Source organism: Carcharhinus amblyrhynchos, chromosome 2 (assembly GCF_965287045.1).
Source record: "Carcharhinus amblyrhynchos chromosome 2, sCarAmb.v2.hapA, whole genome shotgun sequence".
Taxonomy (NCBI): domain Eukaryota; kingdom Metazoa; phylum Chordata; class Chondrichthyes; order Carcharhiniformes; family Carcharhinidae; genus Carcharhinus; species Carcharhinus amblyrhynchos.
In genome coordinates this window covers 149,997,365-150,127,038 of record NC_137325.1, presented here as the reverse complement: position 1 = coordinate 150,127,038, position 129,674 = coordinate 149,997,365, and the positions used below count along the sequence as shown (strand labels likewise).

The 129,674-nt window shown below is 45.2% G+C and overlaps 1 protein-coding gene across 2 annotated transcripts; it reads left to right on the top strand.

The window, feature by feature from the left end:
• The first annotated feature begins 22,793 nt into the window (after nucleotides 1-22,793).
• On the top strand, nucleotides 22,794-128,242 carry LOC145359597 (poly(U)-binding-splicing factor PUF60-like). Of its 2 annotated transcripts, XM_080214290.1 has the most exons (12): nucleotides 22,794-22,863; nucleotides 24,555-24,596; nucleotides 59,791-59,877; nucleotides 77,701-77,790; nucleotides 86,241-86,306; nucleotides 87,695-87,856; nucleotides 94,055-94,147; nucleotides 97,811-98,024; nucleotides 109,629-109,819; nucleotides 123,887-124,028; nucleotides 124,892-125,130; nucleotides 127,288-128,242. In XM_080214290.1, exons 1-12 carry the CDS (start codon nucleotides 22,837-22,839, stop codon nucleotides 127,585-127,587), a joined length of 1,653 nt encoding a protein of 550 aa, XP_080070416.1. In that variant the 5' UTR covers nucleotides 22,794-22,836; the 3' UTR covers nucleotides 127,588-128,242. The 2 variants fall into 2 exon arrangements, with proteins under 2 accessions (XP_080070416.1, XP_080070425.1); XM_080214299.1 differs by lacking the exon at nucleotides 86,241-86,306.
• The last annotated feature ends 1,432 nt before the right edge of the window (nucleotides 128,243-129,674 follow it).

Genomic DNA, 129,674 nt, shown 5'->3' with positions numbered 1-129,674 from the left:
GGGGAAAGGCAAATTGTGCGGAGGGTGTGGAGAGTCTGCAGAAGGATCTAGATAGGCTGGGCGAATGGGCCAGGAAATGGCAAATGGAATTTAATGTTGGCAAGTGTGAGGTGGTCCACTTTGGTAGGAAGAATGGTAGGAAGGACTATTACTTACGTGGCGAAAAACTGCAGCAGGCGACGGTGCAGAGGGACCTCGGGGTCCTTGTGCATGAGTCGCAAAAACCCAGCCTGCAGGTGCAGCAGGTGGTCAGGAAGGCGAATGGGATGCTGGCCTTCATAGCGAGGGGGATTGAATATAAAAGTAGGGAGGTCTTGCTGCAGCTGTATAGGGCATTGGTGAGGCCGCAGCTGGAGTACTGTGTGCAGTTTTGGGCGCCGCACCTGCGCAAGGATATTTTGGCCTTGGAGGGAGTGCAGAGGAGGTTTACTAGGCTGATACCGGAGTTGAGGGGGTTGAGCTATGAGGAGAGGCTGAATAAACTAGGCTTGTACTCGTTAGAGTTTAGAAGAATGAGGGGAGATCTCATTGAGACGTATAAGATGATGATTGGGATGGATAGGATAGAGGTGGAAAGACTCTTCCCGCTCAAAAAAGACAGTAGGACTAGGGGGCACAGCCTCAAGATAAAGGGGGGGCAGTTCAGAACGGAGTTGAGGAGGAACTTCTTCACTCAAAGGGTGGTGAATCTCTGGAATTCTCTGCCCGTTGAAGTGGTGGAGGCTGCCTCGCTAAATATTTTTAAGAAGCGGGTTGATGGGTTTTTGATAAGAGAGGGGATTAAGGGTTATGGGGAGAGGGCGGGAAAGTGGAACTGAGCCACGACAGATCAGCCATGATCTTATTGAATGGCGGGGCAGGCTCGAAGGGCCAGATGGCCTACTCCTGCTCCTATTTCTTATGTTCTTATGTTCTTATGTCCCAATAATAGAGGGAGTAAGGGGCGTGAGTATGGTTGGTGGCGTTATGGCAAATAGGGTCCAGGTGAAGGCTGGGATGAAGGCACTTTATCTGAATGCACGAAGCATTCGGAATAAAGTGGATGAGCTGGTGGCGCAGATCAGCACAAATGGATAGGATCTGGTGGCCATTACGGAGACGTGGCTGCAAGGTGACAGGGACTGGGAGCTGAATGTACAGGGCTATCAAGTGTTTAGGAAGGATAGGCAGGAGGGAAAAGAGGGGGGCGTAGCTCTGCTGATTAAGGATAGCATCAGGGTGGTAGCGAGGGATGATATTGGAGCCAAGGAGCAGAAAGTGGAATCGTTGTGGGTAGAGATTAGGAACAGCAAAGGGAGGAAGACGCTGGTGGGTGTCGTCTATAGGCCCCCCGAATAATGATCTGGAGGTGGGATGGGCTGTTAACGTGCAAATAAGTGCGGCGTGCAGGAATGGGACGGCCGTAGTTATGGGGGATTTCAATCTGCATATTGATTGGTCGACCCATGTTGGACGCGGGGGGCTCGAAGAGGAGTTCTTGGAATGCTGCCGGGATAGTTTCCTGGAACAGTGTGTGTTGGAGCCGACGAGGGAGCGAGCTATCTTGGATCTGGTGCTATGTAATGAGGCGGGTAGAATTAGGGACCTTGTGGTGAAGGATCCTCTTGGGGAGAGTGATCATTGTATGGTGGAGTTTCTGGTGCAGATGGAGGAGGAGAAAGTGGGTTCCCGGACACGCGTCCTTTGTTTGAACAGAGGGGAGTACGGTAGGATGAGAGAAGAATTGGCGAATGTGGACTGGGGGAGCGCGTTGGAGGGAGGGTCTGTTGAGGAGCAGTGGAGGATCTTTGAGATCTTTCTTGGTGCTCAGCGGAAATTTATTCCGATGGTCAAAAAGGACAGTAGGAGGAGAGGTAATAAGCCGTGGATAACGAAGGAGGTGAAGGAAAGTGTTAAATTAAAAGCGGAGGCGTTTAGAGTAGCTAAGAGTAGTGGGCGAGAAGAGGATTGGGAGAGGTTTAAATGTCAACAAAGGTTGACAAAGAAGTTGATAAAGAAGGGTAGGATAAACTATGAAGCTGGGCTAGCGCTTAATATAAAAAAGGATAGCAAGAGTTTTTATAAATATATAAAAAGGAAGAGGCTGGCTAGGGTGAATGTTGGTCCCTTAGAGGATGAGAAGGGGGACTTAGTGGTAGGGGATGGGGATATGGCTGAGGTCTTGAATAACTTTTTTGTTTCGGTCTTCACGGAGGAGGACGTGAATAATTTGCCAGATGTTAGAGATGGAAAGGTGGTAGGACTGGAGGGTCTTAATGACATTACTGTTACTAGAGAGGCGGTGCTCAACAGACTGGAGGGGGCTGATTGTGGACAAGTCGCCAGGACCGGATGGAATGCATCCGAGGGTTCTGAAAGAAATGGCGGAGGTGATAGTGGATGCCTTGGTGGTTATTTTCCAGACGTCGCTGGATTCCGGGGAAGTGCTGGAAGATTGGAAAACGGCTAATGTTATGCCGTTGTTTAAGAAGGGTGCCAGGCAAAAGGCAGGGAATTATAGGCCGGTTAGTTTAACGTCTGTTGTAGGTAAAATGGTAGAATCCGTCATCAAGGAGGAAATTGCGAGGCACCTTGAGGGGAATTGCTTGATAGAGCAGACGCAGCACGGTTTCGTTAAAGGGAAGTCGTGTCTGACAAATTTACTGGAGTTCTATGAGGATGTGTCTAGGGCGGTGGATAGAGGAGAGCCAGTGGATGTGGTCTTTCTGGATTTTCAGAAGGCGTTTGACAAGGTACCTCACAAGAGGTTATTGCAGAAGGTCAGGGGCCATGGAGTTGGGGGTAGGGTGTTAGCGTGAATAGAGGATTGGTTGTCAAATAGGAGGCAGAGAGTGGGGGTCAATGGGTGCTATTCGGATTGGCGGTTGGTGACTAGTGGAGTGCCCCAGGGGTCGGTGCTGGGGCCTCAGCTATTTACCATTTATATAGATGATCTGGAGGAGGGAACCGAGTGTATGGTGTCAAAATTTGCTGATGACACCAAGATTGGGGGAACGGCAAATTGTGCGGAGGGTGTGGAGAGTCTGCAGAAGGATCTAGATAAGCTGGGCGAATGGGCCAGGAACTGGCAAATGGAATTTAATGTTGGCAAGTGTGAGGTGGTCCACTTTGGTAGGAATAATGGTAGGAAGGACTATTACTTACGTGGAGAAAAACTGCAGCAGGCGACGGTGCAGAGGGACCTCGGGGTCCTTGTGCATGAGTCGCAAAAACCCAGCTTGCAGGTGCAGCAGGTGGTCAGGAAGGCGAATGGGATGCTGGCCTTCATAGCGAGCGGGATTGAATATAAAAGTAGGGAGATCTTGCTGCAGCTGTATAGGGCATTGGTGAGGCCGCAGCTGGAGTACTGTGTGCAGTTTTGGTCGCCCCACTTACACAAGGATATTTTGGCCTTGGAGGGAGTGCAGAGGAGGTTTACTAGGCTGATACCGGAGTTGAGGGGATTGAGCTATGAGGAGAGGCTGAATAAACTAGGCTTGTACTCGTTAGAGTTTAGAAGAATGAGGGGAGATCTCATTGAGACGTATAAGATGATGAATGGGATGGATAGGATAGAGGTGGAGAGACTCTTCCCGCTCAGAAAGGACAGTGGGACTAGGGGGCACAGCCTCAAGATAAAGGGGGGGGGCGGTTTAGAACAGAGTTAAGGAGGAACTTCTTCACTCAAAGGGTGGTGAATCTCTGGAATTCTCTGCCCGTTGAAGTGGTGGAGGCTACCTCGCTAAATATTTTTAAGACGCGGGTTGATGGGTTTTTGATAAGAGAGGGGATTAAGGGTTATGGGGAGAGGGCGGGAATGTGGAACTGAGCCACGACAGATCAGCCATGATCTTATTGAATGGCGGGGCAGGCTCGAAGGGCTAGATGGCCTACTCCTGCTCCTATTTCTTATGTTCTTATGTTCAGATGGGTATTTCCGACAATCCACAATGGTTTCATGGTCATCAGTAGATTCTTAATTCCAGATATTTTTCATTGAATTCAAATTCCACCATCTGCCGTGCTGGGAATCGAACCCGGGTCCCCAGAACATTCTGGATGAATAGTCTAACGATAATCCCATTAGGCCATCACCTAGGAGAGCGGTGGAGGCGGATTCCGTAGAAGGTTTCAAAAGAGAGTTGGACACAATCATAAAGCAATACAGTATGGAAACAGGCCCTTCGGCCCAACCAGTCCATGCTGACCATGGCGCTCTCCCAGCTGGTCCCAATTGCCTGTGTTTAGTCCATATCCCTCTAATCCTTTCCCATCTTGTACTTACCAAATGTTTTTTAAATGTTGCTATTGAACCTGTCTCAACCACTTTCTCTGGCTGCTCGTTCCATACACGTATCACCCTCAAGTCCCTTTTAAACCTTTCCCCTCTCACCCTTAACCTGTACCCTCTAGTTTTCAACTCCCTTTGTTGCTCATTATATCAGGTTTATCACCTTCTACATCATTAGTTAGTTGGAACTGGAGGACAGATCCTCCTGAATATGAAGAAACATTGCAATGCTGGGATGGGCTGTTTTGTACACTGTAGCACTGAGCTGAAACAATGCAAAGAAATAACTGTTTTGCAAGCAACAAATTAGACAGCCACAGATTATCTTTGCATTTTAAGGTCATTGCTTTATGATCATCAAAGCCTGTTGTTCCAAGGCACTGCCCCAGTCCAGGATCTGGAAACAGGATGTATCACATGTTTGTAGATATGCACAGGCATTTCTCCTGATAGCCAGGCAGTGCTGGATGAAAAACTGTGGCCACTTGTGTTAAAATGGAGTTTGGTGGAATAATGACACAGAAAGGAACATAGTTGATGACAGAATGCAAAGTGAAACCACGACAGTGATGTATGCAGTGATGGGCTTGCTTTAGAAAAGGCTCAGGAATTGAGTGTCACCTGACAGGAGACTCATACCCAATGAACACACAAGGAGATCTATCAGTGTTTTCCCATAGACCTTGTCGGGTTATCACACCGCTCCCTCAACCCAAGTCCCAGGGTTCCCCCCAGCTCCAGTGGGCTCTTCTGTTTTCCATGGGAAACTTGACCAGGTTTTCGATATCACTGTCGACGCAAGGCCAGATGTTTAAACAAACATGTCTTTTTTTCTTCAGACATGTACAAAATGTTTTCTCATTTCAATGAAGTTACCTTCCTTCCTTATTACTTAATTTTCTCTTTTTTTATACAGTACCAATTATAATTGTCATTATTATAATCATGATTCGATATTCAGTAAAATTGTTTTTTTAACACGATACTTGTTAGAGTCACTCATTCCCATTCCCCCAGTGTGTGGTTTCGAGTGAGACTCTGGCAGGGCCTCACACAACATCTCACACATTTTGGCTTTCAAGGCATGAGCCCAAAGTTGAACATGGGTGAGGCCATGGAGAAGCATCCCAGAGCTAGGTTACCCCCGAAGGACAGATGGATTTGACTTATTCAACACTTGGATAATTCAGTCTTTTGATCTGATTTATTATTATTATTACATGTATTGGGATACAGTGAAAAGTATTGTTTCTTGCACACCATACAGACAAAGCATACCATTCATAGAGTACACAGAGGAGGAGAGGATGCAGAATATAGGTTACAGTCACAGCTCGGGTGTAGGGAAAGATCAAAAGATCTGATGCCAACAGGAAAGAAGCTGTTCTTGAGTCACAGAATCAGAGAATCTACAACACAGAGACAGGCCCTTTGGCCCAAAATGCTCCATGCCAACCAAAATCCCCATCTGAGCTAACCTCATTTGCCTGCATGTGGCCCACACCCCTCTAAACTTTCCTATCCATGTATCTGTCCAAACGCCTCAACCACTTCTTCCAGCAGCTCATTCCACACACGTACTACCCTCTGTGTAAAAAAGTTGCTCCTCAGGTTCCCAATAATTCTTTCCTCTCTGAAATGGACCTATGCCCTTCTACAGGTATATGAAGAGCAAAAGGATAGTGAGGGATAAAATTGGTCCTCTTGAAGGTCAGAGTGGTCGGCTTTGTATGGAACCAAAAGAAATAGGGGAGATATTAAATGGGTTTTTGCCTCCTTCGTGGAACCTATACAGATTAAAGGGAAGGAGGTGCTTGCTGTCTTGAGGCAAATCAGAGTAGATAAATCCCCAGGACCGGACAGGGTATTCTCTCGGACCTTGAAGGAGACTAGTGTTGAAATTGCAGGGTCCTGGCAGATATATTTAAAATGTCGGTATCCACGGGTGAGGTGCTGGATGATTGGAGGATAGCTCATGTTGTTCCATTGTTTAAAAAAGGCTCAAAAAGTAATCTGGGAAATTATAGGCCAGTAAGTGTGACGTCAGTAGTAGGTAAATTATTGGAAGGAGTACTAAGAGGTAGGATCTACAAATACTTGGATGGACTGGGACTTATTAGGGAGAGTGAACATGGCTTTGTGTGTGGTAGGTCATGTTTAATCAATCTATCAGAGTTATTCAAGGAGGTTACCAGGAAAGTGGATGAAGGGAAGGCGGTGGATATTGTCTACATAGAACATAGAACAGTACAGCACAGTACAGGCCCTTCGGCCCTCAATGTTGTGCCGAGCTATGTCCAAACCCAAGATCAAGCTATCCCACTCCCTATCATTCTGGTGTGCTCCATGTGCCTATTCAATAACCGCTTGAAAGTTCCTAAAGTGTCCGACTCCACTATCACAGCAGGCAGTCCATTCCACACTCCAACCACTCTCTGAGTAAAGAATCTACCTCGGACATCCCTCCTATATCTCCCACCATGAACCTTATAGTTATGCCCCCTAGTAACAGCTACATCCACCCAAGGAAATAGTCTCTGCACGTCCACTCTGTCTATCCCCCTCATCATCTTATAAACCTCTATTAAGTCACCTCTCATCCTCCTCCGCTCTAAAGAGAAAAGCCCCAGCTCCCTCAACCTTTCCTCATAAGACCTACCCTCCAAACCAGGCAGCATCCTGGTAAATCTCCTCTGCACTCTCTCCAATGCTTCCACATCCTTCTTATAGTGAGGTGACCAGAACTGAACCCGATATTCCAAATTTGGTCTCACCAAGGTCCTGTATAGTTGCAGCATAACCCCACGGCTCTTAAACTCAAACCCCCTGTTAATAAACACTAACACACTATAAACCTTCTTCACAGCTCTATCCACTTGAGTGGCAACCTTCAGAGATCTGTGGATATGAACCCCAAGATCTCTCTGTTCCTCCACATTCCTCAGAACCCTGCCGTTGACCCTGTAATCCGCATTCAAGTTTGTCCTACCAAAATGAATCACCTCACACTTAACAGGGTTAAACTCCATCTGCCACTTTTCGGCCCAGCTCTGCATCCTATCAATGTCTCTTTGCAGCCTGTAAGAGCCCTCCATCTCATCCACTACTCCACCAATCTTGGTGTCATCAGCAAATTTACTAACCCACCCTTCAGCCCCCTCTTCCAAGTCATTGATAAAAATCACAAACAGCAGAGGACCCAGCACTGATCCCTGTGATACACCGCTGGTAACTGGCCTCCAGTCTGAAAATTTCCCTTCCACCGCCACTCTCTGTCTTCTATGATACAGCCAGTTACTTATCCAATCGGCCAAATTTCCTTCTATCCCACACATCCTTATTTTCTTCATGAGCCTACCATGGGGAATCTTATCAAACGCCTTACTAAAATTCATGTATACGGCGTCAACTGCTCTACTTTCATCTACACACTGAGTTACCTCCTCAAAGAATTCAATCAAATTTGTGAGGCAGGACTTACCCCTCATGAAACCATGCTGACTATCTCGGATTAAACTGAATCTTTCCAAATGGTCATAAATCCTATATCCCAGGACCTTTTCCATTAACTTACCGAAGTAAGAAGTAAGACTAACTGGCCTATAATTACCAGGATCATTCCTATTTCCTTTCTTGAACAGAGGAACAACATTTGTCACTCTCCAGTCCTCTGGCACTATCCCTGTGGACAGTGAGGACCCAAAGATCAAAGCTAAAGGCTCCGCAATCTCATCCCTTGCCTCCCAAAATATCCTAGGATGTATCCCATCTGGCCCAGGGGACTTATCCACCCTCAGGTTTTTCAAAATTGCTCATACATCTTCCCTCAGAACATCAACCTCTTCCATCCTATCAGCCTGTATCACGCACTCATCCTCAAAAACATGGCCCCTCTCCTTAGTGAACACTGAAGAAAAGTATTCAGTCAACGCCTCACCTATCTCTTCTGACTCCATGCACAAGTTCCCACTACTATCCTTGACTGGCCCTAACCTCACTCTGGTCATTCTTTTATTTCTCACATACGAGTAAAAAGCCTTGCAGATTTCTTTTATAACACGCCAAGGACTTCTCATGCCTCCTCCTAGCTCTCCTAAGCCCTTTCTTTAACTCATTCCTAGCTACCTTGTAACACTCAAGCGACCCAACTGAACCTTGTTTTTTCATCCTTACATACGCTTCCTTTTTCCTCTTAACAAGACTTTCAATTTCCTTTCTGAACCATGGTTCCCTCACTCGGCCATTTCCTCCCTGCCTGACAGGGACATACCTATCAAGGACACGCAGTATTTGTTCCTTGAAAAAGCTCCACTTTTCGTTTGTGCCCATACCTGACAGTTTCTGTTCCCATCTTATGCTCCCTAATTCTTGCCTAATCACATCATAATTACCCCTGCCCCAATTATAAACCTTGCCCTGCTGTGTGACCATATCCCTCCCCATTGCAATAATGAAGGACACCGAATTGTGGTCACTATTTCCAAAGTGCTCCCCCACAAACAAATCTAACACTTGGCCCGGTTCATTACCCAGTACCAAGTCCAATGTGGCCCCATCTCTTGTCGGCTTATCCACATATTGTGTCAGGAAACTCTCCTGCACAAACTGTACAAAAAGTGTCCCATCTGAACTATTTGGCCTATAAAGGTTCCAATCAATATTTGGAAAGTTAAAGTCACCCATGACAACTACCCTGTGACTTCCACACCTATCCATAATCTGCTTTGCCATTTCCTCCTCCACATCTCTATTACTATTTGGGGGCCTGTAGAAAACTCCTAATAACGTGACTGATCCTTTCCTATTTCTAACTTCAGCCCATATTACCTCAGTGGACAGATCGCCCTCGAAATGCTTTTCAGCAGCTGTTAAACTATCCTTGATTAACAATGTTACTCCTCCACCTCGTTTACCGCCTTCCTTACACTTACTGAAACATCTATACACCGGAACTGTCAACAACCATTCCTGTCCCTGTTCTAACCATGTCTCCGTAATGGTCACAACATCATAGTCCCAAGTACCAATCCATGCTCCAAGTTCACCTACCTTATTCCTGATGCTCCTTGCATTGAAGTAGATACACTTCAATCCACCATCCTGTCTGCCTGTACACTCCTGCGACCTTGGTACCTTCCTCAGTACCTCGCGATCCTCAACACTGGCTTTTGGACTACATCTCATTTTCCCATCGCCCTGACAAATTAGTTTAAAAAGTCTACATGGACATTAGTCAGGCCTTTGACAAGGTCCCCCATGGGAGGTTAGTTAGGAAGGTTCAGTCGCTAGGTATACATGGAGAGGTGGTAACTTGGATTAGACATTGCCTCATGGAAGAAGCCAGAGAGTGGTTGTGGAGGATTGCTTCTCTGACTGGAGGCCTGTGACTAGGGGTGTGCCATAAGAACATAAGAAATAGGAGCAGGAGTAGGCCCATCTAGCCCTTCGAGCCTGCCCCGCCATTCAATAAGATCATGGCTGATCTGTCGCTGCTCAGTTCCACATTCCCGCCCTCTCCCCATAACCCTTAATCCCCTCTCTTATCAAAAACCCATCAACCCGCGTCTTAAAAATATTTAGCGAGGCAGCCTCCACCACTTCAATGGGCAGAGAATTCCAGAGATTCACCACCCTTTGAGTGAAGAAGTTCCTCCTCAACTCTGTTCTAAATGTTCTAATGTTCTTATGTCGTAAAGAGTGCTTTTGGAACATTGGCCTTTATAAATCAAAGCATTGAATATAAGAGTTGGAATGTTATGGTGAGGTTGTATAAGACATTGGTGAGGCTGAATTTAGAGTATTGTGTACAGTTTTGGTCACCTAATTACAGGAAGGATATTAATAAGGTTGAAAGAGTGCAGAGAAGGTTCACAAGGATGTTTCCGGGACTTGAGAAGCTGAGTTACAGAGACAGATTGAATAGGTTAGGACTTTATTCTCTGGAGTTTAGAAGAATGAAGGGAGATTTGATAGAGGTGTATAAAATTATGATGGGTATGGATAGAGTGAATGCAAGCAGGCTTTTTCCACTGAGGCTAGGGGAGCAAAAAACAAGAGGGCATGGGTTAAGGGTGAAGGGGGAAAAGTTTAAAGGGAATATTAGGGGGGGCTTCTTCACACAGACAGTGGTGGGAGTGTGGAATGAGCTGCCGGATAAAGTGGTGAACGCCACTTTTAACATTTAAGAAAAACTTGGACAGGTTCATGGATGAGAGGGATGTGGAGGGATATGGTTCAGGTGCAAGTCAGTGGGACTAGGCAGAAAAATGGTTTGGCACAGACAAGAAGGGTCAAAGGGCCTGTTTCTGTGCTATAGTGTTCTATGGTTCTAGTTCCCAATTCCCCAATCCTGGGAAAAAGATTGAGTGCATTCCCCCTGTCCACGGGGGGAGGAGTCGGGGGGAGGCAAAATCCACATGTAAAGCACGGCTGTTAAAACCAATCTAATGGTTGACACTGCAGGAGAAAGGCATGAGATTAGAAAGCCAGATGATGGAAATAAAAATAAAGTGTAAGGATCAGGAGCAACAGCTAGAGCAGTATAAGACTAAACTGTCTGATAAAGAAATTAGATTGACACAGAAAGAAAAAGAGTTGGTCAACCTTTTCAGAGAAAAGGAAGGGCAGTGTGCAGTCACAGATCATACCCTGGACCAGCTCCAAGTGGAGAGGGAAAGGAGAGAACGGGACAGGGAACAATATGCTGGGCATGAGAGGTGGGTGATATTAAAATCCCGTATTGTAGAGGCATCTGGAAAGTGGAGAGATTTGGAAAAGTCAAATGATGGCCTCAGAAAGGAATTAGGAGGAATTAAGTTGTTAAAGTGCTGTTGGAAAAGACAATCCGAAAAGGAAATACAGCCGGGATTCTCCCAAAACAAAATTAGGTGCCCAATGAGTGGGCGAACGGGAATATTTCACCTGTCTTTTGGGTGTACTTACCAGAATGAGCAATGCAGAGTGCCTCAGTGTAATTATTCCGGTAAATAGGCAGTAAGACAGATTCACACCTGAGAGGCCAATGGCTGAGCAGGCCACTGCGCACGTGCTGATCTGTCAGTGTGGAGATCGGTGCACGTGCGCTGCTCCCCCCATCATCCCTCCCCATATTGCACTAGATCACTGTCCTGCCCTGCAACACCCCCACCCCAATTGCTGGCCTTCCAGACCCCCTAACCACCCCCCATCCTGCCTATCTCTGGCCTACTGGACCCCTTAACCCCCGATCGTTGTCCTACTAGACCTCCCCAGGTCATCCTCGATGTGTGTCATCCACCCCCCCAACTCCCATGGCCAGCCCCGATCCCCACGCACATCCCCAACCCCACGCCATGGCCAGTCCCAACTCTCACCCTACCCTGATGGCCAGCCCCAATTGCCTTCTCCCTCTCTCTCTCAGCAATCCCACTTGTAGAGTGACAGTGGATCCCCCCACTACCGATAGCCCCCCAGTAAGCCCTGCCCCGCCGTATACCCTTCTCCCTCTGGCCCCCACCCTCTCCACCCAACACAACTGCTTGAATTTATATTTGGAATATGATTTGCGAATGGGAGGGCTATATTGTGCAAGTTTATCCTTTCCTTTAGTTTTGAATTACTGTTTTATTTCAAGAAAGAAGAATCAAGATGACTTATGTAATTTATTCCATTTCGTTTTAAATGAGAGAACGTGCTCTTTTGTTTGTTCTGACTTGAGTCTTAAGTAGATAAAATAAATATTAAGTGAAAGCTTCCAATGATAGGGGAGTGTGTGTGTGTGTGTGTGTGTGTGTTTGTGTGTGTGTGAGAGAGTGAGTGAGTGAGTGAGAGTGAGTGAGTGTGTTGTGTGTGTTCGTGTATGTGTGTGTGTGTGTGTGTGTGTGAGTTGTGTGTTTGCGAGGTGTGTGTATGTGTATGTGAGTGTGTGTGTATGTGTGTGTGCATGTGAGAGTGTGGACCCACGTGTGAGAGTGTGTGTGTGTGTGAGTGTGTGTGTGTGCGAGAGTGAGTGTGTGTGTACGAGAGTATGTGTGTGTTTGAGAATGAGTGTGTGTGCGAGAGTGAGTGTGTGTGTACGAGAGTATGTGTGTGTTTGAGAATGAGTGTGTGTGTGAATGTGTGTGTGTAAGTGTGTGTTAGTGAGTATGTGTGTGTGACTGTGTGTGTGAGTATGTGTATGTGAGTGTGTGTGTGTGTGTTTGACTGTGTATGTGCGAGTGTGTATGTCTATGTGAGATTGTGTGTGCGTGAGTGTGTGCACATGAGTGTGTGGCATGGTAGCACAGTGATTAGCACTGCTGCTTCACAGCTCCAGGGTCCTGGGTTCGATTCCTGGTGTGGGTCACCGTCTGTGTGGAGTTTGCACATTCTCCTCAAGTCTGCATGGGTTTCCTCTGGGTACTCCAGTTTCTTCTCACAGTCCAAACATGTGAGGGTTAGGTTGATTGGCCACACTAAGAAATTGCCCCTTAGTGTCGAGGGATTAGTGGGTTTAATATGTGGGGGTAGGGCTTGCATGGGTTTTTGTTCATGACAGACTTGATGGGCTGAAAGGCCTCTTTCTGCACTATAGGATTCTATGAGAATGTGAGTGTGTGAAGTACTCTGAATTCTCAATGAGGATTGTGAGATGGATGAAAATGGAAAATTTAATTAAATAAGTAAATGTTTTAGGTTGTAAAGCTCAAGTTGAATAGATTGAACAACATGTGGGAATTCCAATCCAGTTACAGATTCACATGTGAGGAAGAGGTAGCTTAATAATGTTTCACAGTGAAATTATAATTCTTTTTCAAGTTGATGCCAGAGTGAGGCCATTACTTGTGAGCTGTGGCCAGAATACCTTCTAATTCTATCTTTTACTCTCATTCTATGCTTCTAAAACTTCATTCTAACTCTTTTAAACTCTCTAACAACGCTCTAATCCAATTTACACCCTAGCTATTACTGTAACAACACTACATTCTGCACTGTCTCGCTTCCTTCTCTATGAACAGTATGCTTTGTCTGTATAGCACCCAAGAAACAATATCTTTCACTATATACCAATACATACGACAATAATAAATCAAATCAAATCAAAGGAACATATTTGATCTAAAATTTGGGCAAAATTGAAAAGAATTCTTATTTCAAACATTTCACAGATTTTCCGGTTTGAAAAGATTCAGTGTTTATCCTTTTGGGAAGCTGAGCACAGCTGATTGACAATGTTTTCCTCAGAAAAAACAAGAGATTGCATCATCATTAGTCCCACTGTGCAGCCTTTTACAGTCACAGTCAGTTTACACTCTCCCAGCAACAACACAAACTTTCAGATTGCTGAATTAACCTGTTCAGCCGCTAGCAGAATGGATTTCTGTGCTTGATGTTTACAGGTAACTGTAAATGCAGCGAGATTTCAAGAAGCAGCAAGAAAATGGGAATTTATCTGCAGATGTTTAACATCGTCACACTGTCAAAGGCTAAAGACTTTACTTTGCGTGATAACCCCCATAAGGGGCATGGAGAATCACTGGTTAATCTCCCTGTGGGGCTCACTGAGTGTGCGTTCCCCTGGTAACAAGCTGTGGCCTGCCCAGCTCACTACCTGAGCCTTTTATAAGGCAGGCCCACCTCTGAACTGTAGTCCCAGGCAGGGACTAACGGTAGTGATTTTATTTTGTATCTTGTAATATACTATGTTCCTTTCCAGTCAGCCTTCCTGAGTCATTACACTTTGTTTTTTTAAGAAAGCTCAACCCACTCAGGCTAATTAGAAACATAAAAGCCTAGAAAATAGAAGCAGGAGTAGGTTATCTGGCCCTTTGAGCCTGCTTCACCGCTCAATGTGATCATGACTAATGCTCCATCTTAACACAATGTTCCAACGGCACTCTCCTATTTCCCTTCACACTCTTAGAGTCTAGAAATGCTGCTTTAATGTCAAGGGCTATCACTCTCACCTCACCTCTGCAATGATTTTTGATTTGATTTGATTTGATTTATTATTGTCTCATGTATTAACATACAGTGAAAAGTATTGTTTCTTGTGAGCTATACAGACAAAGCATACCATTCATAGAGAAGGAAAGGAGAGTGTGCAGAATGTAGTGTTACAGTCACAGCGAGGGTGTAGAGAAAGATCAACTGAATGCGAGGTAGGTCCATTCAAAAGTCTGACAGCAGCAGGGAAGAAGCTGTTCTTGAGTTGGTTGGTCTGTGACTCAGATTTTTGTACCTTTCTCCGAAAGGAAGAAGGTGGAAGAGAGAATGTCCGGGGTGTGTGGGGGCCTTAATTAAGCAGGCTGCTTTGCCGAGGCAGTGGGAAGTGTAGACAGAGTCAATGGATGGGAGGCTGGTTTGTGTGATGGATTGGGCTACATTCACAACCGTTTGTAGTTTCTTGCCGTCTTGGGCAGAGCAGGAGCCCAGACCAAGCTGTGAAACAAGCAGAAAGAATGCTTTCTGTGATGCATCTGTAAATAATGGTGACAGTCGTAGCTGACATGCCAAATTTCCTTAGTCTTCTGAGAAAGTAGAGTCATTGGTGAGCTTGTCGGCACTGCGGGGACTAAGAACAGGTTGTTGGTGACTTGGACACCTAAAAACCTGAAGCTCTCGACCCTTTCTACTTCATCCCCATTGATGTAGACAGGGGCATGTTCTCTATTTAGTGTCCTGAACTTGATGACAATCTTCTTCATTTTGTTGACATTGAGGGAGAGATTATTGTTGCTGTACCAGTTCACCAGATTCTCTCATTCCTGTACGAGGTCAGGAGCTGAGTGACCCTGGCAAAACCCAAACTGGCTGTCACTGAGCAGGTTATTGCTGAACAAGTGCAGCTGCTGATGACTCCTTCCATCACTTTACTGATGATCACGAGTAGACTGATAGGGCGCTAATTGGCCAGGTTGGAGTTGCCTTGCTTTTTGTGTACAGGACATAGCTCGACAATTGTCCACATTGTTGGGTAGATGCCAGTGTTGTAACTGTACTGGAAGAGCTTGGCTAGGGAGCAGCAAATTCTGGAGCACAAATCTTCAGTACTATTGCTGCAGGGTCCATAGTCTTTGCAGTATCCAGTGCCTTCAGTTGTTTCTTGACATCTCGTGGAGTCAATCAAATTGAATGGAGATTGACATCTATGATGTGAGAGACCTCCAGGGTTAGCACTGTTGTCTCACAGTGCCAGGGACCTGGGTTTGATTCCTGGCTTAATTCACTGGCTGTGCGGAGTCTGCACATTCTCCCCATGTCTGCGTGGGTTTCCTCCAGGTGCTCCAGTTTTCTAAGGACTCTCAAAGGACTTGCTGGTTAGGTGAATTGGCCATGCTAAATTCTCCCTCAGTGTACCCGACAGGTGCCAGACTGTAGCAACTAGGGGAATTTCACAGTAACTTCATTGCAGTGTGAATGTAAGTCTGCTTGTGGCTAATAAATAAACTTTATTTCTGACTGAAGATTGCTGTGAATGCTTCAGCCTTATCTTTTACACTGACATGCTGGGCTCCTCCATCATTGAGGGTGGGGATATTTGTGGAGCCTCCTCCAGTGAGTTGTTTAATTGTCCACCATCATTCAGGACTGGATGTGGAAGGACTGCAGAGCTTAGATCTGATCCATTGGTTGTGGGGTCACTTATCTCTGTCTATTACTTGCTGTTAATGCTGTTTGGCACGCAAGTAGTAAGTACAGTGTTGCACTTCACCAGGTTGACACCTCATTTTTAGATTTACCTGGTACTGCTCCTGGAATGCCCTCCTGCACCCCCATTGAACAAGGGTTGATCCCCTGCCCTGGTAGTAATGGTTGAGTGGGGGATATACCGGGTTACGAGGTTACAGATTGTGATGGAGTACGCTGCTCCTGATGGCCCACAGCACCTCATGGAAACCCATCTCCAAACTCCGTGGCCTGGGCCTCGGCACCTCCCTCTGCGACTGGATCCTGAACTTCCTAACTCACAGACCACAATCAGTAAGGACAGGCAACAACACCTCCTCCACGATCATCCTCAACACCGGTGCCCCACAAGGCTGTGTTCTCAGCCCCCTACTAGAACCATAGAACACGACAGCACAGAAACAGGCCCTTTGGCCCTTCTTGTCTGTGCCGAACCATTTTTCTGCCTAGTGCCACTGACCTGCACCTGGGCCATATCCCTCCACATCCCTCTCATCCATGAACCTGTCCAAGTTTTTCTTAAATGTTAAAAGTGAGCCCGCATTCACCACTTTATCCGGCAGCTCATTCCACACTCCCACCACTCTCTGCGTGAAGAATCCTCCCCTAATATTCCCTTTAAACTTTTCCCTCTTCACCCTTAACCCATGCTCTCTGGTTTTTTTTCTCCCCTAGCCTCAGTGGGAAAAGCCTGCTTGCATTCACTCTATCCATACCCATCATAATTTTATACACCTCGATCAAATCTCCCTTATTCTTCTACGCTCCAGGGAATAAAGTCCTAACCTATTCAACCTTTGTCTGTAACTCAGTTTCTCAAGTCCCGGCAACATCCTTGTGAACTTTCTCTGCACTCTTTCAACCTTATTAATATCCTTCCTGTAATTAGGTGACCAAAACTGTACACAATACTCTAAATTCAGCCTCACCATAACATTCCAACTCTTATACTCAATACTTTGATTTATAAAGGCCAATATCCCAAAAGCACTCTTTACGACCCTATCCACCTGTGACGTCACTTTTAGGGAATTATGTATCTGTATTCCCAGATCCTTCTACTATACTCCTTATACACCTATGACTGTGTGGCCAAATTCTCTTCCAATTTGATTTTCAAATTTGCTGACAACACCCCTGTAGTGGGTCGGATCCCAAACAATGATGAGACACAGGAATGAGGCAGAGAATCTGTTGAACTGGTATGGCAGCAATAATCTCTCCCTCAATGTCAATAAAACAAAGAAGATTGTCATTGACTTCAGGAAACGTAAAGGAGAACATGCCCCTGTCTACATCAATGGGGATGAAGTAGAAAGGGTCGCAAGCTTCAGGTTTTTAGGTGTCCAGATCACCAACAACCTGTCCTGGTCCCCCCCCATGCTGACAGTATAGTTAAGAAAGCCCACCAACGCCTTTACTTCCTCAGAAGACTAAGGAATTTGGCATGTCAGCTACGACTCTCACCAACTTTTACAGATGCACCATAGAAAGCATTCTTTCTGGTTGTATCACAGCTTGGTCTGGGCTCCTGCTCTGCCCAAGACCGCAAGGAACTACAAGAGGTCGTGAATGTAGCCCAATCCATCAGGCAAACCAGCCTCCCATCCATTGACTCTGTCTACACTTCCCACTGCCTCGGCAAAGCAGCCGGTATAATTAAGGACTCCACGCACCCCGGACATTCTCTCTTCCACCTTCTTCCATTGGGTAAAAGATATAAAAATCTGAGGTCACGTACCAACCAACTCAAGAACAGCTTCTTCAAAAAGCTGCCATCAGATTTTTGAATGGACCTACCCTGCACTAAATTGATCTTTCTCTACACTCTAGTGATGACTGTACTATATTCCGCACTCTCTTATTTCCTTTCTGTGAACAGTATTCTCTGTCTGTATAGCGCAAGAAACAATACTTTTCACTGTATGCTAATACATGTGACAATAATAAATCAAATCAAATCGCCATCAGTCTTGAGTTGCTAACTCTGCTCAATGTCTATCCAATGTAGCACGGTGGTAGTGCCACTCAACACAATGGTAGATATCCTCAACGTGAAGATGGGATTTTGTCTTCACGGCTGTGCAGTGGTCACTCCTACTGATACTGCCATGCACGGATGCATCTGCGGCAGGCAGGTTAATGAGGATAAGGTCAAGATTTCTTTTGCCTCTTGTTGGTTCTATCATCACCTGCCGTAGACCCAGTCTATCAGCTATGGCATTAGTGAGCCATTCTGGTGATGGACATTGAAATTCCCCAAACAAAGTACATTCTGTGCTCCTGCCACCCTCAGTGCTTCCTCCAAGTAGTGTTCAACATAAGACCATAAGACATAGAAGCAGAATTAAGTCACTTGGCCCAATGAGTCCGTTCCACCATTCAATCATGGCGGATATTTTTCTCATTGCCATTCCTCTGTCTTTTCCCCATAATCCCAATCCCCTTATTAATCAAGATTCTATCTATCTCTGTCTTAAAGACACTCAATGACCCGGCCTCCACAGCCTTCTGTGGCAAAGAGTTCCACAGATTCCCCACTCTCTGGCTGAAGAAATTCCTCCTCATCTCTGTTTTAAAGGATCGTCCCTTTATCCTGAGGTTGTTCCCTCTGGTTCTAGTTTTTCCTACTAGTGGAAACATCCTCTCCATGTCCACTCTATCCAGGCCTCACAGCATCCTGTAAGTTTCAATAATTCCCCCCTCATCATTCTAAACTCCAATGAGTACAGACCCCAAATCCTCAACCATTCCTCATACAACAAATATGCAGGAGGACGAACGGTGCAGAGGGACCTCGGGGTCCTTGTGCATGAGTCTGAAGTGGATATCTTCATGTTGAGAACAAACAACAAACAAAGGGCTGAAGGGCCTGTTTGTGCTGTAGTGTTCTAAAGAACAACCCAGCATGGGAAACAGACCCTTCAGCCCAACGAGCCCGCGCTGCCATTTCAACAAAGCATTTTCCTACACCTACCCTGTTTATCCATATTATACTGCATCTGCCGTGTATTTGCCCACTTGTTCAATTTATCTAAATCACCTTGAAGTCTTTAACTTCTTCACCACTCACAATTGCATCAAATAGAGTCATCAGCAAACTTGTAAATACTATATTTGCTTTCCTCATCCAAACCATTGATGTATATTGTCAATAGCTGGTCAAATTGTCAATTGTCAAAACTCTGGTGCGGCCGCACTTGGAGTATTGTGTGCAATTCTGGTCCCCACATTATAGGAAGGATGTGGAGGCTTTGGAGAGGGTGCAGAGGAGGTTTACCAGGATGTTGCCTGGTATGGAGGGGAGGTCCTATGAGGAGAGACTGAGGGATTTGGGGTTGTTTTCGTTGGAAAGAAGGCGGCTAAGAGGGGATCTTATTGAAACATATAAGATGATTAGAGGTTTAGATAGGGTGGACAGTGATAGCCTTTTTCCTCGGATGGAGAAAGCTAGCACGAGGGGGCATGGCTTTAAATTAAGGGGTGGTAGTTATAGGACGGATGTCAGGGGTAGGTTCTTTACCCAGAGGGTGGTGAGGGATTGGAATGCCCTGCCTGCTGCAGTTGTAAATGCGCCTAGTTTGGGGGCATTTAAGAGATCTGTGGATAGGTTTATGGACGGAAAGGGTTTGGTTTAGGTTAGTGGGTCATTGTTTTTTAACTGGTCGGCGCAACATCGTGGGCCGAAGGGCCTGTTCTGCGCTGTAATGTTCTATGTTCTATAGCTGGAATGGAAGCACTAATTTTTGTAGGATCCACTAATCACAGCCCGCTACTTTGAAAAAGACCCATTTATACATACTGGGGGTGATTCTCCCATCCCACTGCGCTGGTTTGTGCTGGGTGTCCAGCCCAGGGTGCCTCTCCCAGCACCAGATTTCAGCACCATCAGCTCTGCGCTGGAAATCAGCGTGGCACTGTTTAATATATGCAGCAGCTCATTTTATATCATTTCAATGGCATTAGTGAGAGTGGGATGGAAATCCCCAAGCCTGCTAGCCTCCCCCCCACCCACCCCCACTGCCGCCACTATACTACAGCTTCCCACTTGCGGGGAGCTGGTGACCTGACCCCGCTGGAGTGAAGGGGGGGAGGGGCAATTGAGGCCCCCCCCCCCCCCCCCCGAGGGTCGGACGTGGGGGTGGGGGGGGTGTCTCCTGGCATTGTCACCTTGGCAGTGCCAGCCTGGGCCCCCTGACACTGCCCAAGGGGCCAAAGTGCCAATGTCCGGGGGGGGGTCCTTGGCACTGCCTACCAGACATCAGACAGTGCCAAGGGACACGGGTGTCCTCATGAGCCATCTCAACCGGGATCTTGGGTTCATGTCGCACTATCTGTAACCCCCGTGACTTGCCTGGGTTTGCAAAATCTCACTTACTGTACTGTCTGGAGACAATACACATCTCTTTAAACTGTGATCAGTGCTCCTTCCACTCACATTGTCGGCCACTTTAGGACTTGAACAGCAGGTTAGGTGTAAAGATTCGTATTCTAATCAGTAATCTGTAAACTGTCTGTGCTTTATATGCTCTGTCTGAGGCCAGAACTCTCCATTCACCTGACGAAGAGGGAAACCTCGAAAGCTAGTGAGTTTACTGTCAAATAAATCGGTTGGACTTAAACTTGGTGTTGTCAGACTTTTTACCATGTCCAGGAGACCAGCGATCAGGCTATTGGGGGAGGGGGGGGGCTCGAAGGGCCAGTGATGCAGGGTCACAGGGCTGGCCAGTGATTGAGCTGGCCTTCACTCGGGAGGCCAGCAGAGAGGGCCCACTGTGCCTACACTGATCTCGGAGCTAACAGATCGGTACATGCGCAGTGACCCACTCAGTGCTATGCTGCCGGTCTCTCCAGCGGGAATAGGCCTTGCCCAGTGGTTTCTGGATTGAAGCAAGCCAGTGTACTCTGCAGTGTTCAGAGTGCAAGAGATTCATTCTGAAACTCCCACTGAAAAATACAGCAGGACTTACTCCAGATTTTACGCAAATTCGACACTTAGAATTTTTTTGGGAGAATTCCACTTATTATGTTTCCTGTCTGCTAACCAATTCTTGCCAATATATTACCCCCAATCTCATGAAATTTAACTCTGCACCCTAACCTCTTATGTAGGGCAAAAGCTTTCTGAAAATCCAAATGTCCACCTCCACATCACCCTGATCTGTCATCATAGCTACCACTGTTGGCTCAAAATGGAGCAGGCCTCCAAGCAGATTGCATATATCGACACAGACATCAAGTTTAATTGAGTTTGTGTGTATATATGTCTTGATTGTGAAACAAATCCTGCACTCACCTCATGAAGGAATGGTGCTCCAAAAGATTGTGCTAGCAAATAAACCTGTTGAACTTTAACCTGGTTTTGTGAGACTACTTACTCACCACTCCTGACAGGAGCCAGGAAACTCCTGCATCTGGGTGGCAAGGCTGCATGCAACTGGAGGGAAACCCAGCTGGTGGGCACATAGATAGTGACACAGAAAATAGGTGCAGCAGAAGGCCATTCAGCCCTTCGAGCCTGCACCACCATTCCATATGATTATGACTGATCATGCACTTTCAGTATCCCACTCCCACTTTCTCCATTCCCCTTGATCCCTTTAGCCACAAGGGCCACATCCAGCTCCCTCTTGAACATATCTAATGAACTGGCTCCAGGCCTCAGGATGAATGGAATTAAAATCAATTACAAAGTCTGTGAGTGTGATCATTATATAAAGACAGATGAGAGACATTGACTGTTGATATGTTCAGTAAAATTGAAGTTGACTGATAAGCACTAATGCCTATTTTTGTGAGCGCTTTGAAACTTGCACTGGATTTCTGAAGGATTTAAAGTTTTTTAAGTTTATTTACTAGTGTCACAAGTAGGCTTACATTAACACTGCAGTGAAGTTACTGTGAAATTCCCTAAGTCGGCACACTCCAGTGGCTGAGGAAGTATTTATCATGACCAATTAACCTAAACAGTGTGTGTTTTCAGAGTGTGGGAGGAAACTGGAGCACCCGCAGGAAACCCACACAGACATGGGGGGAATGTGCAAACTCCACAGTCAGTGACCCAAGCCGGGTCCCTGGCACTGTGAAGTAGCAGTGCTAACCACCATGCCGCCCTGAAGAGTCCAGGAGCAGTGCCACATTTAACTGCTGGTTACCATTAAAATCCACTTGAGCCATAAAACACCAAGTCAGGCCAGTTCGTGCTTAATTTGGTCCAGATAGTTCTTTTCCCTACTAAGGATGTAATTAAATGGGTGTGCAGGACACAATTTCAGAATCAGGTGTCAGTGCAGACCCCATGGGCTGTATGTTTCTAGGATTATCAGTGAAAGAAAACCGGAGAATGTGGTGGTGAGGAATGGTGTAGAATTTGAAGAGACTGTCAGGCAGATTAAATTTAATACAGAGAGAAATGCTAATGCCAAAAGAGGAAATGCTGGAAAATCTCAGCGGGTCTGGCAGCATCTGTCAGGAGAGAGCTGATCTTTCCAGTCCCGATGACCCTTTGTCAAAGCTGAGGTTTTCCAGCATTTTCTCTTTTGGTTTCAGATTCCAGCTTCCGCAGTGATTTGTTTTTATAGAAATGTTAACAATTTATTTTTGTAAAAAACAACAATGAAAGGTTCAGTTGTAAATGCTGTCCCTTTTCTTCAGTGGGCTGTAAGTGTGTGTGGGATGGGCTGGCTATACTCGGTACCTGCAGTAGGTTACAATGTGGTGGTGGCAGATCCTGCCCGGACACGGAGGGATTGGGACTGCAGCCTGTGGAGGAGAGCCTTGGATTAGTGACAGGTCCAGTTGTTGTTGTTGTTGTTGTTCTCCCCACAAAATGGCGACGGGGGCGGGGCTCCGTCCCACGTGACCGAGCGGCGGGAGGGACTTCTCGCGAGAGCGGCGAACCGGGCGGCGGCGGCGAGTGGATGGCGTCTCTCACAGGCTTCCCTCAGGTACAGAGAGACATTATATATATATAAAAAAATACACACACACAGCCTGACTGAGAGAGACAGGGAGAGATCGGTACCGAGACTGAGAGAGCGCGGCCGTAAACCACCTCCCCCCCCACTTCCACCCGCCTCACCGCGCGGCCTAGGCCCAGCCAGGCGGCCGCAGCCTGCGCCTCGAGTGCAGCCGCACTCCAGCTCTCGCTCCCAACCCCTGGTGGTGGAAAGCAGCACAGAGCGGGCCGGATCCTCCTGTGCTTCCCCCGAAAAGGGGAAAGTAAGGCCGGGAGGGAGGGGATTCGGAGTATCTGGGCGGAGAATACGGGGGGGGGGAAGGGAAGAGAATGAGGGGGTCGGTGGGGGGGGGGGAAGGGGAAGAGAATGAGGGGGTCGGTGGGGGGGGGGAAGGGGAAGAGAATGAGGGGGTCGGTGGGGGGGGGGGAAGGGGAAGAGAATGAGGGGGTCGGTGGGGGGGGGGGAAGGGGAAGAGAATGAGGGGGTCGGTGGGGGGGGGGAAGGGGAAGAGAATGAGGGGGTCGGTGGGGGGGGGGGGAAGGGGAAGAGAATGAGGGGGTCGGTGGGGGGGGGGAAGGGGAAGAGAATGAGGGGGTCGGTGGGGGGGGTGGAAGGGGAAGAGAATGAGGGGGTCGGTGGGGGGGGGGGAAGGGGAAGAGAATGAGGGGGTCGGTGGGGGGGGGGAAGGGGAAGAGAATGAGGGGGTCGGTGGGGGGGGGAAGGGGAAGAGAATGAGGGGGTCGGTGGGGGGGGGGAAGGGGAAGAGGGAGGTGGAGGGAATGGATGTTGGGTGGGGGGGAGAATGGTTTTGGAGCTGTGGTATAGGAGGGGTCTGTGGCTGAGGGGGTGGGAGTTTGAGGAGGGAAGTGAAGTGGGATGGAGTGCCCTGAGGGAGATGTTAGTGGGTGCTGGGGGTGTAAAGGGATTGACCTAATTCAGTTTAAATAGAGTTACAAGTTTGCAAATTCAAAGGTGATTTGTTGAAGGTATTTAGTGTTGAAGGGCTTCTGTTGGAAACTTCCTCTCTGGGAATCTAATGAGAAATTGGAACCAGTCCACTGAGGCTGTAGTGTATGCTGAGCTCAGCTGGGAAAGGATCAATGTGTACATGTAGTAATGAGCATTCACTCCACTTGTGATCTGTGTTGTGATCCTGGCCTTGGAGGGAGTGCAGAGGAGGTTTACTAGGCTGATACCGGAGTTGAGGGGGTTGAGCTATGAGGAGAGGCTGAATAAACTAGGCTTGTACTCGTTAGAGTTTAGAAGAATGAGGGGAGATCTCATTGAGACGTATAAGATGATGAATGGGATGGATAGGATAGAGGTGGAAAGACTCTTCCCGCTCAAAAAAGACAGTAGGACTAGAGGGCACAGCCTCAAGATAAAGGGGGGGCGGTTCAGAACGGAGTTGAGGAGGAACTTCTTCACTCAAAGGGTGGTGAATCTCTGGAATTCTCTGCCCGTTGAAGTGGTGGAGGCTGCCTCGCTAAATATTTTTAAGAAGCGGGTTGATGGGTTTTTGATAAGAGAGGGGATTAAGGGTTATGGGGAGAGGGCGGGAAAGTGGAACTGAGCCACGACAGATCAGCCATGATCTTATTGAATGGCGGGGCAGGCTCGAAGGGCCAGATGGCCTACTCCTGCTCCTATTTCTTATGTTCTTATGTTTAATTCAACAGATGCTGGAACCCCTGGGAAGCCCCACATTGCAGATGATGCTGGTAAGTTTTTCAAAAAAGATTTTCTAATTGATATCTCGGGCTTTTTTACAGAAACCAGCTGATTCTAAACATTGCATGCATTTGGCATTAAACATTAACTGTACATAAAATGACTTGAAATAATTGTCAAACAAGCAGAAGTTTGTGGACTGAATGTGGAGGTGCCTGTGGGGGAGGGGTGCTGAGGGTGTTAGTTGCTCCGTGGGTTTGGGGGAAGTGGGGTCTACTTGTATTTTTTTGTTCATTAGCACAGAGATTCAGTTGCTGATGTGGATGGAGCCTGACATTGCCCTGGAAATGCGGTCCATTCTCATGATTTCAGTCATTAGCAGTATTGCTTCTCTGATTGAGAATGGGCCATGTAGTGGAATCGTGCAACTGTTTCTGATAAACTTTCTGTGCTGCGGCCAGTACAAGATAGAAATTAATCTTGAATGGAAACATCGGTAACTTGTAAGCAGTCCTGTGAGATCAGTATAGCTCTGGGCTTTTTCGTTGTCTGACATGGCAAGTGGAGCTTCCAAATCATTACTCCGAGAACCAGTTTAATTTTGTTGACGTGAGCTGGCTTTTTTTTTAACAAGACCATTAGAATCATAGAGGTTTACAGCATGGAAACACACCCTTTGGCCTGACTTGTCCAAACTGTCCAATTGTTAACATTAAGTGAACCCTAATTGCCCACATTTGGCCCATATCTTTCTATACCAGTTTTACTCATGTAACTGTCTAAATGGTTTTTAAAACACAAAATTGTACCTGCCTCTACTACTATCTCTGGCAGCTTGTTCCAGATACTCACCACTCTTTCTGTGAAAAAATTGCCCCTCTGGACCCTTCTGTATTGCTCCCGTCTTACCTTAAACCTATGCCTGTTAGTTTTAGACACCCCTATCTTTGGGAAGAGATATTGACCCTCGACATGATCTCTGCCCCTCGTTATTTTATAGACCTATATAAGATCACCCCTAAGCCTCCTCTGCTCCAGAGGAAAAATGTCCCAGTCTATCCAGCCTCTCCTTATAACTCAAACCATCAAGTCCTGAAAGCATCCCAGTAAAATTTTTTCCACACTCTTTCTAGTTTAATAATATTCTTTATGTAATAGGATGATCAGAACAGTACACAGTATTCCAAATGTGGCCTTACCAATGTTTTGTAGCCAGATAGGGTCTATCCCAGAATAGAGAGAGAGACACGAGGGAAGAAATGGCTGAGACCTTGGCCAAAATCTTTACATCCTCTTTAGCCACAGATGAGGTACCAGAGAATTGGAGAGTAGCTATCATTGCTCTTCTGTTTAAGGGTAGAAGAGACAATCTGGGAAATTACAGGCTTGTGAACCTTGTATCAGTGGTGGGGAAATTATTGGAGAAGATCCTTAGGGACTGGATGTACTCGCATCTGGAAGAGAATAGGCTTATTGGCAATAGGCAGCATGGTTTCGTGAAGGGGAGGTCATGTCTCTCAGACTTGATTGAGTTCTTTGAGGAAGTGAGGAAAAAAATTGGGCAGGGCAGTCGTTGTTTACATGGACTTCAGTAAAGCCTTCGATAAGGATCCTCATGGCAGGCTGATACAAATGGTGAAATTGTATGGAATCTAAGGTGAGTTGGTAAGATGGGTACAAAATTTCTTTGGGCAAAGAAAGAGAGTCGCAGAGGCTTTTCTAACTGGAGGTCTGTGACAAGCCATGTTCCACAAGGATCAGTACTGGAGCCTCTTGTAATGTATATAAATGATTTGGAGAAAAATGTAGGGTGGTCTGATTAGTAAGTTTGCAGATGATAAAATTGGGATAGTAGTGGATAGTGAGGAGGATTGTCAGAAGATACAGCAAGATATAAATTGGCTGGAGACCTGGGCTGAAAGATGGCAAATGAAATTTAATCTGGACAAATGTGAGGTGATGCAACTTGGAAGGTTGACTGTAGAAAGAAAGTATTCAGTAAATGGCAGAGCCTTTAGAGATATTTTCATATAGAGGGATCTTGGTGTGCAGATCCACAGTTCCCTGAAGGTGGCAAGGCAGGTGCTGCCCTTCTTCGGTCAGAGTGTTGAGTATAGGAATTGGAAAATCATGTCGCAGCTGTGTAAAACTTTGCTTAGGCTGCATTTGGACTATTGTGTACAATTCTGGTTGCCACACTACCAGAAAGATGTTGTGCATTGGAAAGGGTACAGAAAAGATTTACCAGGATGCTGCCTGGTTTGGAGGATATGGACTATGAAGAAAAATTAAACAAACTTTGATTGTTTTCATTGGAGAGTCAAAGGATGAGGGGAGAACCTGATGGAGGTTTACAAAGTTGATAGGCTTGGATAGAGATTATAGTCAGATTCTTTTTCCCAGGGTCAAAGGGTCAGTTACTGGGGACATAGATTGAAAATGAGAGGGGAAAAATTTGAGGTGAGGGGCAAGTTTTTCACACAAGAATGCTGAATGCCTCAAATGTGTTGCCAGAGAAGGTGGTGGAAGCAGATTCTACAACAATGTTCAAAAGGCATTGGAATGGGCACATGAATAGGCAGGGAATAGAAGTATGTAGACAATATGGAGGCAAGAAAATATTAGATTCGCGAGGCACCTGAGTCGACTTGGAGGGCCAAAGGGCCTATTCCTGAGCTGTGCTGTTCTTTGTTGTCCAGCTTCAACGAGATGTCCCAACTCCTGTATTCAATGTTCTGACTGATGAAACCAAGTATGCCGAATGCTTTCTTCACCACTCTGTCCACCTGTGTCTCTGCTTTCAAGGAGCTAAGAACATGTACCCTTAGATCTCTTTGTTCTGCAACTCTCCCCTACGCCCTACTGTTACCTGAGTAAGTTCTGCTGTGGTTTGATCTATCAAAATACATCACCTTGCATTTATCCAATTCAAACTCTGCCTGCCATTCATCAGCCCACTGGCCCAATTGATCAAGATCCCATTGCAATCCTAGATAACTTTCACTGCCCACAGTCATGGTGCCATCTGCAAACTTACTAACCATGCCCCCTAAACTTTCATCCAAATAGAACATAGAACACTACAGCACAAACAGGCCCTTCGGCCCACGAGTTGCGCCGATCACATCAACTCCTATCTATAACCCCCAATCCCATAAAACCCCATATACTCATCCAGAAGTCTTTTAAAAGACCCCAGCGAGTTCGCCTCCACCACCACTGACGGCAGCTGATTCCATTCACTCACCACCCTCTGAGTGAAAAACTTACCCCTAACATCACTTCTGTACTTTCCTCCCCGCACCTTAAACCTGTGTCCTCTCGTAGTGACCATTTCAACCCGGGGAAATAGCCTCTGAGAATCCACCCTATTTATTCCTCTCAACATTTTATAAACCTCTATCAGGTTGCCTCTCAACCTACGTCTCTCCAGGGAAAAGAGACCCAGTTCCCTCAACCTAACTTCATAAGGCATGCCTCCCAGTCCAGGCAACATCCTTGTAAATCTCCTCTGTACCCTTTCAATAGCTTCTACGTCTTTCCTATAGTGAGGCGACCAGAACTGTGCACAGTACTCCAAATGAGGCCTGACAAGGGTCTTATAAAGTTGCAGCATTACCTCCCGACTCCTAAACTCAATCCCTCGATTAATGAAGGCCAGTACACCATACGCCTTCTTGACCACCTCTTCCACCTGCGAGGCCGATTTAAGAGTCCTGTGGACCCGGACCCCAAGATCCTTCTGCTCCTCAACACTACCAAGACTCCTGCCCTTGATAGTGTACTCGTTCATCCCATTGGTTCTGCCAAAATGGACGACTACGCATTTATCCGCGTTGAAGTCCATCTGCCACTTCTCCGCCCTGTCCTGCATCCTATTTATGTCCTGCTGCAACTTTTGCCATCCTTCCAGACCATCCACAACACCACTGACCTTCGTGTCATCAGCGAACTTACTTACCCATCCTTCCACTTCCTCATCCAGGTCATTTATAAAAATGACAAACAGCAAGGGTCCTAGAACAGATCCCTGGGGCACTCCACTGGTGACTGACCTCCATTCAGAAAAAGACCCATCCACAACCACTCTCTGCCTTCTGCAGGCAAGCCAGTTCTTGATCCACAAGGCCAAAGGCCCTCGGATCCCATGCCCTCTCACCTTCACCTAAACCATTAATATAAATGACAAATAACAGTGGACTCAGCACCTGCAAATCCTATCTCTCAGAATACATGGAGTCATAGAGGTTTACAGCATGGAAACAGACCCTTCAGCCCAATTTGTCCATGCTGCCAATTGTTTTTAAAACCCCTAAGCGATTCCCAATTGCCCGCATTTGGCCCACATCCCTCTATACCCATCGTACCCATGTAACTATCTAAATGCTTTTTAAAAGACAAAATTGTACCTGTCTCTACCACTATCTCTGGCAGATTACATAAGAACATAAGAACATAAGAAATAGGAGCAGGAGTAGGCCATCTGGCCCTTCGAGCCTGCCCCGCCATTCAACAAGATCATGGCTGATCTGTCGTGGCTCAGTTCCACTTTCCCGCCCTCTCCCCATAACCCTTAATCCCCTCTTATCAAAAACCCATCAACCCGCTTCTTAAAAATATTTAGCGAGGCAGCCTCCACCACTTCAACGGGCAGAGAATTCCAGAGACTCACCACCCTTTGAGTGAAGAAGTTCCTCCTCAACTCCGTTCTGAACCGCCCCCCCTTTATCTTGAGGCTGTGCCCCCTAGTCCTACTGTCTTTTTTGAGCGGGAAGAGTCTTTCCACCTCTATCCTATCCATCCCATTGTTCCAGGCACTCAACATTCTCTGAAAAAATTGCCCCTCTGGACACTTTTGTATCTCTCCCTTTTCACCTTAAACCTATGCCGTCTAGTTTTAGACTCCCCTTCATTTGGGAAAAGATATTGACTATCTACCTTGTCTATGCCCCTCATTATTTTATAGACCTCTATAAGGTCACCCCTCAGCCTCCTACGCTCCAGTCTATTCAGCCTCTCCATATAACTCAATCCATCAAGTCCTGGTAGCATCCTTGTAAATCTTTTCTGCACTCTTTCTAGTTTAATAATATCCTTTCTATAATAGGATGACCAGAACTACACACAATATTCACAAAAGTGTGGCCTTGTCAATGTCTTGTACAACTTCAATAAGACGCCCCAGCTCTTGTATTCACTGTTCTGACTGATGAATCCAAGCATGCCGAACGCTGCCTTCACCACTCCGTCCACCTGTGATTCCACTTTTAAGGAGCTATGAACATGTATTCCTGGGTCTTTGTTCTGTAACGCTCCCAAATGCCCTATCATTAACTGAATAAATCCTGCCTTTTAACATCTTACCCACTACAAACATTAGGCACACAGGCCTGTAGTTCCCAGGGTTTTCCCTGCAGCCCTTCTTAAACAAAGGCTCAACATTTGCCACCCTCCATCTGTAGCTGTCAATGCAATGATGACCATAATTCTCTTGTCAGAATTGATAGAAATGTTGCAATGCAGAACAGGACCATTCATGCTTATTCCGTTCCTTCTGATCTTTTGATAAGATGTGTACGCTTTCTGAATGGCAATAAAAGCAGCCACTTGTGCTGCTGCAGCTTGGTGCTGTGTAACTGCTGGTGATATTGAAAGTTTTTGGTAGGCTAGCTACAACTATGGTTTTAAATATAAAGTTTACATAAGAACGTAAGAAATAGGAGCAGGAGTAGGCCATCTAGCCCTTCGAGCCTGCCCCGCCATTCAATAAGATCATGGCTGATCTGTCGCTGCTCGTTCCACTTTCCTGCTTTCTCCCCATAACCCTTAATCCCCTCTTATCAAAAACCCATCAACCCGCGTCTTAAAAATATTTAGCGAGGCAGCCTCCACCACTTCAACGGGCAGAGAATTCCAGAGATTCACCACCCTTTGAGTGAAGAAGTTCCTCCTCAACTCCGTTCTAAACCGCCCCCCTTTTATCTTGAGGCTGTGCCCCCTAGTCCTACTGTCTTTTTTGAGCGGGAAGAGTCTCTCCACCTCTATCCTATCCATCCCATTCATCATCTTATACGTCTCAATGAGATCTCCCCTCATTCTTCTAAACTAACGAGTACAAGCCCAGTTTATTCAGCCTCTCCTCGTAGTTCAACCCCCTCAACTCCGGGAGCAGCCTAGTAAACCACCTCTGCACTCCCTCCAAGGCCAAAATATCTTTGCGCAGGTGCGGCGCCCAAAACTGCACACAGTACTCCAGCTGCGGCCTCACCAATGCCCTATACAGCTGCAGCAAGACCTCCCTACTTTTATATTCAATCCCCCTCGCTATGAAGGCCAGCATCCCATTCGCCTTCCTGACCACCTGCTGCACCTGCAAGCTGGGTTTTTGCGACTCATGCACAAGTTTGCATGAAATAAAGCATTAGAAATTGATTCAGTACATCTTTAGTTTAAACAGAGGCACCAATTGCTTCAACTCAGTGCCTGATTGTCCTTTTCAGTAAGATTCATAGTGCTGAAGCTTTTGCCTTGCACTTGTCACTGATACTACTGCTGAACTAGCAATCCAGTGACCCAGGATAATGTCCTGGGGGCCTGGGTTTAAATCCCACCATGGTAGATGGTGAAATTTAAATGCAGTAAAACATCCGGAATTACGTCTATTGACCATAAATGATTGTCATAAAACCCAAATGGATCACTGTCACAGGGAAGGAAACGTGCTATCCATGGCTGGTCTGGCCTACATGTGGCTTCAGAACCACAAACGTGGATGTTCAGTTGTATTCAACTTCGTATGCAAAGGAAACAAAAAGGAATGAAACTGGACTAACCATCCAGCATCAGCCTAAGCTCCAGAAATGACAACAGCAAACATAGCCCTATCGAACCTGCAATGTCTTTGGTGACATCTGGGAATTTGTGCCAAAACTGAGAGATCTGTCTTGCAAACTAGCCAAGCAACAGCCTGATATTGTCATGCTGACAGAATCGTACCTTACAAATAATATCCCAGACACTACCATCATTATTCAAAGCAGGAGTGATGGCAGTGGTATGCAGTCAAAAGGGAGTTGCCCTGGGAGTCCTAAATATTGACTTTGGATCCCATGACGCCTCATGGTATCATTAGGTCAAACATGGACAAGGAAACATTCTGTAGATTACCCATGTACCCATCTCCCTTTTGCTGTTCCATCAGTACTCCTCCATGTTTAACACAACTTGAAGGAAGCACTGAGGGTGGCAGAATGTGCTCTGGCAGGGGGACTTCAATGTGCATCATCAAGAATGGCTCAGTAGCACCACCACAGACCCAGAATTAGGTTGCTCAATTCGTCTGAGCCTTGTAACACAACCCACTTATTCCAGGCATCAGTCAAGAACAATGACCATGTCATATTTAAAACTGTTAGAACAATGTGTACCATGGCCACTGGGATGGGGAGAAGGAACAGAGGAGAGCAATTGGTTGGCAAGTCGACTCTTGATTGCCATGAACAAGGCAAGGTGACTCTGTAGCCAGCCCAAGCTTCTGGTTATTTGAAAGCTTATAGCTAATGACCTGGTCTCTGTGCAGACATTGGATGATCATGTTTGATTTCTACATGACCTTCATCTCTTCCTTACAGGATGATGTTCTCTTGAAATGTGTCGACTTTCCTTATCTATGTATAAGCCTCCTTGGCCTTCGTAATTCTGACTGCTTCAGCACTCTGTGCTACCAGATTGCTGGGTTGATCCTTTTGCAATGACATCTCTTATCTCTGCTCTATAATTTTTCCCTTCAGACATTGTCCTGCCAATGTTTGCCTGCTGTGATGGGGAGTACTTGACTGTGCTTGTTTGGAGAGAAATCCTTGAACTCTCCATCCTTCAGTGCATATCCCTAAGCTTTTGGCATCGACAAGCTGGTATGAACAATCAAAGGTTCACATTGGATAGGCAAACAGTAAATGGGGGGGGGCAAACCAGTGGGCTCCCCAGGGCTCGGCATGGCTCCACCCCTGTTCAATCTGTGTACACAATCAAGAAAATGCCTCCCAAAAATTCATATGTTGATATCTGCCCTGCTTGGACTAGACCCTAAACGAGGACTTGTCCAAATTTGAACAATACCACAACATGGGGTGATTCAAGCCAAACCCTGCAGAAACTGTCTCCAACTTATTCCATCTTCACAATGCAAAAACCAATAAAGAGCTCAACATCCAAATAAATGGCTACAGGTTAATGCACTACCCAAACTCCAATATACTGCAGAGTGACCCTAGATAGGACACTGACCTTCCAGGAACACCTAAAAACAACTTAATGTTTAAAGTTTATTTAATAGTGTCACAAGTCGGCTTACATTAACACTGCAATGTAGTTACTGTAAATCCCCAGTTGCAACACTTTAGCATCTGCTCAGGTGCACTGAGGAAGAATTTAGCACCTAACTAGCACATCCTTCGGACTGTGGGAGGAAACCCATGCAGACTCTGCACTGATGGTGGCCAAGACGGGAATTGAACCCTGGTCTCTGTTGCTGTGAGGCAGCAGTGTTAACCACTGTGCCACCATGTCGCCACCACTACAACCAAGGTCAATTCCAGAAGCAACTTGATTGAGACATCCAGTTTGGCAATGTAGGGATGCTACTCGCACCACTCTCTCTGAACCTCAGCACTCTCACTCTCAGTAGCAGAATACTGCACCCGTATTTGGCCAAGGTCATCTCTAACACACAGTTGACACCCAGCTGAATTTGATCATGTGGAACGTTACTGGAACGCTTCTCTCAACACCACTTCCTTGACTTGCTATCTCTGCAAACATCACTCCTCCACATATCTGCTGACTTGGAACAACCCACAAAATTATAGAAAAAGATTACAATGCGTGCAGCTGCCACATAATCATAGCTAGGAACTCGGCCCCTCAAACTGCTCTGCCTTTCAGTATGACATAGTTGATCTCATCTTGGCTGTAACTTGGAAGGATGGAAAAAGTTGCAGCAGGACATAGATAGGATGCAGGACTGGGCGGAGAAGTGGCAGATGGACTTCAACGCGGATAAATGTGTAGTCGTCCATTTTGGCAGAACCAACGGGATGAACGAGTACACTATCAAGGGCAGAAGTCTGAGTAGTGTTGAAGAGCAGAAGGATCTAGGGGTCCGGGTCCACAGGACTCTTAAATCGGCCTCGCAGGTGGAGGAGGTGGTCAAGAAGGCGTATGGTGTACTGGCCTTCATTAATCGAGGGATTGAGTTTAGGAGTCGGGAGGTAATGCTGCAACTTTATAAGACCCTTGTCAGACCTCATTTGGAGTATTGTGTGCAGTTCTGGTCGCCTCACTATAGGAAAGATGTAGAAGCTATTGAGAGGGTACAGAGGAGATTTACAAGGATGTTGCCTGGACTGGGAGGCATGCCTTATGAAGTTAGGTTGAGGGAGCTGGGACTCTTTTCCCTGGAGAGATGAAGGTTGAGAGGCGACCTGATAGAAGTTTACAAGATGTTGAGAGGAATAGATAGGGTGGATTCTCAGAGGCTATTTCCCCGGGTTGAAATGGTTGCTACGAGAGGACACAGATTTAAGGTGCAAGGAGGGAAGTTCAGAAGTGATGTTAGGGGTAAGTTTTTCACTCAGAGGGTGGTGAGTGAATGGAATCGGCTGCCGTCAGTGGTGGTGGAGGCGAACTCGCTGGGGTCTTTTCAAAGACTTCTGGATGAGTATATGGGGTTTAATGAGATTGAGGGTTATAGATAGGTCTGTAGGTTGGTAGGTGTTGATGTGATCGGTGCAACTCGTGGGCCGAAGGGCCTGTTTGTGCTGTAGTGTTCTATGTTCTATGTAACTCCTGCCGGTTCACCATAGCACCTCAAACTCTTAAAACTTAAAAATCTGTCTTCCACTTCCTTAAATTTATTGAGTGTTTGAGCATCCACCGCACTCTGGGCTGGTGAATTTCACAGACTCACCACTCAGACAAGTAATTCCTCTTCATCTCTGATTTTAAATCTGCTCCCCCTTATCCTAAAACGACAGACCTATTGTTCTACAAGAGGAAACATCCTCTCCATATCTTTGTCAATCCACCTTATCATTATGTACAAATCAATTAGACCTCCCCTCATTCTTCTAAACTCCAGGCAGTATAGTCCTGAACTGCTCAATATCTCTTCATAAGACAAACCCCTCGTCTCGAATCAATCTCGTGAGTCTCCTCTGAACCACTCCCAGTGCAGCTACATCCTCCCTTAAGTAAGGGGCCAAAACTATACACACGATTCTGACTACGTCTCATTAATGCTTTGTATAGTTGCAGCAGCACTTTACAACTTTTATACTTTTTTCCTTTCACAAATACCACTGTTTTCAGTGTGTCTGGAACAAGCTGCTAGTAGTAGTAATAGAGGTGGGTACAATGTTGTCTTTTTTAAAAAAGCATTTAGATAGTTACATGGGTATAGAGGGATATGGTTCAAATGTGGGCAATTGGGATTAATTTAGGGGTTTCAAAAAAGGCTGGAATAGATAAGTTCAGCCTGTTTCCATGCTGCAAACCTCTGTGACCAAGATTTCATTTGCTGCCTTTATCGCCTGCATACCAGTTTTCTGCCATTTGTGTACATGGATACCCAGGTTGCTCTGCACTGAAGTACAATGAATTTTCTTTGCCGGGTGTTAGCGATGGAAAGGTGGTAGGACTGGAGGGTCTTAATGACATTACTGTTACTGGAGAGGCGGTGCTCGACAGACTGGAGGGGCTGATTGTGGACAAGTCCCCAGGACCGGATGGAATGCATCCGAGGGTTCTGAAAGAAATGGCGGAGGTGATAGTGGATGCCTTGGTGGTTATTTTCCAGACATCGCTGGATTCCGGGGAAGTGCCGGATGATTGGAAAACGGCTAATGTTACGCCATTGTTAAAGAAGGGTGCCAGGCAAAAGGCGGGGAATTATAGGCCGGTTAGTTTAACGTCTGTGGGAGGTAAAATGTTAGAATCTGTCATTTAAGGAGGAAATTGCGAGGCATCTTGAAGGGAATTGCTTGATAGAGCAGACGCAGCACGGTTTCATTAAAGGGAAGTCGTGTCTGACAAATTTACTGGAGTTCTATGAGGATGCGTCTAGGGCGGTGGATAGAGGAGAGCCGGTGGATGTGGTCTTTCTTGATTTTCAGAAGGCGTTTGACAAAGTACCTCAAGAGGTTATTGCAGAAGGTCGAGGGACATGGAGTTGGGGGTAGGGTGTTAGCGTGGATAGAGGATTGGTTGTCAAATAGGAGGCAGAGAGTGGGGGTCAACGGGTGCTATTCGGATTGGCGGATGGTGACTAGTGGAGTGCCCCAGGGGTCGGTGCTGGGGCCTCAGCTTTTTACCATTTATATAGATGATCTGGAGGAGGGAACCGAGTGTATGGTGTCGAAATTTGCTGATGACACCAAGATTGGGGGAACGGCAAATTGTGCGGAGGGTGTGGAGAGTCTGCAGAAGGATCTAGATAGGCTGGGCGAATGGGCCAGGAAATGGCAAATGGAATTTAATGTTGGCAAGTGTGAGGTGGTCCACTTTGGTAGGAAGGACTATTACTTACGTGGCGAAAAACTGCAGCAGGCGACGGTGCAGAGGGACCTTGGGGTCCTTGTGCATGAGTCGCAAAAACCCAGCTTGCAGGTGCAGCAGGTGGTCAGGAAGGCGAATGGGATGCTGGCCTTCATAGCGAGGGGGATTGAATATAAAAGTAGGGAGGTCTTGCTGCAGCTGTATAGGGCATTGGTGAGGCCGCAGCTGGAGTACTGTGTGCATTTTTGGGCGCCGCACCTGCGCAAAGATATTTTGGCCTTGGAGGGAGTGCAGAGGAGGTTTACTAGGCTGCTCCCGGAGTTGAGGGGGTTGAACTACGAGGAGAGGCTGAATAAACTGGGTTTGTACTTGTTAGAGTTTAGAAGAATGAGGGGAGATCTCATTGAGACGTATAAGATGATGAATGGGATGGATAGGATAGAGGTGGAGAGACTCTTCCCGCTCAAAAAAGACAGTAGGACTAGGGGGCACAGCCTCAAGATAAAGGGGGGCGGTTTAGAACGGAGTTGAGGAGGAACTTCTTCACTCAAAGGGTGGTGAATTTCTGGAATTCTCTGCCCGTTGAAGTGGTGGAGGCAACCTCGCTAAATATTTTTAAGACGCGGGTTGATGGGTTTTTGATAAGAGAGGGGATTAAGGGTTATGGGGAGAGGGTGGGAAAGTGGAACTGAGCAGTGACAGATCAGCCATGATCTTATGGAATGGCAGGGCAGGCTCGAAGGGCTAGATGGCCTACTCCTGCTCCTATTTCTTATGGTTCTTATGTTCATTTGGGTAATTTGCCTTTATATTTTTCCTACTAAAATGGATAGCTTCGCAGGTTAAATTCCTTTTGCCAAATTTTGCCCCAATCACTTCACCTATCCATATCCATTTATAGAACAGTGCAGTACAGTACAGGCCCTTCGGCCCTCGATGTTGTGCCGAGCGATGTCCTAACCCAAGATCAAGGTATCCTAAATTTGTAAATTTCTTATTACTGTCTCACTTATTTTGATGTCATCTGTAAATGTGGCTGTGGTATCTGCTATCCCTGTATCCAAGTCATTAATCTAGATTGTAAATACCTGGTGCGATTCCCAGCTTGGGTCACTTGTGTGGAGTTTGAATCTCCAGCAGAGAGGAGCATTCTGGAAGAAGTCGCTGCAGTCACATCTACGAAAAAGTGGAAAGAGAAAGACCTGGTGTCAAGGAGTGGTTAAGTCCAAAACTCTGCATCAGTGTTTCCCCTCCCCTCCTCTGACCCAAAAACATGGCATAAACGTTACAGGTCAGAAAGTGACGTGAGAACCAATGGATGCGGTTGTTGTATTTCCAAACCATACTAAATTGAAACTCATTGTTCAAACAAGGGTAGGGAATTATTTGCCTTATTTTTTTAAAAAAAATCTTAAATTTTGAAACTTGGAGTTTAGTATTGGCAGGAGAGCTTGAAGCTGTGGTTTGCTCTTGCTCCATGAGGGAGGCTGGGTACATTTCTAGTGCCCAGGGCCAACGTGTGCAGGAAGTATGTCAAGCTGCAGCTCCTGGAAGCTTGAGTTTCAGAGCTAGAGCAATGGCAGATGGGGACACTGGAGCATCTGCAAATCTGAGAGCATCGTGGATAGCACATTGAGAGGTGGTCACTACAGCTGAAGGGACTTGAGGAATCTTCTTCTGAGCCTTCATGTCATTGATGAAGACAAACATCTCCCCAAGGCCATCCCCACACCCCCACTCTTTGCCTTCAAACAATTGTACAACCTCAAACAAACCATTGTTCACAGCAAACTACCCAGTCTTCAGGAGCACGCTGACTATGACACCACACAACCCTGCCACAGCAAGACGTGCTGGATCATCGACACAAATGCCATCACCAAATGTGAGAACACCATCCACCAGGTACACAGTACATAGTCTTGCGACTCAGCCAGTGTTGTCTACCTGATACGCTGCAGGAAAGGATGCCCGGAGACGTATGTTGGCGAGACCATGCAGACACTACAACAATAAATGAATGAATGGACACCACTGACGATCATCAGGCAGGAGTGTTCCCTTCCTATTGGGGAACACTTTAGTAGTCGAGGGCATTCAGCCTCTGATCTTTGGGTAGGCAGCCTTCAAGACACAAGACAACTCAGTCGCCAAGCAGAATCTGGTAGCTGGGTTCTGCACGCATGAGGATGGCCTCAACTGGGATCTTGGGTTCATGTCACACTATCTGTAACCCCCACTATCTGGTCTGGGTTTGCAAAATCTCACTAACTGAGGCAATTCACACCTCTTTAATCTGTGCTTATTCCTCTCTCCACTCGCACTGTCTGTATCTGTAAAGATTTGATTACCTGTAAAGACTCTCATTCCAACCATTAACTTGTAATTGAGTGTGTCTCTATATATGCCCTGTTTGCAAGCCCAACTCTCCAGTCATCTGAAGAAAGAGCAGCACTTTGAAAGTTTGTGACACCAAATAAACCTGTTGGACTTTAACTTGGTGTTGTGTGACTTCATACTGTGGCTTAAGATATGACGCAGGAGGGAGGGTTTTAGATTTCTGGGTAAGGTGGGACGTGTACAAGCGGAACGGTCTGCATTTGAAATGGAATCAAACTCGCATCCTTATAGGATGTTTTGCTGGTGCTGTTGGGAGAAGCCCCACTAATTTGACAGCGGGGAGGGGGATATAGACTTTTAGCAGTTAGGAATCATACAGCAAAACAATACAGCTGCATTCTGACTTAAGTTTCCAGGGAGTAAGGCCAGACTGGATAGCATCTACTTTAATGCTGAGTATTGCGGGCAAATGGATGAGTTGAGGGCAATGATTGACATGTGGAAGTGTGACATAGTCACCATTGCAGAAACGTTGTTGAAGGAAAGACTCGATTGGCAACTCAACATTCTGGGATATAGAATCTTTAGGTGAGACGGGAGGGGACATTGCATTATTGGTTAAGGAGTCAGTTACTGCAATAAAAGTAGAGGGGACGTCAAATGGAGCTTAATTCTGAGGCATGAAACCAGGTAGGTGGTTGAGTTGATGCTGGGGGAACGTTTTAAGGATAGTGATCACAACATGGTACAGTTTAAGCCTGTTATGGACAAGGAAATAGACAAACTGCAAAAAAAATGTTTTGGATTGGGGGAGAGTGGATTTTAGTCAAATAAGACACAATTTAGCTAAAGTAGACTGGGAACAGCTACTCATGAGAAAATCTAGAGAAGAGCAGTAGGGGGCATTTAAAAAGGAAATGGGGAGGATGCAAGCCTAACATCTCCCCCTAGAGCGATAGGAAGGAATAACAAGCTCAGAGCCATGGATGACCAGAGATATTCAGGATACAATGAGAAGGAAGAGAAAGGTTTTTAAAAAGTACAAGGGGAACAAATCAGTGGAGGCATTACTGAGGAATAGAAAGTGCAGGGTGGAGATTAATTAGGAAAGCAAAGAGGGGCTATGAGAGAACTCTGGCTGGTAAAAGTAGGGAAAATCCCAAGTATAGCAATGGGAAGAGGATAACTATTAGGGACCAAGGGGGCAGCTTGTGGACATTGGTAGAGTGAATGACTACTTGACATCATTTATGTGTCATTTATATAAATGTGGGGGGTAGGATTAGTAAATTTGTGGATGGCATAAAGGTTGGTGGTTAACAGTTTGGCATAGTATCTTGGTTACAAGATACAGACAGAATGATCAAATGGGCAGATAAGTGGCAGATGAGATTTAACCCAGAAAAGTGAGATGATGCACTTCGAAAGGAGTAACTTGACAAGAAAGTAGTCAGTGAATGGTAGGACATGAGGAAGCTCTGTGGAACAAAGGGACCTTGATGTGTTTGGCCACAGATGTCTGACGATGGAAGGGCATGTTAGTTGGGGAGTGAAAAAGGTACATGGGGCACTTGTCTTTATCAATGGAGGCATAGATTACAAAAGTAGGGAGGTTGTGATGGAGTTGTATAGAACTTTGGTGAGGCCGCAGCTAGAGTAGTGTGTGTGCAGTTCTGGTGTCAGAAGGATGTGATTGCACTGCATGGAGTGCAGAGGCGATTCACCAGGATGCTGCCTGGGATTGAACATTTAAATTGAGTAGAGGTTGCATAGTAGGGAGACAGAGGAGAAGGTTGAGGACAGCACAGAAGTTAAAGAGAGCACATTAAGTAGTAAAGACAGTGTCAGTAACCCCAGAAGCAAGGCAGAGAGAGAGCATGGGAAGCCCTGATTAAACTGCACTTACTTCAGTACAAGAGCCTGATGGGCAAGGCAGATGAACTCAGCATGGATGTGTACGTGGGACTGGGTATTACAGCAATTACTGAAACATGGCTAAGGGAGGGACAGGACTGGCAGTTCAATGTTCCAGGATTCAGATGCCATATGAAAGAAAGAACAGGAGGTAAGAGAGGAGGGAGAGTTGCACTTCTTAGTAGGGAAAGCATCATGGCCGTTCTGAGGGGGAAATATCTGAGGGTTTGGTCACTGAGTCTATATGGGTAGAACTGAGAAATAAGGGGGAAATCACTTTGAAAGCGTTGTACTATAGCCCGAAAATAATCGGCAGGAAATTGAGGAACAAATATGCAAGGCGATTACAGATAGCTCCAAGAAAAATGGGGTGGTAATACTAGGGGATTTTAACTTTCCCAACATGGACTGGGAAGCCATAGTATTGCAGCGTTGGATGGAGAGGAAATTTGTTGAGTGTATTCAAGAGAAATTTCTCATTAAGTATGTCGATGGTCTGACTGGACAGGGGGCAAAACTTGACTTCCTCTTGTGAAATAAGGAAGGGCAGGTGACAGAAGTGTTCGTGAGGGATCACTTTGGGACTAGTGACCATAATTCTATTAGTTTTAAGATAGCTATGGAGAATGATATGTCTGGCCCAAAAGTTAAAATTCTAGATTGGGGCAAGACCAGTTTTGGCAGGAATTTTCAAAAGTTAATTGGGGTAGCCTGTGGGAAGGCAAAGGGATGTCTGGTAAATGACATGCTTTCAAAAGTGTGTTAACCAAGGTTCAGGGTAAATACATTTCTCTTAGAGTGAAGGGCGAAGCTAGCCGAAGTAGTGAACCCTGGATAACTCGATATTGAGGCCCTGGTCAAGAAGAAGGAGACACATGATACTCATAGACAGCTGCAATCAAGTGAATCCCTTGAAGAGCATAGAGGGTGTAGGAGTAGAGTTACGAGAGAAATCAGGAGGGCAAAAGGGGGACATGATGTTTGGACAGATACAGCAAAGGAGAATCCAAACAGCTTCAACAAATACATAGAACACTACAGCACAAACAGGCCCTTCGGCCCACAAGTTGCACTGATCATATCCCTACCTACCAGGCCTATCTATAACCCTCAATCCCATTAAATAAAGGGTAAAAGAGTAACAAGGGAGAGAGTAGGGCATCTAAAGGATCAACAGAGTCATCCATGTGTGTATCCACAAGAGATGGGTGAGATCCAAAATGAATATTTCTAATCAGTTTTTACTGTTGAGAAAAGCATGGATGTTAGGGAACTTGGGAGATAAAATAGTGATGTCTTGAGGAGTATACATCTTACAGAGAAAAGAGGGGCTGGAAGTCTTGCAGTGCGTCAAGGTAGATAAATTCCTGGGGCCTGATGGGGTGTATCCTGGAAGCTAGGGAGGAAATTGCAAGCCCCCCAGCTGAGAGATTTGAATCATCGAATGAGGTTCCTGAAGATTGGAGGGTGGCAAATGTGCCTTTGTTTAAAAAGGGCTGCAGAGAAAAGCCTGGGAACTACAGACCAAAGAGCCTCATATCAGTGGTAGATAAGTTGTTTGAAGGTATTTTTGAGAGACAAAATTGACAGCCACAGGTGAGTTGCCTGAAGATTGGAGAGTGGCGAATGTTGTAACTTTGTTGAAAAGGGCTGCAGGGAAAAGCCTGGGAACTACAGGTCACTACATTTGTTGTGCATACATTATTAGAAGGTATTTTGAGAGACACGATCTACAGGCATTTAGAAATGCAAGGACTGATTAGGGATAGTCAGCATAGCTTTGTGAGTGTAAAATCATGTCTCACAAATTTGATTGATTTTTGTTTTGAAGGGGTAACCAAGAAGGTAGATGAGGGCAGTGCAGTTGATGTTGTCAACATGGACTTTAGCAAGGCTTTTGATAAGGTACCGCATGGTAGGTTGTTGCATAAAGTTAAATCTCACGGGGTCCAGTGTGAGGTATCTAAATGGATACGAAATTGGCTTCTTGACAGAAGCCAGAGGGTGGTTGTAGAGAGTTGTTTTTCGAACTGGAGGCCTGTGTCCAGTGGTGTGCCTCAGGGATCAGTGCTGGGTCCACTGTTGCTATATTAATAATTTGGATGACAATACAGGAAGCATGGTTAGTAAGTTTGCAGATGACACCGAGATTGGTGGCTAGTGAAGGAAGTTTTTGCAATGGGATCTTGATCAATTGGGCCAGTGGGCTGATGAATGACAGGTGGAGTTTAATTTAGATAAATACAAGGTGATACATTTTGGTAGATTGAAGCAGGGCAGGACTCACTCAGTTAATGCTAGGGCATTGGGGAAAGTTACAGATGAAAGAGATCTAGGGGTACAGGTTCATAGCTCCTTGAAATTGGAGTCACAGATGGACAGAGTGATGAGGAAGGCATTTGGCATGCTTGATTTCATTGGTCAGAACATTGAATACAGGAGTTGGGACGTCTTGTTGAAGTTGTACAAGACATTGGTAAGGCCACACTTGGAATACTGTGTGCAATTCTGGTCACCATATTATAGAAAAAATATTAAACTAGAAAGAGTGCAGAAAAAATTTGCTAGGATGCTACCGGGACTTGATGGATTGAGTTATAAGGAGAGGCTGGATAGACTGGACTCTCTTCTCTGGAGCGTAGGAGGCTGAGGGGTGATCTTATAGAAGTCTATAAAATAATGAGGGACATAGACAAGGTAGATAGTCAATATCTTTGCGCAAAGGTAGGGGAGTCTGAAAGTAGAGGGTATAGGTTTAAGGTGAGAGGGGAGAGATGCAAAAGTGTCCTGAAGAGCAATTTTTTTCAGAGGGTGGTGAGTGGAACAAGCTGCCAGAGGTACTAGTAGAGGTGGGTACAGTTTTATCTTTTAAAAAGCATTTAGGTAGTTACATGAGTATGATGGGTATAGAGGGATATGGGCCAAATGTGGGCAATTGGGATTAGCTTAGGGGTTTTAAAAAAAAGGGTGGCATGGTTAAGTTAAGCCGAAGGGCCTGTTTCCATGCGGTAAACCTCTGATTCTGGCTCTGAGATGGAGTTCAGGGTGTTTCTAATGTCAGTGTGGACACGATGGGCCGAAGGGCTGCTTCTGTATTGTATGGTTCTATGATGCTCCATGTGCCTGCATTTAAGTTTATTTATTAGTATCATGAGTCGGCTTACATTAACACTGTAATGAAGTTACATTACTAGGGGATATGAAAATCCCCGAGTCGCCACACTCAGGCGTCTGTTCGAGTACACTAAGGGAGAATTTAACATGGCCAATGTACCTAACCTGCATGTCCTTCTGACTGTGGGAGGGAACTGGAGCCCCTGGAGGAAATCCCCATGCAGAGACTAGGAGAACGTGCACTCTAGACAGACAGTGACCGAAGCTGGGAATTGAACCCAGGTCTTTGACGCTGAGGCAGCAGTGCTAACCACTACACCACCTGCACATTATACTCCATTTGCTAGATTTTTGCCCGTTCACTTAACCTTCGTCCTTTTGTAACCTACTAATGTCCTCTGTGCAATTTACTTTTCTACCTTGTTTTATATAATGGCAGCATCAGAACCCTGGGTTCAATTCCTGGCTTTGGATGATTCTGTGTGGAGTTTGCACCTTCTATCCCTGTGTGCGCAATGCTTTGTTCTGGCTTCTTGTGTTTCTTCCCACTGTCCAAAAATGTGGAGGTTAGGTGGATTTGCCATGCTAAAGTACCCCTTTGTGTCCTAAGATGTATAGGTTAGATGATTAGCCATGGTAAATGTGTGGGGTTATGAGAATAGGGCAGTTATCACTACACATTTATTTTCCACAATAACTTTTGATGTGGCATCTTACCTGGAAGCTAAGTGCTGTACCATTGATTTCCCTTTATCCACAATATAAGCTACTTCTTCAAAGATCTCTAATCTCTAATAAAATGGTTAAACATGATTTCTTGTTTTACATAAGAACAGAAGAAATAGGAGCAGGAGTAGGCCATCTAGCCCTTTGAGCCTGCCCCGCCATTCAATAAGATCATGGCTGACCTGTCGTGGCTCAATTCCACATTCCCGCCCTCTCCCCATAACCCTTAATCCCCTCGCTTATCAAAAACCCATCAACCCTCGTCTTAAAAATATTTAGCGAGGCCGCCTCCACCACCTCAACGGGCAGAGAATTCCAGAGATTCACCACCCTTTGAGTGAAGAAGTTCCTCCTCAACTCCGTTCTAAACCGCCCCCCCTTTATCTTGAGGCTGTGCCCCCTAGTCCTACTGTCCTTTCTGAGCGGGAAGAGTCTCTCCACCTCTATCCTATCCATCCCATTCATCATCTTATACGTCTCAATGAGATCTCCCCTCATTCTTCTAAACTCTAACGAGTACAAACCCAGTTTATTCAGCCTCCCCTCGTAGTTCAACCCCCTCAACTCCGGGAGCAGCCTAGTAAACCTCCTCTGCACTCCCTCCAAGGCCAAAATATCCTTGCGTAAGTACAGCGACCAAAACTGCACACAGTACTCCAGCTGCGGCCTCACCAATGCCCTACACAGCTGCAGCAAGACCTCCCTACTTTTATATTCAATCCCCCTCGCTATGAAGGCCAGCATCCCATTCGCCTTCCTGACCACCTGCTGCACCTGCAAGCTGGGTTTTTGCGACTCATGCACAAGGACCCCGAGGTCCCTCTGCACCGTCGCCTGCTGCAGTTTTTCGCCACGTAAGTAATAGCCCTTCCTACAATTATTCCTACCAAAGTGGACCACCTCGCACTTGCCAACATTTAAATTCCATTTGCCATTTCCTGGCCAATTCGCCCAGCCTATCTAGATCCTTCTGCAGACTCTCCACACCCTCTGCACAATTTGCCATTCCACCAATCTTGGTGTCATCAGCAAATTTCGACACCATACACTCGGTTCCCTCCTCCAGATCATCTATATAAATGGTAAATAGCTGAGGCCCCAGCACCGACCCCTGGGGCACTCCACTAGTCACCAACCGCCAATCCGAATAGCACCCGTTGACCCCCACTCTCTGCCTCCTATTTGACAGCCAATCCTCTATCCATGCGAACACCCTACCCCCAACTCCATGTCCCCTTACCTTCTGCAATAACCTCTTGTGAGGTACCTTGTCAAACGCCTTCTGAAAATCAAGAAAGACCACTGATCGCCTTGAACTGATGTAAATGCTCCGCTACAATGTCTTTAATAACATCTTCTATGATTTAAGAACATAAGAAATAGGAGCAGGAGTAGGCCATCTAGCCCTTCGAGCCTGCCCCACCATTCAATAAGATCATGGCTGATCTGTCGCTGCTCGTTCCACTTTCCCGCCCTCTCCCCGTAACCCTTAATCCCCTCTCTTATCAAACCCATCAACCCACATCTTAAAAATATTTAGCGAGGCAGCCTCCACCACTTCAACGGGCAGAGAATTCCAGAGATTCACCACCCTTTGAGTGAAGAAGTTCCTCCTCAACTCCGTTCTAAACCGCCCCCCTTTTATCTTGAGGCTGTGCCCCCTAGTCCTACTGTCTTTTTTGAGCGGGAAGAGTCTCCACCTCTATCCTATCCATCCCATTCATCATCTTATACGTCTCAATGAGATCTCCCCTCATTCTTCTAAACTCTAACGAGTACAAGCCCAGTTTATTCAGCCTCTCCTCATAGCTCAACCCCTTCAACTCCGGTACCAGCCTAGTAAACCTCCTCTGCACTCCCTCCAAGGCCAAAACATCCCTGCGCAGGTGCAGCGCCCAAAACTGCACACAGTACTCCAGCTGTGGCCTTACCAATGCCCTATACAGCTGCAGCAAGACCTCCCTACTTTTATATTCAATCCCCCTCGCTATGAAGGCCAGCATCCCATTCGCCTTCCTGACCACCTGTTGCACCTGCAAGCTGGGTTTTTGCGACTCATGCACAAGGACCCCAAGGTCCCTCTGCACCGTCGCCTGCTGCAGGTTTTTGCCCCGTAAGTAATAGTCCTTCCTACCATTCTTCCTACCAAAGTGGACCACCTCACACTTGCCAACATTAAATTCCATTTGCCATTTCCTGGCCCATTCGCCCAGCTTATCTAGATCCTTCTGCAGACTCTCCACACCCTCCGCACAATTTGCCGTTCCCCCAATCTTGTTGTCATCAGCAAATTTCGACACCCTACACTCGGTTCCCTCCTCCAGATCATCTATATAAATGGTAAATAGCTGAGGCCCCAGCACCGACCCCTGGGGCACTCCACTAGTCACCATCCGCCAATCCGAATAGCACCCGTTGACCCCCACTCTCTGCCTCCTATTTGACAACCAATCCTCTATCCACGCTAACACTCTACCCCCAACTCCATGTCCCTCGACCTTCTGCAATAACCTCTTGTGAGGTACTTTGTCAAACGCCTTCTGAAAATCAAGAAAGACCACATCCACCGGCTCTCCTCTATCCACCGCCCTAGACACATCCTCATAGAACTCCAGTAAATTTGTCAGACACGACTTCCCTTTAATGAAACCGTGCTGCGTCTGCTCTATCAAGCAATTCCCTTCAAGATGCCTCGCAATTTCCTCCTTAAATGACAGATTCTAACATTTTAACTCCCACAGACGTTAAACTAACCGGCCTATAATTCCCTGCCTTTTGCCTGGCACCCTTCTTAAACAACGGCGTAACATTAGCCGTTTTCCAATCATCCGGCACTTCCCCGGAATCCAGCGATGTCTGGAAAATAACCACCAAGGCATCCACTATCACCTCCGCCATTTCTTTCAGAACCCTCGGATGCATTCCATCCGGTCCTGGGGACTTGTCCACAATCAGCCCCTCCAGTCTGTCGAGCACCGCCTCTCTAGTAACAGTAATGTCATTAAGACCCTCCAGTCCTACCACCTTTCCATCGCTAGCACCCGGCAAATTATTCACGTCCTCCTCCGTGAAGACAGAAACAAAAAAGTTATTCAATACCTTAGCCATATCCCCATCCCCTACCACTAGGTTCCCTTTCTCATCCTCTAAAGGACCAACATTCGCCCTCGCCAGCCTCTTCCTTTTTATATATTTATAAAAACTCTTGCTATCCTATTTCCTGCTGACAGATGGGAAACTAAATGGTTTGTGGCTTTCTACTTGGTTTCCTTTGGAAAAAGGTGAATGTAAAACTGGGAGGTAACTGCTGCGCGCTTTGAATTCACAATTAAGGAGATGGTGTTACGTTTTCAACAAAGAAAATTACAGCACAGGAACAGGCCCTTCTGCCTTCCAAGCCTGCAGTGACCATGCTGTCCGACTGAATTAAAACCCCTACCCTTCTGGGGACCATATCCCTTATTCCCATCCTATTCCCATATTTGTCAAGGCACTCCTTAAAAGCCACGACAGTATCCGCTTCCACGACTTCCCCCAGCAGCGAGTTCCAGGCACCCACCACCCTCTTTGGAGGAAAAATTCTGCCTCGTACATCTCCTTTAAATCTTGCCCCTCGCACCTTAAACCTGTGCTCTCTAGTAATTGACTCTTGCACCCTGAGAAAAAGCTTCTGACTATCCGCTCTGTCCATGCCCTTCATGCTCTTGTAGACTTCTATCAGATCTCCCCTCAACCTCCATTGTTCCAGTGAAAACAAATGAAATTTCTCCAACTTCTCATAGCTAATGCCCTCCATACCAGGTAACATCCTGGTAAATCTTTTCTGTACCCTCTGCAAAGCCTCCACATCCTTCTGGTAGTGTGGTGACCAGACTTGAACACTATATTCCAAGTGCGGCCTCACTAAAGTTCTATAAAGCCGCAACATGACTTGCCAATTTTTGAACTCAGTGCCCCGGTCGATGAAGGCAAGCATGCCGTATGCCTTCTTGACTACCTTCTCAACCTGCATTGCCTCTTTCAGTGACCTGTACACCCAGATCCCTCTGCCCATCAATACTCTTAAGGATTCTGCCATTTACTGTATATTTCCTATCTTTATTCGACGTTCTAAAATGCATTACCTCACATTTGTCTGGATTAAACTCCATTTGCTGTCTCGCTGCTCAAGTCTCCAACTGTTCTATTTCCTGCTGTATCCTCTGATGGCCCTCATCGCTATCCGCAAATCCATCAACCTTTGTGTCATCCGCAAACTTACTACTCAAACCAGTTACATTTTCCTCAATCGTTTATTTATATATATGTGTACTCTTGCTAATACGTCCACTTATTTCCAAGTGGGAGTAAATACTGTTTCCAGGAATCTTTTCCAGTAATTCCCCTCCCACTGATATAAGGCTCGCTGGCCTGTAATTACTTGGATTATTCTTACTATCCTCCTGAAATAAAGGAACAACATTGGCTATTCACCAATCATAAAAACATAAGAAATCGGAGCAGGAGTAGGCCATCTAGCCCTTCGAGCCTGCCCCGCCATTCAATCCTCTAAGACCTCCCCTACACAGTAGGGGGCCTCACAATAAAATCCAACAAGTTTATTTGGTAGCACAAGCTTTCAGAGTCTTGCTCCTTCAGGTGAATGACGAGTTGTCATAGAATCATAGAAGTCCTACAGTGCAGAAAGAGGCCCTTCGACCCATCGAGTCTGCACCGACCACAATCCCACCCAGGCCCTCCCCCCATATCCCTACATACTTTACCCCCTAATCCCTTTAACTTACGCACCTCAGGATGCTAAGGGGCAATTTTAGCATGGCCAATCAACCTAGCCCGCACATCTTTGGACTGGGAGGAAACCGGAGCATCCAGACGAAACCCACGCAGACACGAGGAGAATGTGCAAACGCCACACAGGGACCCGAGCCAGGAATCAAACCCAGGCCCCTGGAGCTGTGAAGCAGCAGTGCTAACCACTGTGCTACCGTGCCGCCCACAGATTACAGATTGGCACCATCTCCTGACATGTTTCCTTCCAAAGCAGAGACAACTACAGGCAATCATAGAAACCAATGTTTGTGTTCACAAACAGGGCATTATACCTCCCCACTAGCCAGTGAGGATATAAAGATTTCTCTCAAGGCCTCAGCAATTTCCTCCCTTGCCTGTCTCAATATTCTGGGGTATATCCCATCAGGCCCTGGAGACTTGTCTACCTTAATGTTTCTCAAGAACCCAATATCACCTTTTTGACATGACTCAAACTATCTACAGACCCTTCATCCCCCAAGCCCTTCTCTTTGAATACTGACACAAAGCACTCGTTTAATACCTTGCCCATTTCCTCTGGCTCCATGCATAGATTTCCTCCCCAGCCCTTGAGTGGGCCAACCCCTCCCTGGTTACCCTTTTGCTTTTTATATATGTGACAAATTTCTATATTTGAAATTGATAAAATACCAGTACAGCATGATAGGCATCCAGGGATAAGGATGGAGGTGAAAATAGATATTTCAGATGTACTGTTATGTGTGGGTGATGCTTGGAGAACTGTAAATGTTATTGATAAGGAGTGCAAGGGAAATGTTAGCAACTACAGACCAGTCACTTTGATTTTAGTGGTAGGGAAACTTCTGGGAAGTACAGTTCATAGGCTAATTATGGAGAACCAGCATGGATTTGTTACAGCAAAATCAAGTTTAACTAACTTGCTGGAAACTGAAGTTTGACGAGGGCATTGCTGCTGATGTGATGGATTCTCAAAGGGCATTTCATACAATACCACACAACAGACTAGTGAGCAAAATTCTAGCTCTTGGAACAATAAGGTAAAATAGGCACTTGGATGTACAATTGGCTGAGTGACAGGAAACAAGCTAGTGATAAATAGTTTTTTTAGATTGTTTGTAGTGGAGTTCTCCAGGGATCGGTGTTAGTGCTCTTCCTGATATTAATGACCTCAGCCATAGTGTGCAGAGCATGATTTCACAATTTGTGGTTATGATTGGAAGCTTATCAACTGTGAAAAGAATCCCTTAAAAAAGGACATTGACATATTATTGGATTGGGAAGACAGGTGGCAGATGAAGTTCAGTGCAGAGAAGTGTGAAGTGATTCATTTTGGCAGGATGAATGTGGAGAGACTCCCTTAAAGGGAAAAAGTAGCAGGTGCAGGAACAATGGGACCTCGTGTACATGTACAGCAGTCATTGAAGGTGGCAGGGCATGTTGAGAGAAGAGTTAATGAAGCATGTGGTACCCTAAGTTTTTATTAATAGGGGCATTGAATGCAGGAGTATGGAAGTAATGTTGAACTTAAGGGGAGGGAGTTGTGATGGGGAGACTGGGACGGAGGAGGTTAGCTCCCAGGTAGGAGAGGACTGCAGGCAATATGAGAGGGAGATTAGACAGGGGGTGGAGAAGGTTAATGCCCAGACTGAGGGGCTGAAGTGTACATATTTTAAAGCCAGGAGTGTAGTGAATAAGGTAGATGAGCTTAGGGCGTGGATTGCTGCTTGGGAGTGTGATGTGGTGGCCATTACGGAGACTTGGATGTCTCAGGGACAGGACTGGGTACTTCAGGTGCCAGGATTCAGATGCTTCAGGAAGGACAGGGAGGGTGGCAGAAGAAGTGGTGGAGTGGCACTGTTGGTCAGGGACAGTGTCATGGCTGTAGAGAAGGAGGATGCCGTGGAGGGACTATCTACTGAGTCTCTGTGGGTGGAAGTTAGGAACAGCAAAGGGTCGAAAACTTTGCTGGGTGTATTCTATAGGCCGCCCAATAGTGACAGGGAAGTTGAGGTGTAGATAGGGAAACAGATTCTAGAGAGATGTAGTAATAACAGAGTTGTCGTGATGGGAGACTTCAATTTCCCAAACATCGACTGGAATATCCCTAGGGTAAGGGGTTTGGATGGGGAGGAGTTTGTTAGGTGTGTTCAGGAAGGTTTCCTGACACAGTACGTGGATAAGCCTACGAGGGGAGAGGCTGTACTTGACCTGGTACTGGCGAATGAACCAGGACAGGTGATGGATCTCTCGGTAGGAGAGCATCTTGGGAATGGTGACCATAATTCTATCTCCTTCACAATTGCATTGGAACGAGATAGGATCAGGCAGGCTAGGAAGGTGTTTGTCCGGAGTAGGGGGAAATACGAAGAAGTCAGGAAGTTACTTGGACAAATAAACTGGAAGGAGGCGTTCTTAGGGAAAAGTACCGAAGGAAGGTGGCGGATATTCAAGGAATGTTTGTCTGGAGCTCTGCATGACAACGTTCTGATGAGACAAGGGGGTTTTGATAGGTCGCGGGAACCGTGGTGCTTGAAGGCTGTGGTGAACCTAGTAAGGAGGAAAAGAAAGGTGTACAAAAGGTTCAGGGAACTAGGAGATGTTAAGGATCTTGAGGAGTATACGGATTGTAGAAAGGAGCTTAAAAGGGAAATTAGGAGAGCCAGAAGGGGTCATGAGAAGGCCTTGGCGGGTAAGATTAAGGAGAATCCCAAGGCCTTCTATAAATATGTGAAAAGTAAAAGGATGAGAAGAGAAGGGATAGGACCTATAAAAGGTGAGGGGGGAAAGGTCTGTGTGGAACCAGAGGAAATGGCAGAGGTGCTTAATGAGTACTTTGCCTCAGTATTCACAGTGGAAACTGATCAGGGAGATTTTGCTACGGTTTTGCAGCAGATGGAAAAGATTGAGTATGTGGATATTAAGGAGGAGGATGTGTTAGAACTTTTGAATTCTATCAAGATAGATAAGTCGCCGGGACCAGATGGGATGTACCCCAGGATACTGTGGGAGGCGAGGGAAGTGATTGCAGAGCCCCTGGCGATGATCTTTGCGTCGTCAATGGAGACGGGAGAGGTTCCGGAAGATTGGAGGATTGCGGATGTAGTTCCTATTTTCAAGAAAGGGAACAGAGATAGCCTGGGAAATTACCGACCAGTGAGTCTGACCTCAGTGGTTGGTAAGCTGATGGAGAGGCTTCTGAGGGGCAAGATTTACGAGCATTTGGAGAGGTTTGACATGATCAGAAATAGTCAGCATGGTTTTGTCAAGGGCAGGTCATGCCTTACAAGCCTAGTTGAGTTCTTCGAAAATGTGACTGAACACATTGACGAAGGAAGTGCAGTGGACGTGGTGTACATGGACTTCAGCAAGGCGTTTGATAAGGTCCCCCATGCAAGACTTCTTGAGAAGGTGAGAGGGCATGGGATCCAAGGGCCTTTGGCCTTGTGGATCCAGAACTGGCTTGCCTGCAGAAGGCAGAGAGTGGTTGTGGATGGGTCTTTTTTGGCATGGAGGCCAGTCACCAGTGGAGTGCCCCAGGGATCTGTTCTAGGACCTTTGCTGTTTGTCATTTTCATAAATGACCTGGATGAGGAAGTGAAGGGATGGGTAAGTAAGTTCGCTGATGACACGAAGGTCGGTGGTGTTGTGGATGGTCTGGAAGGATGTCAAAAGTTGCAGCAGGACATAAATAGGATGCAGGACTGGACGGAGAAGTGGCAGATGGACTTCAACGTGGATAAATGTGTAGTGGTCCATTTTGGCAGAACCAATGGGATGAACGAGTACACTATCAAGGGCAGGAGTCTTAGTAGTGTTGAAGAACAGAAGGATCTTGGGGTCTGGGTCCACAGGACTCTTAAATCGGCCTCGCAGGTGGAGGATGTGGTCAAGAAGGTGTATGGTGTACTGGCCTTCATTAATCGAGGGATTGAGTTTAGAAATCGGGAGGTAATGCTGCAACTTTATAAGACCCTTGTCAGGCCTCATTTGGAGTACTGTGCACAGTTTTGGTCGCCTCACTATAGGAAGGACATAGAAGCTATTGAAAGGGTACAGAGGAGATTTACAAGGATGTTGCCTGGACTGGGAGGCATGCCTTATGAAGTTAGGTTGAGGGAGCTGGGTCTCTTTTCCCTGGAGAGACGAAGGTTGAGAGGCGACCTGATAGAGGTTTATAAAATGTTGAGTGGAATAGATAGGGTGGATTCTCAAAGGCTATTTCCCCGGGTTGAAATGGTCGCTGCGAGAGGACACAGATTGAAGGTGCGGGGAGGCAAGTACAGAAGTGATGTTAGGGGTAAGTTTTTCACTGAGGGTGGTGAGTGAATGGAATCGGCTGCCGTCAGTGGTGGTGGAGGCGAACTCGCTGGGGTCTTTTAAAAGACTTCTGGATGAGTATATGGAATTTAATGGGATTGGGGGTTGTAGATAGGTCTATAGATTGGTAGGTGTTGATGTGATTGGCGCAACTCGTGGGCCGAAGGGCCTGTTTGTGCTGTAGTGTTCTATGTTCTATCATCTACACTGCTGCATCCATTTTTCGGTGCCCTACTTGACAGAGGATGAAAAGGCCTTGGAGAGAGTACAGAGGAGATTCACAAGGGTGATTCCAGGGATAGATAAAGAAGGAGCTGAGACTTGATAGAGCTATTAAAGATCCTGAGGGATATGGACAGGGATGAGAAACTGTTCCCTCGAGTACTTCAAAAACATGAGTGTACTGATACAAAATAATGGGCAAAAGAAGTAGAGTGATGGAAGGAAATTATTTTTCACCCAGTGAATGTGGGAGTCTGGGATGAACTTCATGAGAGGGTGTGGAGGCATGTTTTGATCTAGGTATTCAAAAGCAAATCAGATTGTATATTATTTCTTCATGAATAATGTTATGGGGATTAGGCAGGGGAGTGGGCTTGGTTCGCGTGTTTTCTTGGTGAGCCGGTATAGAGTTAATGGGCTGAATGGCCGCCTTCTGCTCAGTAATTGTTCTGTGATCTTGATTCTGTTTCATAAGTAAACGAGGAAAGGCTATTAAGTTTTATTTGACCTGAAAGGGGGCAATAGAAAACAATTTTTATATTTTTAGACTGGGTTTAAAGGAATGCTGTGATAAAGTAAAAGGTAATAGGGGAAAGGGGTATTTAAGGAAATATGTTGAGCAGGGTTGTGTCGGCTGTTAGGAGGAGATACATTGAGAGATGGCGTGAAATCTGCAACAGCCATCCAGAAACAAGGAAGTGAGTGCAAAGTCATGTGGTATTGCAGTTTTACCTTGGGCAATATTACTGGATCTTGAGTTGAAAATCTATTCGGGAGTGTTGCCAAGAAGATAACTGGGTGGGTTCTTTTAGGAAGGTTTTGTAAAACTTAACTGTGTAATTTTACGTGAGTGTGCCTAAGGTTTTTTTTTGTGAATAAATCTTTTAATTTTTTTCAGTCCCAAAATGTTACTGAAATTTTAAGTTTCTGTGATCGGCAAGTCTCTGCTCATTTTTAGAATACAAAATAGGTTATGATCAGTCAGACAAGTTTCCTTCTGAGATTTGGTTTATTTAGGAAATAACACCTGCGGTGGTCAGACCCCACTTTCCTCCGTACTGGTCCCAGTACCCCACAAACTGAACCCTTTTTAAGCTTATTTATTTATTCGTCACAAGTGAGTCTTACATTAACATTGAAATGAAGCTACTGTGAAATTCCCCCAGTCGCTACAGTCTGGTGCCTGTTCAGCCCAATGCACCTAACCAGCATGTCTTTCAGAATGTGGGAGGAAACAGGAACACCGGAGGAAACTCATGTGGACACGTCTACTAGGGCAGTCTACGAGCCATGCATTCATTTGCCTAATTTTATTTGCCTGATACCAACTTGCATCTCTTACTTAATACAGAGTGAGATCATGAAAACTGCTCCAGAAAGATGAGCCTTTGCTACCCATATAGAATGGTTGGCGCGGTGGCACAGTGGTTAGCACTGCTGTCTCAAAGTGCCAGGGACCTGGGTTCAATTCCTGGCTTGGGTCACTGTCTTTGTGGAGTCTGCACGTTCTCCCCGTGTCAACATGAGTTTTCTCTGGGGGCTCCGGTTTCCTCCCACGGTCCAAAAGACGTGCTGGTTAGATGTATTGGCCGTGCTAAATCCTCCTTCAGTGTATGCGAATAGGTGCCGAGTGTGGCGACTAAGGGATTTTTACAGTAACTTCATTGCAGTGTTAATGTAAGCCTACTTGTGACTAATAAACTTCTAGAGAAATAGAAGTGAATGTTTGTAGTTGCTGTGAAGTTGGGCGAGTAATTGTAGGTTGGGAGGTAGAAAGTTAGAATGTGGTGTTTGTAAGAATGGTAAAATTGTAAAAAGCATTGCATGGTCCCTTTAAAAGATGGTGCTTTTCCTGTGCTAAGAGAATGAAAAAATGCAAGTGCACAGAGAGCTCAAATTGAAACATTTATGTTGAAAGACCAAGCAACAATTTTTACCAAGACAACATGTTTCTAAATTTAGCAAGTCAATTTGAATCAGGCACTTGGATGCAAAGAACCTGTTAAATTTAAATCTGATGGTTTTGGCAATCTAGGACCAATCCTATTGCGGGAAGTATTGATATATTATCATAAGTATAAAAGAAGTGGACAGTGGGACAAAAAAGGAGAGCAACTGCGACCTGCCAGAGATCACCACTCTCAGCTGGCTGTCTCTCTTACGAGAGAATCGCTCGCTCAGATTAGCTGCATTTATGTCTTAGAGAAAGCACCATCTAGATAGAAAAGGTACCAAAGAAGAAAGAACGTACAGGCAAAGAACCAACAGAGAAGCCCAGAATGTTCTGGAAGACACACAACCTGGTTATAATTTAGTGAGTGACTAAATTCTATTTTTGTTAATGAGTGGGAATTGTATTTATTGGAACAGCGCATCATTAGAATCTTGTTTTATTCGGTAATAGTTAGAAGGTGTTATTCAGTTTGTTCATAGTTAATTTGTTCACTGTTAGATAAATTGTGTTGATTTTAGAGTGTCAGGGATTTATTTTGTATTTAATCACTAGAAGCTGCTGAAGAGCAGGTCGCACCACTTCACACACTCTTTTTACAGATTATAGGATGAGGTTCTCTTTGGGTGTTTTGGAGTTCTCGGGGTGGGGGTGGAAATTAACTTCCGCTTTATAACAGATTGGGAGCTCGGGTCTGGGATTTGAACAATCTGAGATCTTTAAGTAAACCTTAAGTGAGGTGTGGAAAATTTGTTGAATTTTGGTGGCTTATTGTCGGTTAAATCAAAGCTGGGGAAATGGCTCTTAACATTGCTAAAGAGGTTCTGGGGTTCACAGATGCTTTCCAAATTTGCCAAGAAAGTTTTTAGAAAGACAGAAAAAGATGACACTTGTAGAATTAGCAAACAGGCTGCAATTGGATTTAACTCAGGACAATAGGAAAGCTGAAATTGTAATGGAGATAGTCAAGGGATATCAGAGAAACAGTCAAGTGCACTGGAGTTGGAAAAAATTAAATAGCAAATGAGATGATTGGCGTTAGAAAGTGAACTTAAAAAGCTGTATTTAGAAAAAGAGAAAAGCAGAACAAAGGGAAAAAGTGAGAGAAGCTAAAGGGAAAGATTGTTTGAGTTGGAAAAGATGTAGTTGAACTTGAAACAAAATGACTTCAGATACCAGAAGTAAAAGTGTAAGATTGAAGTGATTATTGTAGCCCACCGCCTGGTAGGGATACATACAATATAAGAACATAAGAACATAAGAAATAGGAGCAGGAGTAGGCCATCCAGCCCTTCGAGCCTGCCCCGCCATTCAATAAGATCATGGCTGATCTGTCGCTGCTCAGTTCCACTTTCCCGCCCTCTCCCCATAACCCTTAATCCCCTCTCCTATCAAAAACCCAACAACCCGCGTCTTAAAAATATTTAGCGAGGCAGCCTCCACCACTTCAACGGGCAGAGAATTCCAGAGATTCACCACCCTTTGAGTGAAGAAGTTCCTCCTCAACTCCGTTCTAAACCGCCCCCCTTTTATCTTGAGGCTGTGCCCCCTAGTCCTATTGTCTTTTTTGAGCGGGAAGAGTCTTTCCACCTCTATCCTATCCATCCCATTCATCATCTTATACGTCTCAATGAGATCTCCTCTCATTCTTCTAAACTCTAACGAGTACAAGCCCAGTTTATTCAGCCTCTCACAGCTCAACCCCCTCAACTCCGGTATCAGCCTAGTAAACCTCCTCTGCACTCCCTCCAAGGCCAAAATATCTTTGCGCAGGTGCGGTGCCCAAAAATGCACACAGTACTCCAGTTGCGGCCTCACCAATGCCCTATACAGCTGCAGCAAGACCTCCCTACTTTTATATTCAATCCCCTTCGCTATGAAGGCCAGCATCCCATTCGCCTTCCTGACCACCTGCTGCACCGTCGCCTGCTGCAGTTTTTCGCCCCGTAAGTAATAGTTCTTCCTACCAAAGTGGACCACCTCACACTTGCCAACATTAAATTCCATTTGCCATTTCCTGGCCCATTCGCCCAGCCTATCTAGATCCTTCTGCAGACTCTCCACACCCTCCGCACAATTTGCCGTTCCCCCAATCTTGGTGTCATCAGCAAATTTCGACACTCTACACTCGGTTCCCTCCTCCAGATCATCTATATAAATGGTAAAAAGCTGAGGCCCCAGCACCGACCCCTGGGGCACTCCACTAGTCACCATCCGCCAATCCGAATAGCACCCGTTGACCCCCACTCTCTGCCTCCTATTTGACAACCAATCCTCTATCCACGCTAACACCCTACCCCCAACTCCATGTCCCTCGACCTTCTGCAATAACCTCTTGTGAGGCACTTTGTCAAACGTCTTCCGAAAATCCAGAAAGACCACATCCACCGGCTCTCCTCTATCCACCGCCCTAGACACATCCTCATAGAACTCCAGTAAATTTGTCAGACACGACTTCCCTTTAATGAAACCATGCTGCGTCTGCTTTATCAAGCAATTCCCTTCAAGATGCCTCGCAATTTCCTCCTTAATGACAGATTCTAACATTTTACCTACCACAGACGTTAAACTAACCGGCCTATAATTCCCCGCCTTTTGCCTGGCACCTTTCTTAAACAACGGCGTAACATTAGCCGTTTTCCAATCATCCGGCACTTCCCTGGAATCCAGCGACGTTTGGAAAATAACCACCAAGGCATCCACTATCACCTCCGCCATTTCTTTCAGAACCCTCGGATGCATTCCATCCGGTCCTGGGGACTTGTCCACAATCAGCCCCTCCAGTCTGTCGAGCACCGCCTCTCTAGTAACAGTAATGTCATTAAGACCCTCCAGTCCTACCACCTTTCCATTGCTAACACCTGGCAAATTATTCACGTCCTCCTCCGTGAAGACAGAAACAAAAAAGTTATTCAATACCTTAGCCATATCCCCATCCCCTACCACTAGGTCCCCTTTCTCATCCTCTAAAGGACCAACATTCACCCTCACCAGCCTCTTCCTTTTTATATATTTATAAAAACTCTTGCTATCCTTTTTTATATTAAGCGCTAGCCCAGCTTCATAGTTTCTCCTACCCTTCCTTATCAACTTCTTTGTCAATCTTTGTTGACATTTAAACCTCTCCCAATCTTCTTCTCGCCCACTACTCTTAGCTACTCTAAATTCCTCCGCTTTTAGTTTAACACTTTCCTTCACCTCCTTCGTTATCCACGGCTTATTACCTCTCCTCCTACTATCCTTTTTGACCATTGGAATAAATTTCCGTTGAGCACCAAGAAAGATCTCCTTAAAGATCCTCCACTGCTCCTCAACAGACCCTCCCTCCAACGCGCTCTCCCAATCCACATTCGCCAATTCTTCTCTCATCCTACCGTACTCCCCTCTATTCAAACAAAGGACGCGTGTCCGGGAACCCACTTTCTCCTCCTCCATCTGTACCAGAAACTCCACCATACAATGATCACTCTCCCCAAGAGGATCCTTCACCACAAGGTCCCTAATTCTACCTGCTTCATTACATAGCACCAGATCCAAGATAGCTCGCTCCCTCTTCGGCTCCAACACACACTGTTCGAGGAAACTATCCCGGCAGCGTTCCAAGAACTCTTCCTCGAGCCCCCCGCGTCCAACATGGGTCGACCAATCAATATGCAGATTGATATCCCCCATAACTACGGCCGTCCCATTCCTGCACGCCGCACTTATTTGCACGTTAACAGCCCGCCCCATCTCCAGATCATTATTCGGGGGCCTATAGACGACACCCACCAGCGTCTTCCTCCCTTTGCTGTTCCTAATCTCCACCCACAACGATTCTATATATATATATCTAGCTATTACCAAAATTTGATGAAAAAGATGCAGAAGCCCTTTTCATTTCCTTTGAGAAATTGGCTGCACAGATGAACTGGCCAGAGGAGGAATAATTCAGATTTTTACAGATCGAGGTGAGGTTCTCCTCTTTGGGTGTTTTGGTGAGAGTTCTCACAGGGGTGGGACCAACCTCTGCTTTATAATACAGAGCAAGGAAAGGTGGTGAATCGTAATAATTTAAAAACCAAGTACTAATTGTTTAACTATAGAACAGCTGGAAATTGAATCGATCTCGATACATTCCAAACACACAGCAAACTTATCAACATTTGTAAAGGGAAAGACTTCTGCAAATGATCTGTGATTTTAGTTTATACCATTTGTTTAACAGGTTATATCAAAGCAAATGAATGGATGTGATTTATTAGCCACCCATATATATTTGATGTATTAAAACTGGTGATCCCACAGCGAACTGAAATCTGTCTTTCAACTTTCAGGGTGGTGATATTATGAAACTGGAGAATGGGCAGTCGAAACTTGGCCTACCACCTCTTAACCCTGAGCAGCAAGAGGCACTACAAAAGGTAAAGCAAAACCTGATGGTGGACATTGTAGTTACTGAAATTCAGAACAGATTAGATAGAAAGTAATTGAGGCGGGGTTCAGTGAGCTGTAGCATGGGGATTCCACAGGGTAGGGCCATTGTGATGTTGGATGCAGAGTACAGTCCCTTTATTGTTTCTCTTTATCCCAGATATTGACATATATCAGATTAATTACTTTGATCATTTGTCATTATTAAAAGCATCAATGAACAAAGTATAACTTGAATCGTATTAAGCTGGCGAGTATGTAGTTTTGCATCTGTAATGTGTGATTTCCTGTCACAATGTTCTTTTATACTACCCTGCCATCAGTCACCGTGCAGCCTCTATAATTGGTACTTACAAACATCTGTTTGCTGTATTGGTGAAACTGTGCTTCAGCTTAGAATTAGTAATTGGAATGAGTGGGCTGCCTTGAGGAAAGCTTGGAGAGGTTTGGCTTGTATCCACTGGAGTTTAGAAGAGTAAGAGGCGACTTGATTGAAACATACAAAATTCTGAGGGGTCTTGACAGGGTGGATGTGGAGAGAATGTTTCTGCTTGAGGGAGACTGTAGACCTGGGGATCATGGTTTAAAAAATAGGGACCACCCATTTTAAGATTGAGATGAGAATTTTTTTTGAGTCAAGTGTTTCTGGAATTTTCTTCCTCAAAAGGCAGTGGAAGCAGAGTCTTTGAATATTTTTAAGGCAGAGCGAGATTAATTCTTTATTAACGAGGGGGTGAAAGGTTATCGGGGGCAGGCAAGAAAATGGGGTTGAGGACAGTCAGATCAGCCATTCATTGTAGATAAGTGTTATGATACAGGAGTTTGTTTGTACAGGAAGATGGGTTATATAAAAGCAGCAATGCAGGTTAATCCCCTCCCTGTCACTCACCATCCTGACTTGAAATAAATCTTCGTTTCTTTGTTCCTTCGCTGTCTCTGGGTCAAAATCCTGGAACTTTCTACCTAACAACACTGTGGGTGAAACAAAGCATACCGTTCATAGAGAAGGTAACGAGACAGTGTTGAATGTAATATTACAATCATAACTAGGATGTGGAGAATGATCAACTTAGTGCAAGATGGATCCATTCAAAAGTCTGGCAGTAGCAGGGAAGAAGCTGTTCTTGAGTTGGTTGTTACGTGACCTCAGACTTTTGTACCTTTTCATGGACTCAGCTCCACTTACCCGCCCACTCACCATAACCCTTAATTCCTTAACTCTTAAATCTGTCTACCTTTGTCTTAAAAACATTCAATGAGGGAGCCTCAACAGCTTCAGTGGCAGGGAATTCCACAGATTCACAACCCTTTGTGTGAAGAAGTTCCTCCTCAACTCAGTCCTAAATCTGCTTCCCCTTATTTTGAGGCTATGCTGTCTAGTTCTGGTTTCACCTGCCAGTGGAAACAACCTCCCTGCTTCTATCTTATCTATTCCCTTCATTATCTTATGTTTCTATAAGATCTCTCCTCATTATTCTAAATTCCAAATCAGTATAGCCCAGTCTACTCAGTCTGTCCTCATAAGCCAACCCTCTCAACTCCAGAATCAACCTAGTGAGTCTCCTCTGCACCCCCTCGAGTGCCAGTATATCCGTTCTCAAGTGAGGAGACTAAAACTGTACACAGTACCCCAGGTGTGGCCTCACCAGCACCTTACACAGCTGCAACATAATCTCCCGATAAAAGCAAATTATTGCGGATGTTGGAATCTGAAACCGAAAGAAAAATGCTGGAAAATCTCAGCAGGTCTGGCAGCATCTTTAAGGAGAGAAAAGAGCTGGCGTTTTGAGTCCAAATGACCCTTTGTCAAAGCTTCTCATTTACTCCATCCTCATTCCTCTAGTCCATTCCTGTGATGCCCTGCATCATATTGACAGCTTCTAGTTCGTAGGCCCTAACCGTCTTATATTCACCATGGATGTGCAATCTCTGTACACCTCCATCCCGCAAGGGAACGGCCTGAGAGCTCTTTCCTTCTTACTTGAAAAGAGGCCTGAACAATTCCCATCCAGCACCACTCCTCCGCTTGGCTGAACTCGTTCTATCGCTCAACAACTTCTCTAAGTTGGCTATTCTTGAGAGTGTGAAAATAGATAAGTCGCCTGGGCCGGATGGGATTTATCCTAGGATTCTCTGGGAGGCTAGGGAGGAGATTGCAGAGCCTTTGGCTTTGATCTTCATGTCGTCATTGGCTTCAGGTGTAGTGCCGGAAGACTGGAGGATAGCAAATGTCCCCTTGTTCAAGAAGGGGAGTAGAGACCATCCTGGGAATTATAGACCAGTGAGCCTTACTTCTGTTGTGGGCAAAGTTTTGGAAAGAATTATAAGGGATAGGATTTATAATCATCTCGAGGGAAATAAATTGATTAGGGATAGTCAACGTGGTTTTGTGACGGGTAGGTGGTGCCTCACAAACCTTATCGAGCTTTTTGAAAAGGTGACCAAAGAGGTGGATAAGGGTAAGGCAGTTGACGTGGCGTATATGGATTTTAGCAAAGAGTTTGATAAGGTTCCCCATGGTAGACTAATGCAGAAAATGCAGATGCATGGGATTGAGGGTGATTTAGCAGTTTGGATCAGGAATTGGCTAGCTGATAGAAGACAGAGGGTGGTGGTTGATGGGAAATATTCAACCTGGAGTGCAGTTACAAGTGGGGCACCTCAAGGATCTGTTTTGGGGCCACTGCTGTTTGTCATTTTTATAAATGACCTAGATGAGGGTGTAAAAGGATGGGTTCATAAATTTGCTGACGACACCAAAGTCAGAGGAGTTGTAGACAGTGAGGATGGATGTTCCAGTTTGCAGAGGGACATAGATAAGCTGCAGAGCTGGGCTGAGAGGTGGCAGATGGAGTTTAATACGGAAAACGTAGAATAGGAAAAAATAGGAATAAATAGGAACGTAGTAGTGATTGGGGATAGTGGGGTGAAGGGTATTGACACTGTCCTTTGTCACAATGACAAAGTGCACAGAAGGGTGTGTTGTCTGCCTGGTGCTCGGGTCCGGGATGTCGCAGCTGGGCTGCAGAGGAACCTGGAGTGGGAGGGTGAGAATCCGGTCGTTGTGGTTCATGTGGGTGCCGGCGACGTAAGCAAAATGCAGACTGAGGATCTGGGGAGGGAGTATGAAAAGCTGGGAATGGAATTAAAAAGTAGAACCGACAAGGTGGTTATCTCTGGGCTACTGCCTGAACCGTGTGCAGATGGGCGTAGGGTTGACAGGATTAAGGAAGTGAATGGGTGGCTCAGGGATTGGTGTGGGAGGAATGGGTTTGAATTTATGGGGCATTGGCACCAGTATTGGGGTAGGTGGGACCTGTTCGGGCGGGATGGGGTTGGTCTGAACCGTGCTGGGACCAGAGTGCTGGCGAATCGAGTAAAGAGGACTGTAGACAGGGCTTTAAACTAATTGGGGGGGGGGTGGTGCGAGGGTAGGTGACCTTACGAGGTCTAAAGTTAAGGAGAGTGTACATGTAAGGGAAGAGGCCGAGGATGTCCCAGTAATAGAGGGAGTAGGGGGCGTGAGTGTAGTTGGTGGCGTTGCAGCAAATAGGGTACAGGTGAAGGCTGGGATGAAAGCACTTTATCTGAATGCATGAAGCATTCGGAATAAAGTGGATGAGCTGATGGTGCAGATCGACACAAATGGATACGATCTGGTGGCCATTACAGAGACGTGGCTGCAGGGTGACAGGGACTGGAAGCTGAATGTACAGGGCTATCAAGTGTTTAGGAAGGATAGGCAGGAGGGAAAAGTGGGGGGCGTAGCTCTGCTGATTAAGGATAGCATCACGGTGGTAGCAAGGGATGATATTGGAGCCAAGGAGCAGAGGGTGGAATCATTGTGGGTGGAGATTAGGAACAGCAAAGGGAGAAAGACGCTGGTGGGTGTCGTGTATAGGCCCCCCGAATAATGATCTGGAGATGGGGCGAGCTGTTAACGCGCAAATAAGTGCGGCGTGCAGGAATGGGACGGCCGTAGTTATGGGGGATTTCAATCTGCATATTGATTGGTCGACCCATGTTGGACGTGGGGGGCTCGAGGAAGAGTTCTTGGAATGCTGCCTGGATAGTTTCCTGGAACAGTGTGTGTTGGAGCCGATGAGGGAGCGAGCTATCTTGGATCTGATGCTATGTAATGAAGCAGGTAGAATTAGGGACCTTGTGGTGAAGGATCCTCTTGGGGAGAGTGATCATTGTATGGTGGAGTTTCTGGTACAGATGGAGGAGGAGAAAGTGGGTTCCCGGACACGCGTCCTTTGTTTGAATAGAGGGGAGTACGGTAGGATGAGAGAAGAATTGGCGAATGTGGACTGGGAGAGCGCGTTGGAGGGAGGGTCTGTTGAGGAGCAGTGGAGGATCTTTAAGGAGATCTTTCTTGGTGCTCAACGGAAATTTATTCCGATGGTCAAAAAGGATAGTAGGAGGAGAGGTAATAAGCCGCGGATAACGAAGGAGGTGAAGGAAAGTGTTAAACTAAAAGCGGAGGAATTTAGAGTAGCTAAGAGTAGTGGGCGAGAAGAGGATTGGGAGAGGTTTAAATGTCAACAAAGATTGACAAAGAAGTTGATAAGGAAGGGTAGGAGAAACTATGAAGCTGGGCTAGCGCTTAATATAAAAAAGGATAGTAAGAGTTTTTATAAATATATAAAAAGGAAGAGGCTGGCGAGGGTGAATGTTGGTCCTTTAAAGGATGAGAAAGGGGACCTAGTGGTAGGGGATGGGGATATGGCTAAGGTACTGAATAACTTTTTTGTTTCTGTCTTCACGGAGGAGGACGTGAATAATTTGCCGGGTGTTAGCGATGGAAAGGTGGTAGGACTGGAGGGTCTTAATGACATTACTGTTACTAGAAAGGCGGTGCTCGACAGACTGGAGGGGCTGATTGTGGACAAGTCCCCAGGACCGGATGGAATGCATCCGAGGGTTCTGAAAGAAATGGCGGAGGTGATAGTGGATGCCTTGGTGGTTATTTTCCAAACGTCGCTGGATTCCGGGGAAGTGCCGGATGATTGGAAAACGGCTAATGTTACGCCGTTGTTTAAGAAGGGTGCCAGGCAAAAGGCGGGGAATTATAGGCCGGTTAGTTTAACGTCTGTGGTAGGTAAAATGTTAGAATCTGTCATTAAGGAGGAAATTGCGAGGCATCTTGAAGGGAATTGCTTGATAGAGCAGACGCAGCACGGTTTCATTAAAGGGAAGTCGTGTCTGACAAATTTACTGGAGTTCTATGAGGATGTGTCTAGGGCGGTGGATAGAGGAGAGCCGGTGGATGTGGTCTTTCTAGATTTTCAGAAGGCGTTTGACAAAGTGCCTCACAAGAGGTTATTGCAGAAGGTCGAGGGACATGGAGTTGGGGGTAGGGTGTTAGCGTGGATAGAGGATTGGTTGTCAAATAGGAGGCAGAGAGTGGGGGTCAACGGGTGCTATTCGGATTGGCGGATGGTGACTAGTGGAGTGCCCCAGGGGTCGGTGCTGGGGCCTCAGCTTTTTACCATTTATATAGATGATCTGGAGGAGGGAACCGAGTGTAGATTGTCGAAATTTGCTGATGACACCAAGATTGGGGGAACGGCAAATTGTGCGGAGGGTGTGGAGAGTCTGCAGAAGGATCTAGATAGGCTGGGCGAATGGGCCAGGAAATGGCAAATGGAATTTAATGTTGGCAAGTGTGAGGTGGTCCACTTTGGTAGGAAGAATGGTAGGAAGGACTATTACTTACAGGGCGAAAAACTGCAGCAGGCGACGGTGCAGAGGGACCTCGGGGTCCTTGTGCATGAGTCGCAAAAACCCAGCCTGCAGGTGCAGCAGGTGGTCAGGAAGGCGAATGGGATGCTGGCCTTCATAGCGAGGGGGATTGAATATAAAAGTAGGGAGGTCTTGCTGCAGCTGTATAGGGCATAGGTGAGGCCGCAACTGGAGTACTGTGTGCATTTTTGGGCACCGCACCTGCGCAAAGATATTTTGGCCTTGGAGGTAGTGCAGCGGAGGTTTACTAGGCTGATACCGGAGTTGAGGGGGTTGAGCTATGAGGAGAGGCTGAATAAACTGGGCTTGTACTCGTTAGAGTTTAGAAGAATGAGAGGAGATCTCATTGAGACGTATAAGATGATGAATGGGATGGATAGGATAGAGGTGGAAAGACTCTTCCCGCTCAAAAAAGACAATAGGATTAGGGGGCACAGCCTCAAGATAAAAGGGGGGTGGTTTAGAACGGAGTTGAGGAGGAACTTCTTCACTCAAAGGGTGGTGAATCTCTGGAATTCTCTGCCCGTTGAAGTGGTGGAGGCTGCCTCGCTAAATATTTTTAAGACGCGGGTTGATGGGTTTTTGATAGGCAGGGGATTAAGGGTTATGGGGAGAGGACGGGAAAGTGGAACTGAGCAGCGACAGATCAGCCATGATCTTATTGAATGGCGGGGCCGGCTCGAAGGGCTGGATGGCCTACTCCTGCTCCTATTTCTTATGTTCTTATGTTCTTAAAAGTGTGAGGTGATTCACTTTGGTAAGAATAACAGGCGTACAGAATATAGGGCTAATGGAAGGACTCTTGGTAGTGTTGACGAGCAGAGAGATCGCGGGGTACACGTGCATAGCTCCCTGAAAGTTGGCACCCAGGTTGATAAAGTTGTTAAGAAGGCGTGCGGTGTGTTAGCTTTTATTGGTAGAGGGATTGAATTTCAGAGCCGTGAGGTCATGTTAAGAACATAAGAAATAGGAGCAGGAGTAGGCCATCTAGCCCCTCGAGCCTGCCCTGCCATTCAGTAAGATCATGGCTGATCTGTCGTGGCTCAGTTCCACATTCCCGCCCTCTCCCCATAACCCTTAATCCCCTGCCTATCAAAAACCCATCAACCCGCGTCTTAAACATATGTAGCGAGGCAGCCTCCACCACTTCAACGGGCAGAGAATTCCAGAGATTCACCACCCTTTGAGTGAAGAAGTTCCTCCTCAACTCCGTTCTAAACCACCCCCCCCTTTATCTTGAGGCTGTGGCCTCTAGTCCTACTGTCCTTTCTGAGCGGGAAGAGCCTCTCCACCTCTATCCTATCCATCCCATTCATCATCTTATACGTCTCAATGAGATCTCCCCTCATTCTTCTAAACTCTAATGAGTACAAGCCTAGTTTATTCGGCCTTTCTTCATAGTTCAACCCCCTCAACTCCGGTATCAGCCTAGTAAACCTCCTCTGCACTCCCTCCAAGGCCAAAATATCCTTGCGTAAGTGCAGCGACCAAAACTGCACACAGTACTCCAGCTGCGGCCTCACCAATGCCCTATACAGCTGCAGCAAGACCTCCCGACTTTTATATTCAATCCCCCTTGCTATGAAGGCCAGCATCCTATTCGCCTTCCTGACCACCTGCTGCACCTGCAAGCTGGGTTTTTGCGACTCATGCACAAGGACCCCGAGGTCCCTCTGCACCGTTGCATGCTGCAGTTTTTCGCCACGTAAGTAATAGTCCTTCCTACCATTATTCCTACCAAAGTTGACAACCTCACATTTGCCAACATTAAATTCCATTTGCCAGTTCCTGGCCCATTCACCCAGCCTATCTAGATCCTTCTGCAGACTCTCCACACCATCCGCACAACTTGCAACTACAACTGTACAAAACTCTGGTGCGACCTCACTTGGAGTATTGCATACAGTTCTGGTCGCCGCATTATGAGAAAGATGTGGAGGCATTGGAAAGGGTGCAGAGGAGGTTTAGCAGGATGTAGAACATTACAGCGCAGAACAGGCCCTTCGGCCCACGATGTTGCGCCGACCAGTTAAAAAAATACAATGACCCTCTAACCTCAACCAAACCATTATTTAAGAAGGGTGCCAGGCAAAAGGCAGGGAATTATAGGCCGGTTAGTTTAACGTCTGTGGTAGGTAAAATCTTAGAATCTGTCATTAAGGAGGAAATTGCGAGGCATCTTGAAGGGAATTGCTTGATAGAGCAGACGCAGCATGGTTTCATTAAAGGGAAGTCGTGTCTGACAAATTTACTGGAGTTCTATGAGGACGTGTCTAGGGCGGTGGATAGAGGAGAGCCGGTGGATGTGGTCTTTCTAGATTTTCAGAAGGAGTTTGACAAAGTACCTCACAAGAGGTTATTGCAGAAGGTCGAGGGACATGGAGTTGGGGGTAGGGTGTTAGCGTGGATAGAGGATTGGTTGTCAAATAGGAGGCAGAGAGTGGGGGTCAACGGGTGCTATTCGGATTGGCGGATGGTGACTAGTGGAGTGCCCCAGGGGTCGGTGCTGGGGCCTCAGCTTTTTACCATTTATATAGATGATCTGGAGGAGGGAACCGAGTGTATGGTGTCGAAATTTGCTGATGACACCAAGATTGGGGGAACGGCAAATTGTGCGGAGGGTGTGGAGAGTCTGCAGAAGGATCTAGATAGGCTGGGCGAATGGGCCAGGAAATGGCAAATGGAATTTAATGTTGGCAAGTGTGAGGTGGTCCACTTTGGTAGGAAGAATGGTAGGAAGGACTATTACTTACGTGGCGAAAAACTGCAGCAGGCGACGGTGCAGAGGGACCTCGGGGTCCTTGTGCATGAGTCGCAAAAACCCAGCTTGCAGGTGCAGCAGGTGGTCAGGAAGGCGAATGGGATGCTGGCCTTCATAGCGAGGGGGATTGAATATAAAAGTAGGGAGGTCTTGCTGCAGCTGTATAGGGCATTGGTGAGGCCGCAGCTGGAGTACTGTGTGCAGTTTTGGGCGCCGCACCTGCGCAGGGATGTTTTGGCCTTGGAGGGAGTGCAGAGGAGGTTTACTAGGCTGATACCGGAGTTGAAGGGGTTGAGCTATGAGGAGAGGCTGAATAGACTGGACTTGTACTCGGAGTTTCGAAGAATGAGGGGAGATCTCATTGAGACGTATAAGATGATGAATGGGATGGATAGGATGGAGGTGGAGAGACTCTTCCCGCTCAAAAAAGACAGTAGGACTAGGGGGCACAACCTCAAGATAAAAGGGGGGCGGTTTAGAACGGAGTTGAGGAGGAACTTCTTCACTCAAAGGGTGGTGAATTTCTGGAATTCTCTGCCCGTTGAAGTGGTGGAGGCTGCCTCGCTAAATATTTTTAAGACGCGGGTTGATGGGTTTTTGATAAGAGAGGGGATTAAGGGTTATGGGGAGAAAGCGGGAAAGTGGAACTGAGCAGCGACAGATCAGCCATGATCTTACTGAATGGCGGGGCAGGCTCGAAGGGCTAGATGGCCTACTCCTCCTATTTCTTATGTTCTTATGTAAACCTATCCACGGATCTCTTCAACGCCCCCAAACTAGGCACATTTACAACTGCAGCAGGCAGGGCATTTCAATCCCTGACCACCCTCTGGGTAAAGAACCTACCCCTGACATCCGTCCTATAACTACCACCCCTTAATTTAAAGCCATGCCTCCTCGTGCTAGCTTACTCCATCCGAGGAAAAAGGCTATCACTGTCCATCCTATCTAAACCTCTAATCATCTTATATGTTTCGATAAGGTCCCCTCGTAGCCGCCTTCTTTCTAACGAAAACAACCTCAAATCCCTCAGTCTCTCCTCATAGGACCTCCCCTCCATACCAGGCAACATCCTGGTAAACCTCCTCTGCACCATCTCTCAGCCTCCACATCCTTCCTGTAATGTGGGGACCAGAACTGCACACAATACTCCAAGTGCGGACGCACCAGAGTTTTGTACAGTTGCAACATGAGGCTGCGGCTCCTAAATTCAATCCCCCTACCAATAAACGCCAAGACACCGTATGCCTTCCTAACAACAACCCTATCTACTTGATTCCCATTGATGGCCGAGGGGCCTGTACTGCGCTGTAGTGTTCTATGTTCTAAGTCATCCCACTTTCTCCAACTCAAAGGATGTTGTCTGGTATGGTGGGAAGGTCTTATGAGGAAAGGCTGAGGGACTTGAGGTTATTTTCATTGGAGAGAAGAAGGTTACGAGGTGACCTGATTGAGGCATACAAGATGATCAGAGGATTGGATAGGGTGGACAGTGAGAGCCTTTTACTTCGGATGGTGATGGCTAACACAAGGGGACATAGCTTTACATTAAGGGGTGGTAATTATAGGACGGATGTCAGAGATAAGTTCTTTACCCAGAGGGTAGTAAGGTAGTGGAATGCCCTACCTGCAGCAGTTGTGGACTTGCCAACTTTAAGGACGTTCAAATGGTCAGTGGATAGGCATATGTATAACGTTGGAATAGTTTAGGTTAGAGAGTCATTAGATTGGTTCCACTGGTCGGCGCAACACTGAGGGCCGAGGGGCCTGTACTGCGCTGTAGTTTTCTATGTTCTAAGTCATCCCACTTTCTCCAACTCAAAGGAGTAGCAATGCTACTGTCATGGGTCCTAGCTATGCTTGTCTTTTTATGAGGTATGTGAAACATCCCTTGTTTCAGGCCTTCTGAGGTCCTCTCCTACAACTCCTTTACCGGTGACTATTTTGGTATTGCTTCACGCTTTTCTCCAGACCTCAAAAAATTCATCAACTTGGCTTCCGATTTCCGGTTTCCACCCCTCCATTCTTAGACATTTCCCTTCCCTTCCTTACCTTTTGCCTCCATTTCCAGCAACAGACTATCTACCAATAAAATTATATAAAAAAAGAGCTTTGACAAAGGATCATCTATGCTCAACATCAGCTCTTTTCTCTTACAGATGCTGCCAGACTGAGATTTTCCAGCATCTTTTTTGGTTGCAACCTAACCTCACTGTTTTTAAATTGCATCCCTTTGGCAATGAAGGACAAAATTCCATTTGTCTTCCTCATTACCTACTGCATCTGGAAATAAACCTTTTGTGATTCATGTACCAGGGCACCCAGGTCCCTCTGCACAGCAGCATGCTGCAATTTTTTACCATTTAAATAATAGTCCATTTTGCTGTTAATCCTACCAGAATGGATGACCTCACATTTACCAACATTGTACTCCATCTGCCAGACCCTCGCCCACTCACTTAGACTATCTGTATCCCTTTGCAGACTTTCAGTGTCCTCTGCACACTTTGCACTGCCAGTTATCTTAGTGTCATCTGTGAATTTTGACACAGATGACACTGTTGGTCCCCAACTCCAAATCATCTGTGTAAATCGTAAACAATTGCGGTCCCAACACTGATCCCTAAGGCACACCATTAGTCACTGATCGCCAACCAGAAAAACACTCATTTACCCCCATGCTTTGCTTTCTGTTAGTTAACCAATCCTCTATCCATGCTAATACATTACCTGTAACACTGTGCACCTTTTTCTTATGCAGCAGTCTTTGGTGCGGCACCTTGTCAGATGCCTTCTGGAAATCCAGATGCACCACATTCACAGGTTCCCTGTTGTCTACTGTGCATGTAATGTTCTCAAAGAATTCCACTAAATTAGTTAAATATGACCTGCCCTTCATGAACCCATGCTGCGTCTTACCAGTGGGGCAGTTTATATCCAGGTGTCTCGCTATTTCTTCCTTGATGATAGATTCAAGCATTTTCCCTACTACAGAAGTTAAGCTAACTGGCCTATAGTTACCTTTTGTCTATCTCTTTTTAAACAGTGGCTGTTTGCCAATCTGCAAGAAACACGCCAGAGTCCAGCGAATTTTGGTAAATTACCACTAGTGCATTTCCTATTTCTCCTGCCATCTCTTTTAATGCCCTGAGATGCATTCCATCAGGGCCAGGAGACTTGTCTACCTTTAGCCCCCATTAACTTGCCCAACACTACCTCTTTCATGATAATAGTTTCTTGGTTCTCACCTGCCATAGCCTTCCTATCATCAAGTTTTGCCATGTTATTTGTGTCTTCCACTGTGAAGACTGACACAAAATACCTGTTCAATGCCTCAGCCATTTTCTCATGTCCAGTGATTACATTCCCCTTCTCACCCTCCAGAGGACCAATATTTACTTTAGCCACACTTTTTTTCATTTTATATATTTATAGCAACTTTTGTTATTTGTTTATTTATTCTGAGTTGATTTACTCTCACAATCTATCCTGCTTTTCTTTATAACTTTATTCATGGCTTTCTGTTGACCTTTTAAAGATTTCCCAATCCTCTCATTTCCCACTAATCTTTGCCACTTTGTGTGCATTTTCTTTCAATTTGATATCCTTCTTTATTTCCTCAGATATCCATGGCTGATTATCCCTTTTCTACTTCGTTCCTTCTCACTGGTAGATACTTTTGCTGAGCACTGTGAAAATTGCTTTGCAAAGTCCTCCCCCGTTCCTCAATTGTCCCACCATAAAGTTTTTGCTTTGTCTACCTTAGCCACTTCCTCCCTCATCCCACTGTAGTTTCCTTTGTTTAAGCACAAGACACTGGGATTGGATTTTACCTTCTCACGCTTCATCTGTATTTTAAATTCTACCATACTGCGATTGCTTCTTCCAAGAGGATCCCTAACTGTAAGATCATTAATTATCCCTGTCTCATTACACAGGACCAGATCTATGATAGCTTGATTCCTTGTTCCATTACATTCTGTTCAAGGAAGCTATCGCAGACACGTTCTACGAACGTCTCCTCAAGGCTGCCTTGACCAACCTGGTTTGACCAATTGATATGTAGATTAAAATCCCCCATGATAATTGCTGTACCAGTTTTACATGCAGCATTTATTTCTTTGTTTAGTTATTGCCCCAGCATGATGTTATTTGGTGGCCTTTAGACTACGCCTATCAGTGACTTTTTCTCATATTTGTAATTTCCACCCAAATGGATTCAACCCTTTTCTCCATAGAACCTATATCATCTCTCACTACCACCCTGATATCATCCTTAAATATCAGAGCTACATCACCTCCCTTACCTTCCTGTCGTTCCCTCCGAACAGTCTGATTCTCCTGGATGTTTAACTCCCAGTCATGACCATCCTGAAACCGTGTCTGTGTGATGGCCACCAAATCATACTCATTTACCTTCATAGAAATCATAGAAACCCTACAGTACAGAGGGAGGCTATTCGGCCCATCGAGTCTGCACCGACCACAATTCCACCCAGCTTGTACCTCCATATCCCCACATATTTACCCGCTAATCCCTCTAACCTACGCATCTCAGGACACTCAGGGCAATTTTTAGCATGGCCAATCAACCTAACGTGCACATCTTTGGACTGTGGGAGGAAACCAGAGCACCCGGAGGAAACCCACATGGAGAATGTGCAAACTCCACACAGACAGTGACCCGAGCCAAGAATTGAACCCAGGTCCCTGGAGCTGTGAAACAGCAGTGCTAACCACTGTACTATTGTGCCCCCTTGTTTCAGATGCTACAAGCATTTAGATAAAGTGTCCTTGTGAAAGTTTTTGTACCTTTTTTTGAATCCTAACATCATCTGAATTCTCCTTCCTTAATTTTTTTGTAATTTTCCATGTAGTTGAACTCTTCTCCCCACATGCTAACCTGCTGCTTTGCTTCCTGTTAACCAGTATACTTCCTCTAGTTTTACCTTTCCCTCCTCTTTGCGACCCCCTCCCCACAGCTCGCTACTTTAAAGTCCTTGTGATCACCCTATCTATCCTTTCCACTAGAATGCTCACCCAGATTGGTTCAATCACAAACTTTGGGTATGCTGTCAGTTTTATAGTTACTCTGAAAGAATTTGAAGGAGAAAAAAGTGCTACATTTCTAGAGTAACTACTTAAAGAACCAGTGAGTCCCTTTTCAGCTTCCTTCTCTGGGACACTCCCCCACTTTGAAAGGTGCCTGTCCTTCTCCGGGACACTCCCCCACTATGCATCCTGTTCATGGCACCGACTCTTTGCCCCTCTGCACCCAGTTATTTTGTGCTGATGCCACTGGGGAGGGGGCATGGGCTGCACTGCTCCTGTCTCACCCAGCCTGAATGAGGGTGGTTGGGTGAAAGTCCATTGTGGGCATGTGTCGAGAATGGTAATGTGATGGAGATTGCCAATGTGATGGAGATTGCCACTCTGAGGAAGTTAACAGCAGAGATAGGGTGTCTTTTGACAGAGGTGCTTTCAAAACTATGGTAGACAGAGAGAAGATGTTTCCATGTTGTGAGGTGGGGGAGAGAGAGATCAAAGATAGTAGAACTATGCATGTGAGGAAGGACAGAACAAGATGTACCTATCAGGTGAGGTGAAGGGAGGACAGTTGTGTGGAGCTGAGCACTATTGGATCACTTGGGCCAAATGATCTGCTTTTATGCTATAAGTACTGAGATAGCAACAAAACGTCAATGAAAAGTTGTTGATATTTTGATATGTGGTTTTTTTTTCAACAGACAATGACAGCAGCACAATTGCACTCTGGCTGTCAGGTCTTTGGAACAATAAGAAGCCATTTAGTATTATAAACACAGATATGTAGCTGAATACCATTTACCAACCTGCATTCTGTAACTTGTACCTTACCCAACAAGATGCACCCGCTATAAGCAGTGGGAATTGTTTCTTGTCTTGGTTGTTAGTCGTGTGGTTGTTTTGGGACCAAAGCAGAAGCCTCTGGTTGCGAACATTTTGAGAGCCTGCTTTGAGACACAATTTCCTTCTTGGGGCAGCACGGTGGCACAGTGGTTAGCACTGCTGCCTCACAGCGCCAAGGAACTGGGTTTGATTCCAAGCTTGGGTTACTGTGTGGAATTTGCATATTCTCCCCGTGTTTCTGTGGATTTCTTTGTGGTGCTCCAGTTTCCTCCTCCTGTCTGAAAGATGTGCTGGTTAGACCATGCTAAATTCTCCCTCAGTGTTCCCGAGCAGGTGCCAGAGTATGATGACTAGGGGATTTTTGCAGTAACTTCATTGCAGTGTTAATGTAAGCCTACTTGTGTCTAGGGAGAGGATAGGGCCTCTTAAGGATCAACAAGGTCATCTGTGTATGGATCCACAAGAGATGGGTGAGATCCTAAATGAATACTTCTCATCAGTATTTACTGTTGAGAAAAGCGTGGATGTTAAGGAATTTGAGGGAATAAATAGTGATGTCTTGAGGAGTGTACATATTAACATAGAACATAGAACACTACAGCACAAACAGGCCCTTCGGCCCACGAGTTGCGCCGATCACATCAACGCCTACCAACCTACAGACCTATCTATAACCCTCAATCTCATTAAACCCCATATACTCATCCAGAAGTCTTTTAAAAGACCCCAGCGAGTTTGCCTCCACCACCACTGACGGCAGCCGATTCCATTCACTCACCACCCTCTGAGTGAAAAACTTACCCCTAACATCACTTCTGAACTTCCCTCCTTGCACCTTAAATCTGTGTCCTCTCGTAGCAACCATTTCAACCCGGGGAAATAGCCTCTGAGAGTCCACCCTATCTATTCCTCTCAACATTTTGTAAACTTCTATCAGGTCGCTTCTCAACCTTCGTCTCTCCAGGGAAAAGAGTCCCAGCTCCCTCAACCTAACTTCATAAGGCATGCCTCCCAGTCCAGGCAACATCGTTGTAAATCTCCTCTGTACCCTTTCAATAGCTTCTACATCTTTCCTATAGTGAGGCGACCAGAACTGCGCACAATACTCTAAATGAGGCCTGACAAGGGTCTTATAAAGTTGCAGCATTACCTCCCGACTCCTAAACTCAATCCCTCGATTAATGAAGGCCAGTATACCATACGCCTTCTTGACCACATCCTCCACCTGCGAGGCCGATTTAAGAGTCCTATGGACCCAGACCCCAAGATCTTTCTGCTCCTTAACACTGCCAAGACTCCTACCCTTGATATTGTACTCCTGCATCCCGTTGGTCCTGCCAAAATGGACCACTACACATTTATCCGCATTGAAGTCCATCTGCCACTTCTCTGCCCAGTCTTGCATCCTATCTATTGTCACGCTGCAACTTCTGACATCCCTCCAGACTATCCACAACACCACCAACCTTCGTATCGTCGGCGAACTTACTAACCCATCCCTCCACTTCCTCATCTAGGTCATTTATAAAAATGACAAACAGCAAGGGTCCTAGAACAGATCCCTGGGGATGTAGAGGGTTGTTTTTCAAACTGGAGGCCTGTGACCAGCAGTGTAATCAGGGATCACTCCTGGGTCCACTGTTATGTATCATTTATATTAATGATTTGGATGGCAATATAGTAGGCGAGGTTAGTAAGTTTGCAGATGACACCGAGATTGGTGACACAGTGGACAGTGAAGAAGATTATCTCCCATTGCAGTGGGATCTTGATCAGTTGGGCCAGTGGACTGATGTATGGCAGATGGAGTTTAATTTAGACAAATACAAGGTGATACATTTTGGTATTTTGAACCAGGGCAGGTCTTGCTCAGTTAATGGTATGGCACTGGGGAGAGTTACAGAACAAAGAGATTGAGGGGTACATGTTCATAGCTCCTTGAAAGTGGAGTCACAGATGGACAGAGTGGTGAAGAAGGCATTCAGCATGATTGGTTTCATTAGTCAGAACATTGAATACAAGAGTTGGGACATCTTGTTGAAGTTGTACAAGACATTGGTAAGGCCACACTTGGAATACTGTGTGTATTTCTGGTTACTAATATCCTTTCTATAACAGGGTAAAGTAGGAAGAGTGCAGAAGAGATGTACTAGGATGCTACTGGGACTTGATGGTTTGAGTTATAAGGAGAGGTTGGATGGACTGGGGCTTTTTTCTCTGGGGTGCAGCAGGCTGAGGAGTAAGCTTATAGGGGTCTATAAAATAATGAGGTGTGTAGATCAGCTAAATAGTCTACCTTTTCCCAAAGGTAGGGGAGTCTAAAACTGGAGGGCATAGGTTTAGGGTGAGAGGTCAGTGATATAAGTGTCCAGAAGGGCATTTTTTTTCACACATGGGTGGAGAGTGTCTGGAACAAGCTGCCAGGGGTAGTAGTAGAGGCGGGTACAATTGTGTCTTTTAAAAAGCATTTAGACGGTTACATAGACATAGAACATTACAGCACAGTACAGGCCCTTCAGTCCCCAATGTTGTGCCAAGCTATGTCCAATCCCAAGATCAAGCTATCCCACTCCCTATCATTCTGGTGTGCTCCATGTGCCTATTCAGTAAACTGCTTGAAAGTTCCTAAAATGTCTGACTCCACTATCACAGGAGGCAGTCTATTCCACACCCCAACCACTCTGAGTAAAGAACCTACCTCGGACATCCCTCCTATATTTCCCACCATGAACCTTATAGTTATACCCCCTAGTAACAGCTACATCCACCCGAGGCAATAGTCTCTGCACATCCACTCTATCTATCCCCCTCATCATCTTATAAACCTCTATTAAGTCGCCTCTCATCCTCCTCTGCTCTAAAGAGAAAAGCTCCAGCTCCCTCAACCTTTCCTCATAAGACCTACCCTCCAAACCAGGCAGCATCCTGGTAAATCTCCTCTGCACTCTCTCCAATGCTTCCACATCCTCCTTATAGTGAGGTGACCAGAACTGAACCCGATATTCCAAATGTGGTCTCACCAAGGTCCAGTATAGTTGCAGCATAACCCCACGGCTCTTAAACTCAAACCCCCTGTTAATAAACACCAACACACTATAAGCCACAATTGGGACTAGCTTAGTGGCTAAAAACAGTTGGCGGCGCACACAAGTTCGGCTGAAGGGCCTGTGTGCATGCTGTAGACTCTGACTATAATAAATAAAAACTTCAAGAATAATGTACGGAACAGAAACCTGTTATCCAGGCCAGCTGCTCCATGTAGATGTTTATCCAACACAATAACAGGTTTGATTCCATGTCTCTTCCCTTTTCTGAGATACCTTTATTCGCATTTCTGTTGTATTACTGTCTAATTCTTCCTGCTTTGGAATAGATTTGGCAAAGTATAATATTTTCAATTGCTTTTCTTTTTCAGGCTAAGAAGTATGCAATGGAACAAAGCATTAAGAGTGTTTTAGTCAAGCAAACGATCGCTCACCAGCAGCAGCAGCTCACCAACCTGCAGGTGAGTCCTGCTCAGGGCCCGCAGTCCTGCTTTTCCTGCTCTCACTGGTACTGTGCTGCATACGTGCCCATGCAGCTGGTGCTCCTTTATTGTGAAGGTGTGAGGGTGTCACTCTGAGGTAGAAGCCTCTGTGCTCAGCTGAAATGCAGGCATTTTCACTGGTTGTTGTAAAGAGGCTACTTTGTCTGAGGCTCAGCAGCTTTATGCTGTGGGCCCATGCGCTGTTTCTGTACAGCCCCAGTTGCTCCCATTAAGATGCAGCTGGATCTCACATGATCACATGGACTCTGATCTGATAATGGGGGCAGCAATTTAGCATTTGGTGTGTTTGATTCTGGTTAGTTTGTGGAGCAAGTAAGTGACTTCAACTTCTTTGGTTTTTGTCACATGGTACTTTCTTGGATGTGAAGTTGCAACATCCCTTCGTGACAGTTTGTGAGGTGGAGGGTGGCAGTAGAGGAGCAGTGGAGCTGTTTGTGTAGCACCGTCAATTCCTTTCTACAATCCGTTGCTGAATGTAGTACTGGCCCCTATCTAGGCAGCACCTCCTGCCTGCACACCGTGACTGAGACTGGTCTGTAACACTATTCAAATCTGCTGATGATGCAGATATAGGAAGCATTTAAACAGTGTAGATGGGAATATAACCTTTCAATATCTTTGTAATTTTAAGTGCATGGCTGAACTGGCTGATAAATTTCAAAATAGGCAAACGTGATTAATCCACTTTTGATTGAAAATGGATAAAACATGATGCTTTCTAAATGGTGAAAAGTTTGAAACAGCAAGAGGTCCATAGAGACTTGAGAACCAGCACACAGATCATTAAAATGTCAGAAAAACAGCAAATGCTGCAAAATCGAGATTGTTGCCTCTCTTCTCCCTCCACAGAGGCTGTTAGACCTGCTGAGACTTTCAGCGTTGTCTGTTTTTGTTTCAGATTCCAGCATCTGCAGTATTTTGCCTTTATCATTAAGATGTAAATAGGTATGGGAATAATTGAATCTGGCCTTGAATCTAGAGGAACAGCACACAAGTTGGGGTTAAAGTCATGCGTCAGCTCTTCAAAACCTGCTTAGAATGGTTATAGTCATGAAAAAGGTGGATCAGTCCTTCCTGACCAGCTGGCCCTTTCTGAGAGCAACTTAACTGGTCTTACTCCCCCTACCTTTTCCCCTGGAGCCCTGCAAATCTTTTTTGTCCGGGTAATTATCCAATTTCCTATCAAAAACTAAACCATCTCCACTGGCAGCTCCAAATACTAGTCACAGTCTCCTTAAATCGTGGACTCTTTTTCACAAGTGGGACAGTTTTTCCCTATCTATTTTGTCCAGACCCCTCAAGATTTTGAATACCCATCAAATCTCTTCTGAATTCTCTTCAAGGAGAAAACCCTTAGCTTCCATGTGACCTAAGTCTCTGATCTCATGAGCCATTCTTGTGAATTTTTTTTGTGCTTCCTCGAATGTCTTCATATCCTTCCCAACATGTGGGTGTCCACTGCTGCACTTGAAGTCAAATTGTTGTTTTATAAAGGTGTATTATAATTCCTTACTCTTGTATGCCATCCATTCTATTTATGAAGCCTTTCCCTTTCAGTGATTTTGTGCATACATAACCTTGGGTCCCTCTGCTTGTGCAAACCCCCTCCCTCCCCCCACCAAGAATTCTACTCATTCATATTACCTCTCCTTGCATCTTTAGAAAGTATATCACTTCACATTTCTCTGCATTAAATTTCATCTGCCACTTGTCCACCTGTTCCACCAGCCTATGTTCTCTTGAAGTCTGTCACTATCTCCCTCAGTTCACATGACTTGCATGTTCTGTCAGTCATACAGTGCAGAAAACGCCCTTCGGCCCATTAAGTCTGCACTGACAATAACTACCATCATAGGTGCAGAAAAGTGCATTTTCCAGCACTTGTCCCATATCCTTGAGTGTTATCTGCACACCTGGAGCACTATGATTAGTTCTGAGTACCACACCGCAGAGACAGACTGGCGTTGGAAAGACTGCAGTATAAGTTTACCATAATGAAAACCTAGACTCCAAGGGTTAAATTATGAGCATCTGCACACACGAGTTATATTCTTGGAATTTAGAAGATGAAGATTGAGGTTTAAGACATTAAGGAAAGGTAGGTGTAGAGAAACACTGCTGCTTGTGGAATCTAGGACTAGGGGCCATTATTAAAAGTTAGAAGCAGTCCCTTCATGAGTAAAGTTGGGGCTGATAGTAGAGATTTTGACTTTTATAAATGCTAATGTTAGATTACTTAATTTTAAATCATGGATTGACAAATTTCTGTTTTCCAAACGTATGAAGGGATACGGGAAAAACATGGGTGCGTGGAGTTAGGTCACAGGTCATTCTAATTTTATTAAATGATAGAACTGACTTAAGGGACTGAATGGCCTCCTGGTCCTCTTGTTGCTGTGTAGAAACAACTGGATTCCTGTGGTCTCTGCAGTCAGTGACTGGATAGATAAACTGCCCATTAGTTTCTACTTGATGTGAATCCTGCATTGAGGAAGAGTTTGTGTTCGCGGAACCTGGGACTCCTGATTGTTGATGTGAGGAATTTCCTAATAGGGAATTCGCTGTTTCCTAATGGAGCATTGCAATGAGCAGAGCGCTGAAGGGCCCCACAAAGTCTCTAATCTGAGATAGTTACTACAATGGTATCCATGGCCCTAGATTGGAATTTATACTTTAGGTTTGTGCTTTGGATGCTTTTGAGGTCTACATTTTCCTTGAGCTTCTCACTTAAAGTAATTCCTCATTCTGTTGCCCATGCTGCTTCAAGCTCAGATATTCCAGAAACACACCTCTACAATGTGCCTCTCCATCACTGGAAGAGGATTGTGTGCAAGGTGAACAGAGCGTAATGGAAAGAAGTTACTTTATTCTGTTATACTGATTGGAAATGTTATATTTTTGTGCACTGTTAAGAGTTGACCCTTTATTAAATTCTGATTTTGGGGGTGGAACATTTTTCCTGCATTGATCTTGGACCTGTTGTAACATTTCTCCTGCTGACATTTGCCCTGTGTTTGTGTTCATTAAGCTTTGCCATATCCGGTAATGTCGTTGACGGTGAAGAGCTGCTTCTCAATGATGAGCAGCATTTCAACCTGCCCTTCTGTTTGAAGGTCGTAAAATTTTCCACCCCTGTATTCTAATTCTAGACTTGATTTTTGGAAATATAAACACTTGTTCCTAACAATGATAGTGTCTGGCTCAAATAAGGACACTCAACAACTTTCAAAACTGGTGTGGTTATTAGAAAATGTTTACTATCAGGAACCCCTTCTCAAAACATAGATACTCGAATAATTTGTGTTGATATTTCACACACTGAAAACTGCTAATATCCACGTCTTTACATATTCATGGTCTCACCTCTTCTCCATTTCTATATTTGTCTGAAAAGTAAACTCACAATTTCATCACAGTTGCTGATTATTTTAGTATATATAGTCCAGGGGAGTGAGGTGGAGGGTATTGATATTGCCATGCATGAATTGGCTGTTTGGCTAACGCAGGGAGCTCCACAATGTTCTTCACAATGACACAAATCAAATAAGAAAAGGATTGGCTTACATCAAACTCTGTGAGAGTTTTGACCAAATCCCTGCCCAATTTCTGACTTGGGAGAATGTTTTAATTTTCCTTATTTTCTCCTCTTTTCCACCCATCCTCTAACCCACCGCACCCCCAATCTCCTCTTTACTGCTGTCCATCTGTCCATCCATAAACCAGAATCTTATCACTCAAACTCCACAGACTTCTTATTGCTTGTTAAGCTTGAATTTCATTGAGAGATTTCCACTCTTTGAATGCTGAGTTCACTTTTGCTGGGGACTCTGTGTTTCTCATCCTGTCAGCAAGTCAGGTTGATGTAAAGGCCGTTGGGCTCTCTACAGCACTCAGCTGGCAGTACAGAGACTTCCCTCTGTGGATGAAGGGCTTGTCAATACTGAAGCAGCTTGTCTACTGTGCTACCAGTGGATATGATATGCCCTTCCCTGGTTGCTGCCAGGTGAAGTTGTTGCAGGGAATAGTGGCAGTATGGTATTTCATTGACAAAGGACATCACTAAGTGTGTGAATTAAGTTTGTTTATTAGTGTCACAGCAGGCTTACATTAACATTTCAGTGAAGTTGCTGTGAAAATCCCCCAGTCGCCACCCTCCAGTGCCTGCTCAGCTACACTGAGGGAGAATTTAGCATAGCCTAACCAGCACATCTTTCAGACTGTGGGAGGAAAGCAGAGCACCTAGAAAAAACCCGTGCAGACTCTGCACAGAGGGCGACCCAAGCCAGGAACCGAACTGCCTTCTGGAAAGGTGTCCGCCACCCTTCGGGGGTGGGGGAGGTTTTTTCTCGTATCCCCTGTGCCGGGCATGTAGTAGTTACTAAAGCAAACAATCCTTTGGCACTGAGAAAATGAGGACGAACAACCTTCAGAGTTGTTGCTGCTCTCAGAAAATGTCATCTTTTGACATTTGGTGAGGCAGGCAGATATGTTCTGAACTGATCCAAATCAGCTATTACACAACATTACAATAGATTCATAACTGGGTGTACATGCCTGTGGAATATTTCTCATTTGGTACACATGCCACTTGCAAACAACAACAACTTGCATTTATATAGCACCTGTACCTTGGTAAGATGTCCCAAAGCAGTCCATGGGTGCTTTATCAAACAACATTTAACCCTGAACCAAATGAGATATTGGGCATCTGAACAAAAGCTTGGTCAAAGAGAGAGGTTTTAAGGAAAGTCATATAATAGGAAATGGAGGATTAAGAAGGCATTCCAGCGTTTTAGATCTAGATTGCCCCAGATGGAGCGATTAAAATTGTGTGCGCAAAAGGCCAGAATTGGAGGAGCAGAGATTTTGTGGGGCTGGAAGAGATGATTGGGGTAAGGAAGGAGGAAGCCATGGAGGAATTTGAAAGTGAGGATGAGGATTTTAAAAATTTAAGGTGTTGCCAGATCAAGAACCAGTGTAGGTCAATGAATACGAGTGATGGTAAGATTTGATAAGAATTTTGGAAAGGGGAAAGAGATGTTAAATAAGCTTAACCTTGTGTGGCAGATGGATAACTGTCGAGGGGAGCAGCGGAATAGTACAGTCAAGAGGTAACACTGTTTAAGTGTGAAAGCTTCAGTGACCCGATAGAGTTGGACAGCGTTACAGTTGTGATTGGTTGAAAGCTAACCTATTCTAGGGTCAAATATGACGTGAAGGCTACAAAATGTCAGATTCAGCCTCAGAGTGAGCAGGAAGAGTCTGCTGAGGGAATGGTGCTTGTGGCAGGGACTTCTGTCTCTTCTCAGTATTTTTTTCGCAAGAGTTTCTGCTCATCAGCCTGGATGATAATGCAGGGTTGAGAGTTAGATATAAAGTATGACTGGATGCGATCACTGTTACATGTGGAACTTGATGTCCTTTTGCAAAATGTCATCAAGGGGAATTGTGTGAATGTAGACAGGCTGAGAATGTTTAGCTCATGGAGGTCATAGGCATTTGTGATATCCTTTGTGACTTTGATGCAGGCTATTCCAGCACTGTGGTATGGGTAGAAGTCTGAATGGTGAGAGCTAAACATGGAATCCTGGGAAGATGGGGGAAGAATTTGGGAGGTGACAGCACATTGAGTTGAGGAAGAAAGGGGAGTTTGGTAATGTGACAGACCTTTCTAAATGCAGAAGCAAGGTAGGTTGTTGAGCAAGAAGCTGTGGCTGATTTGAAGGAGGACAGTTTATAATTTCAGCTAAACCAGAGAGCTGCCAGGGAAGATTACTCAGCCTCACTGGCCTGTACTGTACACAGCTGGGATAACCCCTCTGGGCTTTAAGGTAGACTGAGGATAAACGTTGTGATTCCAAAGCTAAATATTGGAACTATTAATGTCACACGTGCTATTGTAATTTTATAGTGGTGCTGTGCTGTGATTTCCAATGCTTTGACCTTTTTATTTATTGTTAACTTTTAACCAGGCTGGAGGGTACAAGAAAAGATGTTGTTACATTAACATAGAACACTACAGCACAAACAGGCCCTTCGGCCCACTAGTTGTGCCGATCACTTCTATACCTACTAAGCCATAGACCTATCTATAACCCCCAATCCCATTAGATCCCATATACTCATCCAGAAGTCTTAAAAGATCCCAGCGAGTTCGCCTCCACCACCACCGACGGCAGCTGATTCCATTTACTCACCACCCCCTGAGTGAAAAACTTACTCCTAACATCTCCTCTGTACTTGCTTCCCTGCACCTTAAATCTGTGTCCTCTCGTAGTGACCATTTCAGCCCTGGGAAATAGCCTCTGAGAATCCACCCTATCTATTCCTCTCAACATTTTATAAACCTCTATCAAATCGCCTCTCAACCTTCGTCTCTCCAGGGAGAAGAGTCCCAGATCCCTCAACCTATCTTCATAAGGCATGCCTCCCAATCCAGGCAACATCCTTGTAAATCTCCTCTGTACCCTTTCAATAGCTTCTACGTCCTTCCTATAGTGAGGCGATCTGCGCACATTACTCCAGGTGGGGTCTGACAAGGGTCTTATAAAGTTGCAGCATTACCTCCCGATTCCTAAACTCAATCCCTCGATTAATGAAGGCCAGTACACCATACGCCTTCTTGACCACATCCTCCACCTGCGAGGCCGATTTAAGAGTCCTATGGACCCAGACCCCAAGATCCTTCTGCTCTTCAACACAGCTAAGACTCCTACCCTTGATATTGTACTCCTTCATCCCATTGGTCCTGCCAGAATGGACCACTACACATTTATCTGTGTTGAAGTCCATCGGCCACTTCTCCGCCCAGTCTTGCATCCTATCTGTGTCATGCTGCAACTTCTGACATCCCTCCAGACCATCCACAACACCACCAACCTTCGTATCGTCTGCGAACTTACTAACCCATCCCTCCACTTCCTCATCCAGGTCATTTATGAAAATGACAAACAGCAAGGGTCCTAGAACAGATCCCTGGGGCACTCCACTGGTGACCGACCTCCATTGTGGAGAAATTTGTTTTAAAGTTATCTTTTGGACTGTCAGCTGTGTGTCAGACTGATAAAGTCATTGCATAGGCAGGCTACAGTGCTCATGTGTACTCACATTGGACTAATTCTGCCTCACATTAAACCAAGCCTGTGTAGCCATGTGCCCGTGTCTTAATTTTTAAAATACTGGCAGTGAGGGTCTTTGTAGTGTAGTAATGGTATTAGGCTTAGCTAGAAGTCTTGTATCCCAGCTTGCTGGTTGGACTTTGAATCGCAGTGCACCATCCATTCATTTTCTTTTCTATTTCTTTGGCTGCCTTGCGAGCCTCAGTAGTTTTGCTGTTTTGATAGTTCAAGTACTGGGTTCTAGGTGCTTTCTCTCTGCCTGCTTGAAATCTTCACCAGTCTGACTGTTTGTCCACACACATCTTTCTTTATTTGTCACCTCAGTAATATCAAACCTGAGTCTGTCTCTGATTAGAGTCTGGGTTCCTTTTTGAAAATGAGCTTACTTGAAACTATGTATGTGTACATCAGGGTTCCTGTTGATTAAAAAATTTCAGTAGATTTGTCCTGTCACTGTTCTTTTGAGGATAGATTAAAAGTTGGAAGGGGTAGTGGGTATCATATCAAAACCAGTCATAACATACTGAGATGTCCCATAGTGAAAAATGTTCAATACGGAAGCCCTTTTATTGTCGCACTCAGCCTGTCAAACTGCGGAAGAACTGTGTTGTTGTGCAGTCGGTGAATGGCTCTAGGTCTGCTGGATATTTGCACTCTGGGTTCCTTCAGCGTGTGATTTGTACACCCTTTCTTTCTAAATTCTCCACTCCCTGTTGCTTCTCTTCACCCTTTCTCCCTCTTCCCCAATACCATTTGTAAATTTTGTTGCAAATTTAGTACTTAACGCTCCTCAAAAATCTCATCTGTCCTGTTAGTGTGCAGCCATCCTTCGAGATGAGAAAGTGACATAGTCTGTCCTAAGGAGAATGAGGGGGGAGCAAGAGATCAGAGTGCATTAAGTGATTAATAGGTACTGATTTATCCAAACTAATTGAATCAGTTCTATGTTTGAGAAAGCATTGGACAGTGTGCAAAGAGGGGTATAGAGGAGCAGTAACAATAAGGGGGCTTCGCTCTATATAACTGAATCTGTACAGTTTCAATGTGTTAAGTGCAGCACACACGAGTTTTTGCTATGGGAGATTGCAGTAATTACAAAGCACTAATTATGGTTTATGCCTTTATGGTGAAAAATTTAAAAAGAAAATGGGGACTTAACATTTTCAGGCCACTTCACTTTTTAAAATCCCAGCGGGAACTCTGGCGTACCTACATCCATAACACTTACTGTCACCTCAAAGTTAAAAAGGCTTTATTAGATTTTTTTCATAAGTGACTTCCTCTCATCAGACACTGGGTTCCTTTCGAAAATGGGCATGCTGGGAACTGTGCGATTGTCTCGACTCCAAAGATCAGGTAGGGACTTTTGTCAAAAAGCACTAACACTTGGAGTTTTCAAAATGTCTTGAGCAATGTGATTTATTTCGGTTAAAAGCAGAGTAAGCAATTTTAGCTCCTCTGCTGCAGTGGTGGTAATCTGGCATTGTAAGCACCGGTGCAGGCATACAAGGTAACTAGATTCTAATGCTTTAGACAGTGTGTCAGGTGGAGTGGGGCGGGGAAGGAGGGGAGAGAGAGTAAATGCCATCAAAAGATTAGCACTTTCTCTTTCCTGTTGAGAAGATTAGTTTGAATCAACATTATCTTTTGGAGGTTGTCATAAGAGCTGTTTTGTTGTACGTTTTATTAGTGAGACTGTTAAGCTTTGGGGAAATTGCCACTGCTAGGTTTTCAGTTCACAATGACATTTGCATGTCTGTGTGTGTTTCCCTTCTCATCACATCTGGACTGCTTTTTGGAATAATTTCCACAACTGTTTTGTCGGTTTTCTTTTTGTGGGAGTGGTGGGGGAATAGGTATTTTGTGTTCTCTACTTCCCCCTTTTAATTCTATCCCCCTCTTATCTCCCTCTCCCTTGTGTTCTTTCCAAATTTGCAGCAATGCTTCATACCTCCTTCCCACTTGAAGGGAGAATGTAGCCCAGGCCTTTTCTCTCTCTGTCAGTGCGATGCTATTACATGATTGGCCTGATCACCCCTTTTCCTTAATCCTTTTTTTTTGCCCAAGACGAGATCCCTGCCCCAAACTTGACAAACTGGCCCAGAGCTTCCAAGTGCTGACCATAGCTGAGGCTGGTGGATTCAGGTATGGTGCAGTTCTGGAAATCTCTTTCACTTTTTCCAAACTTCTCCTCACCTATCCCTTTCCCTAGCTAATAGGGTGTGAGTGCAGTTGGTGTCACACTACCGGACCGCCACGAAACAAGTCCACTGAATGAGACTACAGACAGTACGTTAATTCACAGGACTGCAGCAAGGCCTCCCCTGCCTTTCACCTCATTGGAGAGTGCTGTGAGCAGTGACTGCGTTTTAAATCAAGTAAAGGCCCCTCCTACAATTCTTCATACTGATGATTTGACTTTCTAGCCTGTAAAAGATGAGTTATAGCCACGCCTTAATGGCTCCATTCTGACAAACTTTAATATGCTTATTTGAGGCTGTATAACCTACAGTAAGAGCTAGCCCTTTTCTCTAGAAATTTTATATTGCACTTGTTGATTAAGATCTGCATACAGCAGTGTAGCAGCTAAGTTTCCTGAAAAATTAGCCCTGTTACTTAACCACATGCAGTAATGCTCTGTTACTTGTCCCTACTGTCCAGACTCTGTCTGTTAGGATGTTTTAAATAGTGTTGCCTGGTGGTACATATTCACTCTGTTTTCTTCCATTCCCTCTCTGGATCAGATGGCAGCACAGAGGCAGCGTGCACTGGCGATCATGTGTCGTGTTTATGTTGGATCAATTTACTATGAGCTGGGCGAAGATACCATCCGACAAGCTTTCGCTCCATTTGGACCAATCAAGAGCATTGACATGTCCTGGGACTCCGTCACTATGAAACACAAGGTTCTCTTTTCTGTCATCTTACTACAGACTTTTGTATTATTGAGGGCCAAGCAGCACTGGTGGGCTCACTATCACTGGAGGCTCCCAGTGAAAGCTGGAATCCAGCTTCAGGGTGCTAAATATAATGGGCCATCCAGCACTTCAAAATAAGCTGGTGTCCCAGCAGCACTTTGCACAATGCTGCAGTTCACTTGCTGGGATAAGCAATGTTTGAGATGTTTTTTATCACCATTGGTGGAGTAACTTTGATTAAAGATACTTGTGAGAACTAGAAGGCTGGGGCACTAGCTTCAAACGCCATTAAGAAATTGATTGCAATGAGGTAAAATGGGAAGCTTAATTTACCAGTCGAGCTCTGTCATGAATATAGAAAGAAGGCCACCTGTTTCCTTGTTCCCTCTGATCCTGAGTATTGACACTGCAGATTTTAAATCTAGTGAAGGTTGGGTGGTGATGGCAAGTTTTGTAGACCTGTGTCTTATTATGGAGCAGCAATCAACTGGTCAAATAGAATATTGAATAATAATGTGATATATGAAGGAGGAATAGAGAACCAGTTGGAGGACACACTAAAACTGTACTGATTAAAACCCTCAGTCCCAGCTTCCATTATTATGTGCAATCTGATTATTGAGCATGAGAGGGAGCTCGACATTTCTCGGAGTCACAAAAGTGACACAAAAAGGGTAGGGTTAAAAGGAAAACTGGAGCAATTTTATGTCAATGTGAGGGAACTGAATGGGAAGCAGAACAAATTCAGTTGGCCTCTTCAGCCTCCTCTTCCATTTTGTTAGTCATTTTAATAATTCTTTCCTGTCCTTCCTCCATATCCTTGATTTCCCAAGTAAGTATTAGCCTGTCTTCAGAATATATTCATTAGAAGCAGCACATTGCACATTCTTGGCATATTCTGTGAAGAACGGAGAAAGAAAATAATACCTTGCTTCAGCTGCTTATCTGATGTTGTAAGGCCTTGTGTTTCTTCGGCTCCCTGTACTAGAGGGAAAAGTCAGTTCCCTTTCTTATTCATTTCTGAGACATGGATGTTGCCAGCTGGCCAGCATTTATTGCTGATCCCTAGTTATCTGAGGGCAGTTGAGAATCAACCACATTGCTGTGGCTCTGGAGCCTCATGTAGGCCAGACCAGGTAAGGATGGCAGATTTCGGGTAGGGGGCGGCATGGGGTAGCACCGTGATTAGCACTGCTGCTTCACAGCTCCAGGGTCCTGGGTTCGATTTCTGGCTTGGGTCACTGTCTGTGTGGAGTTTGCACATTCTCCTCGTGTCTGCGTGTGTTTCCTCCGGGTACTCCAGTTTCGTCCCACAGTCCAAAGATGTGCTGGTTAGGTTGATTGGCCCTTAGTGTCAGAGGGATTAGTGGGTAAAATATGTAGGGGTATGGGGGTAGGGCCTGTGTGGGATTGTATTCGTTGCAGACTCGATGGGCCGAAGGGCCTTTTTCTGCACTGTACGGTTTTATGAATCTATGATTTCGTTCCCTGAAGGACATTAGTGAACCAGATGGGTTTTTCGAATAATCGACAATGGTTTCACGGTCATCAGTAGATTCTTAATTTCAGATATTTTTATCACATTCAGATTCCAACATATGCTGTGACAGGATTCGAACACAGGTCCTCAGTTTCTGGATTAATAGGCTAGTGATAATACCACCAGGCCATCACCTCCCCTAACAAGTTATCCCTTAATCACCTCGTTCAGGGAATATAACCCAGAGTTCCAAACTAGAATGCATTCCCTTATCTTAGGTAGTTTTTGAAGATGTGACTAAACACATTGATGAAGGAAGAGCAGTAGATGTAGTATATATGGACTTCAGCAAGGCATTTGATAAGGTGCCCCATGCAAGGTTTGTTGAGAAAGTGAGAGGGCATGGGATCCAAGGGGACATTGCTTTGTGGATCCAGAACTGGCTTGTCCACAGAAGGCAGAGAGTGGTTGTGGATGGGTCTTTTTCTGCATGGAGGTCAGTCACCAGTGGAGTGCCCCAGGGATCCGTTCTGGGACCCTTACTCTTTGTGATTTTTATAAATGACCTGGATGAGGAAGTGGAGGGATGGGTTGGTAAGTTTGCTGATGACACAAAGGTTGTAGGTGTTGTGGATAGTGTGGAGGGATGTCAGAAGTTGCAGCCAGATGTTGATAGGTTGCAAGACTGGGCAGAGAAGTGGCAGATGGGCTTCAACCCAGATAAGTGTGAAGTGGTTCATTTTGGCAGGTCAAATAGGATGGCAGAATATAACATTAATGGTAGGACTGTTGGCAGTGTGGAAGATCAGAAGGATCTTGGGGTCTGAGTTCATAGGATGGTCAAAACAGCTTCGCAGGTAGGGGATGTGGTTAAGAAGGCGTATGGTGTACTGGCCTTCATCAATCGAGGGATTGAGTTTGGGAGTCGAGAGATAATGGTGCAGCAGTATAGGACCCTTGTCAGACCTCACTTGGAGTACTGTGCGCAGTTCTGGTCGCCTCATTACAGGAAGGATGTGGAAGCCATAGAAAGGGTGCAGAGGAGATTTACAAGGATGTTGCCTGGATTGGGGAGCATGTCTTATGAGGATAGGTCGCGGGAGCTCGGCCTTTTCTCCTTGGAGAGACGAAGATGAAAGGTGACCTGATAGAGATGTACAAGATATTGAGGGGCATTGATCGAGTGGATAGCCAGACGCTTTTTCCCAGGGCTGAAACGGTTGCCACAAGAGGACACAGGTTTAAGGTGCTGGGGAGTAGGTACAGAGGAGATATCAGGGGTTAGTTTTTCCCTCAGAGAATGGTGAGTGTTTGGAATGGGCTGCTGGCAACGGTGGTGGAGGTAGATTCGATAGGGTCTTTTAAGAGACTTTTAGATAAGTACATGGAACTTAGTAAGATAGAGGATTACAGGTAAGCCTAGCAATCCCTAAGGTAGGGAGGGACATGTTTGGCATAACTTTGTGGGCTGAAGGGCCTGCATTGTGCTGTAGTTTTTTTATGTTTCTATGTTTTCCAGTGAGGGCCATCAAGTGTTCTCAAAGTCTTTATCTCCTACCTATGGTAGGCAACAGAAAGTTGGTGTTGCATCAGTTTGGATTGGTGGTTAGCATTGCAGCCTCTCAGTGCCATAAGACCATGACACATAGGAGCACAATTAGACCACTCAGCCCATCGGGTCTGCTCAGCCATTAAATCATGGCTAATATACTTCTCATGCGCATTCCCCTGCCTTTTCCCCATAGCCCCTGATCCCCTTGATTCATCAAGAACCTATCTGTCTCTGTCTTAAAGACACTCAATGACCTGGCTTCTATGGCCTTCTGCGGCAAGGAGTTCCATAGATTCTCGCACATCCCACAAATTTATAGAATCCTACAATGCAGGAGGAGGCCATTCGGCCCATCAAGTCAGCACTGACCACAATCAGGCCCTGTCCCCGTATCACCATGTATTTGCCCTTCTAATCCCCCTGACACTAATGGAGAGGTTGCCAAGATACTTACATTTCTCTTGATGGCCCAAATTTGATTGAATTTTTTTGAAGATCAGGTCAGTGCAGTTGATGTTGTCCACATGGACTTTAGCAAGGCCTTTGACAAGGTACCACATGGTAGGTTATTGCACAAAGTTAAATCTCTTGGGATCCAGGATGAGGTATCTAAATGGATGCAAAATTGGCTTCTTGATAGAAGCCAGAGGGTGGTTGTAGAGGGTTGTTTCTCAGATTGGAGGCCTGTGACCGGCAGTGTAATCAGGGATCAGTGCTGGGCCCACTGTTATTTGTCATTTATATTAATGACTTGGATGAGAATGTATGAGGCATGGTTAGTAAGTTTGCAGATTGGTGGCATAATAGACAGTGAAGAAGGTTATCTCTGATTGCAATGGGGTCTTGATCAATTGGACCAGTGGACTGACGAATGGCGGATGGAGTTTAATTTAGACAAGTGTGAGGTGATGCATTTTGGTAGATTGAACAAGGGCGGGACTTAGTTAATGGTAGGGCATTGGGAAGAGTTACAGGACAGAGATCTAGGGGTACATGCTCGTAGTGCCTTGAAAGTGGAGTCACAGGTGAGCAGAGTGGTAAAGAAGGCACTAAGCATGCTTGGTTTCATTGGTCAGAACATTGAATACAGGAGTTGGGACAACTTGTTGAAGTTGTACAAAACGTTGGTAAGGCCACACTTGGAATACTGTGTGCAATTCTGGTCACCCTGTTATAGAAAGGATATTATTAAACTGGCAAGAGTGAAGGAAAGGTTTACTAGGATGCTATCGGAACTTGATGGTTTGAGTTATGTGGATAGACTGGGACTTATTTCTCTGGAGCGTAGGAAGCTGAGGGATGACCTTATTGAGGTCTATAAAATAATGAGGGGAACAGATCAGCTAGATAGTCAATGCCTTTCCCCAAAGGTAGGGGAGTCTAAAACTAGAGGACAGAGGCTTAGGTGAGAGGGGAGAGATACAGAAGTGTCCAGAGGGGCAATTTTTTTACACAGAGGGTGGTGAGTGTCTGGAACAAGCTGCCAGAGGTAGTAGTAGAGGCGGGTACAATTTTATCTTTTAAAAAGCATATAGATGGTTACGTGGGTAAGATGGATATAGAGGGATATGAGCCAAATGCGGGTAATTGGGATTAGTTTAGGGGTTTAAAAAAAAGGGTGCATGGACAAGTTGGGCCGACGGGCCTGTTTCCGTGCTGTAAATGGCACGATAGCACAGTGGTTAGCACTGCTGCTTCACAGCTCCAGAGACCTGAGTTTGATTCCCGGTTTGGGTCACTGTCTGTGTGGAGTTTGCACATGCTCCTTGTGTCTGCATGGGTTTCCTCCAGGTGCTCTGGTTTCCTCCCACAGTCCAAAGATGTGTGGGTTAGGTTGATTGGCCGTGCTAAAATTGCCCCTTAGTGTCCTGGGATGCATAGGTTAGAGGGATTAGTGGGTATAATATGTAGGGATATTGGGGTAGGGCCTGGGTGGGATTATGGTCGGTGCAGACTCGATGGACTGAAGGACCTCTTTCTGCACTGTGGGATTTTATGAAACCTCTATGATTCACCGCTCTCTGGTTGAAGAAATTCCTCCTCATCTCTGTTTTAAAGGATTGTCAGTTTAGCTTGAAATTGTGCTCTCTGCTTCTAGTTTTTCCTACTGGAAGAAACATCATCTCCATGTCCCATTCGTCATACGGCAACTCTACATTTGGCACCCAGGTTCAATTCCACCTCAGATGACTGTGTGGAGTTTGCACATTCTCCCTGTGTCTCTGTGAGTTTCCTCCTGGTGCTTCAGTTTCCTCCCAGACTCCAAAGATGGTCAGGTTAATTGACTATGCCATTGAGAATGTGAAGTAACTTCCTTTACACAGTAATGGAAATCAGAATGTCTGTCCCCCAAAAGTCTGTGGATGTTGGGAGTCAATATAACTTTCAAACTGGGCTTGATTTTCATTTGACAACAATATCGAGAGATATGGAGCTAAAGAGCAAATTAACTTTAATTTGATTAAATAGTAAAACTGATTTGAGGGATTAATTGAGGCCTTTAAGCAAGATCAGTCTCATAAAATCATAGCCCATCATTTCTGTGCTAGTCAAAGACAAGCCACATAACTATTTCAATAGAGAATTTTCACAGTTACTTCATTGCAGTGTGAACTTAAGCCTACTTGTGACTGGTAAACTTTAATCTCATTTCCCAGCACTTGGCCTTTAGCTTTGTGTGCCTTGGCATCGCAAGTGCATATTTAAATACTGCTGCAGTTGTAAATACGCCTAGTTTGGGGGCATTTAAGAGATCCGTGGATAGGTTTATGGATGAAAAGGGATTGGTTTAGGTTAGAGGGTCATTGTTTTTTAACTGGTCGGCGCAACATCATGGGCCGAAGGGCCTGTTCTGCGCTGTAATATTCTGTGTTCTAAATATTATGAGGGTCTCTGCCTCACCACCCTTCCAGGCAGTGAGTTTCAGACTCCCACCACCTTCTGGGTAAAAAAAGGTTTCCTCACATTCCCTGTAAACCCCTTGCCCGAAAACTGATGCCCCTGCTCAAGTGCACTTCCAGGTTTAGATCTCAATTAAGTAATTAGCATGTGGGTGTGTGTATGCGCAAGATGGTTGGGGTCAGCTGGCACCATACCTCTGGCATACACTGTGCTGTGGCAGATCTGAGAGTGAGGCCCTTCCTTTTGCTTGTAGGGGTTTGCATTTGTGGAGTACGAGGTTCCAGAGGCAGCTCAGCTTGCTCTTGAGCAGATGAACTCGGTGATGCTGGGAGGCAGAAACATCAAGGTAAGTGACCTCAACAATTTAATACATAGCTATCTGACCAGATTAGGGTCTCCACAGAACCTTCAGTTCTTTGTCATTTTTCCCCAAATGCAAAATGAAATCCAGTGTGCTGTGCTAAAGGATAAAACAAGGTGACATCAGAACAGAAAATCCAGGGCCCTACTGACTCATATTGTGCCCGTTAACACATGGTGATTGCCTGCTCATGGATATATGTTGGATAATGATACAGTCAGCACTTGTACAATCGGTTGTCAGCAGTCTGTGCAACTGTGAAATCTCATTGCATTGTCATCTTGTCAGCAGTGACACCCTTCACTTGCAAAGCAAAACAACTTTTCTGTTTTTAAAATGTTTTCTAGTTGGCCAGTTTTATTTCATCACAGTTCATTGTCTCGTCAATCAGGTTCAAAATTGGAATGAACTCCACCAGAATTCTGATGAACACTTAATCATGTAGCGTTTCTTTCATTCGGGTTAGCTCTTTTGTTTTCTAACCTTAGCTTAATTTCTATACAAGATGTTCCAGGTTTATTGACTTAGGGTGTTGTGTCCCGGGCACACTGGTATAGATCAGTGAGTGCCGTTGCTGCTAACAAAGGCACCTCTGTACGTGAGCCGTGATAAGTGGGCCGACAGAGTGAACCACACGTTACTGCTCCAACTTGAGACTTCTCAGCAGTGTTGGTAAGTAAGGCTAGGAATAGGTCATGGGATGACTAAACTTAATGGCTGCGACTGATTTGGCATAAATGGAGGAACTGACGTGGTGCTAAGTGAGCTTTGACAAATTAGCAATCGAGTATTATTGATTTGTGTACCCTGTATGTTTTGTGTGGGCTTTTATGGCAGCTGGAAGCAATTTACTTGATGCCAGACTGTTTCTGAAAGTGCCAGTGATTATTGCATAAGTCAAGGTAGATCATGGAAGTGGAGTCACCTGGGTTAATGCCTGTTGGGTGGGTAATGCCAGTGGAAGGCAGAACTGAGGTGTAATGAGTCCAGTCTTTGAGGGTGGGGACAGGATTCTTAGAATGATATAGGGGATATTTGGACGGTAGGTTCAAGCCAATCATCAGGGTAGGGTTGGGAAAGGTGTAGAGTTGCTAACTTGCTTGCGTGAACATTTTATTAGATTTGGTGGGAAGGGTGCAATTAGGACGGAATAGAAAAATGGATGCCTCTAGGAGGCAGAAACAAACAGTTTAGTTGAGTGGTAGGGGTGTAGAGAAGATGCGAAATTGAAAAGGATATCAAAAAGTGGGGGGATGTATTGAATCCTGTGGGGGATGTGAATAATATTAAACAGGCATGAGGATTCGGAAAGGGGAAATGAAAATATCTCCTCACAGATGTTAATGGAACAATAAGGATGTGGGTGGCTGGCAGGATAGGAGCTTTCCTTATGACTTTACAGTTGATCCCAACAAAATCAATGTCAGTTCCTCCAGCCTATTGGAAGCAGATTTCTGGTGGCTTTGTTTAAGCTCTGGGTTGTTGCTGACTTTATGAATGCTACCGTAACCATTCCTATTATGTGCTTAGAAACAACTTTTCTTTTCTTTGTGTCTCCTCCAAGCTTTTATGTAGAACAGGACTCGGCTGTAGAGCCTTCCCTCACCATTCCGACAGCCATTCTGATCAGAAGAATCAGCAGCTGTAAATTCCAGCATTGAGGTGCCCGCAGCCTGTGGGAACACTGGACATTCTCAGCGACTGCACCTCCAGGAGCCATCCTGATATTTTAATTTGTCTGAGGGTGGGCTGATGGGCAAGGGTCACTGGTTTTTTCTTTCCTCTTTGAAATAAAACTATTTTCCCCAGTAATTTATTTTTAAATTTAATTTGATTTGACCGTTGGTCTGTTCATTCAGTACTTGGCATCTTTTCTTGGCTTGCTGCAGTTGGCAGCTGACTCTGACCATGCCTTTGTGCAAAATGCAAAAGGGAACTTTGAGCAGGCACTGCAATGATCTTGGCTTAATTGCCTCCAGTGAAATATGTAGATTGCTGTGGGTCACTTGAGAGCAATTGACCCGTGAGATTCTACTGTTAGTAGCTGAAGACTGAAGACTAAACCCGGAACTGCCTAGTGGAGCCTAACAGTCTAGGTCAGAGAGCAAGTGGAGAACACCGACTCCGTCTGGACTTTAGTTAGGATCCAGGCATTATTGATCTTGCGGACATCTGTATTCTGTTATGTCGCTTGTTCATTACTTTGCCATCTACACATCTAGATTTCTTTAACATGTTCTGCCGCTCTCTTTTGGGCCTGTGTCACAATCCCAGGCTCCCTTTTGTTCTTGGACCACTTGGGCCATTTTGTGCTTGAAGCTGTTTATTCCAAACTTGGGCAGTTATCAGCAAGAAAATGTTAGTTGGAGCTCTTACTAACCTATGCTTCCAAAGTTTTTCTCTTTGTCGATGCTGCAGACCAAATATAAATAATCCTTCAATAGATAAAATACTTGCATCCCTGTTTACGAAACCTCTTCCTGTTCCTCCCATCCCCTGTTCTTCCTAAAAGCCACCGGTCACGTTGAACGTTTACATCAGTTGGAGGATGAGAGAGCTCCCACCAACCACAAGTCAACTTGTAATTCAAGTTTCAAATAATAAATGCTCCAAAGTTCTGAAACCAGTCTCTGAATTTTTTCTTTCTAACAACCCGATATGTTTACTGTGATAGTTCTGGCCTGTCTCCACAGCAGGTTGCGTTTTAGTGCTGATCCAAGGTGCCACACCCCCATGAAGTTTTGCGATTGGCTGGGGGAACAGGTCAGGATGCTCCCAGTAAACGTATGCAGATAGCCACTTGTGTTTGATATCTGTTAAAGGGGCCTTCAGCCCATTTAAAAAGTGGTAAGTTTCAATAACTTGCTCTCAGGCTCAGTCTTCTGCCAATTGTTCTGAGTTGTGTGCTGCTGTGTTGGGGAGAAGTCCAGCTCGTGACGTTGCATTTTCTCCCACTGCCCGGTGTCGCTGTTCCTTCTCCTGCTTGCAGTGCATTCTAGGTAGGGTGACATCACTCTGGTCTGCTTGTTCTGTAGCTGCCCTGTACAAGTCTTCCACAGGTAATAAATTCTGTGGAAGGTTTTGTACAGTGCAGCTGCAGTGATGTCATTCTACCTAGAACGCACCGTGAGTAGGCGTGTGGGCGGCGTATCTCCACTCCTTCCCTTGCCCCCTCCCTTTCCCGGTGGTGAACAAACGCGAGGTTACGGGCTGGATTTCTCCGTAGCACCACAACATGTGACTCAGAGTGCTTGGCAGGGGACTGTGCGTGGGAGCAGGAAATTTACTGTTTTTTAAATGAGGTGTAGTTTCCCTTTAATTAGATGTGCCAGCATGCTACATGCTCTCCTGTAAAACACACTAGGGTTTCCCTTTTGAACACTCAAGCCGAGTGTTTCTGATGAGAGGTCTGACGAAAAATAAGCTTTAACCAAAAAATGGCCTCTTCCTAATGGGAACAGACTATGTAAGGCACACTTAATTTCATGACTAATGAGGCCTTTTGCCAATATTTCTGGGGTGTTTTCAATGTCCCAGAAGATTTCGGGTGGCACTCCAATTCTTAGCCCGTGTTTTCCAGGAGAAGTGGCATGGTTCGTATTAATTTCTAGCTTGGTCTGTAATTGGCGGGGGTTTCTTTTGTTACAGGTTGGCAGACCGAGTAACATAGGACAAGCTCAACCAATCATAGACCAGCTTGCAGAGGAAGCCAGGGCGTTTAACAGAATTTATGTCGCGTCCGTTCACCCGGATCTGTCGGATGATGACATTAAAAGTGTGTTCGAGGCCTTTGGAAAGATTAAATCCTGCACCTTGGCCCGAGACCCCACAACGGGGAAGCATAAAGGATATGGATTCATTGGTGAGTGTTCTGTTGGTAAAACTGGTTTCGTGACGGTATTGTGGCAAAAGGGAGGCACACGCATTTAACAAAATTAAAATAAAAGGCCTGGCAGGTATCTAAAACAAAATTGGATAGAATGGTGATCTTTCACCTCAGATTTAGCAATCACTCCAGCCCAGGTAGATGGAGTGAAAGGATGCTATCAGCTTCCTGTAAATCCTGAGTAATGAGTTTCAACATTCTCCACCTAATTTCTTTTTGCCATTATGATTCTCCTTTTTTTCCTCCTTCCTCCTCTCCTCCCACTGCAAAGCATCGTGGCCTCTAAATTTGGCCAGAGTACCACTTGCCTAACATTGATAGGCTGCCAGGACACACAACAGCAGAACTGGAGGAAATGTCCTGATGCACTAGAAATGACTCTGGAAGAAAAAGCTCATTGCTAGATTCAGAGGACAAGTCACGCATTTCATCTCAACCACTGCTAATGCCAGAACTGGGAACAAAGTGGGAAAGTGTTCACCCCTTAGCATCATCATCTTTCCTCCTCTCCTCCTATTAGTTGATGTTGCTTCTGCTTAGTACAGCTTTAAGTATAGATCTCTGCACGTACACACAAGCTGGCAAGCACGCTTGCAAAGACACTTCAATGTCACTGTCACGGTTGCAGATACTCTGCATTTTTAACATTTGGCCTTTCACTGTGACTCAGTTATCCACGACTTGTGCCGTCTCCATAATCTTGAATTTCTGGATCTGGATGCTCTTCATCTGTGTTGCCCAGTTGCAGAGTTGCTCGTAAGCAGTCCTTTGTCTGCAAGACTTTGATGCTGTTGTTGGGCACTCCTTTTGACCTTGATGTGCGCTGTACCACCCATTGGATATAATCTGCAGTCTACATGCCATACCTAGATGGCCGTCTCAGGAATGAGAATACGGAAAGAACAGGTGACTATGGACGTATGGTTTCCACAGCTCTCCACACCTGAGTGTTTCCTCAGTTTGTGTCTATGTCTAATTTAATCTATTAGAGATTGATGGCTGTCGTCAATTCCATTATCATTGCAACTATAAGGATACTGGGCAGTGAACTAAATGAACAATGATATTTTTCCACTAACAATTTCTATGTTTCAATACAGAAAATAAAGCAGAATCAATAGCTAGAATGGTTTTGCAGCCAAGTGCTACGTTGGAAGAGTGGGCACTGTGCCAACTAATTACACCTCAATGGGCCATTGATTGGCACGGACATCTTGAATGTATTGGTGACTGCATTGATAACGCTTTGTTTATCTGTTGCTATTTTTAACCATTTTATTTTGTGTATAATATTAGTAGAAAGTGAAGCATCAGAAAATGAGTTGACCATGAGATTAGGATCGTTTTGTCTTTACAAGGAGCTGTGTGAATAAACAGTATGTGCCTTGGGTGTCTGAGTAGGTGTTGGAAGGTGAATGAAACATGGATGGAGTCAGTATTTGGGTATCAGAATATTGGGTTGATGGTATTTTCAAAATGTGGGCAACGAATTAAATGTTATGGGTTCAGTGATGAATGAGGGTCTGTGGGGTAAGATCAAAACCTGGGTATATCAGCTTGTACATAATCAGATGTTTAGAACTACTGATTTCTAATTGCAGTTTGTTCTTGGAATTTGGGAGCCTTGAGATTGTGAAGTGTGTATCACTTGACTGATTTACTGCATTGATATAAAGATATAAAGGATTGGAGCACAAGTGCAGGAAAAGCAATCATAAGAACTAGGAGTAGACCATCTGGCTCCTCGAGCCTCCCCTGCCATTCAGTAAGATCGTGGCCGATCTTTTTGTGGACTCGGTTGCACTTACCCGCCTGTTCACCATAACCCTTAATTCCTTTATTGTTCAAAAATTTATCTATCCTTGCCTTAAAATCATTCAATGAAATAGCCTCAACTGCTTCACTGAAACATGGTTTGTTCTCACTGGAGCGACAGAGGTTGAGGGCAGACCTGATAGAAGTCTACAAGATTGAGAGGCATGGACAGAGTGGATAGTCAGAAGCTTTTTCCCAGGGTGGAAGAGTCAGTTACTAGGGAGCACAGGTTTAAAGTGCGAGGGGCAGGTTTAAAGGAGCTGTATGAGGCAGATTTTTTACACAGAGTAGCAGGCACCTTGAACTCGCTGCCGGGGGAGGTAGTGGAAGCAGATATGGTAGTAACTTTTAAGGGGCGTCTTGACAAGTACATGAATAAGATGGGAATAGAGGGATACAATCCCTGGAAGGGTAGGGGGTTTTAGTTCAGTCAGGCAGCATGGTTGGTGCAGGCTTGGAGGGCTGAAGGACCTGTTCCTGTGCTGTAATTTTCTTTGTTCTTTGGGCAGGGAATTCCACAGATTCACAATCCTTTGTGAAGAAGTTCCTCCTCCACTTAGTCCCAAATCTGCTCCCCCTTATTTTGAGGCTATCCCCCCTAGTTCTAGTTTCAACCACCAGTGGAAACAACTTCCCTGCTTCCATCTTATCCATTCCCTTCATAATCTTATATGTTTCTATAAGATCTCCCCTCATTCTTCTGAATTCCAATGAGTCTAGCCCCAGTCTACTCAGTCTCTCCTCATAAGCCAACCCTCTCAACTCTGGAATCAACCTAGTGAATCTCCTCTGCACCTCCTCCAGTGCCAGTATATCCTTTCTCACAATCACAGGAATGGTTCCCAGTGGAGTGGGGATTTAAACTAGTTTGGCAGGGGGGATGGATTAGAGTGGAGGTACAATAAGAATGATGCACAGTCAAATATAAAAGAAAAGGCCAGTCAGTCTGCAAGACAGCAAAGTTAAACAAGGGAATATGGCACAACTGGATGGTATTTCAGTGCATGGATCTTGTAGGTGAGACAAACAATGAGGGAGCCTGATATTGCTGTGAGGGTGCGTGATAATTGGAGATGGTGTTGCGATGGCTGCCGTCAGGAGGGATGATATCTTAACAGGCTTCTCAACTGAGGCCATATGGATGGGACTTAAAACCAAAAGGGGGTCAATTACGTTGCTGGGGATGTGTTATAGGCCCCCAAACCAAGGTGAGATAGAAGAGCAGATGTTTAGGCAAATTGCAGAAGAAAGATCATAAATAGGTGTAGGCTATTTGGCTCCTTCAGCCTTATCCATCATTTCCTCATGTCCACTCCCCTGCCTTTTCCCTATAACCCTTGATTCCCTTATTGATCAAAAATCTTATCTATCTCAGCATTAAATATACACAAGGATTCTGTGCCCACAGCTCCCTGTGACAAGGCATTCTAAAGACTCCCAATCTTCTGAGATTCCTCCTCTTAGTCTTGCTTATCAGCGTAAATATAATAGGATAATAGTGGGAGATTTCAGCTTTCCCAAAGGTAATTGGGATAGTCAGAGTGAAATGCTTTTAGGGCATCCAGGAGAGTTTTTTTTTCGAGCCAGCAGATAGAAAGTCCGACAAGACAGGGAGCAGGACTTGACCCGATTCTGCAGAATGAGGCTGGGCTGGGTGTAGGGCTGTCAGTGGAGGGATAGTGATCGTAATTCAGTAAGATTTAAGGCAGTTATGGCAGTTTGGTGTTTATTGGTAGGGGGATTGAATTTAGGAGTCGCAGCGTCATGTTGCAACTGTACACAACTCTGGTGCGGCCGCCCTTGGCGTACTGTGTGCAGTTCTGGTCCCCACATTACAGGAAGGATGTGGAGGCTTTGGAGAGGGTGCAGAGGAGGTTTACCAGGATGTTGCCTGGTATGGAGGGGAGGTCCTATGAGGAGAGACTGAGGGATTTGGGGTTGTTTTCGCTGGAAAGAAGGCGGCTAAGAGGGGATCTTATTGAAACATATAAGATGATTAGAGGTTTAGATAGGGTGGACAGTGATAGCCTTTTTCCTCGGATGGAGAAAGCTAGCACGAGGGGGCATGGCTTTAAATTAAGGGGGGGTAGTTATAGGACGGATGTCAGGGGTAGGTTCTTTACCCAGAGGGTGGTGAGGGATTGGAATGCCCTGCCTGCTGCGGTTGTAAATGCGCCTAGTTTGGGGGCGTTTAAGAGATCCGTGGATAGGTTTATGGATGAAAAGGGATTGGTTTAGGTTAGAGGGTCATTGTTTTTTAACTGGTCGGCGCAACATCGTGGGCCGAAGGGCCTGTTCTGCACTGTAATGTTCTATGTTCTAAAAATAAAGACAAAGTGAAAATAGGAGGAGGGCAATTTTAATTGGATAAGACGGGATCCAGCCAAAGTGGTCTGGAAACACTTGTTGGAAAATCCACATCAGAGCGATTGGAGCCATTTGAAAAGGAAGCAGAGGGACGAGAAAGACAGCGTGTTCATGCAAAGGTAAAGGGTGGGACCAAAAACTCCAAAGAACTCTGGATGTCGAGGGATATACAGGATTGGTTAAGGAAAGACAGGGAGACTTAGGCAGATACAGAGGGCTCCAAACATTGAATGCCCCAGAGCAATATAGAAAGTGCAGGGAAAGTACTTATAAAAGAAATTAGGAGAGCAAAAAGGGGGCATGAAAAACATTGGGCAAAATAAAGGAAAATCCCAACATGTTTTATATTAAGGGTAAGAGGGTAACCAGGGAAAGAGTAGGACCCATTAGGCAACCTGTGTGTGGAGCTGAAAGATGTAGGTGAGATGTTAGATGTGTATTTTGTATCTGTATTGACTATGGAGAAGGATGATGTAGGTATAGAAAGCAGAGGGGGACTGTGATATAATTGAACAGATTAGCATTGCAGGGGAGGAGGTGTTAACAGTTTTTGTTAGGCCACGGTAGAGTACTGTGAGGTTCTCATGTCACATTATAGGAAGAATGTGATTGCACTAGAGAAATTCACCAGGGTGTTTCCTGGACTGGAATGTTTCAGCTATAAAGAGGTGCTTGTTTGGCTGGGTTCTTTGAGCAGAGAAACCTGAGGGGGACCTGATGTACAAAATTATGATGGATTTAGATAGGGTGGATAGAAAGAAATTTTTCCCCTTAGAGGAGTCAATAACTAGAGGGTGGAGATTTAGAGGGGGAGTGATTTGAGGAAAACCCTTTTCACCCAGGGCATTGTGGAATCTGGAACTCGCTGTCTGAAAAGGTGATGGAGGCGGGAACCCTCAGAGCATTTAAGAAGCATTTATGTGAGTGTTTGAACCACCATTGCATACAAGGCTGTGGAGCAATTTTGGTAAAAAAATGATTGGAACTGATAGGTGCTTTGTGGCCGAAGGGCCCGTTGCTATGCTGTCAAACTCTGACTCAATGTTCTGAAGGTAGTTTGGCGATATTGGAGCTGTTTCCTTGGTGAGAAAGTTGAGAGGAAATTTGATAGAGATGTCCACAATCATGAGGGAAATGGACAGAATAGATAGGAAGAAACTCTTCCCACTTGTGAAAGGTCAAGACTAACATGTAACTGAGATATGTAATTGGCCAAAAAAGCAAGAATGACATCTGGAAAATCTTTTCCACAAAGCAAGTGGTTAACTTCTGTAATGCACTGCTTGCAAGGCACTTGGAAAAATTCAAGGCAATCAGACAGAGTCAATGGTGTTGTGAATGGGAAATCATATCTTACCAATTTATTGGAATTCTCTGAAGGAGTCACGTGCTATGAATAAAGGGGAACCAGTGAATGTACTGTAATTAGATTTCTAGAAGGCATTTGATAAAGTGCCACATCAAAGGTTAGTGCAGAAAATAAAAGCTCATGTTATAGGGGGTAACGTATTGACTTGAATAGACGATTGGTTGACTGATAGGAAACAGAATTGGCATAAATGTCTTTTTCTGGTTGGCAGGGTGTGATGAGGACAGTGATCAGTGCTGGGACATCAACCTTTTACAATTTATATAAATGACTTGGATGAAAGGACTGAAGGTATTGCTAAATTGCAGTGACATGAGATAGGTAGGAGAGTAAGTGGATAGATTGAGTCGGCAAAGCTCTGATAAATGGAATGTAATATGGGAAATGTGAAATGGTCATTTTGGCAGAAAGTATAAAGCAGCAGCTTATTATCTAAATGGTGTGAGAATGCAGAGCTCTTGAGATGCAGAAGGATCTGCGTGTCCGAGCACATGAATCACAATAGGCAGGTACAGCAAGTAATTAGGAATGCTAACAAAATACTATCATTTATTGTGAGGGGAATTGATTGTACATGTAGGGAGGCTATGCTTCACTTGTACAGGGCATTGATAAGACCACATCTGGAGTATTGTGCACAGAAATGATCTCGTTTCAGGAAAGATGTTGGGCAGCACAGTGGTTAGCACTGCTGCTTCATAGCTCCAGGGTTCTGGGTTCGATTCCTGGCTTGGGTCACTGTGTGGAGTTTGCACATTCTCCTCGTGTCTGCGTAGGTTTCCTCCGGGTACTCCGGTTTCTACCCACAGTCCAAAGATATGTGTGGGTTAGGTTGATTGGCCGTGCTAAGTGTCCCTTAGTGTCCAGGAATGCGTAAGTTAGAGGGATTAGTGGGTATAATATGTAGGGATATGGGGGTAGGGCCTGTGTGGGATTGTGTTCGGTGCAGACTCAGTGGGCCGAAGGGCCTCTTTCTGCACTGTAGGGTTCTATGATTCTATGTATATACAGTTGAAGCAGCTCAGAGAACGTTTACCAAACCAATGCCACGAATGGACAGATTGTCTTGTAATGTTAGGTTTGTGTCCATTAGAGTTTACAAGAATAGGAGGTGACTTGATCAAAATCTTTTAAAATCCTGAAGGCTATCGACGGTGGATGTGGAGAGGATGTTTCTTGTAGGAAAACCTAGAACTTAGGGGTCACTTTTTCAAAATAAGGGGTCACTCATTTAAGACAGATGAGACTTTTTTTTCCCGAGAAGGGGTGAGTCTTCGGAATTCTATCCCTCAAAAGGCAGAGTCTTTGAATATCTGTAAGGCTGAGCTGGATAGATTCTTGATTAACGAGAGGGTGAAAGGTCATCAGGGATTGGCGGGAATGTGGGGTTGAGGTCACAATCAGATCATCCATGCCGAGCGACCTACTCCTAATTTGTAAGTACAGACGGAATTAGATTGTTATAGAGTCATAGAGGTTTACAGCCCAACATGTCCACGCTGCCCTTTTTTTTATCCCTAATCTGGAGAGGAAGTATGTGCAGGGTTACTGGGAGAAAGCTGAGGAATGGCACTAGGTGAATTGCTTTTCAGAGAGAATGCAGACATGATGGGTCCCTTGCACTCTAACAAGTAGAATCCTTGGGCACTTAGTCATTTTGACATTTTTTGAGAAGTGGTCTCACTGGACTGAGTTTTTTTTGTATTCTGGGTGGATGAAACAAATGGTGTATTTGTTTGTGTGTGATTCAGTGCGAATGTAGGAATCTAATGCCAATGCAGCTGACAATCTAGTGGAAAAACAAGGCTGTCCTGTAGATTCTACTGTTAATAGACTATCTCAACCGTGCTTGGAAACATCCAAACCAAACAAATATAGACGATCCACAATTTCACCAGGTTATGACATACCCCATTACTGATACCACGTGGATCCTATGTATGAAGGTAAAGGGCTAAGATTCCCTTTACCAGCACAGAGCACTGGTAAGCTTCCTGCTGCTTGCCCAACTATGCACAGGCTCAAGAGCCATGTGGTTGATTTAGTATGTCCTTCATGTGTCATTGATGAATCCATGTGACTGACCGATTAGTAACTTTACCAATTGCTGATGTGAATTTGTTTAAGATGGGTAATTGTGGCTGCCACAGGATGTACGCTTCTAATCTCCAGTGCCAGTATGCCATCTGTGAGGAAATGAGGTTCTGACTTTCATCTGCTGTTAGGACAGACTATTGTCACTGATTATTATATGGCTGATCACCATGTTTTGAACCTTGGCTCATTTGGACAGTAAATTGAACTAATATAGTGAATAGCATAACTCACTGTTTAGCTGATCACAGCCTGGGCACATTCATAGCTCATCACGCAGTACTTCACCAAACAACAAAACCTAATCAAGGTAAGCAGTGAACCCTCCAAAACCAGTTTGTGTTTCAACCCTTGCCAATAAGCAATGTCATCCAACAACTCAGCCTACATTTCTTCATTAGTTGCATGACTTTTATCTTCCTTTGGAGCATCCTGGGGGTAACTTTCAACGTACTCATCACCTCGTCTTTCTAGAATTACACAACCATGTGGTAATTGTCACCAATTACTTTTATGGAGATATAAAGGTTACTTGGGACCCATCATCAAGCAGCTGGGCAGTGCCTCTATCCTATCTGCACCTTTCAGTTGTTCAAACTACTGATTCCTGGGAGAACTGAAGAACAGTTGGAAAAGCACAAGGAAGTTCCTTTCTGTCTGCCGAAACCAATCAATCAATCAAACAAGTTCCATTCGCTGCAGTTCCCTAGCCTCCGCTCCCTATTCAAAATCATTGGCACCGTTTGATCTTATCTATAACTATGCCAATCCAGTGATTAAAGGCTTCCTGTCTATTATCTCACACAACCTGTTGTCCAAGAATGTGTTCAGATCCCTCTTTATATTTATTGAATTCTCTGCTTCCACTCACTGGGTTTGCTGTTACAAATATTTAGCGCCTGTGTTTCTCTTAACAAACAATTTTGGCAAAGGCTGCATGTCTATTATGAGGCTGACTCTGGCCCCCTCCCTGTATGTATCCCATTCTGCTTTTAGTCTCAAATCCATCCCACTGCTTGCCCCTCTTGATTTGTGTGGGCTGAAGGAGGCCGTTTTGTTACATGCCTGGGACTTGAGAACCACGAGAGAGAATGGTTTGGAACAGCATCTTAAAATGCCACAAGCTTAGTTTGGAATAGGAATTTGCTGTTTAAAGGCAATGAAAAAAAAACAATTGTGGTATAGAGCATGCGAGTCCAAGTTAAGGTTATCAATGAGTTCAGTGAATCATTTGGATCAGAAGGTCCAGTGTCTTCATGGCGTGCATTGAGTTTTGCAGACTGTCAGCACGGCACTTGGAAGCAGCTATTACGTTTGCTGAATCTTCAATATAGCGAGTAAGGAGTACCAGATCTGCAGTCTGTCTGAAAAGTGCTTTACAATTCTTCAAGAAATGCCTTAAGAAAGAGGCACTCCTTGCAATACTCAGAATTAAAATGGCCTCAGTGAGTTTCCTTGTTGCATATGCTGATCTTGGAACTGTTGAAACCATCTCAGATTAAGTGCTGAATCAGGCCATTTAGTGGATGAACAACCCTCTGATACCCGAAAGGGAGATTTATTGAGCCTAGCAATTTTCAACAACCTGCTCCACACCTTGTCCTACACCGTGCAACTTGCACCCTGATATGGTCAACGTTTTGCTGTAGATTGTACTTTGGCTGGGATTCCCATAATTTATTGTGGTACTGAGAATATTCATCCATAAAGCAAAATCATGATTCTCAACCTTGAAGAACAGCTGGTAATATTTACCACTGAGCACCAGTCTCTAGAAACCAGGTGTACTGTTGCTCAGTACGTCAGCCACCTGCTTCCAGTCAGTGTGTTCAGCTTTCCATCTGCGCAGCACGCCCTACAGCTACTTCCAGACTTCAAGCAGATTGTTCCTTGTCACTATCTCTGACTAAAACTGGTCACCCAGGATATCTGATTGCTGATGGTCCAGAGGAACCCTTTCAACTACAAAGTGATGACAGCCCAGCTCATTGGATCATTATGTCATTGGGAGCCCTTGTGGATTGATTACTGCATCTGTTCACCCCTTTTACCCCTCTCAGTAAATTGTGTTCTCAACACAAGACCGGTAATCATAGCAGCAACTCTTGACTGCTCAATAACTGCTGGACAAGTAGAAACATTTCACCTGGAGCTGAAACTTGACAAACCCTGCTTCCTTACAAAATGCCTCTGATTGGAATGTGTAAGATGCTGTTGGAACAAGGGCAGCAGTTCAGGGTAATCCCAAGAAGAGACAAGAGTGTGTGCAATGGAATTCACCACGTGGAGAGGAGTGAGCGAGGTAAAGGAAGGTTGAACAAGGTGAGGAAAAGAGAAAACATAAGAGGTAAGGATGACTTATAATTTGTGTTTTTAATAGTGTGCATGCAGGCATTGACCCCTGCACAACTCCACTGGAGTTAAAGGTTTGTAGGTGCAGCCCATTATTTCTCCAAGAATGGAAAAGGACAGTTTTTAACTAGAGATCTCAGTTGTTCAATTCAAAATGTCAGTAAGCCGGCACTTGTATGTGGATGAGTCTAAGTTGCATATCACATCTGCTAGGTTATAAGCATGTAATGTTTGTCCATGTAAATACGACCATTGATTTGATGGAATTGCTGTTTAGTGCTCATGAACTTCACAAACAGATTGAATATTTAATTTTTCTGCTTCATTCATCTCCCTCACTATTCCACTTCTCCATTTACTCTACTCTGTTCCTTTGCCCCTTTAGAACTTGAGAAACAGGAGCAGGAATAGACTTTAAGGCTGCCTTGGTTGAGCCTCTTCGCCATTCAGTGCGATCATTGCTGACCTGTCTCAACTTTCCTGTATACTCCCAATATCTGTCTCTTCCAGCCTTAAATATTTTCAACAATAGTGTACTCACAACTGGGATGTAGAATTCCAAAGAATCTTAATCTTTTGAATAAAGAGATTATTCAATCTCTATTATTGATCTAAATGATCAACCCTTATCCTTAAACTGTGCCCTGGTGCTTTTTGTTACCCAGGCCAGGGGAAACAACCTCTGACTACCCACTCAGAACCTTGTTTCATGAAAGGTTGGATGATGTGAAATCAAGTCCCCTTAGTTTGATACGTGTCTGAATAAGGTCAGCTTTCATTTCTCTAAACACCAATGGATACAGGTTCAGCCTGTCCCCATAGGATAACCCATACACAATCCCAGGAATCAGTTGAGTGAACTTTCTCTGAACTGCTTCTATTGCGCTCCTTTAAATAAGGAGACCAAAACTGTCAGTAGTATAGATGTGGTCTTGCCAATGCCTTATACAACTGTAGCAAAACATTTTTTTTTGTTGCATTCCCCTTGTGATAAATGACAACATTTCTGTTCCTAAAGGAGATTAGTGACCCAAATGAGTTGAAAATAATTGGTGATTATATAGTTACCATTATTGTAACTAGCTTATAATTCCAGTGTGCCTGAACTAATTTTCCCAGCTGCCATGCTGGGATTTGAACTCGTGTCTCCAAAGCACGAATCCCAGCCTGTGCAGTAGTGTAACCATTAAGCTACATTCTTCAATTTTTTTTATTCACATTCCTCTTTTCCTCTTTCATTGAATCCCTCGATTCCTGTTACATTTGTTCTACCTTCCATCACCCATGTCCAAACTCCCTTCTATTTTGTCTGAATGAGTGAAAAGGGTGGGGGTAGTGTCCTTGAGGACAGGTGGGGTGGTGCAGAGAAGCCAGATAACAGGATTGAACTTTGGGCAGAGAAGCCCCTGGTGCCAGTTGGACTTTGAATGGGGGGACTGGTCCAGTATGAGGTAATGGGATGAATGGGCCAAATGGTCGACTCCAGCTTCTATTTCCTCTCTAATCTTATGTGACCCAGTGTGAAGTGCTGCACCTGTGGCTCTTCCTGTTTGCATAAACACTGAACCTGTTGCTTTGTGCAGAGTATGAGAAGGCCCAGTCTTCGCAAGATGCAGTGTCTTCCATGAACCTCTTTGATCTTGGCGGCCAGTTCCTCCGTGTTGGGAAAGCGGTGACCCCTCCGATGCCATTGATGACGCCTGCAGCACCCGGTGGATTGCCCCCTGCAGCGGCAGTGGCAGCAGCTGCAGCAACCGCTAAGATCACAGCTCAGGTTGGTATGGGCAGTTATACGCAGCCAGCTTAGCAGGTTTCACATCACTACACCTCATCTGTGCTGAGGCTTCTGGAACTGTGCCAGGGATAATGACATCAGTGATCCCTGACTGAAGCACAAGTGGGGGAAAAAAATGAACAAGAATTCTTTGTCGTTCCTCTGCTTGTAAACAATTGAATAACTTAAGAATATAGACAGAGAATTGCAGGCCATTATTCTGGGATGTGTACTGTATGCAACTCCAGCAGATACAAAAAAGATTCACAGGGACATTGCATTGTGGAGCATTGTACATCTCCGGTGCAGTGTTAAACTGAGACCTTCTTATAAGAAGAGGCGAGCTAGAGAAGGAGTTGGTCCACTCGAGGATAAAGGAGGGAAATTATGTGTAGAACTAAAGGAAGTGGGTGAGATTCTGAATGAGTACCTTGCATCGGTATTTACAGAAGAGAGGGACATGTTGGTTGATGATATAAACCCACAAGGGCAAGTCATCATTTCTACGGAGATATACAGGGGAAGTTTTTTTTTACACAGTAGGTGGTGGGGGCCTGGAATGCACTGCCAAGTGAGGTGGTTGAGGCAGACATGATAGTGACATTTAAGACATAGAACAGGTGGGGAATAGAGGAATACAGGCAGTTGGCCTAGATAGGACAAGGTGATAGAAAAGGTGAAGGCTCATGGGATACAAGGCCAGGTATGTAGATGGGTGGAGAACTGGCTTGGGAGGAGGAGACAGCGAGTAGTAGTGGAAGGCTCCTTTTCCAATTGGAGGCCTGTCACCAGTGGTGTGCCGCAGGGCTCGGTACTTGGACCTCTTCTATTTGTGGTATATATTAATGACTTGGAAGAGGGGGTAGGTGGTGTGATCAGCAAATTTGCTGATGACACCAAGATGGTTGGATTGGCGGGTACTGAGGAGCAGTGCCTGGCAATGCAACAGGACATAGACAGGCTGGTAGATTGGGCAGATAGATGGCAAATGGAATTTAATCCGGAGAAATGCGAGGTGATGCACTTTGGCCGGAATAATGTGGAGGGGAGTTATACGATAAAAGGTAGAACTATCCGGAGTATAGATACGCAGAGAGACCTGGGGGTGCAAGTGCATAAGTCCCTGAAGGTGTCGGTACAGGTGCAGAATGTGATGAGGAAAGCGTATGGTATGTTAGCCTTCATAGGAAGAGGTATAGAATATAAGAGTAGGAGTCTGATGTTGCAGTTGTATAGAACGTTGGTTAGGCCTCACTTGGAGTACTGCGTCCAGTTCTGGTCGCCGTACTACCGGAAGGATGTAGAGATCCTGGAGAGAGTGCAGAGGAGATTTACCAGGATGTTGCCTGGTATGGAAGGGCTGTCTTACGAGGAAAGATTGGATGAACTTGGGCTGTTTTCCCTTGAGAGACGTCGGCTGAGGGGGGATCTAATAGAGGTTTATAAGATTATGAAGGGGATAGATAGAGTAAATGGTGGTAAGCTTTTTCCGCTACAAGAAATGGATAGAACGAGGGGTCACGGGCTTAGGGTGAGGGGGGCTAGGTATAAGACAAATATTAGAGGGCAGTTTTTCACGCAAAGGGTAGTGGGGGTGTGGAATGCACTGCCGAGTAAGGTGGTGGAAGCAGGCACGCTAGGGTTGTTTAAGAGTCACTTAGACAGCCATATGAGCGGGCTACATATAGGGGGATATAGTAGGCCTTACTGAACATTGTAGGCTTGGGAATACGTTTTGCCTCAGGAATGTTAGTCTTTGCCTGTTTAATAATGAATTTTTTTGTCTCCACAGGCATTTAAGTCCAGCAAGGGGCATGCAGGCGGCAGGTTGTAGTGGGCTGCTCTTGGATGTTGCTTCGGGAGTTGCCTATTGCTTCATGTCGTTAGTGTGCTTAAACTGGACCATCTCGAGGGCAACATGACAGCTCAGAGACTATCTCTGTTGCTGTGCGGACACATGGATTTGGGCCTGTGTCTGTGGGAGTTTGCACGTTCTCCCCGTGGTTGCGTGGGTTTCCTCCGGGTGCTCCGGTTTCCTCCCACATCCCCCAAAGATGTGCTTTTAGGCTGATTGATTGTGTACTAAAATTGTCCCTAAATTGGACCTCCCTGATCCTCGCACGTTAGGCGTAGACTAAAATCATGAATAGGTCACTGAGATAGTAGGACGGCAGCGTGGGCTCGTTGGGCCGAAGGGCCTGTTTCCCGTGCTGTGTTCTTTGTGATAGGTGCAGACTTGGTGGACTGAAGGACATGTTCCTGTGCTGTACTGTTCTTTGCTTTTATCTGTCTGTTTGGATGGATGGAAAAGATCTCTCAGCACTATTTTGAAGAAGAATGGCTGGTAAATGGCAAGTTACATTGGCACCACACAAGTGCCAGGCAGTGACCATTCCCGATGAGAGAATTTAACTAATGCCCCATGACAAGTGGCATTACCATCGTTGAATCCCCATTATCAATATCCTGGAGGGTTATCATTGACCAGAAACTGAACTGGAGTAGCCACATAAATATTGTGGCTACCAGAGTAGGTCAGAGGCTAGGAATCCTGCAGTGAGTAACTCACCTTCTGACTCATCAAAACTTGTCCACCATCTACAAGGCACAAGTCATAGGGAATACTGTCTACTTAGCTGGATGAGTGCAGTTTCAAAGCAATCCAGTTCTATAGTGTCCAGGACAGGGCAGCCCATGTGAGACTTTGCAGTTTGAGCAGCTGGTGATTTACTGATGGAGAGTTTGGGGAAGAGGATAAGGAGGTTCTCCTTTGTCTACATCCAATATTTCGTTCTCAATTTGGTGCAGGGAAAGAAGCTGGCTCTACATAACAGTAGTAAAGTTAAGGTTTGGCAGGCAGCTCACTGAGTGGGATGCAGAAAGTCATGGAAACACCATGTGTCCTAAGTACACCTGCAGGAAGTATCATTGGTTGCAGGGATGAGCTCTGGGTTTTGGACTTGAAGCGGCAACCGGAGTCACTGGTGCATCTGAGAGGCAGAGTAGGACATGGCTTGCACTTGTGGAGATGCTTACACTGCAGGTTAGGAGCATGCAGGGAGGGAGGGAATGGGTGACTGCTAGGCAGATAGTGCAGCAATTCCTGAGTCAACCTTGCCCACTAACCGGATTTCCATTTTAGATATTGATGAAAGCAATGGTTTCTCAGAAGTGCAGGGAGAGAGGAAATCTGTGGCACCATAAGCTGTTAAGTTCGGGGTGGCACAGTGGGATAGCACTGCTGTCCTCAGTGCCAGGGACCTGGGTTTGATTCCTGGCTTGGCTCACTGTCTGTGTGGAGTTTGCATGTTCTCCCCGTGTCTTTGTAAGCTTCTCTGGATTTTCCGATTTCCTCCCAAAGGTATGCAGGTTAGGTGCATTGGCCATGCTAAATCCTCCCTTCACGTACCCGAAAGGTGCCAGAGTGTAGCAACTAGGAGCTTTTCACAGTAATTTCATTGCAGCATTAATGTAAGCCTACTTGTGACACGAATAAATAAACTTAATATTTGTGCAGGAGAGAAACAAGAGTTGAGAAACGATACTTGTAGGGGATTTGTTAATTAGTGGATTAGACAGGCATTTCTGTGACCATAGCTCCAGGATGATATAAGAACATAAGAAATAGGAGCAGGAGTAGGCCATCTAGCCCTTCGAGCCTGCCCCGCCATTCAATAAGATCATGGCTGATCTGAAGTGGATCAGTTCCACTTTCCCGCTTTCTCCCCATAACCCTTAATCCCCTTGCCTACCAAAAACCTATCTACCCTCGTCTTAAATATATTTAGCGAGGACGCCTCAACCACTTCCAACGGGCAGAGAATTCCAGAGATTCACCACCCTTTGAGTGAAGAAGTTCCTCCTCAACTCCGTTCTAAACTGCTTCCCCCCTTATCTTGAGGCTGTGCCCTCTAGTCCTGCTGTCCTTCCTGAGCGGGAAGAACCTCTCCATCTCTATCCTATCCATCCCTTTCATCATCTTATACGTCTCAATGAGATCTCCCCTCATCCTTCTAAACTGTAACGAGTACAAGCCCAGTCTGTTCAGCCTTTCCTCATAGCTCAACCCCTTCAATTCCGGTATCAGCCTAGTGAACCTCCTCTGCACTGCCTCCAAGGCCAAAATATCCTTGCGCAGGTGCAGTGACCAAAACTGCACACAGTACTCCAGCTGCGGCCTCACCAATGCCCCGTACAGTTGCAGCAAGACCTCCGTAGTTTTATATTCAATCCCCCTTGCTATGAAGGCCAGCATCCCATTTGCCTTCCTGACCACCTGCTGCACCTGTAGGCTGGGTTTTTGTGACTCATGCACAAGGACCCCCAGGTCCCTCTGCACCGTAGCATGCTGCAGCTTTTCGCCCTGTCAGTAGTAGTCCTTCCTACCATTATTCCTACCAAAGTGGATAACCTCACACTTGCTAACGTTGTATTCCATCTGCCAGGTCCTCGCCCACTCACTCAGCCTGTCTAGATCCCTCTGCAGACTCTCCACACCCTCTGCGCAATTTGCCGTTCCACCAATCTTCGTGTCATCAGCAAATTTTGACACCTTACACTCATCTATATAAATGGTAAATAGCTGAGGCCCCAGCACCGATCCCTGGGGCACTCCACTAGTCATATGTTGTCTCCATGGTGCTATGACATCAAGCGATAAAGGGATAGTGTAGGAAAATGATTTTAAGGGAGATGTGTTGAATGGCATATTCTCATTTTCAATGACTGAGCTTCCACAGTTCTTTGGGGTAGAAAATTTCAAGGTTAACCACTCTCTGAAGAAATCCCTCCTTATTTCAGTCCTAAATAGTTTGCCCCTTATTCTGGGACACCTCCCCTCCCTCCCCCAAGGGGAAAGAGATGTTTCCCTTCCTACCCTATCAAGCCCTGTAAGAATTTTATACACTTCAGTGAGAACAACTCTCATTCATCTAAACTCCAGAGAATTCAGGTCCAGTTTCCTTAACTTCTCCTCAAAGACAATTCTGCCATCCTGGAGTCTGGTGAACCTTTGCTGCACTCCCTTTATGGCCAGTCTATTCTTCCTTGGGTAAGAAAGTCCAAACCACGCATAGTCCTCCTGGTGTGGTCTTCACACGGAGGATACCTCCATCATGTGTGGCACCACCACCATGCTCTTTAGGATAGATTCGAACAGATCCAACAACCCAAAATCACTGAAGCACTGTGGATCATCAACATTTTTAAATTCATTTGTGGGCCATGGGCATCGCTATACAGCGATTGGGTTCAATAAAGGAGCAGCTCTCCGAAAGCACTTGCTACCAAATAAACGTGCTAGACTTTAACCTGGTGTTGTAAGATTAATTTCAATAAAGAGTGCAGGAGGGCATTCCAGGAGCAACACCAGGCATACTAAAAATGAGGTGTCAACCTGGTGAAGCCACAGGACTACTTGCATACCAAACAGCAAATAAAGCATATGTTAGACAGAGCTAAGCGATCTCACAACCTATGGGTTAGATCTAAGCTCTGCAGTCCTGCCACATCTAGTCATGAATGGTGGTGGACAATTAAACAGCTCATTAGAGGACGAGGCCCCACAATTATCCCCATCTCAATGATGGAGGAGACCAGCACATCCGTACAAAAGATAAGGCTGAAGCATCCACTACAATCCTCAGTCAGAGTGCTGAGTGGATGATCCATCACTGCCTCCTCTGGTGATTTCCAGCATCACAGATGCCAGTCCTCAGCCAATTCAGTTCACTCCACGTGATATCAAGAAATGGCTAAAGGCACAGGATATTGCAAAGGTTATGGCTCCTGACGATATTGCAGCAATAGCTTTGAAGATTTGTGCTCCAGAACTTGCTGCATCCCAAGCCAAGTTTCCCCAGTACTGGCATCTACCTGGCAATGTGGAACATTGCCCAGGTATGTCTGGTACACAAAACAGGACAGATCCAACACAGCCAATTGGTGCCCAATCAGTCTATTCTCGATCATCAGTAAAGTGATGGAGGAGGCCAGCAATGGTATGATGAAGCACCACTTGTGATAACCTTGCGCTCGATCTGGGTTCCACAAGGGTCCTTAGCTCCTGACTGCATTACAGCCTTGGTTCACATGGATAAAAGAGCTACACTCCTGATGTACGAGACAGTGACAGCCCTTGACATCAATCCGCACTTGTGTAGCATCAAGGAGCCCTAGCAAAACTGGACTCACTGGGTAAAAGCAAATTACTGCGGATGCTGGAATCTGAAACCAAAAGAGAAAATGCTGGAAAATCTCAGCAGATCTGACAACATCTGTGGAGAGAAAAGAGCTGATGTATTGAGTCCCGATGACCCAATGGGAATCGGGGAAAACTCTCCGCAGGTAGGAGTCTATTTGGCACAAAGGAAGATTGTCCTGGTTGTTGGAGGTCAATCATCTCAGCTCTAGGACGTCACAGCAGATACTCCTTGGGATAGAGCCCTATGCCCAAGCAGCTTCATCAGTGACCTTCCTCCTCCTCCAATGAATTTCTTCATCATAAGGTCAGAAGTGCCTGTTTCCAAAGCTCTGATAAAGGTCATCTGGACTCAAAGTGTCAGTTCTTTTCTCTCCTCACAGATGCTGCCAGACCTGCTGAGATTTTCCAGCATTTTCTCTTTTGATTGAAAAATGTTCCCCCCTTGAAATCACTAATATATAATGTGAACAGTTGGGGTCTGAGCACAGATCCCTGTGGTAACCTACTGATCACTGCCTGCCAGTGCAAAAAGACCCATTTGTGTCAACTCTTTGCTTCCTGTCTGCTAACCAGCTTTCTAACCATCTCAAGACATTACCTGCAAACCCATGTGCTTTAAACTTACGTAGTCTGTGCCAGACCTTGTTGAAAACTTTCTGAAAGTCTAAATAAACCACGTCCACACTTCGGTCAACTGTACTAGTTCCCAAAGAACGCCAGTAGATTCGTTAAGCATCATTTCCCTTTTGTAAACACATACTAACTTTGTCTGATTATACCACTGCCTTCCAAATGCTGAGTTATTCTTCATAATGGACTCTAGCAACTCCCCCCAGTATCAACGTTAGGCTCATTAGTCTATAGTTTCCTGTTTTCTCTCTACCTCCCTTTTTGAAATATGGGCTTAGATTAGCTACTCTCCAATCTGTAGGAACTATTCCAGAGAACCTTGGGTGGTCATTTTCCAATAGATCTATTATTTCCAGGGCTACTTCCATAAGTACTCAGGGATGAAGATTATCAGGAGCTGCAGATTTATTCCCCTTCAATCCCATCAATTTCCTAAAACCATTTTTCTATTAATGCTGATTTCCTTCAAAAAGTCAAAAGTTTACAGCATGGGAACAGGCCCTCTGGGCCAACCTGTCCATGCAGCCCTTTTTATATCACTAAGCTAGTCTCAATTGCCCACATTTGGCCCATATCCCTCTATACCCATCAGGCTCGTGTAACTGTCTAAATGGTTTCTGAAAGACAAAATTGTACCCGCCTCTACTACTACCTCTTGACAGTTTGTGCCAGACAGTCACCACCCTCTGTGTGAGAAAACTGCCCCTCTGGACCCTCTTGTATCTCTCTCCTCTCACCATAAACCTATGCCCTCTAGTTTTAGACTCCCCTACCTTTGGGAAAAGGTATTGACTGTCTAGCTGATCTATACCCCTCATTAGTTTATAGACCTCGATAAGATCACTCCTCAGCCTCCTACTCTCCAGGGGAAAAAGAGTCCCAGTCCATCCTCTCCTTATAACTCAAACCATCAAGTCCCGGTAGCATCCTAGTAAATCTTTGCTGCACTCTTTCCAGTTTAATAATATCCTTTTTGTAATAGGGTGACCAGAACTGTGCACGGTGGCCTTACCAATGTCTTGTACAACTTCAACAAGATGCCCCAGCTCCTGTCTTCAGTGTTCTGATCAATGAAACTAAGAATGCCGAATGCCTTCTTCACCACCCTGTCCACTTGTGACTCCACTTTCAAGAAGCTATGAACATGTACCCCTGGATCTCTTTGTTCTGTAACTCTTCCCAACACCCTACCACCATTAACTGAATAACCCCTGCCCTGTTTCAATCTACCAAAATACATCACCTCGTATTTAGGTTCATTAGATAAAGAAGCAGAATTAGGCCATTTGGTTCATGGATTCTGCTCCGCCATTTGATCATGGCTGATTTGCTCCTCATCCCCATTTTCCTGCCTTCTCCTCCTCACCGATCAACCCATTACCAATTAACAATCTGACTAATTCCTCCTTAAATTTACTCACTTCCCAGCATCCACCGCATTTTGGTGAAGCGAATTCCACAGATTCACAACCCTTTGGGAGAAGTAGTTTCTCCTCAACTCTGTTTTAAATTTGCTACCTTTACTCTAAGACCATGACACCACCTCCTAGGGGCCACACCATGGCACAGTGGTTAGCATTGCTGGCTCACAACAGTAGGGACCTGGGTTCGATTCTGGCATCTGGTGACTCTGTGTGGAGTTTGCACGTTCTTCCTGTGTCTACATGGGTTTTCTCCCACATCTCAAAGATATGCAGGTCAGGTTGATTGTCAATGCTAAATTACCCCTGACATTACTGTGGTTAATATATGGGGTTACGGAGTAGGGCCTGCATGGGATTGTTTTTCATGCAGACTCAATGGGCCAAATGATCACCACCTACACTGCAGATTTTATGAATGCCTCATAAGAGGAAGTATCCACTCCACGTCCACTTCATCCATACTTTGAATCATTGTATATACCTCAATTTGATCTCCCCTCATTCTTCTAAATTCCAGAGAGTATCGGCCTAAACTGTTCAATCTCTCTTCATACAACAAACCCCTCATCTCTGCAATTAATCTAGTCAACCTCCTCTGAACTGCCTTCAATGCCTATACATCCTCCCTTAAACAAAGGGACCAAAACTGTGCACAATACTCAGGGGCAGTTGGACCAATGCCTTGTATAGTTGCAACAATACTTGCTTATCTTTATATTCTATTCCTTTAGCTATAAATGCCACCATTCCATTCACTTTCTTTATTATCTGCTGTACCTGCATGCTAGTTTTCAGTGACTTGTGAATGATGACACCCAGATCCCTCTGCACTGGAGCACCCTGAAGTCCCCATTTAGATAATAAGTCTCCTTTCCATTTCTCTGACCAAAATGCATGACCTCACACTTATTCATATTCAACTCCATCTGCCACATTTTGGCCCACTTTTCTAAGCTGTGTATACCTATTTGTAAGATTCTTATTTTCTCATTGCACCTTACTGTCCCGCCTACTTTTGTGTCATCTATAAATTTGGCTCTAGAATCTTCTATCCTTGTATCCAAGTCTTCACTGTCCACTATGCCACCAATTGGTGTCATCTGCAAACTCACTAACCATGCCTTCTACATTCTCATCCAAATCATTAATATAAGTAATAAATAACAATGGACCCAGCACCGAACCCTGAGGCACACCACTGGTCACAGGCTTCCAGTTTGAAAAACAACTCTCTACAACTACCTTTTGGTTTCTGTCATCAAGCCAATTTTGTATCCAATTGGCTACCTCATTCTGGATCCCATGAGATTTAACCTTATGCAACAACCTACCATGTGGTACCTTGTCAAAGGTCTTGCTAAAGTCCATGTAGACAACATCAACTGCATTGCCCTCATCTACCTTCTTGGTTACCCCATCAAAAAAAAGCTCCTCACTAAAGTCTATTTCTCTCAGAATTTTTGGTACATAATTCATGTTTTCCTTTGTGAAGACAGAAACAAAATGTGAATTCCTCAGCCATTTATTTATCCCTCCTTATGAGTTCTCCCGTTTCTGACTGTAAGGGGCCTAAGTTCGTTTTTGTCAATCTTTTTCTCTTTACATACCTATAGAAACTTTTACAATCAGTTACGTTCGCCGCTAGCTTACTTTTTATACTCCGTTTTTCCCTTAATCTATCCTTGCTCCTCCTTTGCTGAACTTTAAACTGCTCCCAATCCTCAGACCGATTGCTTTTTCTTACCAATTTGTATGCTTCTTCCTTGAATCTGACACTCTAATTTCCCTTGTAAGCCACGGTTTGGCCACAATTCCCTTACTGCTTTTGCTCCAAACAGGAATAAACAACTTCTGGAGTTCATCTATTCATCCTTTAAATGCCTGCCATTGCCTGTCCGCTGTCTTTCCCAGTCCATCATGGCCAATTCATGCCTCATACCATCATAGTTCCCATTACTGAGATTCAGGACTATCCACCTTGACAAACAATTCTACCATATTATGGTCACTCGTCCCCAAGGGTTCTCTCACAACTAGATTGCTAACTAATCCTTTCTCATTGCACAACACCCAGTCCAAGGTGGTCTGTTCCCTTGTTGGTTCCTCAATGTGTTGCTCCAGAAATCCATCCCCTGTTACACTTCAGAAATTCCTCCTCAATTGTACTGTGACTAATTTGACTCTCCCAATCTATATGCAGATTAAAGTCACCCATAATCTCAGATGTTCCTTTAACACATGCATCTCTGATTTCCTTCTTGAATTGTTGCAATCCTTATGTTATAGGAGCACCCACAGTGCTGTTTGGAAGAGTGTTCCAGAATTTTGACCCATTTCACTATGCTGTGGTGGACTTTCACTGGGTGCATGTTGTGGAACCTCATCCCTAACAGCACTGTGGCTGTACCCACTCCACGTGATTGCAGTGGTTCAAGAAAGCAGCTCACCATCACCTTAAGGGATGGCACAGTGGTTAGCACTGCTACATCACAGTGCCAGGGACCGGGTTCAATTCCTGGCTTGGTTCACTATCTATATGGAGTCTGCACATTTTCCCTTTGTCTGTGTGGGTTTCCTCCTACAGTCTGAAATAAGTGCTGGTTAGGTGCATTGGCCATGTTAATTTCTTCCTCTGTACCCAAACAGGTGCTGGAGTGTGGTAACTAGGGGATTTTTACAGTAGCTTCATTGCAGTGTTAATCATAGATTCAGAATCCCTACATTTCAGAAAGTGGCTATACGGCCCATTGGGTCTGCACTGACCCAATCCCACCCAGACCCTACCCTATTTACCCTGCTGGTCCCTCTGACACTAGGTTCAATTTATCATGGTCAATCCACTTAACCGGCACATCTTTGGACTGTGCGAGGATACAGGAGCATCCAGAGGAAACCGCTCAAACACAGAGAAGGTGCAAACTCCATACAGACAATCACCCGAGGCCGGAATGAACCCGGTGCTCTGAGGCAGCAGTGCTAACCACTCTGCCACCCATAAATGTAAGCACACTTGTGACGGTAATAAATAAATGCTGGTCTATCCCATAATGGAAGAAAACAAAATCCATGTTGATTATATCCAATTTCAGCAGTGTCCAGTTATCAGATCCTTTATTGTAGACTGCAGCATTTTCCCTATGACTGATATCAGGCTAACATTTCAAAACTTCCCTATTTTTCTCTCCTTCCTATCCTAAGTTGTGGGGTTACATTTGTGACTGTCCAGATTCATGCAGGGAAGCCAGTAAATGGTTCATTTAAAACACCACTGCATGGATACTGAAATTCTGGCTGCCCTTTACAGGTGTCATCAGAACTCGTAGAAACTTAAAAGAGGAGAAGGCCATTCGGCCCTTCCAGCCTAGTGCCCCATTCAGATGATATCCCTCGATCCCTTTAGTCCCAAGAGCTATATCTAATTTTTTGAAATCAGACAATGTGTTAGCCTCAACTACGTTCTGTGGAAGTGAATTCCAAACATTCACCACCCTCAGTGAAGAAATTTCTCCTCACAGTTTTAGAATGCTAGAATCCGTCATCAAAGAAGAAATAGCGAGGCACCTAGAAAAGAATGGTTTGATAGAGCAGACGCAGCACGGATTTGTTAAGGGGAAGTCATGTTTGACGAATTTATTGGATTTCTATGAGGATGTGACTAGTGCGGTAGACAGAGGGGAACCGGTGGATGTGGTGTTTTTAGATTTCCAGAAGGCATTTGATAAGGTACCTCATAAAAGGTTGCTACAGAAGGTTAGGGTGCACGGAGTTGGGGGTAAGGTGTTAGCGTGGATAGAGGATTGGCTGACTAATAGGAAGCAGAGAGTTGGTATCAATGGGTGCTATTCTGGTTGGCGGTTGGTGACTAGTGGAGTGCCGCAGAGATTGGTGCTGGGGCCTCAGCTATTTACCATTTATATAGATGATCTGGAGGAGGGGGCTGAGTGTAGGGTGACGAAATTTGCTGATGACATGAAGATGAGTGGTAAAGCAAATTGCATGGAGGGTATGGAAAGTCTGCAGAGGGATCTGGATAGGCTAAGCAAGTGGGCGAGGACCTGGCAGATGGAGTATAATGTTAGCAAGTGTGAGGTTATCCACTTTGGCAGAAATAATAGTAGGAGGGATTACTATTTAAAAGGCGAAAAGCTGCAGCATGCTACGGTGCAGAGGGACCTGGGGGTCCTTGTGCACGAGTTGCAAAAACCCAGCCTGCAGGTGCAGCAGGTGATCAAGAAGGCGAATGGGATGCTGGCCTTTATAGCGAGGGGGATAGAATATAAAAACAGGGAGGTCTTGCTGCAACTGTACAGGGCACTGGTGAGGCTGCAGCTGGAGTACTGTGTGCAGTTTTGGTGGCCGCACTTGCGGAAGGATATTTTGGCCTTGGAGTGCAGAAGAGGTTTACTAGGCTGATGCCAGAGATGAAGGGGTTGGACTATGAAGAGAGACGAAATAGACTGGGTCTGTACTCGTTGAAGTTTAGAACGATGAGGGGGGATCTTATAGAGACGTATAAGATAATGAAGGGGATGGATAGGGTAGAAGTAGAGAGATTCTTCCCACTTAGAAAGGACAGCAGGACTAGAGGGCACAGCCTCAAGATAAGGGGGGTGCAGTTTAGGTCAGAGTTGAGGAGGAACTTCTTCACTCAAAGGGTGGTGAATCTCTGGAATTCTCTGCCTGTTGAAGTGGTGGAGGCTAGCTCGCTAAATATATTTAAGTCACGGGTAGATAGGTTTCTGATAGACAAGGGAATTAAGGGTTATGGAGAGAAAGCGGGAATGTGGAACTGATCCACTTCAGATCAGCCATGATCTTATTGAATGGCGGGGCAGGCTCGAAGGCCTAGATGGGCCTACTCCTGCTCCTACTTATGTTATTATGTTTAACAGGCTTACTCCTTGTCCTCAAACTATGACCCCTGGTTCAGGACTCCCCCCACATTGGGAACATTCTTTCTGAATCTACCCTGTTTAACTCTAAACTCAAGGATAATACTGTGGGCTCATTCAGCCTTGCCCACCATAGGGCAAATCGCACTTATAACACTGACTACTGAGTCATCATGTGGTTCTTGAACATCCTTGCTTATGACCAGCCTGTGCCTACAGCTTTGTTAGACTGCTGAGAAGTACTATCTCCAGCTACAGCTTACAGTTGGAGAAGACTGTTCTTGCAATTGTACCATTGCCTTTGCTTTCTCATTTTGATATGATGTAAAAAAAAATTCAAATTCGTGAGACAAGTGAACTGTGCATGACGAGGAGCACAAGCACGAATGGTCACAGTGGGTTAGCACTGCTGCCTCACAGTGCCAGGGACCCGGTTCGATTCCCGTCTTGGGTCACTGTCTGTGTGGAGTTTACACATTCTCCCCATGATTGCGTGGGTTTCCTCCCACATTCTGAAATATATGCTGGTAAGGTGTATTGACCTGAACAGGCACTGAAATGTGGTGATCAGGGAAATTTCACAGTAACTTCATTGCAGTATAATGAAGTCATTAGTAATTTATTAGTCAAAATAAGTAAGCCTTACTTGTGACTATAAATAAACTTTACTTTTTACTTTACATTGACATCTGGCACCTTGTTTACCATCTGTAACCAGAAATACTTTCGCCGGTTCCTTTCTCAGCCCATTTGCAGGTTTCAGCGCCTGTTTGTAACTCTCAAGGTTGAGGGTGTGTTGTGGATGTTGTGTCTGTACTATTTCAGCAATTAGGAATTGTTATTGAGCAGTGTGCCTTGCACAAGCTGTTGTAAGAATTCTTTTACTGTCTGCTAACATTGTGTGTTTTCCTTCCTGAAGGAGGCTGTAGCAGGGGCAGCAGTGCTTGGTGTTAGTGGTCTCTCAGCACCAGGCCTGGTCACTCCAGCGCTTACCCTCGCACAGCCACTCGGAGCGTTACCACAGGCTGTCATGGCAGCACAAGCTCCAGGGGTTATAACAGGTCAGTAATGCATACAGTTCAGAAGAGGTCCTTTGGCCCATTAGATCTACACTGGCAAAACTACATTAAATCTACACTAATCCCAATTGCCAGCACTTGGCTCAGAGCTTGAATGTTATGACATTCCAAGTGCTCATCCATGTACTTTTTCAGGATTGTGAAGTTTCCTGCCTCTATTATCCTCCCAGGCAGCGCATTCCAGACCCTCACTAACCCCAGGTGAAAAAAAAATCCTCCAATCCCCTCTCAACCTCCTATCCGTTACTTTACTTTAAAGTTATGCCCTTTTGTTATGGATCTTCAACCAAGGGGAACAGCTACTTATCCTGTCCATGGCCTTCATAAACTCTCAAACCTCAATTAGGTTCCCCCTCAGCCTTACATAAAGGTAAAATACTGTGAATGCTGGAATTTTGAGTTCTGATGAAGGGCCATCCAGACTTGCAGTGTTGTTTCTATTGCCTCTCCACAGACGCTGTCAGACTTGCTGAGAGTTTCCAACATTTGTGTTTTGTCCCCTCTAGGACACTTTCACTTTCTCTAATACTGAGACATTCTCCATTATTGATACTGTCTCCCCCTTCTTTGCATTCTAACTCGTTTGAATGCCTCGCATCCAGGAATATTCAGTACCCTGCACAGCCCTATTTCTAGCCCGGTGTCTCATCAACATAACGTTATGTTCCCATGTGGCTATCTGAAGTGGCAGCTCACCAGCCTTTGCTAAATTCAAGAGAGCTGCTCAGTATGTAACTGATGGAGATTGTTCTGCATTTTGGGGTCATGTTGTCTTTTAGAAAGTTTGTGCTGACTTAGCTGTGCTATTGCTGCAATTATAAAATGAGGCTCTTTCTGTCTTCCAGGTGTAACCCCAACCCGTCCAACAGTGTCACTTCCAGTCACCATCCCACAGGTAGGAGTGGTTAACCCTGTCCTGGCCACGCCACCTACAACTGGCACTGCTACAGAAGTCAAGAAGGAGGATGATGAGAAGTTGCTGGATACTGAACGGCTCGAAATGCTGAGCGAACAGGAGCACATGAGTATCTCTGGAAGTAATGCACGACACATGGTGATGCAGAAGTTACTTCGCAAGCAGGAGGTAAGAGGTAGCCGCTGAATCTGAGACGCGGGGTCCATGCTTTACTATAAGCTAGTAGACACATATAAATCATTTCAATTTGCAGCATTTTGATCAGACACCTTTTCGGATAACCACATTCAGTCAGGCTCTGTACCTCAGGAAGTCTAAAGAGAAACATAGAAACCCAAAGGATAAGAGCTGGACGAGGCCATTTGGCCCTTCGAGCCTGCTCCACCATTCATTATGATCATAGCTGATCATCCAACTCAATCCTGTTTTCTCCCCATAATCTTTGATCCCATTCACCCCAAGTGCTATATCCAGCTGCCCCTTGAATACATTCAATGTTTTGGCATCAACTACTTCCTGTGGGAATGAATTCCACAGGCTCACCACTCTCTGGGTGAAGAAATGTCTCCTCACCTCCGTCCTAATGGTCCACCCTGAATTCTTACTGACCCCTGGTTCTGGACTCCCCCCACCATCAGGAATATCCTCCCTGTATCGACCCTGTCTAGACCTGTTAGAATTTTATAAGTCTCTATGAGATCCCCCCTCATTCGTCTGAACTCCAGTGAAAACTATCCTAACCTCGTCAATCTCTCCCCATACATCAGTCCCACCATCCCCGGAATCAGCCTGGTAAACCTTCACTGCACTCCCTCGAGAGCAAGAACATCCTTCCTCAGAAAAGGAGACCAAAACTGCACACAATACTCTCGGTGTGGCCTCACCAAGTCCCGGTATAATTGTAACAACACATCCCTGCTCCTGTACTCAAAACCTCTCACAATGAAGGCCAACATGCCATTTGCCTTCTTTACCGCCTGCTGTACCTGCACGCTTACCTTCAGTGACTGGTACACAAGGACACCCAGGTCCCTCTGCGCACTCCCCTCTCCCAATTTACAGCCATTCAGGTAGTAATCTGCCTCCTTGTTTTTGCTTCCAAAGTGAATAACCTCACATTTATCCAAATTATACTGCATCTGCCATTGATTAGCCCGCTCACCCAACCTGCCCAGATCATTCTGAAGGATCTCTGTATCCTCGTCACAGTTCACCCTCCCACCCAGCTTGGTATCATCTGCAAACTTTCAGAAATTAAACTTTGTTCCTTCATCCAAATCAATAATATATGTTGTGAATAGCTGGGGTCCCAGCACCGATCCCTGTGGCACCCCGCTAGTTACTGCTGGCCAATTTGGAAAGCACCCATTAATTCCTACTCTTTGTTTCCCCTCTGCCAATCAGTTTTCTTTCCATCTCAACACACTTCATCCAATCCCATGCACTTTAATCTTGCACGATAATCTCTTGTGCGGGACTTTGTCAAACACTTTCTGCAAGTCCAAATAGACCACATCGACTGCCTCCCTCTTGTCAACTCAACTATTTACATCTTCAAAGAATTTCAACAGATTTATCAAGCGTGATTTCCCCTTCATCAATCCATGCTGACTCTGCCTGATCCTGTCACTGCTTTCTAAATGCTCTGCTATAAAGTCCTTGATAATGGATTTGAGAATTTTCCCCACTGCCGATGTTGAGTTTACTAGTCTATAATTCCCTGTTTTCTCTCTACTTCCCTTTTTGAATATTGGAGTGACATTAGCTGTAGGGGGAGCGCAGAATGATATCAGACCTAATGGGATAAGTTGCATTAACTCAAATTGCATTTTTTTGGGGATTAAAGGATCTAATTGCTGTGTTTAACTTTTTAAAACCAATTTGAGGTGAGTGACCTAATTGTGTTCCTAACTGGTATATTCATTCATTTGTATTTGGTTCAATAAATAGAATTATTTTATGTGGTGGAGAATTCTTTAAGAGGATATAATGGAGATGAGACTCAGACCATTTGGATGAAATTGGTCAACATTTCCTGGCAATGTAGTAGAAATCTGCAGCTCTCTTTCTCTCCAAACCCCACCCCACCGCAAAATAAAAGGAAGGCTGTGGATGCTGGAGTTCAGTTTTCATGGTTGAAATGTGATTGGCTCGGGGCATCGAGGAGTTGGTGTATATGTCTGCTAATTGGTAGAGCAGGCATGAGGGGTGGACTGGTCTCCTATTCCTCTGAATAAGTAATACTAAGGCAGTGTGACCTCATGCATTGTCACAGAGCTGTGGTGCCCAGCTGAATAGTAACTGACCTTTTTCCCTTCATTCCAGTCCACAGTCATGGTGTTGCGGAACATGGTGGGTCCCGAGGACATTGATGATGATCTGGAGGGTGAAGTGACGGAGGAATGTGGTAAATTTGGGGCTGTGAATCGTGTGATCATCTACCAGGAAAAGCAGGGTGAGGAGGAGGACGCGGAGGTGATTGTCAAGATCTTTGTGGAGTTCTCCTTGGCTTCAGAGATGCACAAAGCCATCCAAGCTCTTAACGGGCGCTGGTTCGGAGGACGAAAAGTTATTGCGGAGATATATGACCAGGATCGATTTGATAACAGTGACCTTTCTGCATGAACTCAGGAACTACAGCTAAAGGAACTTGTACCCTGTCATGGGAGTAAATATTCCGGGACCTGATCCAATGCCTCCTGTCTCAACATACGTCCTGATCTGGGAATCTTGAATGGACGCAGGTGGATCCAATGCATTTCCACTCATGAAGTGATAAGATGCTGTTTTTGCTTACATGTTCTCGTGTGCAGTTGCTCCATTCGGTAGCCAAACTTAGTGGGCAAGAATGCAGATTTGTAACAGTGTAAAACAGTCTGGGAATTCTGATCCATCAACTTGGCAGACTAGGCCTTTTCTTTCCGCTTAGTCTCATTTTCGAATGTGTCACTGGTTAGATGGATTTGTTCAGCTGCTGATTCAGCAACTGAGATGTAATGTCCCAATTGAAACTGAACCTGTGAATTGAGACTGGGTTCAGAGTGATAGGGATTTAATCAGGTAACTACTGACACTGTTACATTTGGAAGTCCCTGGGGACAGGATCTGGGGTTTATTCTCTCCAAGTCAGTCCTAGACCTGACACTAACCTGACTACTCAGTCCACTCTCCAGGATGGTTAAACTCTGCAACCTTTTCATTTTTAAAAGTGTTAACTGTATTGTAGGAAAGTTAAAACCGTTTCCATTTCTAATAAAAAAAATTATATAAAGAAAAACAACTTGCTTGGGTACTCCTGTTTCTGGTGTTAAAACTCAGCTGAAAATGCTACAGCTGAATAATGACTTGTTCTTTTTGAATCTGTCTCATTTCATTAACTTTTAATTTCACGGCTGGTTAACTGCAAAAAGACATCTCCGCACTGGTGCTGAAATATTGTCAAGCAGCTGATTGGGTTAAACTTTCCTGGTATTATTGCATTGTGGTGGACTTGTATTATTTTAAATTACCCAATACTTTTGCAAATTCAGTTCTAAAGGTGAGTTGTTAAATATTTGATTTATTATTGTGACGTGCGTGAGTGTACAATGTGAAATATTGTTTCTTGTGTGCTATACAGCCAAAGCATACTGTTCATTGACAGCGAAAGGAGAGAGTGCAGAATGTGGTGTTTCAGTCATAGCTAGGGTACAGAGAAAGATCAACTTAATACAAGGTAAGTCCATTCAAACGTCTGACAGCAGCAGGGAAGAAACTGTTCTTGAGTCAGTTGGTAAGTGACCTCAGACTTTTGTGTATTTTTCACGAAGGAAGAAGGTGGAAGAGAGAATGTCCAGGCTGCTTTGCCGAGGCAGCGGGAAGTGTAGACAGACTCAATGGATGGGAGGCTGGTTTGCCCGATGGATTGGGCTATATTCATGATCTTTTGTAGTTCTTTGTGGTTTTGGGCAAGCAGGAGCCCATACCAAGCTGACAGTCATGAAGGTTTACAACATGGAAGCAGGCCCTTTGGCCCAACTTGTCTGTGTGCCCACTTTTTGTATACAGCACGCTAACCTGCCAGTGGATGTACTGCCTCAGCCAGACACTGGTGGAGTTTTGGCACTGTTAATTGAAGCCTGTGATGGACGATGTGATTCAATATTGTCCAATCATTGCGTCATTTTGGTGGCTTTAACACATCAGGGTCTCCCAGAGCCCCTCAAGCTGTGAATTGTTATTTTGTAGATAAACACCTGATTACACAAGGTCCCCTGAAGTACAGGTTCAATGAATGGGCCTGTGTTAGAGAAGGGAGGAATGTTGTGCTGAGTCCTGGATGAATCCCTGCATTATTTTTTATTTTTAATTTTTAACATCGAAACTTGGAGCAGCAGTAGGCCATTTGGCCCTTCCAGGCTGCTCCACTTTTCAGTATGGTCATGGCTGATCCTCTATCTCAGTGTCATATTCATGTGCCCCTTGCTGCCATTAGAATTTAAATTATTGTATCTCTAGAATACATTGTGACATGGCCTCCACAGCATTCTGTAGTAGAGAATTCCACAGGGTTCACCACCCTCCTGAGTGAAGAAAGGTTTCCTCATCTCAATCCTAAATGGCCTCCCCCCTTGTCCTGAGATTGTGTCCCCTGGTTCTAGACCCCAAGCCAGGGAAAACATCCTCTCTGCATCTAGTCTGTGCAGCCCTATTAGAATTTTATACATTTCAAT

What these genes read in the sequence shown, in the direction of transcription:
- LOC145359597 (XM_080214290.1), top strand. Translation starts at nt 22,837, where the DNA reads ATGGCGTCTCTCACAGGCTTCCCTCAG. An exon ending in CCACATTGCAGATGATGCTG is followed by an intron (nt 24,597 to 59,790) that starts GTAAGTTTTTCA and finishes TTCAACTTTCAG; the next exon opens with GGTGGTGATATTATGAAACT. An exon ending in TGGGAGGCAGAAACATCAAG is followed by an intron (nt 94,148 to 97,810) that starts GTAAGTGACCTC and finishes CTTTTGTTACAG; the next exon opens with GTTGGCAGACCGAGTAACAT.